Below are 143,581 nucleotides of genomic sequence, written 5' to 3'. Positions count from 1 at the left end.
TTCAGCACTTCCTCCCAGAAATAAAGTTCCTCCGTCTGGGCTTATTAAGCAAACGAGTCAGTTTTGTCTTTTTCAGCAATGAAAGCTGCTGTGGTTTTGTTTTCTCCCTGTTGCCAAGAGTCAAGAGGAAGTCTGTGGTTAGACTTCTTCGGGTGGAGACACACACAAACCCAGAGGCTATTAATGAGCTCCCCGGATCCAGCTCTCCCAGCCCAAGTGAACGGGACTAATGAAAGTGAACAAAGGGGAGACAGAGAGAGGGAGGTCATGCTGAGCTTCTATCCACTTGGCCCTCCAGACCTGCAGCACTCTCTCACCTCTTGTCTTCAAGGTGACTCTATTTCCCTTTCTGACAGTAGAATACTATGGATCCACTTTTCCTTCGAAGGATGAGGCAACCCAATTTGCTTTCACTCAAATCCAGAAACTAAATTTAAAAGATCCCTGTGAATTCAGTGCCCATCTTGGTATTGGAGCTTGTGGTAGGCACCACCAGCTGTCACCTGCAATCCATCCCCACCCCTTCCTTTCCATCAAAACCCTGGATTTGTTTAGTGGTGTGCCCAGCCAAAAATGTTCATTCTTCCAGCCTCCCTTGTACCTAGAGGGTGACCATTTGATTACAGTTCTGGCCAATATTACAGTTATTGGATTTCTAAGAAAACTTTTGCATTCGTAATGTAGGTACCAACTCTTCCTCCTTCTCCCTTCTTTTTCCCACCTGCAACTGGAACGTAAAGCCTGGAGGGGCAGTATCCATCTTGTGCATATAAGGTAGCATGTGTGAGGATGGAATTTGAACAGAGGGGAAAAGGGCTAGGCCCCCATTAACATTGTTAAATCATCCTCTCCTGCCCTGTACTACCCACCCTGCACTTCTTATGTCATAGGAAAATCAGAGCATCATCTGTTAAAACCACTGTAGCTGGCTGCTCTGTTACTTGCAGCTAAATGCATTCTCACTCTGTCGCCAAGGCAGGAGTGCAGTGGTGCAATCTCAGCTCACTGCAACCTCCACCTCCTAAGTTCAAGCAATTCTCCTGTCTCAGCCTCCCGAGTAGCTGGGACTACAGGTGCCCACCACCACACCCACGTAATTTTTGTATTTTTAGTAGAGACAGCATTTCACCATATTGTTCAGGCTGGTCTTGAAATCCTGACCTCAGGTGGTCCACCCACCTTGACCTCCCAAGGTGCTGGTATTTACGGGTGTGAGCCACTGTGCCTGGCCTAGCAAAATGCATTCTTAATTGAAACAAGAACCCCAGCTTTTTATAGTTCTTTACAGCTTTTTATTGGTTTTCAAAATATGTGCACCCCATCCTCGCATTGGGTCCTCACAGAAATTCTTCATGGTAGACCAGATCAACATCTTTCCTCATACTTTCAGATGAGGAAACTGAGGTTTCTTGGTAATGAAGTGGGTCAGAAAAAGATTCAGGGCCTGTATTGCAGGACTCTCTGTCTCCCAGTCCATTGCTTTTCCCAAGAAAATCCTTCTTGTCTTCAAGGCAGTTCAGAGTCAGCCTGTCCCTATAATATCTGTCCACAATCAACATTACACACAAAAGTGGAAGTTCTCAGGAACCTGGGAGCATGTGAACTAATTGCAATTTCAGCTTCCAGTGCCTGGAGTAAGTGTATTCTCTTATTTTAAAACCCACCACTTTGTGTAACAGGATCTGGGTTCAAGTCTTGGATCTCCCCATTACTCACTATGTGATCTTGGGGAAATTGCTGAAAACTGCCTACCCATCTATAAAATAGGAATAGCAGTTCTTCTCTCCTGAGGCTATGATAAGAAGAGCTCAGAGATATAGGATAATCTATGATCTATGATTAAAAGCTCAGAGAAAATAGTTTCTGAGCACTCAGGATGTCAGGGGGAGCACTTTGTGCATGACAAAGCACCAGGTGTCCTTGTGAGGGGCTGTTATCATGATGGCTTCAGCCTGTCTCAAGGCTCTGACTCCTCCCTGAGCTCAGCCCTCTTTGTGGCTGGCGTGTAAATTACGGATATGCGTCACATGCCTTCCTGACCACTCTTCACCATCCGTCAGCCTCATGAGGGCTGAGAACATTGATCTCATGAGGCTACACCTTTCAGAAAGAATCTGTGTTATAATTCTTATTTGCTCATTAAGTCAGGCTATTTTATTTCATATGTCCTTTACTTTCTTTGTGACTGAAATGTATTCATTCATGCACTTTCAAAAAAAAATACTGAGTTAGGCAGTAAGGTGGGGACTCTCCGGGTTGGAAGGGACTTAAAAATCATCCTGTTCATCCTGCCCCTCCCAGCCCAACCCCTCCCCATTTGAGACTGGCATCCCATCTTCAGGACCCCTGCCCCCTATCCACAGTGGCCATCCAGCCTCCACTTGCTCATCATAGAGACAAAGATTTGACTGTCTCCCACAGCCAGCATTTTGTCTCTGAACATTCTCTGTTAGAATGTTCTTCCTCAAACAGACGCTCCTTGGCAGACACAAGGATGTGTTCTTGGCAAACCTCTAATACTGTGCACATTTGACTGTGTAGGATGGTGACTGGCAGAGTTGGTGGGGGACGAAGGAGCCCACGTGAGGTGTTACCAAACAGGAAGTGCCATCTGGGCTGGATGATGAGAGTGAGGGAAAGTGTCAATCAGCTGCCCTGGGTGGCTCAAGAGGCAGCTTTTTCCTTCATGGTGTTAAAGAACTCAAGAGCAGCAATTACTCAGTGAACTCCAACATGCTGGGTATTCGCTAGAATAGGCCAGGCTATGCTGAAGTAACAACCTTGAAATCTCAGAGATTTAAAATAATGAAAGTTTATTTCTTGCTCATGGAGAATGCCATGGAGTGGGGGGCCCTCCTCCATTCTGCAGGCCATTGGGCATGCAGGGCCTCCAAGTCATCACCCCATGAAAGACAAGAAGGAGCCACACCAGCTCTTAACTGCATGAGCCTCATTCTACAGGCATACCTGATTTTATTGCACTTTGCCTAATGCACTTCACAGATATTGTGTGTTTTTCACAAATTGAAAATGTGTTGCAACCCTGTGTAGAGCAAGTCTGTTGGTGCCGTTTTTCCAATAGAATGTGCACACTTCCTGTATCTGTGTCACATTTTGGTAATTCTTGCAATATTTCAGACTTTTTCATTATTATTACATCTGTTATGGTGATGTGTGATCAGTGATCTTTGATACTACTATTGTAATTATTTTGGGGCACCATGAACTGCACCCATGTAAGACAGCGAACTTAATTAATAAATGTTTTGTGTGTTCTGACTGCTCCTACTGGCCAATCTCTCTCTCTCTCTCCCTCTCCTTCGGCCTCCCCATTCCTTGAAACACAAAAATATGGAAATTAGCCCAATTAATAACCATAAAATGGCCTCTAAGTATTTAAGTGGAAAAATGAGTTATACATCTCTCACTTTCAATCAAAAGCTAAAAATGATGAAGCTTGTGAGGAAGGCATGTCAAAAGCCAAGAGAAGTTGAAAGCCAGGCCTCTCACACCAGTTAGCCAAGTTGGGAATGCAAAGGAAAAGTTCTGTTTTGTGTTTTGTTTTGTTTGACACAGACTTTTGTTCTTGTTGCCCAGGCTGGAGTGCAATGGCACGATCTCAGCTCACTGCAACCTCCGCCTCCTGGGTTCAAGCGATTCTCCTGCCTCAGCCTCCCAAGTAGCTGGGATTACAGGTGCCTGTCACCATGCCCAGCTAATTTTTGTATTTTTAGTAGAGATGGTGTTTCACCATGTTGGCCAGGCTGGTCTCAAACTCCAGACCTCGTGATCCACCCCCCTCGGCCTCCCAAAGTGCTGGGATTACAGGCGTGAGCCATCAAGTCCTGCCAGGAAAAGTTCTTGAAGGAAATGAAAAGTGCTACTCCAGTGAACACATGAGTCATAAGAAAGTGAAACAGCCTTATTGCTGATATGGAGAAAGTTTGGGTGGTCTGGATGAAAGATCAAACCAGCCACTACATTCTCTTAAGCCAAAGTCTAATTCAGAGCAATGCTCTAACTCTTTCAATTCTATGAAGGTTGAGGGAGCTGAGGAAGCTGCAGAATAAATGTTGGAAGCTAGCAGAGGTTGGTTCATGGGGTTTAAGGAGAGAAGCCATCTCCAGAACATCAAAGTGCAAGGTGAAGCACCAAGTGCTATAATGTAGAACTACAGCAAGTTATCCAGAAGATCTAGCTAAAATCATTAATGAAGGTGGCTACACTAAAAAACAGATTTTCAGCATAGATGTAACAGCCTTCTATTGGAAGACGGTGCCATCTAGGGTTTTCCTAGCCAGAGTGAAGTCAATGCCTGGCTTCAAAGCTTCAAATAACAAGGGGACTCTCTTGTTAGGGGCTAATGCAACTGGTGACTTTACATTAGCCAATACTCTTTTATCATTCCAAAACTCCAAATAATTATGCTAAATCTACCCTGCCTATGCTCTATCACTGGAACAACAATGCCTGGATCATAGCACATCTGTTTACAGCATGGTTTACTGAATATTTAAAGCCCACTATTTAGACCTACTGCAGAAGAAAAAAGATTTCTGCTTTCAAAATATCACTGCTCATTGACAATGCACCTGGTCACGCAAGAGCTCTGATAGAGATGGACAAGGAGATTAATGTTGTTTTTATGCCTGCTAACACATCATTCTATAGTCCATTGATTAAGGAGACATTTTCACTTTTAGGTCTTATTATTTAAGAAATACATTTCATAGGATCATAGCTGCCATAGATAGTGATTCCTCTAATGGATCTGGGCAAAGTTGATTGAAAATATTCTGGAAACAATTCACCATTCGAAATGCCATTAAGAATATTCATGACTCATGGGAGGAAGTCAAAATATCAATGTGGACAGGAGTTTGGAAGAAGTTGGTTGTAATCTTAAAGGATGAATTATAGAGGTGCAAGATTTCAGTGGAGGAAGTAACTGCAGATGTGCTGGAAATAGCAAGACAACTAAAATTCGAAGTGAAGCCCGAAGATGGGAATGAACTACTGCAATCTCATGATAAAACTTGAACAGATGAGGAGTTACTTCTTATGAATGAGCAAAGAAAGTGGTCTCTTGAGATGGCATCTACTCCTAGTAAAGATGCTGTGAGCACTGTTGAAATGAAAACAAAGGACTTAGAACATTGCATAAGTCGATAAGGCAATGGCAGGATTTGAGAGGATGGACTACAATTTTTAAAGAAGTTCTACTGTGGATAAAATGCTATCAAACAGCATCGCATGCTACAGAGAAAACTTTCTTGACAGAAAGAGTCCATCAATGTGATAAAATTCATTGTTATCTTCTTTTAAGAAATTACTGGCCAGATTCAGTGGCTCACGCCTGTAATCCCAGCAGTTTGAGAGGCTGAGGCGGGCAGATCACGAGCTCAGGAGATCAAGACCATCCTGGCTAACACGGTGAAACCCCGTCTCTACTAAAAAAAATACAAAAAAATTAGCCGGGCATGGTGGCGGGTGCCTGTAGTCCCAGCTACTTGGGAGGCTGAGGCAGGAGAATGGCGTGAACCCAGGAGGTGGAGCTTGCAGTGAGCCGAGATTGTGCCACTGCACTCCAACCTGGGTGACAGAGTGAGACTCCGTCTCAAAAAAAAAAAAAAAAAAAAGAAAAGAAATCACCACCTCAGTCTTTGGCAACCACCATCCTGATTAGTCAGCAGCCATCAGCCTCAAGGCAAGACCCTCCATCAACAAAAAGATTACAACTCACTGAAGCCTCAGATGATCATTTGTATTTTTTAGCAATATAGTATTTTTAATTAAGGTATGTACTTTTTTTAGGAATAATGTTATTGCTCACTTAATAGTGTATAGTACAGTGTAAACATAACTTATGTGCACTGGGAAACCAAAAAAAAATGTGTGACTTGTTTTATTGAGATACTCACTTTGTTGGGGGTGGTCTGGAATGGAACCTGCATATCCCCAAGGTGTGCCTGCGTTGGTCAGAACAAGCCACACAGCCCTCACCTAGGAGGCTGGGAAGTGTAGGAGAGCACGTGGAATAAGTGGGAGTGCCATCTCTCCCAGTCTGCCATTTCTGAGTAGATCTCAAGGTATGCTATTACAGAAACAGTCAACTCTGCAAAGAAAAGGAGACCAGCAAGGTAATGAAAATGAACCATCCATGGCAATGGGGATCTCAGGGGTAAGGAGGGGCCTCTCCTTGCTGCCATTCACTACAACAAGTAGCTCTTGCATGGCAGTCTGTGTTGGAGTTTGTCACGCACGAGTGGCCAGGCTCTTCCACCCACAGTGCCCACATGCTAATGTGATGAGGACAAGGTTGGTATGTAGAGTGTTCCCAGCCTCCCCACCATCTTTTCCAACACCATGTTTGCTACCACCCACCACCAAAATTGTCTTCCTTGCCTGCTCCATTTCTCCTCCCCCAGCTCTCAAAAAAGAGTTCCATCTTGGCCATCCAGGTTCCCAGGATGGGGAGGATGGGGAGAGATGGGCAGTGTTGCAGAGACAGGAGGGAAGGGGTAGTATTCTGGTTTGCTAGGTCAGTTCCTGACTTCTCCTTTGTAAAAAGGAATTTGGGTCAGAAGTAAACTAGAAAGAAAACTAAAGAAGAGTGGAGTCAAGGAGGAGAAAAAGGAAAAGAAAATGAAAACACAGATGTTAAGCCCATCTAAATAATGGAGATATGGAAGAACCAAAGGGAGATGGCACAAGAGATTGACTGGATATAGGAGAGTTTGGAGTGTTTCGTAGAGTGGATGTTTTTTGAAGCATAAGGAAATGAGACAGAGAACTAAAAGCAGGTCTCATTCTTTTCATTCCTTTGAGAGATGTGCATAAAGATTGAAAATCTCTTACTTTCTTTTGGTTATTGGATTGTGCTTCTTTGACTATAACTTAATGTAGAGACTGGGTCACAAGGACTCCCTGCATTCACTCAAGTTACATTAATAAAAATTCAAAACTGAATGAGTAGCATATTCTTAGGGCTTGAAAGGCAAAAGCATAAAAATCAAGAAGTGGCCATAACTTCTCAGAAAGGTATTAATAAGCTTTGGTAATTTTGGGAATGACAAAGAATGAGGAGAGGAATGTGCAGCAGCAACCGCAAGAAGCCCCTCTTCCCTGCCCTCCGAGAGCTCGGCGGGTTTTCGATGCTTGTCTTCCACTGAGGTCACCAGGTCTGAGCTCCATTTCCTGGGCACACGCTGACTAAGGAGTAGCTCCTCCCTCGCTCTGTTCATTGTACCTCCACTTGTGGAGGCCACGGTGACATTAGCTCTGTTGGCTACCACATCCCACCGTTGACTCATATGAAACTTCCTGTCAACTAAAAACCCAACACCTTTTCACTTGTGCTGTTGACCCAGGTATCCCACATCCTGTGTGTGTCTGGTGAGCATCTGAGCCCCAGTGTGAGCAAAGGTCTCTATCACCTTGCATCTTGGTGTGCAGTTATTTTGGCCCAGTGTTAATTTCAGTCCTCTTCAGACCTGCCTCTCACCTTCCTGGTATTGTCCATCCCTCTGACCTTCCCACTTGCCCCTCGGTGATAAGACAGTTTAGTGCCACATGTGACACAGAGCCCCAGCCTTCAGATCCCAGTCTGGATGCCAAATCTTATTGCATTAATTGCTGTGAGACCTTGGGCAAGTTGCTTGCCCTTGGTTACATATTTATTTCCTGGTCTGTGAAAGGGTAATACAACCTCTCTTACAGTCAGGCTGTGAGGGATAAGATAAATAAGCTTTGTAAAATATTGGCAATAGTTGCTGACACAGGAGTTTCTCAATAAATGTTCACCCTTCCCTCACCTATTTCATTCCAGTCATTGATAAAAGGGCTGAATAAGATATGGCCAAAGACAGAGTCCCTTGACATGCCACTAGAGACCCTCATCTAGGCTGATGTAGTTAGATTTATCCATTCCATTTGGGTATGGCCCTTTAACCGGTTCCTAATCTATTGAATTGCACTAGCATCCAGTCCTAACTCTTCACCTTGAGATGCGCATGAGACACCTTGCCAAATATCTTGCTCAAGTCCAAACAGATCACATATTTCTCACTTGCCTGTCTAGAAATCCAAAAGGGCAAGTGGGAGAGCCCAGGTGTGGGAATCACAGCGTTTCAGCCACAGTAGTGGGGAGGAGTGGGGTGGGCACAAGTCATACTTTATATTTGATTGCCAGAATGTTGGGCTCCCAGAGAGAAGCCCTGTTTCCCAGCAATGTGCCAGGTAGGCAGACAAGGCAAGAAGTATGACCAAGTATATTCTGTTGCCCAGGAGCTGGCCCAGAGGAGGTGGAAATGTGTGCTGAACTAGGACTTAGGGACCAGAGTTCTAGTCTTACAGTTACTGGGTGACATCAGGCAATCTTGTAACTTCCTGACCTGTTTCAGCTCAGCCACACTGAGCAGATCCTCACTATGAACTATGCCCCTTTAGCCCTTAACTGTTTGCCCAGTTCCTCCCTAGGCTCAGGAAATGGAAGTATTTGACCTGCTGGGTAGTACACATATCCCAGAGTGAGGGTGATGAATACATGGCAGGGTTCCAGGGAGTATAGGGAGCTATACCAAAGGCACAGCAGCTCTTCCTAGAACAGTGGTTAGTTAGAGAATTGCGATGTGCATACACACTTATGCATACCCACACACAAACATACATGCACACGTGGATATGCTGTGGGAAAGAAATAGATTTCCTTAAATTCTGCACGCATTTTTAAAATAAAGCCTGAGATTTCTGAGATATTTTCTATCTGCCACTGGCATATGACCCCTCAACCCTATGGGTACAACATCACCTTCCCGACATTTGAAAGTCACCCTGCTGGGCAGAAGGGGCCCTAGAGGCTATCTTGGATACATGAAGACCAAATGGCTGTTCTTGGCTTCCTTGGTGCTCAAGAAAAAGTCCAGCCACTTCCTGTTTCAAGAGCTGCCCCTTTCTCTAGGGCACACTGCCCCTCCGAGTACCTGTTCCCCAGCCCCAGGAGCTCCCCTGATGCTATGAAGGAGGAGCAGCAATAAAGAGACTGCCCGCCCCATCCCCACCACAATCTGTAGTCACAATTGTGTCTACTGTGGGCTTAATCTTGGGCCCCACTTTTGAGCTGGGAATGTAGGAAAAAATCACTAACTTAGACAGGCCAGAGTTCAAATCATGGCCCTCTCTTATCATGCAAAGGCCTCAGGCAAGTCACCTACTTCTCTGAGACCAGATATGCAAATTGCAAATTGGGATCCTAGGACCTAAATCGTTGGTGGTTGGGAAGTTATGGGGAAAAGTCCTCACATATCCTCAAGTGCCTATCCACCCCACCTTTCTCTTAGTCTTGATTCCTCCAAAATATTAGGTTACCTTTCTTTCTAATTTTTACCTGACAAGGCACAGCATAATGAAAACTGAAACTGGTTGGCCATCAGCAGACATGACTTTGAGACTACCATACTCAACGCTGACTATCAAGTCATGTATATAAACCATGCCTCAGTTTCCTCACCTTTAAGAGAGGAGGGTTGAAATAGATATTGATTATATCAGCCTCCATAGATTGCATTTCTGTAGTGTTCCAGTCATTTCATAGATGCCATTTAATTTATATTAATTCAGTATCCTACAAGAAGGTATCATCAGGCTTTACTCTATGAAAAGGAGTGGGGTGCAGCACTCAAGAACATGCGCTTTGAGCTAAGACTGCTTGACTTCAGCCCCCTGCTCTTTACTCAGCTGTTTTTTGATCTAAGACAAGTAATCTAACCGCTTTGTGCCTCAGTTTCCCTTCTGCAAAACCTAAGGTGTTTATGAAGATTAAATCAGATAATCCAAGCAAGGGGTTTCACTCAACACCTGGCACAAGAGAAGCCCTGCATAAGTAATTACCCCAGAGGAGCCAAGATATCAGAGACCTGTCCAAGGCTACAGAGCACAGGGCTATCCAGCTCCAAGTCCATGCCCTGGTCCTCTGAAGAACGTTGTCTCTTTTACAGGACTGTGGAGGGCCCTCCAAGAGCATCTCTGTATTGACTCTGGAGTTGTTGGGCTGGTGGTTTAGTGCCCAGGAGGAAACCTCTGGAAGTCAGGGGAGAGACATGAGATCCTGGGGAACTCAATCTTCCCCCATGCATGGCAGATATCCAGACCCCAGCATACATGCCCACAGAGAAGACACACACACACACACACACACACACACACACACACACTCATATACATATGTACACTTAGTACAGGAGCCATTTCTCCAGATCAGCCTGTTCCAAGACTCCAAATCCCAGGGCTGCTGCAAACAAAGCTTTTAATCCACTGCCCCATCAACACACCTGTCCAGGGCAGGTCAATAACAGCCCCTCCTGGGTGCTGTGATGGACACATACGAGGATTCCTTTCACTGCTATGTTTACTGAGCACCTACTATGTGCTAGGTCATAGGCAAGGCAGTGTGACTTCAGAGACAAATAAGCCAGTGTCACTGCAGTCATGGACAAGACTGGCTCACTACGAAACAGAGAATACAGACCAGAAGATGAGTTCAATAAACTCCTGCCAGTACCAGGGATATGAGCTGAGTCTTAAAGTCATTAAGTATCCTCACTATGGGAACAGGGTGAGGAATAGAGCCCCCAGGCAGAAGCAGCAACTTAAGCACCTGAGTGGAGTTGAGAGACTCCCTGGCATAACTAGAGCTGGGTTGCGGGGGAAGAGAGTGATGAGAGATGAGCCTGGGGAGCTACACTGAGGGTTTTGGCCTAGTTCTGTGTCAATGGGAAGACATTGAAGGATATTAATAGGCATAGAGAGAGCACAGGGGAGAGAGTTTAGAATTAGAAGCCTAGGAAGACTTCCTGGAGAAGGTGACTTTTGAGCAGTCCCTGAAGTGATGGCCAGGAGTTTGGGAGATAGAGAGGAAGGGACTTGCAAGAAGAGGGAACAGTGAGGGAAAGTATGACAGGTACAGGGCCATCTGCAGAATAGCCAAGGCCACCAAAGGATAATGGAGGAGATGTCACAGGAAGGGCCATGGAGGGTCAAAGAGGGGAGAGAACACTCTGGGCTGGTGTGGTCAGAGAAAACTCTATAAAGAAAATGAATGAATCAATGAATCAGCCAGCCAATGAGGAGCCTTGATTGGAGCCATCGAGTGTGACAGGTGTGAGTAAGCATTGGTTCCGTACAAAGGCAGCCTGCCCCTGGCCCTTGCTTCTGCCCTTTCACCACATGTCTCATCGAAACTGACATGTCTGAGATCCCCTTCTTTGGAACCCCACTGGGAATCTCAAAACTAATATTTTGAGCTAATTGTGGTTGCAGATGGAGCAAATCCTAGATTCCATACAACCTAAGCCTTTGATTTTACATCTGAGGAAACTAAAGTCCGGAGATGGAAAGTGACTTATCCAAGGTCACGTAGCAAGAAAGTCAGCATGACTAGTGCCAGGAATCCCAACCCCTCCCTCAGGGCTCCCTCCATCTCACTGCCCTGCCTCTTAGTCGTCAGCCACCAGGGGCTTGTGGTGGACAAAGGCACTTCTCTTTACCACAGAGACTTCTGGAGGTGGACTCAAAGGAACAAATCTGTTATGGTGAGACTTCAAGCAAGGGAGATACATGGGTGTTGTAGTCCCGCAGATAGACCAGGTGGATAACTGAACACATTCCCCAGAGCTGGGGCTGGCCTGAGCCCTAGGCGCAGAGTGGGGAGGTGTGAGGAGCTAGGAGGTTCACCTACATTGATTCAATTTCATAGAAACCTCATGGCAAAGGTGATATGAATCCCATTTTGCAGAAATTGAGGTTTCAGGAGGTTAAGAGGTTTTCCAAGGCATGAAGGTAACAGTATTAGGATTTGCTCTTGGGCCATTCCCTCTTGGCCCGAGAACACCATCACAGTCAGCCTCTCCCATCAGTTACTCTCCTGTCAAGGGCCTGGGCAACCCCACAGTGGAAGATTTGCTCTGCATCAGGTCAATAACAGCCCATTAGGAAGGCTCTGTTTAATAAACCATTAATGTTGAATTATTGAAGGGATAAGAAAGTGCTAGGAAGATTCAGATAGACAGAGGTAGGGAGGGAGTCTAGCAGGGAAGGGCCAATGAAAGAATATTAATTTAATATCCATGAGCAAGACATCCTCTTGGGTGTGACTGTAGGCATTTATAGCAACCACATTATAAACCGTGTCCCACCATTTTACAGAGAAGGAAACTGAGTCTTACAGAGGTGCCCTAACAGCCACAGGGTGTGGACACAGGGGGCACTGGCAAGTTCAATTATTGGGAATACCTTTGTTTATCATATGAGCTTCACTCATGAAAATTTTTACCAAACTTTATAAAGTGAGGCTGATCCTTTGAGCTAGAAAGAAAAAAGAAGCTGAACCATCTTTTTCCTCCCTGTATCCATTTCAGACACTGCCCCTCCCTGCTGGTCTAGCCAGTCAGTGTTTTCTGCTCTTGGTTAGCAATTTCCTTCCAGCTCCTGGGGCATTTTCCATGACACTCAGCTGGGAATAGAAAAACAAGACAAAAATCAAGCTATGGTGTTAGGATCACTTGACCAGGCATTGGAATCCATGATTCTGAAGTCTTTAGGAAACATCATATTTGATGTACCAAAAAAAACTCACTGCCCACATGACCTATTGAGGAGCTCCACAGGAGAGCAACAGCAGGCACAACAGTCTCTGCCAAAGGCCCTGATATGGTTTGGCTGTGTCCCCATTCAAATTCTGTCTTGAATTGCATCTCCCAGAATTCCCAAGTGTTGTGGGAGGGACCCGGCAGAGGTACTTGAATCATGGAGGCTGGTCTTTCTCATGCTATTCTCATGATAGTGACTAAGTCTCATGAGATCTGATGGGTTTATCAGGGGTTTCTGCTTTTGCTTCTTCCTCATTCTCTCTTGCTGCTGCCATGTAAGAAGTGCCTTTCACCCTCCACCATGATTATGAGACCTCCCCAGCCATGTGGAACTGTAAATCCAATTAAACCTCTTTTTCTTCCCAGCCTCAGGTATGTCTTTATCAGCAGCATAAAACCGGACTAATACAGTAAATTGGTACCAGGAGTGGGGTGTTGCTGAAAAGATACCTGAAAATGTGAAAGCAACTTTGGAACTGGGTATCGGGCAGAGGTTGGAACACTTTGGAGGCCTCAGAAGAAGATAGTAAAATGTGTGAGAAAGTTTGGAACTTTCTAGAGACTTGTTGAATGACTGACCAAAAACCTGATAGTGATATGGACAATAAGGTCCAGGCTGAGGTGGCCTCAGATGGAGATGAGGAACCTTTTGGGAGCTGCCTCAGATGGAGATGAGGAGCTTGTTGGGAACTGGAGCAAAGGTTACTCTTGTTATGTTTTAGCAAAGAGACTGGAAGCATTTTGCCCCTGCCCTAGAGATTTGTGGAACTTTGAACTTGAGAGAGATGGTTTAGGGTATCTGGTGGTACAAATTTCTAAGTAGCAAAGCATTCAAAATGTGACTTGGGTGCTGTTAAAAGCATTCCATTTTAAAAGAGAAACAGAGCATAAAGTTCAGAAAATTTGCAGCCTGATGATGCAGTAGAAAAGAAAAACCCATTTTCTGGGGAGAAATTCAAGCCAGCTGCAGAAATTTGCATAAGTAGCAAGGATCCTAATGATGATCTCCAAGACCATGGGGAAAATGTCTCCAGGCCATATCAGAGACCTTCACGGCAACCCCTGCCATCACAGGCCCAGAAGCCCAGGAGGAAAAAGTGGTTTTGTGAACTGGGCCCAGGGTCACCATGCTGTGTGCAGCCTAAGGCCTTGGTGCCCTGTGTCCCAGCTACTCCAGCCATGACTGAAAGGGTCAAACATACAGCTCAGGCTGTGGCTTTGGAGGGTGGAAGATCCAAGCCTTGGCAGCTCCCACATGGTGTTGAGCTTGCAGGTGCACAGAAGTCAAGAATTGAGGTTTGGGAACCTCCACCTAGATTTCAGAAGATGTATGGAAACTCCTGGATGCCCAGGCAAAAGTTTGCTGCAGGGATGGGGCCGTCATGGAGAACCTCTGCTAGGGCAGTACAGAAGGGAAATGTGGGGTCAGAGCCCCGACACGGAGTCCCTACTGGGGCACTGCCTATTGGAGCTGTAAGAAGAGGGCCACTGTCCTCCAGATCCCAGAATCCACCAACAGCTTGCACCGTACACCTGGAAAAACCACAGACACTCAATGCCAGCCCATGAAAGCAGCTGGGAGGGAGGCTGTACCCTGCAAAGCCACAAAGGCAGAGCTGCTGAAAACCATAAGAACCTACCTCTTGCGTCAGTGTGACCTGGATGTAAGACCTGGAGTCAAAAGAGATCATTTTGGAGCTTTAAAATTTGACTGCCCTGCTGTATTTTGGACTTGCATGGGTCCTGTAACCCCTTTGTTTTGGCCAATTTCTCCCATTTGGAACAGCTGTATTTACCCATTATCTGTACCCTCATTGTATCTAGGAAGTAACTAGCTTGCTTTTGATTTTACAGGCTCACAGGTGGAAGGGACTTGCCTTATCTCAGATGAGACTTGGGACTTGTGGACCTTTTGGTTAATGCTGAAATGAGTTAAGAGTTTGGGGGACTGTTGGGAGGGCAGGATTGGTTTTGAAATGTGAGGACATGAGGTTTGGAGGGCCAGGGGGAATGATATGGTTTGGCTGTGTCCCATTCAAATCTCAACTTGAATTGTATCTCCCAGAATTCCCATGTGTTGTGGGAGTCACCCAGGGGGAGGTAATTGAATCATGGGGGCTGGTCTTTCCCATGCTATTCTTGTGACAGTGAAAAGTCTCATGAGATGATATAATTGGTTTATCAGGGGTTTCCTTTTGCTTCTTCCTCATTCTCTCTTGCTGCCACCATGTAAAAGTGCCTTTCACCCTCTGCTACGATTATGAGACCTCACCAGCCATGTGGAACTGTAAGTCCAATTAAACCTCTTTTCTTCCCAGCCTCAGGTATGCCTTCATCAGCAGCATAAAAACGGACTACTCCAGCCAACTGCCCTAGGGACAGTCAGTCAGGTGGCCATCCCAGCCTCCTCCAAAGCCAGTAGCTCATTAAGCCAGGAGGGAAAAACCTACATAGTGAAGGCTTTGCTGGCAGCTTAGATGGAGAACTGGGGGCAAATCAGGGCAACATGAAAAGCCACTCCTCCACTCTCCAGGGAAAATCCCAGCCTCCCACCCCACTGTAGCATGGAGAGTTTGCACACGGTATATACTTAATACATATAAGTTGAATGCCTGAGTGAATACATAAATGACCCTTTGATAATCTGATTCCTCATCTGTCATAATCAGCTCAGGCTGCTACAACAAAATACCATAGACTGGATGGTGGCTAAAACAACATACACATATTTTTTCACAGTTCTGGAGGCCAGAAGTCTGAGATTATGATGGGTGTCAGCACAGCTGGGTTCTGGTGAGGGCTCTCTTCCTGGCTTGCGAACAGTTACCTTCTTGTGATGTTCTCACACGGCAGAAATATCTCTTTCTTCTCTGTTTTTTGTTTGTTTATTGTTTTTGTTTTGTTTTGTTTTTGAGACAGAGTTTCACTCTTGTTGCCCAGACTGGAGTGCAATGGCATGATCTCGGCTCACCGCAACCTCCACCTCCCAGGTTCAAGCAATTCTCCCACTTCAGCCTCCCTAGTAGCTGGGATTACAGGCATGTGCCACCACGCCCAGCTAATTTTTTGTATTTTTAGTAGAGACAGGGTTTCACCATGTTGGCCAGGCTGGTCTTGAACTCCTGACCTCAGGCGATCCACCCACCCTGGCCTCCCAAAGTGCTGGGATTACAGGCATGAGCCACCATGCCCGGCCTTCTTCTCTGTTATAAGGGCACAGTACTGTTGGATTAGGGCCCCACCCTTATGACTTCATTTAATTTAATTAATTCCTAAAGGTCTTATCTCCAGATACAGTCACATTGGGAGTTTAGGCTTCAACATATGAATTCATTTCATAGGACCAACCAAGGAAGGAATTTAATCATGATGTCATAAAAGGCTGCCAACATTCAATATGCCTCTCTAGTAAACCTAGCAAAGGCCTTTGCCATCCTTGCTCCATCTGGGAGCCCCTTAGAGTAATTTTGCTACATTTTCTTAAGGCTGCCATGACCAAGCCAGGTCTCTGTAGAGCCTGCCTAGTGGATACTGTATTCAAGTCTGAGAGGGGGAGTTCAAAGTCCTCAGCAGCTTCCTGCAGAAGACAGCACTGTGAAAGATTGGAGATGCACGGCTCTTCCTGGGCGCAGGAAGAGTGCTGTCCTGAAAGCTGGGCCTTCCTGTGTCCTTCCATTCCCCTGTAAGACCTTAGGCAATTCGCTCCCCTTCTAGAGGCCATGTTTAAAATGAGGGTGGCGAATTGATGATTTCTGAGAGCCTCCCACTACTCTTGCTTTACCTATGTCTAGAGAAAAGTAGATTCAGAGAGACAAAAGTAAACTGCTTAAGATTTAGGCCAAGAAAGAATTCTGACTTCTTTGCTAACTGTCGAGAACCCTTGGGCAAATGGTTTAATCTCTGAATTTCTCCGTCTGGAGATGGCGGTTATAATAATTACCTCCTTCAGGGATTTCCAGCATCACTGTGATAGACTGATTGTTTTAGGGCCCTGATTCTTCACCCTTCTCTGTGCCCATGAACTTTGCCTGTGACTTTGTAAGTCCTCCTGCTGTGAAGAGAGAGAGTCTTTCTCCCTGCTGTGGGTGGAATGTTTGCCTTCTCCCAAAACGTATATGCTGAAACCTAAACACCAACATGATGGTATTAGAAGATGGGGCCTTTGGGAGATGATTAGGTCATGAGTAATCCCATGAATGGGATTACTACCCTTTTGAAAAAAGGCCCCAGAGAACTGCCTTGCCCATTTCGCCACATGAAGACACAGTGAGAAGGCAACATCTACGAACAAAGAAGCGGGTCCTCACTAGACACCAAATCTGTCTGCACACCTTGATCTTGGACTTCCCAATCTCCAAATCTCTGAGAAATAAATTTTTGTTGTTTATAAGCTACCTAGTCTATGGAATTTTGTTAGAGCAGCCTGCGTGAACTCTGTGATTCAGAGTTCGGCCATGTCACTTGCTTTGGCCAGTGAGATGTTAACAAATGTGACACAAGCAGAAATTTGAGAAAGTGCTTACAGACTGGGTTTGCTTACTTTTGCACTCTGCCATGGCCATGAGAACATGCCTCAGCTAGCCTGCTGGAGGGTGAGAAACACACAGAATGGAGCCAATATGCCCTAGTTGTCCCAGACGAGGCCAGCAAAGATCACCCAGCAGCCAACACATCCCCAACACATAAAGAGCTCTGCCAAGGCCAAGAGGACCTCCCACCTGACTCATCAGACCAACAAGCTAAAAAGACTGATTTTTTTAAGTCACCGAGTTTGGGATGGTTTGTTGCACAGTATTATTTTGGCAATTAATAACTGACACAATCATAAAATGACACACAACAGGTACTCAATAAGTGTTTATTTCCTGCATCATCTCCCCACCCCAGACCTTCAAGTGCAAACTTAGTTCTTACAACGATAGTTGGGAGACATAAATTGTGGTCCTGGTGCATTTTAAGCTTCAATCTCATTGTTACTCCTGCTTCAGATTGATTACAGACGCTGACTGCTCAATTTTGATTAAATACTAAATCATAAGCTGCTTACAAAATGCCTGCAAAAAGCTGACATTTATGAAGTCCAATAAACTACTTGTAAGAACAGGAGTGCTAGATTGGGAGAAAAAAATAAAATCTTCATCCAAACAAACATCGGTTGACAGCAGACAGATGGTCAGAATCCCTTACTTGTAAACTGGAAAAATTAAGATTTGGCAAGAGTTGTCTGAAAAGAACTAGCAAACATCAAAGTTTCCCCTTTCAATGCTGGTGTTTTTCTGGGCCTGACTTCAATATTTTCACAGGCTACTGCACGGAAAAGGTGTTGCAGGCCTCCGCGTTGCTGGCAAGGAAAGGCTAAGAAATACCAGCAACGATTTATAGGAAGCAAGGTTGCCAACATTCCAAAGAGTGAGCGTTTAAAAGCCAGCAACTGCACATTCCCATAAATCCCCATAACTCAGCATCAGGCCTTCCCCTTAATCTGCTGAGGTGTGAGGGAAGGGAAGGTGGAATTTTCTAACTCGATTTTCCACTTGGATCAGCTTTCACAGGGGTGACTGTTGAGTTAATCTTTCAGGGGCCGCAGAAGTCTTAATAGTAATGGAATCCACCCTTAAAAGCAGAGGGCCGGGCTCTCCTTATGTTTGTTAAATGAAGTAATAAGAGTGCTAAGAGGGGCTTTGGCTCTGGCAACAAGCCCCATAGCTTCAGGAGAGGCAAAGGCTTTGACTGTCCTGGTTCTCATTTTTCCCTGACTTCTCGGTGACCTTAGAAGTGTTCAGAGAGTGAGTTTGTGCAGATGAGGTGAGCTTGTGTAGTTATCTGGCTATGTACAGAGTATGCCAAGGATTGGCAAGCTGGCATGGCTCCAAACATGGCCCTCGTGCACCCCTTGGGAGCATTGCTTCTGCTGCTTTGATTGCTCGGGACTCACACAAGCCCATGACTTTACAAATGACAGAACTTGGGGGCCTGCAGTGTTCCACACTGGACAGATCATGGTCTTTAGGCTTGGGAACCAGACCTAGCCATCTTTGTCTCCTCTTGGCTGCACGGGCGAGGTCCTGAGCCTCGGTTCTCCATCCTCCAAATGGAAATCATGTCTGCCTCACCTGGTTATTGAAGAGGGTGGTGACATAGACAGAACCTAGAGGAGACAAACTCATAAGCAGGTCATTGCAATATATAGTGGGTGTAATGATAAAGATATGCCTGAGACATTATGGGAACACAAAGGACATCTGGCCCAGTCTGGGGCTGGGTTGGGGTTTACAGGGAAGCCTTTCCAGAAGAAGTGACACCTGGACTGAGTCTTAAAAGTTGAATAGGAGTTAACTGACAAAAAGGATAGAGATGAGCCTTCCAGGAAGAGAAGACCAAGTGAGCAAATTGTTGTCAATCGGTTTCTGTTTGGATACCCCCAGTGATGGCCTGTTGACAAGCCCATTGCAGCTAAGACAGCTCAGACTATTAGAAAATTCATTTATAAAGAGGAAAGTCTCACTGTGGTCCTAGTCCCCACACAGGGAATATATTGAAGCCAGCTCTTGTGTCTTTACTTCTCCTTGCAAGAGGGTCCCGGCCTAGCAGGCATTGCTCATGCATCAGAGTGAAGTCCTACACCACACAGGCTTCTTACCTGAATCCTAACCCAACATTCCAAGAGAACAGGGGTCAAAGCCCTGAAAATGCCCAATGGGCTCATTTGGTAAATGAGTAACCTTGGAATTGGAGCTGGATTTCAGAGTGAAGGATCTAGCTCATGCTGCAGGATTCGCTCAGGATAGAGGGTCTGGCCCAGCTCTGCCTCCAAGGGTCCATCAGAACTGTAGTCTCAAGTCCTGATTGACAAACAGAGATATGGAGAAAGCCATAGCTCAATCTACCCTCAGGGAGTAGTGAGTAGGGCAGGTGTGTCCAGAGTCAATACACAACATGATTTAGAAGCAGACCTGGCACACAGTCAGGGCTCTGCAGGTGTTTGCTGGTGTTATTATTACCTCTCAGAGGTGGAGTAGGTAAACCTGTGTGACCTAAAGGGCCCAGCCCTAGACTGTCTCCCCCACCTGCCTGGCACAAGCCTGAAATTCACTAGGACTTGTCCCTTTGTACAACACAAATAATAGATATTCCTGACAGAGCTAACTCTGTGCCTCAGATCCCTCCTCTAGACAATGGAAGCAATAGTACTGTAGACAATGGAAGCAATAGTCCTCTAGACAATGGAAGCAATAGTACAATGGAAGCAACAGTACTTCACTTACAGTACTTAACTCCGATGACAATTAAATGAGCTAATCAATATAAAAGCACTCAGAACAACATCTGGCATGTAGCACCACATACATGTTTGTTAAGATGATGATGATGGTGATGACTATTCATTATTCCAGGTACTCAGTAAATGTGTGTAGCAAAAAAGAAAAATAACAGAAGTGTGTGATAGCTCAGAGGGAGACCTATGGTTATTTACTATGTACATGAAAAACCCAGTAAAATATCACTCTATTAAAAGACCAAGTGTGTTCTCACCTCCCACAATTCATGACTTAGTTCCAACTTGCTGGTCACTGGAATCAGCTGCCTCTTCTTTGCCTCCCCTGGGAGTTGCCAAAAGCAGTGAAAGGAAAGAGCTCTGTGCTTGCTGCCAGGAGACTTCTGTTTGAGTCCCTGTCCCATCCCAGTTCTCCAAGCTCTGCCCCTCCCAGGGCCTCAGCGGCCTCCTGTGTAAAGTGACAACTGGTGGCTATGGCCACAATAATATTTAAACACTTACATACTGCAATTCCCCTTCCGAATCCCTCAGTAACGTCTCCTAATTAATCACCTAGTATACTGCATTCTAAATTAATTAAATTAAAAGTAATTAAATCCAGGAAATTGAAATTAGTCTAATTAGATTAGAGGCACATCCAGTGATGGTGGTGAGGGGTGCCACATAAATTGGCCAATTTTGGTGCAGAAAAGATAGACTTAGATTATATACAGGCTGTTCAGAGGGAGAGGCAAGCCTTACAAAGAATAAGTCCAGGTGGGCAGAATAATGATATGGATGATAATAACAATGGTAAACACAAATAACAGGTTCTACCTTCATCAGGGCTTTCCTGGGCGGAGCCATACTATTGAATCCCCACAAAACCCCTCCAAAGTAGGTGCTGTTGTTATCCCTGCTTGAAAGATGGGAAAACAGAGGCTGTAGGGTATGGAGGATCATGATAGAAACCCACATGGTCTGACTCCTGAGGCCCCTCCAGCCCTCTCCAGCCAGCCTCCTGGATCTTTATGTAGAACTGATCGCCTGCATGGAAAGTGGTGGGTGGTGACCCCCACACCTATCATCCAGTATGGTCTGGTGATGTCAAGAGCGGCTGACTTTTATCTTCCTATGATGCATACACGATGGATGATGTTCACAGACATGCCACACTCAAGCATGGTTCTGGCCAGACATGGTGATCAAGAACTGTGAGGTGTCTGAGATGACTTTACCCTGCTTGGAGGCTAGCAGAAGACACAAGACTCCTGGGTCAGAGATCAAAGATTTCATGACTCACAGAAGTAGCAGGATCCAGAAGCAGTGCTTTTTTGCATTGGCTCCCTAAGCTCCAAATCTTACAGAGCAGCATAGGAAGGGCCACAAGGCTCCTGCACACACCTGCACTACAGGAGAGAAACCCCAAGTGGAGGGAAGGTGAATCTTTCCTAAGGAACACTAAGCCTGCCTGCTCTTGGTTTCAGAGAGAGATACTATCTCTCATACTTGTAGTACAACATCCTTGGAAAGATCATCTGGAACAAAGGCAGTCAGTAGCTCTGCTCACAAACCATGCAGAAACTTGAAAGACCCACGGAGAATTGTCTCAAACCAACTCTAGCCCTGGTTTTTATAGCCTTAGCTTCTGGCAAATCCTCCCATGAATGCATCACTCTATCAGCCACTCTGATTAATTTGACCAATAGAAGGGGGGACAAAATCGATTTAGTTAGTCTCCTATAGCATTTAATTAAGGTTACTACCAACAGGATCCATGCAGCGAGACAAGACTAACCTGCAGCACTGGCTTCAGCCATGACCTCCCCAGGGTCCTGCATCCAGCCAGGTGAACGGATGCCATCAACAACCTGGGTCTACGTTAGAAAGCCAGGTGGATACATTTGTCTACTGACCTTTCCACCCAGCTCAAGGCAGTGATCCAGGTAGAGCAGGATGTATTTGGAATTGCAGAGACTCCATCTTGGCCTACAAGGAAAAAGTGTAGGGTAATTCTATTGTCGTCAATCACAACCCTGGTCAGTGAGGGGAGGCTGACATGAATGCTTTCCAGGTCCCAGGCCACGGTGGGGTCGGCTGAAGTCAGGGTCAAATTTCATGCCTCCTTTTCTAATTGCAGGGGTCCCATTATAGGGAAAACAGTTCATAGGGTACCCATAAATAATGACTCAGTTATCTGTCTGGGAAGGTCACTGTGTTTACAGTAGGGAGACAATGTAACATCTGGCTTCCACACAATTCACAATTACAGTCCCTGGGATGCATATGGTGCCCCTAGAAAGGAAGTATTGTCCACAGTTGTTGGGGATCCCCAAATGGGACATCAGCTAGGGGCACAGGTTGATTGGCTCCAATATGGCCTCTCCATGGGTGGTAAGACTTAGGGTTTTCAGTGCCAATAATGGAGTCCCTGTTTTCAAAGATTCTGCCTGAGGGCTGTCTGTCCAACTTGTCCTGTCTGTCTACACTCCTAGTCGGGTGACATTCTCTTGCCCCATGGAATGATTGAGCAAATAGTATGAGAATGTGGTTGGGAAAGTTATCCAGAGGTGCTGGCAGGTGCTTTGCATGGGAAGTGCAGGAGCTGGGGTTAAGGGGAGTGGGGACCAAGCCATGGTTGGAGCCAGTGGGAGGGGCCAGCAGAGACAGCAAGCAGTTACATGAAGGCACTTGAACAGTTTGACAGAGCAGCACCAGTGCCTCGCTCTTGGGAGGAAGACTCCAGAAGCGGTTCTGAAAGACAAATTTCATCAGTGTCCCTCCCTTCCCTGTACCTCTAAGTACAAGTACAGGCTAAGGTATTCCCTCTGTGGGTGCCATGGTCAATGTCCTTCCTCAACTGCCCTTCCAATAAATGTAACATCACCCTTTTCCCAATAATCTCCTACTCATATGTACATCTTTAATCCAGAAGTTTCCATTGCAAGAGTGACAAAAGCATTTTCATAAAACATGGAGAGATCCATTATATCCCCAACTTTTGTTGTTGTGGCCCACAATAGGGTGCTGAATGAGCTGTGTACTAAGACAAGTGGTCACTATCCTAATGACCTAAGGTCAGGTCAATCCAACAAAAGAATCCAGGTGGCCAAACCAGAATTACATTTACCTCTTCCAGGCCTTCTTTGGGCTAGCCTGGGGTTGCTTTTAAGGGAAAGGAAGATGTGTCAAGCCTAGGAATGGTCAGGACAGAATCTTGAGTTTTCAAAATAGGTCCAATTACCCGCCCCTTCCACTTCATCACTTTTACCTTGATTATTACTCAGGAAGCAGCCGAGGAGAGAGAATCCCCTTCTGGACAGCAGCATTCAATGACCACTTACTAAGGTGTGTGGACCAGGAGGAGGTGAGCAGAGCACAATCAAAAACAAGGAAGGAAGGGAGAGAAGGAGACAAAAAGGAGAGACCTTGCTCTGGCATAACCACACGCAACAAATTAATCCCCCATATTCCCATCTAAAACATCAGCATTCAGACTACTGCCCAGTTGTCCCCAAGGGTCCATTCTGATAATTTCAACCACACAAAGGAAATGTTTGCCCAAAAGGTGAAAATCTCCACCTCTATCAAGAGAGGAACCACCTGCTGTTTTGAAATGACAATTTTTCCATCTTCTACCCATCACGGGGTCAAGCACTCCCGGTTCCTCCTCTCAGGCAGCTGGCATCCTGCCAGCATGCCACACATTCAAAAGAGCTCTACCAGGGCCCAAAACAGCACAGGCAAGCTTCCCAGATGGCTGCTTAAATTTGATACAAAGGTACATTTTAGACTGTCTAGGGAGAAGTACGCATTTCATATCTTTCAAGGAAGCCTCCATGATATTAATTTTTACAACTGAGTTGATAAAAATGAGGCAGCAGGAAAAAATGAGGCTACGCTCACTAGCAAATACCTGCCCTGCTGATGTTGCAAATTAAGAACAGCATTATGGGATATCTTGGGGTGTGTTTCAAGGTTTGCCACTCCTTTAGCCCGACTTGGGCAAAGGGACCATATCTTACCTGCCCGAATGCATGGCATAGTATAGGAATGCTGGTGGTTAGAACAAGGGCCTTAGTTTGTAAAGAAAGCCTGCCAAGGTGGTCGTGTTTGGAAATGCCAAAGTGACATTATGGGGAGCAGAATGGAGCAGGAGTGAGAAATATCAACACCTAGAGTGTGTCCCTTGTCTCTACCGCCCCTCCCACCAACAATTAGCCTGACCTTGGCCTGAGATATTATACCAACTACAACTTTCACTGTTTCTTTGCTTAATTTGCTTCACTGCTGGGGGGAAAACAAGACCTGAAGAGGAATAAAAGCAGCTGGTTTCTTTCGACCATCAAAGGCAGAATTGGATACTGCTGCACGGTGATTTTCAAGGCAATTCAAAATTCAAATTAGCCAAAGCTGACTCCCTCCCTCCTCGCTCTCCTGCGCTCTCTATCTTTGTCTCTCTCTCTCTCTCTCTCTGCCTTTTGCACGACTTTGTTCACAAAGCAGAACTATTCCTAGCCTCCTGTGCTCCACTTTGAAGCCAGCCCATGTTTTTCCACTTCACCCCTTCATCCTTCTGGGCAGCGGTTTTCTGCCTCATCCAAAGGAATCAATGAGGAGGCTCAAATGCCAATCTTTTACTTTTTCCAAGAAGGGCTTCCAAGGTGCTAATGTGCTTCCCAGCCAAGATACAGCCTCTGGTGTGTGTTTGCTGGTGATAATAATACATCAGCTAGGTAGGGTGGACTCCAGAGGCCTGACTGGGCACAGCAAGGCATTCCTGAGTGCTCTCCAGCCGGGGAAGGAAATGATGGGGAAAGGAGAAGTGACAGAGAAGCAGAATAGTGCTGGAGGAATGAATTTCATGGCCCATTATTTCAGTAGTGTGTGTTCAGAGCCCACGGTGCACCTGGAGCCAGTTCCAAGTCCATCTCCTGCAGGAAGCCTTTTCTCATCCCCTCTGCTCCTCAGACATCACCTGCTCCCCTTCCTGGGCAGTCCCAGACCTCTCTGCCTGGCCAGCCCCTTGGGTCCAGGTACACACAGCCTGCTGTGTGTTAATTGCTCTGTGTGTATGGAAACCCAAACACAGTGCCTGATGCAGCATGGCACTCCATGGTGTAGTCCCTGCGCCCTTTGCCTCTGCCCTGTCTCCCTTCCTAGAAGTCAGCTCCATGACAAAAGGGGCCTCTTCATACTCCAGTGGCCCCAAAGCTCAGCCCAAGTCCTTCAATGTCTTGGTCACAGACAGAATCCAATAACTACTTGGAAATTGCATGACGGTTTCCTTCAAACATTGTAAGAGCTTGTTTTTCTCTTTTAATGACAAAAGAAAGCCCACATGTTAAAAATCTTTCTAACCTCATCTCTGTTGCTACTTGCCCCAGGCCTCTAGACCAAGTCACCAAATTTCCCTTTATTGTTCTACCAAAGGGTTAGGCAGTTTCCAGTACAATTAAAAATTCAATGGTAAAGGGCTTCTCTTCTCCACTTGGTAACTGACTAACTTGGAGGAGCTAGGCCAGATTATAAGCTCCTGAGTTCCTCCAACTCAATGCCCGGTTAGGATGTACTGTAGCCAGGCCAACGAGGTCTCTAGACATCCCTGAGATCATAAAAATAGAAAGTAAGGCCCCACTGCCAGGTTGAGTTGTGCAAAGGGAGCTTTGAGCAGTCTGCAAAGAGCCTCTAGGCTGCAAGAGGAAGGCCTGGCCCCTGAAGCCAGGTGGACTGATGTCTCCAGTACTAATTTAATTAGAGTGGTCCAGGGAGGCCTAACACAGGAGGTGATGTGGGAGCTGAGGTTTGAATAGCAAGAAGAACCAGCCAAGGCAGGTTCTAGGGAAGGCCATTCCAGGCAGAGGGAACAACTACCACACAGGCTCTGGAGCAAGAGTAAGCTTGACATGTACAAGGAATCAAGACAGGGCCCATGCGGCTAGAACACGGTGGACCAAAGAAAAATGGAAGTTGGAGAAGAAGACAGGGCCAATTGTGTGGGGCCTTTCACTCCGTGGTAAGAAGTTTGAACTTTAAATGCAACAAAAACAATTGAAGAGTTTTGCTTTTTAATTAAAAAGAGCGATATTTCAAGGTTCTTCTGGCAGCAGTATGGAGAGTGGCCGTCGGGGCAACCTGGATGGGAAGAAAGAGGTGTGTTAGGAAGCTGTTACAGTTGGTCACGGAGGACTTAATGGCTTGGGCCGGAGGGATGGAAATGGAGAGGAGTGGACAGATTCAGAATGTATTTTTGGAGCTGGAACCAATAATTCCTACTGACAGATTGTGAGAGGAGAAAAGGGGAGAATCAAGGAAGACTCTGGTGATTTTGTTTTGAGAAGTGGGGTTGGAGGTTAATACCACTCACTCAGATGGGGGAGACTTGGAGAGGACCAGGTTTATGGGCAAAACATCTAGCTTTTGTGTAGGTGATGGCCTGGTGGTAGCTATTGACACCCTCATCACTATTGTAGTGGATGCAGCGGCATGCTGCCCAGATCCCCTCTTCAGAGCCAAGACCCCAATCCTCCAGCCGATGGGAAGGTCACAGTTATTACTCATCAGAAACCTGCTCTCCTTCCGAGGCCATGCCTCCTCCCAAGAGGGGCCATGGCCGATAAAGGGCCGATGTGTAGACACACAGCCCAGGCTTCTTACCTAAATTGGAGACTACCCTAAAGGGCCATCCTTGTTCCAGAGGTCCCCGGATCAGCCAGGGCCTCTGGTGCAGCTGCACGTCTCTCAGCTTCTTCCTCTGCCCTGTCTGCCTCCTCACCTCCTCGCAGATGATTTCCCACTAACACCTACCAGCTTCTCACACCACCTCTGTCTCAGTCTGGATCCAGAGAACCTAGTGTAAGACAACTATTCTCATCACCATAATCGTTATTACCAGGTCATTTCCAGACTCCCAACCAATTTGAAAACTCTGTTATGAAGCATTCTGAAATAGCCTTTCAAACTTCTTGAACGCCTACTGTCTAAAAAGGCCTAACTCCCCATCTTTGTTCACCACAGCCCCCTCAGAAACAGTTTCTCATCCTAGATTTACTGAGAAAATTATGTGTATGTTGTCAATGCTCTGTCTATAGATGCACATTTGTACAAGTTAGACCCTGGGTCCTGATGTTGAGAAGGGGCCCATACCCAGTGAGTTGATACAGCAGGGATAACAGAGGCCTCCTGATTGATATACCACCCCAAACCCCTGCTCCCAAAGAAGAAAAGAATGTGCTTTCATGGTGTCTGTGTGTGTGTGTGTGTGTGTGTGTGTGTGTCTGTGTGTCTGTGTGTGTGTGTGATGCCCACATGTAACCAAATGGACTATAATGCTTATAGCTGGACAGATGCAGGGCCATTACATACGACTGCACTAGGTTGTACCCTATACAAATACACCTGGTGAAAAGGATAGTTGGGGGGTAAAATCCAGCCCATATTCTCCTGCCGACCTTATGCCCAGGTATGGTGCAGCATCTTTCTCTACCCACCACACCATGCACCCTGACCCAGGGCTAATTCTGCCCAGAGGGTATACTTTTTTCTAATTTGTACAAAAGCTCCAAAAGAACAGGAACAAGGAGCGCTGGTTATTAAACTCTTGTCCCTCGGCCCCAAATCCACCCTTCTGTTCTCTACTTTGTGCTCCTGGAGATGAAATCCTGCAAGCCACATTTCCCCTTCACTAGCTTCTCCTTACTAGGCCCCCTCCCATTGACTCTTGGAGGGACAAAGAGAGGCAGAAGGAGAGACCCCATCTATCCCATTTGCTGCTTACTCCTGGCCACATCACTCCACCAGCAGTGAATTCCAGTTCACTGGCTTTTTGCCACACCCTCAGAACCCACCTTGGCATGTCCAGCAACATCAGCACCAATCAGCCAGCACCAGCTTCTCTGAGTTTTAGGTCCTAGCACTGCAGTTTCTTCTCCAAGCTTCCAGGTTCTAATAACCCTGATCTCTTTCTTTGTTCCTCTGTCCTAAAGGTATAGCTGCCTTTTGGCAGTTACTATCTCTGTAAGTCCTCAATGGCCACTTTCTGTCTTTCTGCGCCTCCAATTCTTGTTTACTCAGTTCCCTACGTTAAAATCTCTCTGTTCAAACAACTTGTGTGAGCTCTGTTTTCCTGACTGACAGTCGTTGGGGGCATAAATGAGAGCCTTTCACAGTCAGAGCCCCCCAGTTACTGTTAGTCACTCATTTATTCATTCAACAAACATTTGTACTATAATCCCTATGTATAGAAGAAGGTGGCTTTGGTTGTATATATACACACACCTGTGTAAATACTGTTTATATATTTTGGTATACGTATAGAACACAAATGGGAGAATACACGAAAAATAGATGACAGTGATTCACTCTGGGAACTGGAGGTATTAGATGAGGAAAAGTATGTTTCATATAGCCTTTTGAGTTTTTAACACTCCACATATTACTGTTATATTTTGAAAAACTGATGAAAATTCATGTATTCAATGCCATCTGAGTGCCAGCAAAGGGGAAGTCCTGCAGATGCAGAGGTTTTGCCCCCAGAAATCTTCCTGCCTAGCCCGGGCTGACACTGCAAACCAGCAGAGCACCATATCTCGGTTTCCACTTCTCCTTGCCTTCAGATTTAGAGGAACATTCTTGGAAGATTAGAAGTTGATGGTAGAATCTCCAGCCAGTGTGACTAAGCTAAAGTAAATGAGTGGAACAAAAATATTAAGATGGGGGTATCCTTTGCAACGTCGTGTACAGGGGTTCAAAATGTAGAAACAAAGAAAGAGTGAGAAGGGAACTTAGAGCTAGTGGAGCACATTTTGGTTGCACCCCTGTATGCAATCCCACCCATCTGTAGTGAGCATGCAATCTGAGTAAAACTGACCTCAACCCCAGTTGTTGGAGTAGGACTAATAGTTCCAAGCCAAGTGGGGCAATCCTAAGCCTCCTGCCATGGGATTTGTTCAGGTAACTCCAGCTTAAGCCAATTAGCTTGAAATTTGGACTTCTGTGTGATGATTATTAGAAATAACACTCTTTCCAAGAGTGATGGTTAAAATATTTGCTAACCTCTCCAGATCAGGCTCTGAACCCCTGGAACCAGCGTAGGCTCAACTGGAATAGACCTGGCTCAGAGCAACCAGTTTGGGAACTGAGCTTAATGCCTGAAGTAGCTCCATCTCTCCCGCTCTGGCTGTAAAGCGTGTGATTGCAGATGCTGCTGGCTGCCTTTTTGTGATCATGAGATAAGCCACCCTGAAAATCAAAAGGATACCAAGAGGAGGACTGGATAAAGAGAACTGTACAGCCAGCACCCTGGGCAGACTGTGCCAAGGCCCACACTCTTTATTGTTCAGTCCTGTTTGTATTAGGTTTCAATACTTTGTGATGATGGTTTCTACATCCTCTCAATTATCTTCTTACTTCATATTTGGTTAAGGCTAAACTGAGGTCCAGAGCCAAAAAAAAAAGGCCTTGTCTGAACTCTTACAGAACCAGGACCTTAATCTTTTGTCTGTCAAACCAGTGGTCTCCTAATAAATCATAAAACCTCTTCCACCACGTTGTGGGAAGCAGCAGGGACTCCATCAGTGTTTGTTGAGTGAATTAATTACTAAATGAGAATGAGATCAGAGGGAAGTTCTGGCAAGGGCACAAGGTAAGCAAGGGTTTGGAGTGAAGGAGGGACAGTGCGGAGACGGGCAATGAAAAGAAACCCTCAAGAGTTTATTCTATTTTAGTCACATGAACACATTGGCAGTACAAAAGGCTTCCTTAAACTCCAGGGAGTTTCTGTGGATAAATATCTGATTGCCACTTGTCCAGAAACAATCAATACCCAAAGCACAGAAAGCATTTGGAAGTTTATTATAAAAATAACTAGAAGGGGTCTAGAAAGATCTCAGAGTGCCAAATCCCATCAAGAACTTGTGATCGGGGTGGGGACGGTGGGTAGGTAACAGAGTCTCAGCATTGTGAAATAATTCTCCTCTGAACAGGAGGAAGAAAAAGGCTGTCACTGTGCAATTAGAAAATGTCATCACTTTTCATGACACTTCAGTTTTTCTTATATGTAAAATGGAAAAAATAATAATACAGTCTCACTGCTATGGTTTGAATGTCCCCTCCAAAATTCATGTTGAAATGTAATTGCTGATATTAAGTGGTGGGTCTTTTAAGAGGTGGTTAGGTCATTCGGGACCTGCCCTCACGAATAGGTTAATGCCATTATGGCAGAAGTGGGTTAATTGTCATGGGAGTGGGCAGTCCCCATCCTCTCTCTGGTTCACATGCTCACTTGCCCTTCTGCCTCTCACCATGGAATGACGCAGCACAATGGCCCTCACCAGATGTCAGCACCATTCTCTTGGACTTCCAAACCTCTAGAATCATGAGCCAAATACATTTCTATTCATTGTAAATTACTCGGTTTCAGATATTCTGTTATAGAAGCAGAAAATAGACTAAGACGCCCACTGTACTTTATCTTTGGACCAGATGTTTCAACATTCAGAAATGCTGGGTTTTAGAAAAGTTACATGGTACATAACACTATATTATGGAGCACTCAGTGGGTTCTGGGGAACACCCTGTAATCAAATGCATTAATATTTTTGTAGGGAAACTTATAGATATTTACAGTAAATGGCATAATTAAGACCATAAATAGTCTCACATCAGTTCAGTCCAGGACTTGCCACCAAGTGAGTTATAAAAATCTTTCGGTTGTCAGAGCTTTTGGAGTTATTTTTAGAGACAGGGTCTTGCTCTGTCACACAGGCTGGAGTGCAGTGGCGTGATTATGGCTCACTGCAGCCTCAAACTCTTGGACTCAAGCAATGCTCCTGCCTCAGCCTCCCAGGACGGGGGTCTCACTTTGTTGCTCAAAGTGCTGAGATCATGAGCCACTGCACGCTACCACTTTTTGGATTTTTGAAACTGGGTTTAAGGGATGATGAGTATATCATGCATTGGGCTTTTGGGAGAATTGGATGAGGTAAAGCCAATGGCTGGCTTGGAGGAGTCACTCCATGTGTTACTAGTGTTATTTTCCTTCTGCTTCTATATATGAATGTCCCACATGGGCTCCAATCTCTACCTCGAGGAAGGCCATTCTCTCGTGGCCCCCTCTGGGACTGCCCTGAACCCCTGAGGCCTGTTTGCACCCTAAGGTCAAGGTGTCACAACCACCTGATGCACTCCACCACTAAAGGTCTCTCCACTCACCTCAGGGCCAATGTAAGGACCTGCTGGGTTCCAGAATTCTATGAGAACTGCCCCCACTGGTGGTGTTCAGCCCATTCCTCCTTTTTTTGCCTGCAGTCTTAAAGGACCACAGGGTTTGTCCACCTGACTCCACAGGCTTCTCCACAGGAAGCCAAGTCAGGCACAGGGGGCTGGCAGTAGTCAGGCTGCAAGGTTAAGGGCAAGATCACCAGGGACTGACTTTTTATCACACCATGCAGAAACCAGACACAGGACTGGGGCAAGGGTGAAACAAGCAAGACACCTCAGGCACAAAATTGAAGGAGGCCCTGTGCACCCCCTCACCTCATCTTCATCCTGGTCCTGCTCACAAATTGAATATAAGGTCAAAAACAAGAGAGTTTACCCAGGAAAATGCAGGCCAGAGAAGAGAGGATTGGCTGTATGAGTTATCCATTGCTGCATGACAAATTACCTCCAAAAATAATGGTTCAAAACAACAATAATCACTTATTATCTCATGCAGGCACTAGATCAGAATCTCTCACAAGGTAGCAGTCAAGATGTTGGCCAGGGCTGCAGTCCCTGAAGCCCTGACAGGAGGTGAAAGGTCCATTTCCAAGGTGGCTCACTCTCATGGCTGGCAAGTTGGTGGTGGATATTGGCAGGAGGCCCTAGTTCCTCTCATGTGGGCCTCTCCACAGGCTGCCTGAGTGTCCTCCTGACATGGTAGCTGACTTCCCTCAGAGGGAGCAATCCAAGAGACCAATGCAAAAGTTGCGATGCTTTTTATCACCTGGTCTAAGAAGTCACACACCCTGTCATTTCCACAGAATTCTATTGGTCACAAAGCACTAATCATGTGGGAAGGAACTAACTACACAGACAATGGATACCATGATATCAGGCTCATTGGGGACCATCTCAGATACTTGCAGTCATGGTCTGCCTTCTTGCCCTCTGTAATTCACATCTCTCTTAAATTAAAATTAGCTGATTCCCAAGCCTTTCAACATGCCCAAAAAGTCCTTCAATGACAACATCAGCATGAGGTCCAGTATCTTATTATTTAAATCATGTCCTGGCATAAATGAAGGTCCCATGATGCGGTTTCTCAAGTACAGCTCCTAGAGTATAGTTCCTCTCCATCCTAAAACTATAAACTAAAGAGATACATTATCTGCACCCCTACACACCCAACTTCCAATGGTGGACAGGCATTACTCTAGATTCCCTTTGCTCATTCAAAAATGGGGAAAGCAAGAGGCATATGGAAGTCACTGGCCCATAGCAATTTTGAAATCCAGCAGAGCAGATGTTAATCATTTCTTGATTGGGATTCACTCCTACCACTGCCCAGAAGTGATACTCTGTGTTTCTTCAACACTGCCTGGAACTCTTGTTTGTTGGATAACCCAGTTCATTAGGACCACTTGCTATTTTCCAGGTTATCACAAGTGACAGCATTTCTAAACTTTTTACCGTTACATAACAAAGAAGCTCTTCTCTCAAGTGTTTTACTCTTACTTTTATTTTTTTAGAGATAGAGTCTCACTTGTCACCCAAGCTGAAATGCAGTGGCGTGATCATAGCTCACTGTAACCTTGAACTCCTGGGCTCAAGTGCCTCAGCCTCCTGAGTAGCTAGGGCTACAGGTGCTCACCACCATGCTCCACTAATTTTTTAAAAATTTGTTGTAGAGATGGGGTCTCACTATGTTGTCCAGGCTTGTCTTAAACTCTAGGCCCCATGTGATCCTCCCAGCTTAGCTTCCCAAAGTGTTGAGATTACAGGCATGAGTACCTGACCCTCCTCATTTTCTTTTAAGCTCTTATTGCATCCTTATCACAGCCATCAGGCTTCTCTTGAAGTGAAGTCTCTTGAAGTCCCTTTAACTTATCATGCACCCTCGCCTCCCAGTTTCTGCCCAAATCCAGTGCCAAAGCCACTCCCACATTTCTTACAGCAGCACCACATTTCCAGGCACCTAAATCTGCACTATTTCTACTGCTGTATAGTAAACACCCCAAAACGTAGTGACTTAAAACAATAGTAATCATTTATTCTCTCTTACGTTTCTGTGGGTCAGGAATCCAGGAGTGGCTTGGCTGGGTAGTTCTAGTTCAGGATGTCTCATGAGATTGCAGACATTTATCAACTCAAGCGGCAGTCATCTGCAGGCTTGACCGGGGTGGAGGCTCCTTTTCCAAGGTGGCTCATTCATATGGCTGGTGAGTTGGAGCTGACTAAAGGCTTATGTTCCTCTCTATGGTAGACTTTCAATAGAGCTGCCTGATGATCCTCACAACAAGCCTCTAATGAGACAGGTAATCATCACCTTATCATACAAATACATGTAAAACTACAATTGAGATGAGTACAATGAGAAGGATGTACTTTTGCTCATAGGAGTACAAATAAAGAGTTGACCTAATCAGGAAAGTCATGGAAGACTTCCCTGGGGAGGTGATGCCTGGGCTGAGCTCTGGGGGATGAGCTCTTCTAACCAGACATAAAGAGAAGGAAGCCGAGCACAGTGGCTTACGCCTGCAATCCCAGCACTTTGGGAAGCCGAAGCAGGTGGATTACTTGAGCTCAGGAGTTGGAGACCAGCCTGGACAACATGAGGAAACCCCATCTCTACCAAAAATACAAAAAAGATTAGCCAGGTGTGGTGGTGCACACCTGTAATCCCAGCTACTTGGGAGGCTGAGGTGGAAGAATTGCTTGAGCCCAGGAGGTGGTGGACGCAGTGAGCCGAGATTGTGCCATTGCACTCCAGCCTGGGTGACAGAGTGGATCTCATCTCAAAAATTAAATAATAATAATTTAAAAAGAGAAGAGTGTTACAGGAACAGGGAACAGCATGTGTTAAGGCTCTGAGGCAGGAAAGAGGATAACTCTTTCTAGAACTTAATGAAGGCCAGTGAGGCTGAGGACAGTGAGGTGGAGAAGGGGAAGATTAGGCTGGAGGTAGAGAGAGAAGAGCCAGACAGGAGATGAGGACATAACATCCAACCCTTACATTTGTGTAACAGTGGAAACATCTCAGCATATCTTTTTACATACTCTTATTTTGACTTTCACATTCTAAGTAAGAATGCTAAGTAAGTTCCAGTGCGCACACTGGAACTCAGAGTGGTTAAGCAAATAAGTTCAGGTTACATTGCAAGACTGAGACCAAGGTAAGACTTATTTTCTCACTAAAATAACCACATTGTGCCACCTCCCTAAAGAGAAATGGCCCCCTTCCTAACTTTCCTTCTCCCTTACTAGTGCGTATGTGGTAATGCTTGTCCAGGAGTTGCCAGTGTGTCTTTACTAATCATGGTTGCACCTGGCACTCACAAAACCTCCTGGAGGTACACATATTTCCCTGTCATAAAGAGCTTCCCTCTCCCCCTCTTCACATCTCTCCTTACCCCACACCACCCCAGCACCCCTGCCCATACCTAGCAGCCAGGGGCTACACTTCCATCAGGTAATAACAGCTCAGGCAAGCTCATAGTCCATGGCTATGTAGGCTATTGCAGGCTGGCTTCCTCCATCCCAACTCCAGATGTGTTTCTAGTAGTGCCCAGAGCTTCCTGGAAACCCAGATTGGGATATCTTCAGATCCCATGCAAGCAGAGCGGTGTGCTCATCTGAATAGGTTCTAAGGCTGAAATCTCCTTCTGTGCATGGCCTGCCTCAGCAGCTGCTCCCTCGAGCTCCCCCAGTGAACCTTCCAGGCAGATAAGAAGTGACTGTGAACAGGATGGAAGGGAACGCCACAGCTTTGCTATCTGCCTCTTGCTAGGTATGTGGGCATTTTGAAACATAGAAGAACGCATTTTTACTTCCCTCCTTTATAAAAGCACTGACACTACTCATCGCATTGTCTTCTCTGCCTTCTCTCAGCCAATGGCGTCCGGGGTACTGAGAGATGAGACAGCACCCAGCTCTAGACCTTGCTACTGAATCATTCATTCTTCTAATTTTTTTCCTCTTTTAATTTTTTTTCTTTTTTCTTTTCGTAAAGACAGGGTCTCATTCTGTTGCCCAGGCTGACCTTAAACTCCTGGGCTCAAGCGGTCCTCCCACTTTGGCCTCCCACAGTGCTAGAATTGCAGGCATGAGCCACTGTGCCCAGCAGTTCTAACTGCTGACAATCTGATAAGTGCAAAAAGTAACTTTCTGCTCTGCTGCTTTCATTTGCACTTCTCTACTTTCTATTAAAATTGGGCAACACCTGTATGTTGATTAGCTGTTTGCCAATTGTTCTTCCTTCAAGGACTCCAGCCCCTTAGAAATGGAGCCTCTCCAGGTGTGTTTGATGAGTTGGGGTGGAGCCGAACTCTCCCCTCCCTTGTTTTGCATACTGCACTTCTGTTCATACAGCCTGATGATTGGACACTGGGCACAAAGAGCTCACAGAACAATGCCCCAAGCTGCCATTCCCCTGGGGGTGTCTGATGTTACCTGGAAATGTCGTGTTGGCATAGCTAGTGGGGACCCGTTTTAAGCTTGGGACCAAAGATCCTCCCTCCTGTTAGTAGGATAGGGATGACACAGCAGAGGGAATGCAGAGAGCCTTTGGGAGCTGCAGCCTCACATAGGCACAGTGTAAGGTGCAGGGCAGACTTGAGAGCCCTCCAGAGGAGCTACTTACAGAATGGGCTTTGAGCCAGAGCATGAGCAGAGGACAAGAGTTCTCTGCACTCAACGTTGAAGCCAGCTAGGTCCACCTAGGTCAAATTTTTGAGGAGGCCAGGACTGGGGTGAGGCAAGTGAAGTACTTAGTATATAAAATTTATAGAGGCACTGACTCTCAGGGCTCAGCCTGTATTCCCACAGCCCTGAGGGTGAGTGCCTCCTTACATTTCATGCCTAGGCACGTTTGCCTCACCCTAGTCCCAGCCCAGCCTGGGAGACAGGAACGTGGTGGGGCCCAGAGGAGTCGGGACAGTCCCCTCGTGTATGAGAATCCAGGCTTAGCTCTCAGAGAGGAGGAAGTGCTGACTGGGAAAGGAACCCACTCTACCTCCTTTATGGCTGTTTGTGTGTTGTGAACTTTCTGTTGTTCTAAATCCAGGGTATTAGTTCAATGGTTCTTAACAACTCCTCTGGTTGTCTTTATAAAGTCCTGTGTCAGTTAGTGGGAGATAGAAACCAGTGTAGCTCTTTTCTTTTCTTTTCTTTCTTTCCTTTTTTTTTTTTTTTTCAAAGTCTTGCTCTGTTGCCCAGGCTGGAGTGCAGTGGCGGGATCTTGACTCACTGCAAACTGACTCCCAGGTTCAAGCAATTCTCCTGCCTCAGCCCCCTGAGTAGCTGGGATTACAGGCATGCACCACAATGCCCGGTTAATTTTTGTATTTTTATTAGAGATGGGGTTTCATCATATTGGCCAGGCTGGTCTCAAACTCCTGACCTCAGGTGATCTGCCCACCTTGGCCTCCCAAAGTGCTGGAATTACAGGCTTGAGCCACTGTACCCAGCCTAGCATAGCTATTTTCAACAGGAAAGCATTTAATACAAGGATTTTTTTAAAATGGAATACTATGCAGCCATAAAAAAGAACAAGTTCATGTCCTTTGCAGGGACATGGACGAAGCTGGGAACCATCATTCTCAGCAAACTAACACAGGAACAGAAAACCAAACACCACATGTTCTCACTCATAAGTGGTAGTCGAACAATGAGAACAGAACACATGGACACAGGGAGGGGAACATCATACAGGGCCTGTCAGGGGGTCGGGGGCAAGGGGAGGGAGAGCATTAGGACAAATACCTAACGTATGCAGGGCTTAAAACCTAGATGATGGGTTGATAGGTGCAGCAAACCACCATGGCACATGTATACCTATGTAAAAAACCTGCACGTTCTGCACACGTATCGCAGAACTTTAAGTAAAATAAAATAAAATAAAATAAAATAAAATAATAAATAAATAAACAAAAAAGCACTGGAAGGACTGGAGCAGCAGACTCTTGCCTGGGCTTCCAGGAATGTCTCTCCAAACACCACAGAACCAACCCACTGAGAGAGTTGCTCCCTGTGACACAGCCAGGACGGGGAGAATTGGGAGATCACCACTATCTATTCAAGAACACAGCCCCTTAGCTGTGGTCCAGGGATCAGAAGCCAGGGACTAGGGTCATAAAACCATCACAGCTGCTTTTCTCACCTTCAACAAGGCTGGAGCTTGGATGCAGAAACACTGGGGCAGAGGTCCCCTCATCTCCCACCTCTGCTCTCTCACAGAAAACTGCGCCAAACAAAAGGAAGGGAGCCTCTGCCTCACTTCCGCTTCACATCTCAGCTTGATGGCATCTGATTGGCAGAACAAAGTGTACTGTCAGAGCAATAGCTGCAAGGGAGTTTGAGAAATATCATTTTTATCTTCCCTACCATTACAGTCCAGGAAGACGCCATAGAAAGTGGTGAGAATGCTGGGGACCAGGGGACAATACCCAACTCAAGTCTCAAGTTTAAAGGCTCCTGCAGGTGAGGGAAGAGAAACTAGGGGACCTCATGCTATTTACAGGCACACCTCATATTACTGAACTCACTTGATTGTGCTCAGCAGATGTTGCAATTGTACAATTTGGAGGTTGTGGCAATCCTGCATACAGCAAGTCTATCAGAGCTATTTTTCCAACAGATTGTGCTCACTCTGTGTCTCTGTTGTCACATTTTGGTAATTCTCACAATAATTCAAACTTAGTCATTATTACTACATCTGTTATAGTGATCTGTGATCAATGATCTTTGATGTCACTATTGTAATTATTTTGGAGTGCCATGAACCACGCCCACAGTGAACTCGATAAATGTCGCGTGTGTTCTGACTGCTCCTACTGGCCAATCCCTGTCTCTGTCCCTGTCCTTGGGCCTTCCTATTCCTTGAAACACATACATATGGAAATTATGCCAATTAATAACCCTACAATGGCCTCTAAGTATTCAAGTGGAAAAAAGAGTCACAGTCTCTCACTTTCAATCAAAAGCTGGAAAAGATGAAGCATGTGAGGAAGGCACGTCAAAAGCCAAGAGAGGCTGAAAGCTAGACCTCTCACAGCAAACAGCCAAGTTGTGAACGCAAAGGAAAAATTCTTGAAGGAAATGAAAAGTGCTACTCCAGTGAACACACGAATCATAAGAAAGTGAAACAGCCTTATTGCTGACATAAAGTCTGAGTGGTCTGGATGAAAGATCAAATCAGCCACAACATTCCCTTAAGCCAAAGCCTAATCCAGAGCCTAATCCTCTTTCAATTCTATGAAGGCTGAGAGAGCTGAGGAAGCTGTAGAAGAAAAGTTGGAAGCTAGCAGAGGTTGGTTTATGAGGTTTAAGGAGAGAAGCCATCTCCAGAACATAAAAGTGCAAGGTGAAGCAGCAAGTGCTGACAGAGAAGCTGCAGCAAGTTATCCAGAAGATCTAGCTAAGATGGCTGATGAAAGTAGCTACACTAAACAACAGATTTTCAATGAAGATGAAACGGCCTACTCTTGGAAGAAGTTGCCATCCAAGACTTTCATAGATAAAGAAAAGTCGGCTGGGCATGGTGGCTCACTCCTGTAATCCCAGCACTTTGGGAGGCTGAGGCGGGTGGATCACAAGGTCAGGAGCTCAAGACCAGCCTGACCAAAATGGTGAAACCCCATCTCTACTAAAAATACAAAAATTAGCCGGGCGTGGTGGCATGCGCCTGTAGTCCCAGCTACTCGGGAGGCAGAGGCAGGAGAATTGCTTGAACCCGGGAGGCAAGAGGTTGCAGTGAGATGAGATCATGCCACTGCACTCCAGCCTGGGCAACAGAGTGAGGCTCCATCTCAAAATAATTAAAAAAAAAAAAAAGAAAAGAAAAGAAAAGAAAAGTCAGTGCCTGACTTCCATGGCAAAGGACAGGTTGACTCTCTTATCAGGGGCTAATGGAGCTGGTGACTTTAAGTTGAAGCCAATGCTCCTCCTTTACCATCACCAAAATCCTAGGGCCATTAAGAACGATGCTAAATCTACTCTCCCTGTGCTCTATCAGTGGAACAACAAAGCCTGGATGACAGCACATTGGTTTACAACATGGGTTACTGAATATTTTAAGCCCAATTTTGAGACCTACTGCTCAGGAAAAAAAGATTCCTTTCAAAATATGACTGTTCATTGCCAATGGACCTGGTCACCCAAAAACTCTGATGGAGATGTATAAAGAGATGTACAATTGATGTTGTTTTCATGCCTGCTAACACAACATCCAATCTCAGCCCTTAGCTCAAAGAGTAATTTCAACTTTCAAGTCTTATTATTTAAGAAATAATTTTTTAAAAGTTTTAGCAGTCATAGATAGTGATTCCTTGGAAGGATCTAGGAAAAATAAATTGAAATCTTCCTGGAAAGGATTTCCCCTTCTAGATGCCATAAGAACACTTGTGATTCATAGAACGTGGTCAAAATAGCAACATTAACAGGAGTTTGGAAGAAGTGGATTCCAACTCTCATGGATGACTTTGAGGGCTTCAGACTTCAGTGCAGGAAGTAACTGCAGAAGTGGCAGAGACATAAAATGACAAGTGGAGCCTAAAGATGACATTGAATCATTGCAATTTTATGATAAAGCTTCAGCAGATGAGGAGTTGCTTCTGACAGATATGCAAAGAAAGTGGTTTCTTGAGGTGGAATCTACTGGTGCTATGAACATCGTTCAAATGACAACAAAGTATTTAGAATATCAAACTTAGTTGATAAAGCGGGAGCAGGGATTAAGAGGATTGACTCCAATTTTGAAAGAAGTTCTGCTGTGGATAAAATGTTGTCAAAAGCTACAGAGAAATCTTTTTTGAAAGGAAGAGTCAATTGATGCAACAAACTTCATTGTTTTTGTCCTTTAAGAAATTGCCACTGTCATCCCAATCTTCAGTAACCACCACCCAGATCAGTCAGCAGCCATCAACACTGAAGGAAGACCCTCCACCAGCAAAATGTTTATGACGACTTGAAGATTCTGATGATCGTTAGCATTTTTTATCAATAAAGTATTTTTAATTAAGGTATGTACATTGTTTTTTAGACAATGCTATTGCTTACTTAATAGACAACAGTATCATGCAGACACAACTTTTATATGCACTGGGACACCAAAAAAATTGTGTGACTTGTTTTATTGTGATATTTGCTTTATTGTGGTAGCCTGGAACCAAACCTGCAATATCTCTGTGGTGTGCCTGTGTCAGAGTAGGGACCTGGTGCTCAGGCATGGCAAACCTGCCCACGGAGCCCCACTGCCCCCACCTCACAGACCTCTGCCTTTGCCAGGCTGCTCACCATCCACAGGCCACACGACTGATCAAGGCCCAGATGACCTTTCATTTGCAAGCACTTGAGCACGCGCAGGAGAATTCAGCAGTACAGGGCAGGCTGTGGCAAAACCATGCCTCCCTTCACCCCAGTCCAGATCCCAGACTCTGGAATCTCTAGAGACTGAAACTGCAAATAAATATGTGACAAGTCTGAGAAATTTGCCTCCTTCAAAGCATTAGTGTCATTGCTGCAAGTGTGTGGATTCTCCACTTGGTGGATTTGTGTCTGCCTCCAATTCCTCGCTTTGTTTTACCTAAGGGCTTTTCTAGTATCTTTGGCAATGAGATCTGGAAATGAGTTGGCATCTGGTCTAATCGTTTGGTGGAGTAAGTCTGGTTCCCCACCTGTCAGCTGGAGCTCCCTAGCTTCCTTAACATCTAGATCCGTGTGGCTGGAAACACTAAACCCTGCCTTATGGTTCAAGGTCTCCCCTGAGACTTCACTTGGTTAGGCCAGAGCTTAGGGCCCCAGCATGGCCTCAGCCTCCTGGGCCCTCCCTCATGCACCACATGGAGGTATGGAGCAGGGCACAGGGGAAGAGAGGGCCCTGGAGGCTGAGTCTCTTCCCTGGGCAGCTCAAACCTGCCACATAGAGCATCAGACAGGACAGGAAAGACATCCTAATATAGCTCTGAGCACACTGCATGACAAATGTTCTAGGGCCACACTCTCATTCTTTTTTTCTCTCCCACTTAGAAAAGTGGCAAAGTAGCACCACAGTCTGCTTCCTAAAGGCCTTCCCACTTCACCCCGTCCCCAAAACCCACCACACATTTCTCACGGGCTCTGCCACCCATAAAGCATCCTAGCATCTCATCATCTTTCTGGCTACTCTGTCTTCCTCCTTCTTTTTCTCTGTTTTTTGTTTCCTTTCTATTTTTTTTTCTAATCTCCCCTCTCAGGAGCAAAAGTGAGAAGGTTTCCATCTTCAGCAACAAGCTAGCTTATTCTCTGGGAGTCCAGCTGGGGCATTTGCCCTCCAAGTTTCTCTCTCCAGTCCAGTGACTTATCCAGAAAGTGTCTCAAAGTCAGTTCCCATTCCATGTGGAATGTTAGTTCCAGCTGTTAGGACAGTAAATGTTTCACCTCATTACTAATGTGTGTATACACACACACACACACATATATTACATATAGCTGTAGCTATAAAATCACATATCTCAATATCTTCATATATAGACAAATTGTGCATAAGCAATCCTTATGAGCAATGTTTTAAATGATGCGCTAATTGTCATATCTTCATAAAACTAACATGACTGGCCCTCCCTTCTCCGGTTCCCCTTCTCACTCCCTTCCTCCCACACCGTTACCTTTCCGCCGTTGCAACTCCCATCCCAGGTGTGCTATAAAGCACACTAGGTGTAAATAGTTGTCATCCTGAGAGCTGAGCAAGGCAGCTATGCTTGACCATGTGTGTTCCCAGGGGAACCCCAGTGCCATCGAGGCTGTCTTGTAAGGACCGTGAGGGCTGGCCCCTCGCTGATCTGTGACTTGTGGTTTCTTCTAGATGAGTCAGCCAAGGTGGGGACGTGAAATGAATCAAGCAGATGTGTGTCAATGATGCTCTGAAGAATGATGCCAGCACTCATGGCTTCACACAAAACAGCCCCAGAACTCCTGGCTTTAGATGTACATCCAGGCCAGGCTCTCCCAACCTCAGCACAGTTCAGATAATATGGACTGCCCTGTACACTGAAGGATGCTTAGCAGCATCCCAGGCCTCTACCCACTGGATGCCAGGAGTACCCCCAAGCCCTCAGCTGGGACAACCAAAAATGTCTCCTGATATTGCCAAATGTCTCCCTGGAAAGTAAAAATCACCCCTCAGCTGAGAATCAGTGCTCTATAACTGTATAGATAAATATTGTCTATACAGCAATGTATACATACATATAAACAATTAAATATTTATATGTCCTTATTTTAAGTTGGCATCTGATATAAACTTTTCATTCAATCAGCATATGCACAAAACAGAAATGTGACATATTTTCTTCCTTTTCTTTTAAAAATTAATGTCTTCTGTGATAATAGTGACATTTGTGATAACTAAATAAATAGAACCATCATATATCTTTCTGTGAAGCTGGCATTGAAGCAGCAGTGAGAAGGGAGTTTTGGAGTGTCAGTTGCCTTCCCCTGGACCCACCATGGCTCCTGCCTCCTGGAGCTTTGAGAATGCAGATGGACTGTATAAACCAAAAATAAAATTCTAAGTTCCCCCAGCCATCTGAATGGACCCCTCCTGTTGGCCAAGGGCATTCCAAAGTTAACCTGAAAAATGAATTCAGGACATGATGGGAACAGAGAGCTGGACATGCCTCATTATACCCTCCTCCCTTTTGGAATTACTGATAGAAGACTCTTTAAATCTGATAAGAAACATTTACAGTCTATTCTTGACTGGGTGCAGTGGCTCATGCCTGTAATCCCAGCATTTTGGGAGCTGAGGCAGGTGAATCACTTGAGGTCAGGAGTTCCAGACCAGCCTAGTCAACATGGTGAAACCCCATCTCTACTAAAAATACAAAAATTAGCTGGGCATGGTGGCAGACACCTGTAATCCCAGCTACTCAGGAGACTGAAGCACAAGAATCGCTTGAACCCAGGAGGTGGAGGTTGCAGTGAGCCGAGATTGCACCACTGCACTCCAGCCTGGGCAACAGAGCAAGACAGGAAAGGAAAGGAAAGGGAAAGGAAAGGAAAGGAAAGGAAAGGAAAGGAAAGGAAAGGAAAGGAAAAAGGAAAGGAAAGGAAAGGAAAGGAAAGGAAAGGAAAGGAAAGGAAAGGAAAGGAAAGGAAAGGAAAGGAAAGGAAAGGAAAGGAAAGGAAAGGAAAGGAAAGGAAAAGAAAAGAAAGAAAGAAAGAAAGAAAGAAAGAAAGAAAGAAAGAAAGAAAGAAAGAAAAACATTTACAATCTATTCTCTCTGAAGCCTCCTACCTGGAGGCTTAATCTGCATGATAAAACTCTGGTCTCCACAACCCCTTATCGTAAACCCAGATATTCTTTTCTATTGATTCCAAGTCTTTAGATAATAATTCTTTCAACCAATTACCAATCAGAAAATCTTTGAATTAGGTTGTCCCACCTTTCCCGACTGAACCAATGTATTTTACACATATTAATTGATGATTTATGTCCTCCTAAAATGTATAAAATCAAGTTGTAGCCTGACCATCTTGGGCACATGTTCTCAGAATCTCCTGAGAGCTGTGTCACAGGCCATTGATCACTCATATTTGGCTCAGAATAAACCCCTCCAAATACATTACAGAGTCTGACTCTTTTCGTTGACAACAATTAGGGGTCCTAGTCACTTGGCATTTGTCTTCTCTAGCCAAGACACCTCAGAGATCCCTGTGCAAACCAATTCAAAGGGGAAAGGAAAGATGAGCTGATCTTCAGTTACACAGGATTGCCAGCTACGTCAGCCCCAATATAGTACATTCTCAAGATAGGATAGATTATGGTGCAATAAAACATAATCCAAAAAACTGCAGTGGTGTAAGGCATTCCAGGTCTGTTTCTCTCTCATCTTCACGGCAATTACAGGTCATGCTCTATGTTGCTGTTATCTCATTCTGGGCTAAGCAACCACACTGGGGAACATGGGGAAGTACATACTCACTCGGAAAGTGCCTGCCTCAAAGTGGATGTCACTTCTCTCACATTTCATTGACCAAATCAAGTCACATGCCGATGCCTGAATTCAACAGGTGCCTCCTGCAGAAGGAGGACAGGGAATTAATGGACAATCATAGAGCTCAGCACACATGCTTAACTTCTCTACTCAGAGGTTCCTTCAGTGCCTCCCAGCACACTAGGGCCCCACCCTATCCTGTCCGATGCCAACCCTCTTCTCTTCTTCAGCTGGACATTTTCCAAAGTCTCTCTCCTCTCCCACCCCCAGCTAGTAATAATTTTCAGAATCTTCATCATTAGCTACCATATCTCCACCCCCTTCCATTCATCAAAGATAATCAAGACATCATTTTTAAACCCAAAGTCTAAGCTTCCCTTCCAATTCTGGACTCACAGGACTTATTTCTCAGGACTGTTTAAAAAGAGAGCTTACAGCAGGGTTTCTAGGCAATGGCACTCTTGACATTCTAGACTGGATAATTGTTTGTTGTAGGGGGTTGTCCTGGTCATTGTAGGATGTTTACCAGCATCCCTGGCTTCTACCCACTAGATATCTGTAGCACTCCCCAAGTTATGACAACCAAAAACATCTTCCGATTGCCAAATACCCACTGGGAGGAAGGGGACAAAATTGTTCCCAGTTGAAAACCACTAGTCTACAGAAGTTCCAGCCCATTGCTGCTCCTGGCTAATTATTTATTTATATTACATGAATCTACTGAGTACTTGCTAAGTGTCTACCCCTTCATCAACAAACACATGCTGGGCACCTACTTCAGACACTGGCTGAAGGCAAGAGGTGCCAAGATCACATAGGTGTGGTCCCTGCCCTCCAAGCACTCACAAACAGTGCAAGCCAGCAGACATGTTAAAATATAAGTTCGGCACAATACAATACGTTCATGGCTCTGTGAGCAAATTGCCATGCGAGCTCAAGACAGAAGCCTTTGGCAGGGAAAACTACACAAAGAAGTTAAGAACACTGGAAAGTAATGATGCTTCATGTTTATACCATACGTTGTGATTTGCAAAGCACTTTCACATATGTTATCTGCCTTGATCCTGAAACAACCTTGAGAGGTGGTTGTTGCTCTCCCCATTTTGCAGATAAGAAAAGCGAGGTTCAAAAGGATTCAGCCACTCCCTAGGTCGCACAACAATTGAGTGGCAGAAGTGGGACTATTTCTGCCACTAGTTGGGTGCCCCAACTCCAAAATTGTTTTCTCCTATTCCCCTGCAGAACTTAGGAAGGCTGCGGGGAGCTGAAGGGCCATTGATGCCACAGCAGGAAGATCATACTTCCCACACCCATGTACCCAAGGCGAAGGTGCCTGGCCTCAAGCAAGATTAGGACTGTTAGATCAGGAACACGGAATGTGAGGAGAAGAGAAACAGTCAACTCTTTTCATTTCAAAATAGAACTTTGGTACTCATAGCAGAGACAAGTTCTTGAAAGATAAGGCTTTTGATTTGCAAAAACTGTTTTTTTTTTTTTTCCAGTTCTAAAAGCCTAGTTTTAGCATCATCAGAAGCAAAGCTCTGAAGGAATTGGGGCATAAAGTCTAGATTAGAAAAAGGAGAGCTGGAGAACCAGACTGCCATGCTGCCGAGATTAGACATGGATAACTAAGAGGGGTGGGGTGGGCGGAGGCAGAGGTGAGAGCAGCAGAAGGAGCTACTGATATGTGAGGCAGGGACAAGGAGTCACATGCTTCACTCCTCCTGTGGTCCAATCTCAGTGGGAGAGGAAGTAAGTATCAGACCCAGAAATCTCTGGCCAGTTTGGGAAACAAGAAGGGAGGGGCCTTGGGATGATAGCAAACCTTAGAGAGAGATCCCTGTCCAGTGGAGGAGCCCAGACATATGGACACAGAGAGTGCCACTCCCTCACTCAGCCTGGTGCAGAGAGAATAGATGGGCTTCTCCATGCCCACAAGGAGTGGGGCAGAGGGGTCACCTGAAAGGCAGAGCCTCGCAGGGGACTCACAACAACAGGAGAGGATGTCCTGTGAGATCAGATGAGGACACTGTCATGTCCCAGCTGATGCCAGCAAGGAGGGGAACAACTGTCTGAACAACACACTGGATGGCAGATATCAGCAGATGTTGACAAGTGAGTCTCACTGGAATGAGATGGAGAACAACACAGTCCAGCAAATATCCAGAGACTCACTCTGATTGGAACAGGGCATGTCACAGGTCCAAGCCCACTGAACCAATCACTGTGGTCAGAGAAGTGAGTGTTTCAATTGGAGGGAGTCTCTTCTTGCTCCATGTATCTTCTTTCTCAGTTTCTCCCCCCCAAAGTCAACCACTGTTTATGGTTTCTTGTGTATCTTTTCAGAATGAGAAGTTCTCCATTTACACAAACTCATCTATGTGTATGTGGTCCCTCACTTTCTTTACTCAGTGTCAGCCTACCATACACACCCCATTACACTTAGATTTTTGACCTAACACATCCTAGAGACTTTATATCTGCTCTTCTGAAAGCTGCCAATGACCTCCCTGTCATCAAATACTCTCTACTACTCCACAGCTGAGTAGGGGAGCCAGGTGGTGCCAGGAGAATCCACTTCTCCTGACTCATGGTCCTGTGTTCTGTCCCATGCCCATGCCTGCCCAGCACCCCCGGCCACCATCCTGTATGAGCCAATCATGTCCATCTAAGGCACAATCTGGAAGCCAACACGAAACCACGTCCCCCCAACCCCCATCACAGCACCTGAGCCCAGTAACCTGAATATAAGCCTTCCTGGAAAAAGGGACCTAGCCTACACCCTCACCACTCAAAGTGGGGTCCAAGGACCAGCATCAGCAGCAGCATTGCCTGGGCACTTTTAGAAATGCAACATCTTAGGCCCTTTGCAGAATCTTGGTCTTTATTTAAACAAGATCCCCAGGGGGATTCTTGGGCATATTTAAGTTTGAGAAATGCTGGTCTACCTACCTTCTTCTGAGCACTTGGACTTTTCCAGTCCAAGAGGTTTCCAGTTCACAGGCTGTTCTTGCACTTTGCTGCTGATATAAATACTCTCATCGCTGCTGTATTGGGTTTACATTTAAGGATTCCCAAAATAAACCTGGCCCTTGTGTACACAAAGATGCTAGTGGCTCTCCAGGTTGCAAGGAGGTGAGTTAGGGAAACCCTGATCCTTTTTTGCCATCAATGGCCAGAAAAGGTTTGCAGGGGCCTCTTAGATATTCCTGCTTCTGTGCTTCCCTTACCTCCTGGCACGTGATGCCTGCTTGCCTTTCCCCCTGAAATACTGTGTTTATAAACAAAGCCACATGTGAACCCATAAAGGGAAGTCTAAGTGGGATCCCTGCGCTACAGGGCCCAGCATCTCCTACGGAGGCAGCTGATTCTCACGAAGCGACGAAGGAGCCATCCAGAATGGTCAACCGTCTCTCCTGGGGCATTCTGGATGAAAAGCCACCCTCCTGGAGTACAGGAGAAAAGCCTCCCAGCTTTTACTGTGGTTCTTGGTTCCTATCCTCCAGCGCAATTTAATTTTTTAAATAGATGTCAGTCCCTATTTTTCTGATAAATGGCTGAGTTTTTAACACGTGGACATGTTATAGAAAAGCGCAGGTATGGGTCATGCGAAAGCTTGGTGAAAAAAAGAAAGAAAATAGGAAAGCTTTTATATTCTCACTATTTAGCACAAAATTATAATGGTAGGAATACTTTCTAATTCCACAGCAAGGCAATGCCTACCCACACCATATGAGTCCATGAGAATGTGTGTTGACATTACTTAGAGGGGGTGTGGGAATGGGAGATGGGGTTGGGGTGTGTGGGAGGAGGTAGGCAGATTTGACCATTTGTGTTATTACTAAAAAGTTCAAATTAAAAACGAAGCAAAACAATGTACTATAGCGCTTCCTTATTTCTTTATTTTTTTGTTTTGATGGGATTTAACATAAAATAATGCTGACCTAGCTGAAATCTTCAGAATGTGAAGTCGACATCAGATCTCCATGCACCATATTTTTGACTTGCAAATGCCTTCCAAGAATAGCTGGAGTGTCCTTATTAAGCCCAGCTTGTGATGCATCCTTACTTAGCACCGTCTGCTCCGGCACTGTATAATTCATGGACTTGCCTTATGAAGTTAGGGAGGGATGGAAACCGTGACCAGCCCATGAACCCAAGCTGACACTTCAATTATTTTAAAAGGAACACAGAGAAAGCTGAAATCTGACCGGCCTCTCAGCCCCATCCTCGGGGACGCCCAGCCAGCCTTTCTTTAGCCAGGCTCCAGGTCCATCTGCATCAATGCTGGGGGCATCGTATTCGGCCAAGGGAAACTGTCATCTTAGTTCCAGCCTTATACTCAGCGGTGACCCAGCATCTCTGGTGAGGATGGTGCAGCTCAAGAAACAAGCCTGAGGGTCCATGGTATTTAGAGTTGAGTTTCATTAATTTTAGCAAACAAGGATGAGCCTGATCATGGTAATAATAATCACTATAGTTACCATATATGAGCTCTTCCAGGCTGCCAAGTCTGGTACCAAGCACCGTTTAAGTATTACCTCATTTAAAGCATAGAGCAAAGTAGGAATTATTGTCCCATTTTACAGAGGAAGAGACTGTGTCCCAGAAGCTGCCCTAAAGCCACAGATAATGACAGGAAAGTCCTGGATTCAAACACAGGTCTGCTGGGCCCCAAAGCACATGTTCCTAATGAGTGCTCTGCAAAGGGAGTGCCCTAAGGCCCAGGGCTGGGCACGATTGTCATATGGGAAGAAAATAACAGAAATGTTATATATGCTTTAAAATCTCATTTCAAAATTTCTATTTTTGCACATTTTCATACATATTATTATATCTCAATGTACATAGTGAATAAACAAAGATATATTTTATATTGACTGACCTTATGCAGGGTACCCTTTCTCATCAAGACCACCCCGCTCATGGGGACCTCCATTCCCCAGGGCAGGTGACCCTGTTATATGACCTTCATGGCCCGTAACTCCATTGGTAACTATCCTTATTAGATTGTTTCTTGACTTTTTTTTGTCCCGCCACTGCAATGGAAACTCCCCAGGAGTTTGGATGCTTCATCTCTGCTGAGACCCAGTGCCTTGCACTGAAGGTGCTCAGGCACATATATTGATGACTGTGTGGTCTGATTTTTTTTTTCTTAATTGTAAAGTTTTGAGGCCACTGCTCTTCACTCTTCCCTTGTAGTGACCCCTGACCAGGTTTTCCACAGATGGGGGGCTCTAGGCAACCTGGCCCTCTCTCCTCAGGATCCTTTTTGAGATCCTCATCTGAGACCTCTTTAGCCCCATGTGGACATTGGCAAGCTTGACTTCCCCCACCAGCCTGGCACACGAAGAAACAGACGCATCTACAATCTGAAGACTACTTCTAATTTGTGGTGGGAGCTCTGATCAGCCATGCACCTCCCTGGGTCTCAGCATCCTTTTTTGCAAGCAGGAGGGGCTTTACCACAGGGGCCTTGGCCCCATCAGGACCTGTGAGGCTGAGGCTCCATGTCCAGGTGAAAACGTGCCCTCCTTATGTTTCGTTTCATAAGCCTGCAGCTTTAGGAAGGGGCCACACTCCTGCTGCTGCCCCTCCAGCCAGGTGTGTCACCTTCATGGTGATCCCACCCCTCTCCAGGTCTCAGTACTTTCACCTGTTCTGAGTGAAGGAGGGGTTGTGGATTATCCCGGGATCTAATGAGCTAGGTGTTGCGCTTACCCTTGGAAAATTCACAAGAACTCTCTAGATGAACCTCACATTCCTCGGCTTCTGTCATCATAGATCCAGTTTAGCAGATGGCAGGGGCTTCCGATCATTCAGAAGGTATTTCCTGAGCACCTTCAGTGCCAGGCACTGGGTCTCAGCAGAGATGAAGCATCCAAACTCCTGGGGAGTTTCCACTGCAGTGGGGGGACAAAAAAAAAAAGCAAGAAACAATCTAATAAGGATAGTTACCAATGGAGTTACGGGCCATGAAGGTCATATAAGAGGGTCACCTGCCCTGGGGAATGGAGGCCCCCATGAGCGGGGTGGTCTTGATGAGAAAGGGTACCCTGCATAAGGTCAGAAGAAGAGCTGTCTGAGACGAGGAAACAGTCGAAGCAAAGGCCTGGGGAAAGAACGTGTTTGGTTTATTCAAGGGACAGAAGAAAGTGCAGAGTGGTTGGGGCTGAGGGAGCAAGGGCGGGATGTAGGCAGGGCTGCATATACAGCTAGGTGATAACTCAGTGCAGAGAAAACACCACCCATGGGTACCAGCACTCCTGCCCCAGACAGGTCCAAACTCCCCTTCGAGATATCTGCTTGATTTGAGCATCTAAGGGAGCCCTTGCCACTTAATACTAAAGACTTGGAGAACTAAACTGGAAGCTCAGATCGTGCAGATGGCCCACCCCATCCCACCCCTGGCTCCCTGACTTGGGAGGCTCTCTTCTCCCCACCTCCACGTCTCTCTTCCATCAAAAGAGGGCCTGGCAGCTGCTGCTTTGGTGGTGATTGAGATGTGCCTAGCAGCATGTCTGCAGCAACCATCTCCTGGGCTGTGCTCTGCCCCTGTAGTCAGCCACCCAACCCCACTGGGCTTTGAAGCCAGGAGCTCATCTTGAAGGGTTTCTCCCTAGCTCGAGGCAGGCTAGCCAGGGGAAACCAGTGTCTCAGCTGAGGTCCTCTCCTCCCCCTGGGCGTCTGGAAGCACCGACAAACCCTCAGCTCTCAGGGTTAACAAAGTCTGGAGGCAGGGCAGGGACACACAGACTGCAGTGTTCACAGCCACCACCCAAAGTGAGTGATGCAGAAACACAGTCCCCTGTGTGCCTATCAGCCAGATCCAGCCCCTACACACACAGGGCCCAGGGAGAGGCAGGCTTCCTCCAGGAAAGGAAGGCTGGGTCATAGTTGCTGGGGGTGAGAGGGCACCCCAGAGATGCCCCACAAAATGAGCAGGCTGACAAGAGTAATCCCAGTTCATATTAGGTACCCACTATGTGCCAGGCTTCACACTGGGCTCTTGACACTCAAAGCTCCTTACCTTACTGCACCTTCACTCAGCAAGCCTGAGACTCCATGGTTAGTACCACCCCATTTTATAGATGAAGAAACTGAGGTTCTGAGAAATAAACTAACAGCCTTCACTGTGCTAGGAAGTGGCTAAGGGGAGTTGGAGCCGGCCTGCTGCCTCTGCCCCATCCCTGCCTCCTCAAGGCCTAGAGTCTGTGCTGACCCTTTGCCGAGGTCAAGCCCAGGTCAGCTGCGTGGGGTGCAAGCAGGGACATGATCTCTATGATTGATGAGCTTACAGCCAAATTGCAGACACAAGAAAGCACTCAGGAAACGATTCTAGAGGAGGAGAATGTGGGGCTGAATAAGGGAGAAAAGCGCATTGAACTTGGGAGTCAGACAGACATGGGTTGGGACCTGAGCCCTCTGAACCTCAGTTTCCTCACCTGTAAAATGAGCATCATCCTGAGTCCTGCTCAAGGTGGTCCCTAGGCGCCCATGAGTGCTGGCAAATACTCAGCGTGCCATGAGCATTGTACGAATGTTTCCTTGCTTCTTTCTTAGCATTATTTTTCTATTCCTTAAAATAAGCATAGTAAGACTTTGGAGAAGGAAGGACTCCATGTGGCCTGGAATCGTCAGGACAGGTTTCCTAGAGGAGCTGGGACCTGGGCCTCCACTGGACTTGCTGCGTCTGATCTCAAGCAGAGCTGAAGGTGTCATTATTTGCCAAGTACGCCATTGTTCTGAGATTCAGTTTCCTCATTTGTAAATGGAGATAAGCATAACTAATTTACCAACAGATCACACACACAGAGCTGTCCAGCAGGATGGAAGGAAGCGAGGAACCCAGAGATTTGGGTCCAGTCAGAGTTCTGCCACTATGGTGTTACCCTAGGCAGGTCACGTTTTGTCTCTATGATTTTGTCTCCTCATCTGTGAAATGGGAATTTTTTATTTTGAAGTCACTAGGTGAGTCACTTCACCTCCCTAGAAGTTGCTTCCTCATTGGTAAAATGCCTGGTTGTAGCTCTCCACGTTTTTTTCTCTTGGGTTTAAAGCCCCTGTGGCTTGGATTCTAAGCTAGGGCCCACCCTGTCCCCATACCCTCTCCACCCACCATGCCAGCCAAGACAATACACCCTTGGGGAACCATGTTCAGGTCCAGAGAGAGAACAGAAATGCTTCTGGGCCATATCCTCTTTCCAGATGGCCTTTAAGAGAAACAAGAGGCACAGGTAACAAGGAGGAAGAAACTGACCTTGAAAACACTATGAAACATAAGCCAAACTCTCCCAGATAGCTGCTGGCAGGGTCCCCCCACCCCGGCCCCCATCAGCTACAGAGGCACTTCAGAGCACTTCCTGTCTCATTTGGGGCAGGGCTGGCCAGGATGCTCGTGCAGCCCAACCCCAGCCTGGGTAGGGTGCTCTGACCACAGGCCGGTCACATGTAAGGGCAAGCAGAGGACTATTTTTGATCAGTGGTTAGGAGCCAGTGGCAGGTGACAAAACATGGTGAGCGTGAGCAGCCACAAGTGGGCCCTGGGCTCCTGGGCATGGAACTCTCCCCACTCTTGGCTTCCCACTTCCTGGGGTGCATTTCTCTCTTACAGCCCCACCCCACACCACCACCCTCACTCAGTGGCAAACTAAACACTGTCCCTCCTAGCCAGACAGGGGTCTACACCTGGGACACCGTCAGTGGGGTGTTAGGGTTAGGTTGTTTGCCAAGTTCAGGATTGGGACACTCAGCTTTGAGCACCTCCTGCTATATGGAGGGCTCCTCAGAAGGGGAGGTCTGGAGACTTACGGCCTAATTTCCCTAGTCTCTAGAACAGAGCTCCACTTCCTAGGGAGCTTTCTCCAGTGCCCTCCCCACCATTTCCTCCAATATCACCTTCTTCTCAGGAGGAGGGGAAAAGGCCACAGGAGGAAGTAGAGGAGGGTGGGCAGGAGCCAGCTGGGGGATCAAGAGGGATCAGATGAGCACAGAGCCAGCTGATGGGGCTGCACACACCAGCCTCACCCTCTTTCTGCCTCTTCCCTCCTCCTCCTTTCTTCCCCTCATAGACGATAACTGAGCAGCTGCCATGTGCCAGCCCTGTCTGAGTTCCTGCGTATGCACATCTGCCTCACACTCAGACTCTGCACTCTGGCCTGCTCTCCTGCTGAGGCAGAGGGACCCTGTGGCGAGGGAGAGCAGAAAGAGCTCCTCAGCCTATGAAACTGGCCACTACCACAATTTTAGAAATGTGGTCACTGAGGGCCTGAAAAAAAGCCTTGCCCAAAGGCAATCCTCTTGGGACCAAGGCTCCTGCCTGCTGAGGCTGACGAGGTCCTGGCCAGGCAGCACAAATTCCATGCAGGGATGTCCCTGGGGCCCCTGCTGTGCACCCAGCACTGTGTTGGACTGTGGGGACACGGGGTGAGTCAGGCCTGATCTGGGGATGGGGACACAAACACACACAGAGCCAACTCACTCCTTGGTGCCTGAGGAGAAGCCCTGGCGCTGGAGGCACTTAAGAAATGCCCAGTGACCTTTCACACCACAGAGGGCACAAGCCCCCTGAGGTCCAGGGTACCATTGGCTTGCTCTGCCCTGTACCTGCATGTCAACATGGAGCCAGGAGCTGACCTCTGTTTTTGAATCATTAGCTCCTGAGTTGAGGGAATGTGGAGGAAGTGTCTGGGGGTGGGAGTCCAGACACTCATTCAGCGGCTGAGTGGCCCCTGTTCCACTTGGCAGCCCTAACTGCCCCCTCCCCAGCTTCCCCCTTTCCCAGCACCCTCCCACCAGCACCGTCCTGGGCTCCTGTTACTCAGGGTTCAAAAGACCGGAACACGAGCGATGGAATGTCAGGACAGGAGGGCAGAAGAGGGATTCAGGATAGACTAGGTCCTGCAGGGCCCCCACCCCCACCATGTGGCAGCCCAAGGGTATTGACAAGCCTTATGGTGAGCATCCCAGTGCTGAGGTCCAGAGAGGTACAGTGCCTTGCCCAAAGTCACACAGCAAGAAGGGACAGCAGTAGGCCCAGAGCCCCAGTCTCTGCTCTCATCTCAGACTCCACCCACTCTTGCACGCAGGTGGCTTCCCCAGCTGGTTCCACACGCTGGGTGGATGTCCAGGCCTAGCGTTCCTACAGCTCAGAGAGTGCCTGGTCGGCGGGGGGGGGGGGGGGGCGGGAATGGGAGGGTGCAGAGGGGGAACAGGAGAAAACAGAAAGTGCCAGTGATTCACATTTCAAAATGTCGTGTTATTCCAGGCGCTTTCTCGCTTTGCCACCACCTTCATCCACCCCCCACTTGCCATCTTGAGAACCGGCTGCAGGGTGGCTGGGGCGGGGGGAGGAGGAGGCTGAGACCATCATCTAAGGAAGCTGTGTTTCCACCCTGCCCACTGAGAAGCCCGAGGGTGAATGAGCAGTCGGATGAGCACCGAGCTGGGAACCAAGGGGCCTGGGTGCCAGCCCTGGCTTTGGAATTGGTTGTTGTGAGACCCTGAGCAAGTCCCTAGGCCTCTCTCTACTTCCTTTACATACTTCCCCAGCACGTAAAATGGGGAAGTGGGAAGAGTTTGTGGCTCCCACGACTAGTTGCATATCAAAGCAAAACAAAACAGATTCTTGGACTGCATCCCCAGAGATTCTGATTCTATATGTTAGAGATGAGGCCTGGGAGTCTAATTTTAAAGCATACCCCTAAACCCCACCCAACCTGGTGATTCAGTGCAACCAGTCTACCGAGGCGCGGTTAGAGAGTTCCTGGCTATATGCTTCCACGCGGTTTCCAATCATCTCCAGGACTTATTGACCTCCTCCAAAATGCCCTCCTGGATTTACCCAGCCCTCCCTGCCACGTCTAACCCTCCTCACTTCTGGCCTTGCATCCCTGCCCATACTCTCCTACAGCTCCTTAAAAGCATTTAGTCATTTGTGCCTGTGTGTGCACGTGTGTGTGTGTGTGTGTGTGTGTGTGTTCTACGTGAGCTACATGAGCAAGACGAACCTCCCACACAGCACAGAGGAAGTTGCTCAGCACTGGAGCCAGCTAGCCCCACATTTGGAACTGGACTCTGCTGTGCAAAGTTGGGTGACCCTAGGGAAGAGCCCCAGCCTCCCTGGGCCTCCGTTTCCACATCCCTTAGAGGGCCTAGCCAGACCCTGCCTCACAGGGCCACACACGAGACTCCACTAAGGTGGTGTACAAAGACTTGCGGTGGGGCCTGGGGAGGGGTGTCAGTGGCCAGGAAAGCAAGCCGGGTGAATGGTGGACCCTCCCAGAGGGATGTGTGCTACCCTGGGAGGTCTGGACTCCTTCCTCCCAGTGTGTGCCTTTAGGCAGATGGCTGCCAGCGTAGGTCCTCAATAAAGAATGGGTCCACCCCAGTATCATTCGAGGTCCCCACAGGAAACAGAATTCCCCCCAGGTGGCTCAAATGAAGAGACACAGATGGAGGGGCTTGTGACTGAGTTAGGCAGGGTTAAGGAAATCCAAAAGGGATGGGGAGACTCCTGGACTAGAACAGCTGACAGCTGTCCGCAGCCCGCATCTACAGGGCAGGGCAGGATGTCATGGCCAGAGACCAGCAGGAGTGGGGGCCGTGGAGGAGGGGCCGCCCCACAGGAGCGCAGTCACAGAGGGAGGCAGCTCTTCCGAGACACACGTCCCAGAGGGAGAAGCAGAGGAGAAATAGCCCAGCCCCTCTCTCCTCCCACTGTTGCTTCTCATTCTGGTATCTCCCGCTGGCCAAGCCCAGGCAGTGGTCAGAGGCATGGGCAGCCCTTAGAGGTCCCCTCCTGGGGCACAGAGCAGAGCAGAGAAGCAGAGACAGTTTGCTGGCAGGTTGCTGGGAATAGCAGGGCAAACAAACAAGCAGCTCCTCGGGCAGCCTCTGCTGTCTGGGCATGGGAGGTGGGGCCTGGCTTATCAACCAGAAGACAGGTTTGAGCCTCACCACTGCCACAGACACAAAGGGCGACATCAGGAAGTCGCTTCTCTCCAGGTCTCTGTTTCCTCATCCTTAAACCATAAGGGTTAAACTCTGTCCCGAGCCACCTCTTCCAGGCCTGACCTGCACTTCTCCTCACCTGCCTTTTCAAGAGAGGAGAGAGCCCTGCTGGACAGGAAAATGGGCTTGGAGAGGAGGGAAGCGTAGCAAATGGAAAATTAATTCTGGGCGGTAAAGAGCAGAGGCTGTTGTTTGTGATGTATAACTTACTCTTTGTGTCAAACTGTGTACTGTGTATATCAGTGGGATGGCAAGAAAACCGAGATCTATTACTTAGAGTTTAATCTGTTCTCCGTGTTGGAGAAGAGAGAGGGAGGGGGAAAGAAGACTACAACTTTAATCACAGGCCCGACTCAATGTGTCAAGCTGCTCTCGGGTGTGTTAGTAAAATGATGTCGGATCACAGGCTTCCCAGACAGCGCTGCACGCTGCGGCTTTATCTGCCGAGCTGTAAATTAGCACACCTACTTTACGCTCTTCAGGTAAAACCAGTAATTTAGCTGAAAAATACACACACGCACACATGCACACAGAGCATGTTGGGGAGGGCTCAGGAGAGGGGGCTGCCCCCCTTGAGCAAGAAATAGCTAAAAATGAGCAAACCGGGATGAAAATGACACCACGGCTGCGCCTCCTGTCATTAGCGCCTGGGCTCCTGGTGCCAGCCCCACAGCCAGCCCACCTTCCTTTCTACCTGCCTCAGTGCCTCCCCTACCCCTACCACCCCTTTTTGCCATGAACCGTAAATTACATGCTGACACCTTTAATTTGTGCAAAGTATGCCTGGCTGCGCCTGGCACCAGCAGCCGGCTGCTATAATAAGGTCAATCTATATTCATTGTCGCAGCACTTGATGTGCCAGATAACACAGGGAGGCAGCGCGGTGGTGGCTTCTCCGGGCTGGGGGGTGAGGTGGGGGTGCTCACTGCCTCTCATCGCGGCCTGGCACCAGTTGGCTCATCACTTATGCATGGCATGAGCAATGTTATGATTTAGCTAATCACCATCAGTTATTCATCCGATGGCTGCCTAGAGACGACAGTAGCACACGCCTGCCTGCCCAAGCCAGAGAGGGAGGCCCCTGTCCACTCGATGCCACAGAAAGACCACCCAGGGGGTCTGACTGTCCTTTCTGGGGAGTGGCCCCAGAAAGGGAATAGCCCAGGATTATAGACTCCTGGGCTTGAGGAGGAGAAGCTGCTGAGGGTGCCCTGTGGGCAGGCAGGGTCACTGATGTGATGTTTCTGGATCCTAGGGCCCAGCCAGGAATGGGCATCTCACTGATATGTCACACGGCAGGAGCCCAGGCTTTGAAGTCACAGAGTTCTGGGTTCTAATCCCCACTCTTCCACTTCCAAGTCGTGAGAGCTTAGTCAAGTCACTTAACCTTTCTGGGCTGCAGTTTGTCAACAGCATAACAGGGAAACAACTCCATTCCTGGCAGGAAGAGTGTACAGATGCAAAATATGGAATGCGTCTGACATAGTAGGCACTCAGTCAATGGCAGCTGCCAGTATCACAGCCCTAGGGCATCTATCACATGCTTGATTGAGTGAATGTCTGCTTTCAGTGGGGAATACAGATTCAAAAGGCTCATAAGGAATGGGGCTGGGACCAACAGGTGAGCCCATTTGACACAATACCCCCTGGCATGAGGTTATGTTGAGACAGGTCTCAGCTTCTGACGTGTTTGAGTAAGAGGAGACCAAGAAGCATCGAATCCATGGCTGAGGAAGGCCAGAGGCAGGCACGAACCAAGTTCTCAGCCTTCAGCAGGCTGGAGGCAAAAAATGAAGCTTAGTGGCCCCAGCTTATAGAGCTGAAGGGACTTGGAGATTGTTCAGCACAGCCCTTCATGCTAGAGATTGGGCAACAGAGGCAGAGAGGGTATTGGCTGGTCCAAGGTGGTCCAGCCAGTAAGGGGCAGGGCTGGAGTCCTGGCCTGGGCTTCTGACTTCATAGCTCTTCCTGCTGCTCTACAAGACAGGCCCAAAGAGGGGCAGAGGGCCATCAGACTTTGAGGGGATGCCCTTGGGATTATCTGAGTCTTCTCTCTTCCTGGATGCCCAGTCAGGAGTGCACAACATATGCTCCTAGCTCTGTCCACAGCCCTGTAGGCAGTGGGAGGGATGGGTCAAACCCTCAGCCTTCAGTGGGTCCTCAGCTTCCTTAGCTGCACAATGGACGCAAGAGCATCTGCTCCTAGGAGCTAATGAGAAGATTAAGTGAGACCGCCTGGGCAGACCAGGTGAACAGTCTTTTCCCTTCCAGCCAACGAGCTTAGAGTCTAAAGAAGGTAGTCAGGCTGACAGCAGCCTAAGAGGTTACCTAAATCTAGCTGTGCAAAAGCAGCCAAGTTGAACAGTTAATTCTGCAGCCTGAAAACAGACTCAGCAAACACCTCACTGTCCCAGCAACATGCCGACTCTTCCACTACCACACCTTTGTCCACTCTATTCCCCGCCCCAGGAAAGCCCTGCCTATCCTCACAGATCCCCATATCCAGCTCATCCGCCCAGGTCCTGCTCAGATCCGCTTCCTCCAGGAAGCCTCTTCTCTCTCCTGGGCATCAGTGATGCCCTCCCCTACCTGCAGCCCCCACCCCTTCCTGACTGAACGTGGGGCTCCCTCTCTAACCACAAGTGATTAGGCCCCACATTCGAAGCACTGGGTGAGTGATCCATTATTTTAGAGCTAAGCAGCCTTAGGCCTCTCTAGGTCTGTACTGCTGAGCCGCAAAATGGACAGGCAAAGGTGGCATGGTGTATTCTTGGTGGCCCCAGGCATCACATTCCTGAGCAAACTTTCCAGCAATGTTTGGGCTCTGCAGGGAACATAAAGGCTAGGCCAGTGGGCATCTCTATGGAAACTGGCCTGAATTTCCCCCATCTCTCTGGCATTTGTTTAAAGAAATGCAAATGTTCTCACCAACCTGGGCTTGTGCCCTGAGGTGTCTTCTCGTTGCAAGAAGGTAATGTCCCTGTCCCACCTCTGCCCAGCCCCTCTCTGCTCCTGCCCCCAAGGCCAGCCCAGGGCTGGTGGTTTTGTGCATCTTCCCATGTAACACAATTACCCACACACCTGTGCTGCGGGCACCTGCCAAGCCACAGCATGGTGTCCAGTGCTCAGTTGCCCTCGAAATGTGTTTCGTCTCTTATCTGCAAAACTTGGACAGCGTGGAGGGCGGGGCCTCCCACCACAAGTGAGGCCATCAGCCTCCTACTACCAACTGGTGGGTTTGCCTGGCTGGGCACTCCATGCCCATCAGCCCAGGCACAGCTAGAAAGCTCCTGCAAGTCCAGGGCTGAGCCCATACCCCTCATTCCGTAGCATCCTATCACCCACTCAAAAGTGACCATGACACCATTCTGCTTCTGAGGAACTTGAAACCACACAGATGTGGAATCTAAGCCTCCCACAGAAACTGAGACCTCCAGCCTCCAGGAACAGCACCCTCTCTCGGTGCTGGGGACTCAGACCCTGTCATTACAAGCAAGCCCATACCCTCAGCCTCTGTTTTGAACTCTCCCTAACTGACACCTGGCTGCCCCCAACACACCAGTTCCCCCTGTTTCCTCTCCCACGCCCCCACAGACCCTGGGATTGCCTTTTCCAAAACATTTGCCCTCCCTTTCCCTTTCTAAGTGCCATCCTCTCTGAATCCATGTCCATACACTCTACCTGTCACCACTGCCCCACCGGGTTGCACCTCACATTCATCACAGACTTAACTGACACATCTGCCCTGTCTTCCTCCCCACCCTCATCCTATCATCAGTTTTGGTGACTTCAACATCCACTTTGCAGATCCACCCAACACTGGTGCCTCTCTCTTCCTCTACCAGGTCGGTCCAACCATTTGTCACCCTCCTCCCCACCTACTCCCACGGGCATCACATCTTGTACCATCATGAACACGGCACCATCCACACAATCTCCACTTCAAACATCCCACCGGGAGACCACCTGTCATCCTTCCAGATGACAAGTGATCCCTCCGCCTCGCCAAGCCCTCCCACCCCTCACCCTCCTCTGTCACCACCATCAGCCCTCTGCCATCACATCCATCTTTCATCTTCTTTTCTCCCCTTACTTCTTCATACTTAAAGACCATGCTCAACCTGGGTTAAATCCAACTACCCACCTACTCAATGCCTGCACCCACACAGCAAAATAAAGGTAGAGAAAAAACAGACTGGCTTCCTCTAAATTCATAGCCTGAAATCTCAATTGGGCCCTGGTGTTGTTCCACAGCACTGCTACCGTTGTCTTGCACGTTCCCATTCTCCAGAGCAACTGTCTCAGCCTTTCTCCTCTCCCCACACCCCTCACTACCCCCAGCCTCACTTGCCTCATGCTTTGCTCAGGAAATAGCATAAATCAGAAAAGTCATCTTCCCATCGTGAAACCTGGCAGCCTCCCTCCTGCTCCTGTGGATGAAGGCCACTGCTCTGCCCAAGGCCATTCCCTCCATGTGGGTTTTGGATCCCACTTCTGTTATCTGAACCGTAGATACCTCCTCCTTCTGCACATCGCTTCCTCTTTCTCCATTAGGTCATCCACAACAGGCTGCTCTAGGATCTCCTGTGATAAACAAACAGCTCCATTGGGCTCCACTTCTCTCTCCAGCTTCCATCTCAATGTTCTGCTCCCCTTCACTGCAAAAAGTGTTTAAAAAATCGTCTGCACCTCCTGCCTCCACTTTCTTAGTGGGCATTCTGTCCCCATGGCTTAGCTGACTCAGCATTCATCATGTCACCACCGACCCCTAAGTGTCCAGTTCACTTTCTTTTCCTTTCACTTGAACTTTCAGCAGTGATTGATTCAGGACCTCTTCCCACTTCCTATAATGCTTTATACTTGGCCTCCACTGCTCCCTCTCCTGGGTTTCTTCCTACTCCCTGTCTGCTCCTTCTCAGTCTATTCAGCCAACTCTGCCACATGTCCCAGTCTCTATGTGCAGGATAATCTCAGGGGGAACCCCCCGGCCTCTTTCTTTTCTTCTTTCCCAATGGTCCCAAGATAACTTCATCCCATCCAATTGCATCAAATACCAGGTCTCCGTCATTGACTCCACGCCTCCATCTCCAGTCCTGGCTGCTCCTTGGAACTCCCAGGGTGTGTATTCAACTGCAGGAGAATGACTAGGAGCCATCTCAAAATTAATGCATATGGCTAAAACCAAACTCTTAGCTTTTGCTGCAAACTTGCTCCTCCTCCCTGCTCCCTAGACTTCCCACCTCTGTCAATGACATCACCACCCACTCAGGTGCTTAAGCAAAATATCCCAGAGTTAGCTCGAATTCCCCTCTTCATCCCGCACACCCAAGCTATCAGCAAGTCCCTGACCATCCCACCCCCAACACACATCCCAGTCTGTCCACATTCCTCCTTCTCCCCATGGCCACCCCAATCTGGGCCAGCACTGCCTCACTGCTGAACTAAAGTCTGTCTCCTGGGCATCAGTGATGCCCTCCCCTACCTGCAGCCCCCACCCCTTCCTGACCGAACGTGGGGCTCCCTCTCTAACCACAAGTGATTAGGCCCCACATTAGAAGCACTGGGTGAGTGAGCCATTATTTTAGAGCTAAGCAGCCTTAGGCCTTTCCGGGTCTGTATTGCTCATCTGCAGAATGGACAGGCAAAGGTGGCGTGGTGTGCTCTTGGTGGCCCCAGGCATCACATTCCTGGGCAAAGTTTCCAGCAATGTTTGGGCTCTGAAGGGACCATAAGGGCCAGGCCAATGGGCATCTCTGTGGAAACTGGTGCCTCTAGGCTGAAGGAGGGTGGACCCCCCAGGCCAGGCCCTTGCCTTCACTCTTGCCCTCCCAATGCACTCACCGTGAGTCAGCCAGGGTCAGCTTTGTACAGTGGAAATCAGGCCATGCCACTTCCCTGCTTAAAACCCTCCAGTGGCTTTCACCACCTTTTGAATGGAATGGAAACTTCTCATCCCACACAGGGCCCCCAGCGCCTACTCCTTTCCTGCTCCACCATCCACATTGTGGCTTCTTCCCTCCTGCTCACAGGGCAGCATTCCAGACAGGCAGGCTGGGAAGGGAAAAGGGCAAAATGGGGCCTGCCGGGGAGTTTATCCTTTTTCATCACAATAGTAATAACTTTTCTGGGATCCCCATCTAGGAGACATCTGCTTATAGCTCACTGGTGAGACCACATCACATGGACACCCATAGCTTTAGGAGAATTTGGGAAACAGAGTTTGTTTGTTCGTTCATTTTAGAGATGGGGTCTCTCTCTGTTGCCCAGGTTGGAGTGCAGTGGCACAATCATAGCTCACTGCAGTCTTGAACTCCTGGACTCAATCGATCCTCCTGCCTCAGCCTTCTCAGTAGCTGGGACTAGACGCATTCACCAACACACCTGGCTAATTGTTTTAAATTTTTCATAGAGACAGGGTCTCGCTATGTTGCCCAGGCTGGTCTCAAACCCCTGGTCTCAAGCAGTTCTCTTGCTTGGCCTCCCAAAGCTCTGGAATATGTGTTTTTTTTTTTCTTTAAGAGCTGCCTGTTGCTGCCCTAAATAAAAGTGGAGTCACCTAGTAAGGCAGAAATGGAGAATACAGTGACTGGTCCACCAGTGCCACCCAGACAGACTGAAAGTTCCATGAGGTGGGGCTGTGCCTTCTCTTCTGGGACAGGGTCAGATTTTGGAATCCTGTGTTCAGTAAATAGCTACTGAGGAGCTTTTCCTTGCCAAACCCCTTGCATGGCCCAGCATTAAAGAGATGAACCAGACATCTTTCTTTCCCTGTAGAGGCTCACTAAGGCTGGGAGAGAGGCTGCCCAGCAAACTGTGGCATGTCAGGCTCCGCATAGGTGGACACAGAAGGAGCCCTAAAGGCACAGAAATGCATCCTGCATCCTCCCAGATCCATGCATCCTTCTTGAGAGAGAGGAGGCAGCTCCACAGAGAGGGGCCTTGACGTGTAAGCAGGAAACAGAGAAGGCAGAAGGAGCAATATGGTGATGAGGGCGGCATGGCCCAAGGCTGGAGATACGCACACGCACGCCCTGTTCGGCAACTCATGAGCAGTGGGGCAGAGTTGCAGTCTAAGAGGAGGAGAGGCGAGGAGGGGAGGGCAGCTCAGGTAGGAAAGAAGAAAACCTAACTGTGAAGGGCCTCAGAAGTCACACCAAGAAGTTGACATTTTACTGTAGCAGTCATCAAAGAGTTGTCAGCTGAAGGGCAATAAGATCAGATTTGTGAGCTTTTTTGTTTTGCTTTGTTTTGTTTTGTTTTTGAGGCAGGGTCTCGCTGTGTCACCCAAGCTGGAATGCAGTGTCACAATCACAGCTCACTGCAACCTCAGCCTCCCGGGCTCAAGCAATCCTCCCACCTCAGCCTCCCAAGCAGCTAGGACTACAGGCACATGCCACCATGCCCAGCTAAATTTTTTCTATTTTTTGTAAAGATGGGGTCTCACTATGTTGCCCAGGCTGGCAGATTTGGGTTTTAGAAAGGACATTCTGGCAGCAGTGGGTGAAGTGGGTCAAGAGATGGAGGCAGGGAGATCACGTAGGAGGACATTAAAGCAATCCTGGTGAGAAATCAAGAAGGCCTGAATTAATGGAGAGGGAGAAGAGATGGATCCTGAAGGCAGAGTGAGAGAGTACAGAACCACCAGGAAAGATCAGGCACTGGCCTTTCCCTCTCCTTGGAGCTCTGCCCCCACCCCCGAGTCCTACCCCTTCTATGCTCCTGTGTCACCAGGTTCTTTTTCGTTATGCAACGGACCAGACTGAGTGGTGCTACATTTTTTGGGTGACTATCTCCCTCCCCTCCGGCTGTGAGGCCAGAGCATGTCTGATTTCTCATCACTGCACCCAGTTCCAGTTCCAGTACCCTCCCATCATTGCTGATGGGTAGTAGAAACACAGTGCACGTTCACAGGAAGGATGGACCATGCAATGGTGATGATGCGGCAGGAGAAGGGGTAAATGCCATTCTCAGAGCTCAGATTGTATCCTACAAGGGCCAGGAAGACACAGGGAGTTTTAAGTATAGAGGGGACATGGTCAGCCCTGTGTTTGAGATTAATCCATCTGGCAGCTGTGGAAGATGTATTTGAATAGGGCAAGACTAGAGAGAGGGGGACCAGTCCACAGCTAGTTCTAACACTGCAGGCTAGGGAGGATGGGACCTGAATTTGGAATGAGGAAAAGGAATAGAAAAGAGGGATCAGCCTGAAAAGTAGCAAGGAGGTGGGACTGGTGAGGTCTGAAGATAAACTGGAAGACGGTCAATTGGTTGGTGGCTTAGGCAACTGGGTCTGTGATGTCATTTGCTGAGATTGGGCAGTGGGTCAGGGGGAGGTGCCAAAATGAGCTCCACTTGGGACATGTTGAGGCTAAGATAACTGTGGAGCATTCTAGAGAGAAATGCAATAGGCTGGATATGTGAGACTGAAGGTCAGGATGGAGCCTAACACCAGAGGTAGAGATTTGGAAGTCATCGGCTCCAAGAGGCAGTGACTACAGTGACATGGAAGACCGGGAGTCACCAGGAAAGGCAGTGTCAAGAGAGAAAAATAGCAACTCAAGGAGACAGCTATTAAAAGTGCCTACCTTTGAGGGTCTGCAAAGGGAAAGGACCCTTCGAAGGGACAGAGGAGAAAAGGAAACAGGGGGAAACCAGGACAGAGTGGTGGTGTCCCAGGTGCCGGTGAAGAAGTTCAGGAAGGATGAATAGTCAACAGGGTCAAAATCAGTAGCAAGTAAGAGACCTAAAGTTCTCTGCTGGATTTGGCAACATGAAGGTCACTGGTGACCTTTGCCAAAACAGTTTCCATGGTGCTGGGGGTGGAGTCATGTTGCTTCAGGCTGAAGAATATGTCAGGAGTAAGAAAGTAGAGGCAGCTTAGTTAGTTAATGGCTTTGTTACAACTGATATTCCATCTTCTTCCAAAAAAGAGCAATTGCCCAACTGTAAAATATACATTACAATGATCACAGAACCTAGAACAGTGCCAGGCATACAGTGCTACCCGATACAGGTTAGGTATATTTGCTTCTTTTTTTTTTTTTTTTTGACAGTTTTCTCTCTCCCCCAGGCTGGAGAGCAGTGTGTGATCTTGGCTCACTGCAATCTCCGTCTCCCCGGTTCAAGTGATTCTTCTGCCTCAGCCTCCCAAGTAGCAGGGATTACAGGCGCCCACCACCGCACCCAACTAATTTTTGTAGTTTTAGTAGAGACGGGGTTTCACCATCTTGGCCAGGCTGGTCTCGAACTCCTGATCTCATGATACACCTGCCTCAGCCTCCCAAAGTGCTGGGATAACAAGTGTGAGCCACCGCACCTGGCCAGGTATATTTGCTTCTTATATTAATAGGCATACATCCAATAAAGCTGTTAAAACAGAAAATTAAAAACCATGTACAGATACAGACCCAAAAGAATTCGAAGTCGGGATTTGAACACCCATATTCCCAGCAGAATTATTCACAATAGCCAAGAGGTGAAAGTAACCCAGATGTCTATTGATGGATCAATGGATAAAGAAAATGTGGTATATACATACAATGAAATATTATTTAGCCTTTCAAAGGAAAGGAGGGGCCAGGCGCGGTGGCTCATGCCTGTAATCCCAGCACTTTGGGAGGCCAAGGTGGGTGGATCACTTGAAGTCAGGAATTTGAGACCAGCCTGGCCAACTCCTGACCATGGTGAAACCCCATCTCTACTAAAAATACAAAAAATAAATTAGCCAAGAGTGGTGGCGCGTGCCTGTATTCCCAGCTACTCAGGTGGCTGAGGCAGGAGAATCGCTCAAGCCCGGGGGTGGGCAGGAGGCTGCAGTGAGCTGAGATCACATCACTGCACTCCAACCTTGGCGACAGAGTGAGACTGTCATAAATAAATAAATACATACATACATACATACATACATACATACCTACATACATACATAAAAGGAAGGGAATTCTGGCACATGCTACAACATGGTGAACCTTAAGGATGTTATGCTAAGTGTAATTAGCCAGTCACAAAAGGACAAACACCGTAGGGTCCCATGTACAGAGGTGCCTAGAGAAGCCAAATTCACAGAGACAGAAAGTAGAATGGTGATTGTCAGGGGTTGAGGGGAGAAGGTAATGGGAAATCATTGTTTAATGGGTATAGGGTTTCAGTTTGGGAAGATTTTAAAAAACGTTCTGAAGATGGATGGTGGTGACGCTGCACAGCAATATAAATGCATTTAATATTGCTGAACTATATACTTAAAATAGTTTTTAAAAAGTTTTATGCTATGCATATTTTACCACAATAAAAAATAGACATATACAAAGAAAAAGAAAAATATATATTACAACGTGGGCTAATACAATTGCTAGGATGGAGCACTTCATTTTGTCTGAGCTTTCTGGTAACCAGGCTATGAAGAGAAATGTTTGAGTCTGGATCTTTAATAAAAGAAAAAATATTGCAGATGGATGGTGGTGATGGCTGCACAGCAATATGAATGCATTTAATGTTGCTGAACTGTACACTTAAAAATAGTTTAAAAAAAAAATAAGTTTTAGGCCAGGCACATGGCTCACGCCTGTAATCCTAGCACTTTGGGAGGCAGAGGCAGGTGAATCACCTGAAGTCAGGAGTTTGAGACCAACCTGGCCAACATGGTGAAACCCCATCTCTACTAAAAATACAAAAATTAGCCGAGAGTGGCAGGCACCTGTAATCCCAGCTACTTGGGAGGTTGAGGCAGGAGAATCCCTTGAACCCGGGAGGCGGAGGTCGCAGTGAGCCGAGATCGTGCCATTGCACTCCAGCTTGGCAACAGAGCGAGACTCCGTCTCAAAAAAAATAAAATAAAATAAATAAGTTTTATGCTATGCATATTTTACCACAATAAAAAATTGACATGTACAAAGAAAAAGAAAAATATATATTACAATGTGGGCTAATACAATTGCTAGAATGGAGCACTTCATTTTGTCTGAGCTTTCTGGTAATCAAGCTATGAAGGGAAATGTTTGAGTCTGGATGTTTACTAAAAGGAAAAATATTGCTGTTTCCAGAGATCTCAGTGTCCAGCCTACCCCCAACCCTGGCCAGGACTCAATTATAGCAGGCATTTGCCTTAGTGATCCTTATACAAGAGGCATTGGATAGCATGCAGGACAATGCAAAAATCAACAGTAGTCTCACAGAATGCAAAGGCACATTCATGACAACCATTTGTGGTGGTGGTTCTGGAAGAAATGTGAGAGAAAATCAGTGAAACCTAACTTGAGAGCCTTTCTGGCGGGAAGGAAGTTAATGAGGGCTCGAGATGAAGATTTCCAGGAAGGAATTTGGAATTCCCAAAACACATATTCACTTAGTGGTGCCTGTAGGGTTTCCCAAGAGAGGTGTCCTACAGATTGGGTTAAAGATGAGGATCCAGATGTCATCAGTACAGAGATGGTCACTGTAGCCAGAGGTGAGAATGCACTGTCCAGGGAGAGTGCAGAGCCCCAGGGGGGCTGCTTCATAGACACCCCCATTTCCCAGGGCCCACTCAAGGACTGCAGAGCAGGCAGTAGCTGGGTATTTTTAGTGGCCATGCAGGAGTGAGAACTCACATCCTCTGACTCGCTGTCAAGTGTACTGGCCATTGTCCTGGGCACTTCTCTGTTCAGGAGAAAGAACACGATGCTGGTCATCAGGAGGCCTGGTGGGAATCTCATGGACACCACCTCTAGCTTTGTGGCTTTGGATAAGTTATACAGTCTCTTGCAAACTCAGGTTCTTCATCTATGGATGGTAATAACAATTTAACAGTTCCTTCCCTGCTCTCCTTACAAGCTTATTGGGAGCAGAAGGGTGGCTTGAGAGGACTTTAGTCTGTGCTCACCTCCTGTCTCCCTTACAATTTCAAACATATATCAGTCCAAGTGCAAACACTGGGCTCACTGTATAAGAGCTGCTCCAGAAAGTCCCCAGCCTCCTTTCCTATTCACTGACCTCAGATCCACTAGTGGATATTCTCAACCTGCCCCTTGTTGGGAGATCAACTATCATGAGCCCTGTGATAGCAGAATGCCACCTTCAAACTGCTGACACACATGGGCGATTGTCATTCTGTGTCTCAGAGTCTGTTCCAGCTCTCAGGGCAGCAGGGATGCCTTTTGCCAAGCCAGGAAGCTTGGGAGAATGTTGTCTACAGTTCAAACATGCTGCATTTGATGAACCTATGGGCATTTCAGTTGAAGAGACCTGGGTGGTGGTTTCACATAGAGGCCTGAAATCCCCAGTAGGTCTAGGAAAGAGAAATTTGATAAGCATCAATATAGAGGTGGAAGTGGAAGTCATCAGTGGGACCCTTTCCAAAGAAGTTTGGAACTAAAAGTGCAAATGACTTTAATAATGAGATAGCTATTGGGCATCAAGAAGGAGCTGGGGGAAAATTCAGACTTAGAGTTTTCTATGAAAGCTAGAATTGGCACCACACCCAGTCACCCAAGCCTGGCCTGGGTTGCACCCTCACCACGCGTGGCTCAGGGTGCTTGGCATAGGAGAGTCTGCAGAGAGCAGCCTTGCATTAGGTTGGAGTGACTTGCTGGCCAGACTCTTTCAGACACATTGTCTCTTAAAACCTCAGCCTGGATGGCTATGCTCAGCAATCATGTGTTTAAAAAGCAATAAGACTAAATGCTTTCCCGTTTCCCCTTTGAGAGACCATGTATGATAAATGATAGGCAATTTCATGGTTGGAGTTTCAATTTCCGAAAATATTAGTGCTATTCCCCAAGCTCCACTTCAGAGATAAATTCTTTTTGGCAGCCTCCTCCGTTGTCTCCTAATTCCCTGATTCTGAATATATTTGGAGGTTTGGTGCAAATTTCATCAGCTCAGTCCCAGCATCTACCTGTCTGGTCTGCTTTGGAAAGGGTGTCACCCACCTTCTACTCTTTCAGGTTCTTTTTATATTTGTTACAAGTCCATGGTTATTTATTAGGTACCTCCTATGTGCTCCCACCTCCATGCTAAGTATTATGGTGGATGTAGGGAGCTATAATCAATCATTCAATCAACAAACATTTGTCATGCATCCAGACCCTTCAAGCTCAAAACCACAATTCTACAGAGCCTCTCTAATACTTCCTGCTTGCTTCACACTGTCTCCATTTCACAATGGGGAGAACTGATTTCAGAGCTAACCTAGTAACATCAGGGTGGACTAGAGTGATCAGTGGCAAGGTAGGAGAGGGTGAACATTGCGTGGACACCTACAATAGGTCAGGTGCTGGACTGAGTGCTTGCCAACCCTCTGCACAGGAGTCTAAGCTATTTATCTTCACAAAACTCAAGGTAGGTGTTATTATGACCATTTTACGGATGTGGGAACTGAGGCTTAGAAAGGCTAAGCAGCCTCCCCAGGGATTCCCATTCCACTGGACAACACTGCCTCTTCTGATGTCCTGATGGCAGCAGGCTGGATGGTGTCCCAACAGTCATTTCCAAACCATGCAAGTGTCCTTCTTTGAAAACATCAAAGCACCAGTCAACCACAGAAAGAGAAAAACCTACCTTTGCACCTTGATCTCCCATTACTTTGTACTCTCTGCCTGCCCCAGCCCCAGGCTCCTGCTTAAGTTTCCCATGCTAAAGTCCTCAGAGCATCACCCACACTCCAGGGCCCATTCCCTGCTTCCTCTCATGCCATTGCCTTCTCTTCCTAACCAAGCACGCCCCATCATAGGTCAGTGAAGACCCCGATGTCAATCTCTCCTCTCTCCCCATTCACTCACCCTTTAGAGGGGTCATCTCAGGCCCAGGATGATGTTTCTTTCTCTCATAATCGCATGGCTCCCTTGAAGAAGACTGAGCACAAAGCAGGTATTCCAAAAAGCTTGAGGAAAGTACCGGGGTGAAATGTGCTGGAGTGAGACTAAATGAGATGAAGTCAATGAGAATCGAGCAAACAGTGTGGACTGGGGCAGGATGTGATGGAATAGAAGCAAGAAGAATAGTATGGTACAGATAGAAAGAAGTAGGACGAAAAAAGCAAACTAGAATGGAACAGAATAGGAGAGGATGGAACAGACGAAGCGAGTAGAACCAGACTGGAACAGGCTGGAATAGAATAGAACAAGATGGGACAGAATAAAACAGGACAGAGTAGACTAGACCAGGTCAGAACAGAATGGAACAGGACAGAATAGACTAGAACAGGATGCAGCAGAATAGAATAGGATTCAGCAGACCAGCACAGGGCAGAATAGTTGCAAACAGGTCTGAACAGAATAGAGTGCAATAGGATAACAGGGCTGGAGCCAAATGGTACATAACTGGATGAAATGAAATTCACTTCATTCATTCAACAAATGTTTGTCAGGTGCTACTCTGCACTAGGTAAGGAAAACAGAATAGTCCCTGCCCTCGTAGAACACACTGTCTTGTAAAAGGAACCAAAAAGACATAAGTAATTATTAACACATGTATAGTTAAAAACTATGAGTGTCTGTGGAAGAATAAACAGATTGCCATGATCACAAATAATAGGATGAAAGAAATAATATGATAACAAGGAAGTCAGGAAACTCCAACCTAAAGGATAGGGAGGAGCCAAAGACACTTGAAGGCACTTTGGGAGGCCGAGGCGGGAGGATCACAAGGTCAGGAGATCGAGACCATCCTGGCTAACATGGTGAAACCCCGTCTCTACTAAAAATACAAAAAATTAGCCGGGTGTGGTGGTGGGCACCTGTAGTCCCAGGTCCTCGGGAGACTGAGGCAGGAGAATGGTGTGAACCCAGGAGGCGGAGCTTGCAGTGAGCCGAGATCGCGTCACTGCACTCCAGCCTGGGCGACACAGCGAGACTCCGTCTCAAAAAATAAATAAATAAATAAATAAAATAAAATAAAAATAAATAAATAAAAATAAACAAAAACACTTGAAGAACCAGGGAAGAGCATTCTGGGCAGAAGGATCAGCATGTACAGAAGCCCTAAGGCAGGAAAGTGTTTGGCCCATTCAGGGAACAGAAAGAAGTTCAACATGAAGCAAGGCACAGAGTGACAACAGAGGAGGGGGAGAGGTGGGCAGCAGCTAGACGGCATAGGGCCTAGGGAGTTCATTCTAAGTGCGATGAGAAGCCACTAAAGGGAGCAACAGGGGCTGCTGTGTGTTTCATACTTCCTCCTTAGCTGGTGCAGAAGAATGAGTTAGGGCAGGAGACCATTTAGGCATCCACTGCAGACATCCGGGCAGTGATAAAGGTGGCTTGGAGTAGAGAGGCAGTGGTACCAGAGGAAGGAAATGCAGCCAGGTAGAAAAGTGTTCTGAAGGTGAACACGGCTGGCAGGATTTGTTAACGTTTTGGACGTAGGACTGGCAGAATGGGAGGTCTGGAGGATCTGCTGGAGGTTGGTGCTTTCGTTTCCAGGGATGGGACTAAGGAAAAATGGTTTGGGGAGGAAAATCAAGTTTCCTTCTGGAGATGCTCAGGTTCAGTTGCTTGGGTGGTATCCAAATGGAGACATAAAGTAGATTTGGAGATACAAGCCTGGAGCTGGAGATGTGAAATGGGGAGTTGTCAGCAGGTAAATACTCGGCAATGCCTTGGGACTGGATGGGCTTAATCATGCGGCAGTGCAGTGCAGTGCAGTGCAGAACTTTCTTGGACTCTTTGGGGTGCTTGTTGAACATGCAAATTTCTGGGCCCCCAGGCTCCCCAAAAGAGATGTCTAGAGATGGGGCTAAGGAGTCTATATGTTTGACAATCACCCCAGAGTGTCTGGATGCTATCTCACATGCGTAGAACACTGGTCTAAGAAAAGATTAGAGGAGGGCAGGGGCCCTATCACAGAAATCTGCACATTTGCAGATCAGTGAGGAAAAAACAGCAAAGGAGAAAGAGAGGAAATAGGCAGAGAAGTAAGATGGAAATCAGGAGAGGGTGGTACCTCAGAGGCCAACACAGTAGGGGCAAATCAGGACCAGGTGATCAACAGTCTGTCTGCTAAGCATGATGAGCGCAGGAGCCATGAGATGCAGCCATGTGCACGCTTCCAGGGGAATGCTGGGGAGGAGTAAGGCAGGACTGAGTGCGGCAGAGGAGGATACTCTAGCGACAAAGTCGGGGAGGAGTTGGGGATTTCAGAATGGACAGAAGCAAGGACGTCATCCCAAATCAGTGGAAAACTTGGGAACAGACCCTCAAACGTATTTCACATATGATTTTATTCTGTCTGCTACCAGCTCCCAGAGTTCTTGGGCGGGCCAAGGCGAGCAAGAATGCTGGCAATCCGCATTCCTCTGCACACACCAGGAGGGCTTCCTTTTCCTGCCTTCCTACCTCCCAGCTCAGCATCCTCAGGTGACCCTCTCCTCCAGAGAGATCTCACTGCTGCGGTCTTCCCAATGCCCCATCTTCCTCCCCAGGCAAGCCCCAGCCTGTGCCTCTCTCCTTCTCTGCCAGAGCAGCTTGGAGGCTGTGGCCAATGTGTATTACCTGTGCATTCAAGCCTTCCCTCCAAAAAGGGAATTGCTGAGGGTGCAATTTTTTGCACACAGCAGGTTGGAGAGGCAAGAGGGCCTTTCAACTGTGGCCCAGATTATCCTGCCTACCCTGTAAGCAGCTGCCTGGGGGCCACGAAGAGCCTTGATTCTCACTGTGGGTAAGGAGATGAGATGAGCACATTTTAAAATACACATTCAACTTTATACTAGACTTTCATATTCATGAAAGGGAAACCAAAAACCTATTGCTTTCATAATACAAACCTCAAAAAGCAAGCCTGACAACATCTTCTTGTTGGTGGGGCTATCAGAAACAAACAGGGATTTCGAACTAAGGACAACCCCCAAGAGGGTCTTTCAGAATCAAAGTTGATGGATGTTGATGTTTTTCAAAAGGTTAAATAAGATCGAGACATAGTAACAGAAGGAAATACCACCCTTGCTTCGCCCAGACTGGAATCTGATTCTGTTAAAAGTGTGCTTCCCCACTCCCAGTGCCCCTCGAGGGGCCACACACACCTTGAAAGACCTGAGGAGCCCCTGCCATCCATCCAGAGCCAAATTCCTGGCAAAGAGCAGCCCAGAGAGATTTCACAGACATCGCCGAACCTCTCAAGAAGAGTCTGTGGCAGCAGAGGGATTTTCCCCAGGAGAGACGGCGCCTGTTTGTTTTCGAGGCAGGAAGGAGCCGGGAACATCTGCTCCGAGAAGCCACTTGAAAGATAATCAGGCAATGATGTTGGCAAAACAGCTGTGTGGCAGGCGGAGAAGGGGGCGGCCGGGAGCTGGGAGGGTAGGAGGGTGGGAGGAGGGAAGCCCAGCTCTGAGCTATGAGCAGCGCCCAAGAACGCTGCCTGGAAAGCCCCCGGAGCCCTGGCCCATGCCCACTAGAGCAGGGAGGAAGCTTCTCTCCAGGTGAGAGCAGCTCCCACGGGGATCTCGTCCTCATGGAGAAATGCTGGATCTAGTCTATTTCCTGCAGGGTGCAACTCAAGTCCCAGGATGGGACTGACAATGTTGAATTTTATCTGAGCTCTGTGATTCTGGAAAATAATGATGGTTAAAGAAATCCTTCCACCCCTTTGTGTTCCAGGAAAAGGCTTACTGCAATGAAGCATCCTTTCTATATGACTTGGATAGGACTCTTAGATGCCCCCTTGCTTACCCATGATAAGACCAGACTCAGACCCTTTAAATTCCCCTTCTTTGTCTCATAAATCATTAAGTATTTTGCTCCCACTAATTAATTGGAACAAAAGGCATGTTAACAAAACCTGGGTTAAGTTTCTCTCCTTCACCTAGGCCCCTGAATTTTAACCTACCCTCAGCATGAGCCAGCGGGCCATCTATCCTAATGCTCTTCCAGAGACAGGCTGGCCTCAGGGTAAAACATTCTCCCATCTACTGTCCCAGGGTCACCCCCTCTCATCTCCCTTCCCCATGCCTGTTCTTTCTAGCCTGGTTTACTCCCTTTTTATACAAGAAAATCCTCTTTCTATCTTACCTGTGATGCCTGCAGATCTCATAGTCAGAACACTTTCTCTATTGCAACAGTTCCTTCCTAAACCTCTCCCTAACGAAGTCTGTTTGTCTTTTTATTGATCAGACATCAAGATTCTCTGAAGTCACCTCTTGTGGGACAGCTTCTCCCAAAGCCTGAGATTCCACCACAAGAGCCACTCTTTGGGATTAAGAGCAGAGAGGAAATCTCAGAAGACTAAGGAATCTGCCTGCTCCTCACCTACAGGACAAAAGAGCAAAGGCTGAATCAACAAGCTGACCTGGGGAGGAGCTCTGCAGAGTGTGGTCGGACAATCTCCAGGACCAGGGAAGGCTGGGGTCCCTCATTTTCCTGCTTCAGCCTCAGAGCAGGGCAGTGGGGATTCCTGGTTGCAGGGTGTCCCTGTGAGCCCACCAACAGCAAAGAAAAACCTCAGCAGGGAGCCAGGGGTCAAGATCCAAGACAGAAAAGCAGCCCACAGCACTGGAAAACTTTTCTTCAATCACGGCTTTGAGAACAGGTACTTTCAGAGTAAACCAAAACAAAAACAACAAAAACACGAAAGCCCCCTTGGCAAATATCCCGGAACCGAAATTCCACTGTCTGTTCTAGCCAGCGTGATCTCAGAGGCAGGCTGTGGGGGTGGGAGGACACTGCTCTGCACAGCAGGCCTGGGTCCCAGAGCACTGCTGGCGCCGGTAGCAACACAGTTGGGTCTGAAATGATGACAAGAAATGCACTCAGAGGATGGTGCCATGGAGACAGATTGGTCTTATTTGTCATTTCCAAGTCAGCTCACCACCATCATTCTCACACACAGCACTGATTACATTGATTAAATCTGTATGCTTCTAAGTTTGGCTCCCCCCAGAAGTAGACCCTGAGACAAGGATTTGAGGGAAAGTAGTTCGTGTGAGAGGTAATCGCGGGACGCGCCAGTCAGGGAGCGTGGACGTGAGAAAGGGAAGAGAAGGAAGCCAATTTAGGGCATGCTAAAGAGCAGATGAGGCCGGGCGCGCGGTGGCTCACGCCTGTAATCCCAGCACTTTGGGAGGCCGAGGCGGGTGGATCACTTGAAGTCAGGAGTTCAAGACCAGTCTGGCCAACATGGCAAAACCCCGTCTCTACTAAAAATACAAAAATTAGCCGGGCATAGTGGCACACGCCTGTAATCCCAGCTACTTGGGAGGCTAAGGCAGGAGAATCGCTTGAACCCGGGAGGCAGAGGTTGCAGTGAACCCAGATCACACCACTGCACTCCAGCCTGAGTGACAGAGTGAGACTCTGTCTCTAAATAAATAAATAAAAGAGCAGATGACTCCTGTGGGCAAAAGAGGTCCACTTGGGAAGTAGCTGGGCACTTCCTGCTGGCCCAAATTTACCCCTATGCCCAAGTCCTCATTCACTGTCTTTTCGTGGCTGTGTCCCCCATTATAGGAAAAGAAAAGGTCATTTAATGCTCTGCGTTTGCAACCTGCATTCTCCGTGGAACCCCAGGACTTCTGGGAAGTACTTCAAAGGGCTACTGGGAATAGAAGACTAGTGGTCAGGGCTGTAGTCCACACTACCACTTCAACTGGAACAACATTTTTCTACCTAAAATTTTGGGCTTCCACTTACAAGATTTGTTGAACGGCTCAGCAGATTAAAAGTAAAGGCCAGATCTACTTCTGCTTCCAGCAAGATGGAGTAGATGTACTTTTCCCTATTCCTGCTGCTATGTACAACTAAAAGTCCTCGATATTATATACAAAATAAACCTAAGGTAGATAGAAAGCAGATAGGCTAGGGACCTTAAGACTCAAGGAACTGCACAATGATGAGTTCCTTGGATTTTCTTTGTGCATGGCACATCCCAGACTTAGAGCTAAAGAAGCCAACAACCTAGAAACTGCAACTGGTGCAGATAAGAAAAGTTCCAAATAAAGTCTACTCTCTCTAGCCAAAGGACAAGTAAAGGGGCAGCCTAGTGAGACAGAAAACATTCAAGTGATAACTGCTTCACTCTAGAAAAACATCATGGCCCCACCATCTCCCATGCCAGCAAAGGTAAAGTGGGGAGCCTAAATTCTATCCTACTTGGCAGGAAGGAGGCATTCCATCCCACTGAGGTGGTATTAGGGGAGGCCTAGTGGAGAGTCAGGACTTTTACCATTGCTCAGCAGTAACAAGGTCACCCACACCTCATTATCAGTGGAGGCTGCTGGAGCTGCCATCCCTACCCAGCAGTAATGAGAGATCCCTTCTCACATATCAATGAGGACTGTGTGGAGAACCTGGACTCCTACCTCCACCTTGCAGGGACAAAGCAGTAGTCTCCCCACTGTTCAATCCCCACCCAGCTAAAGCAATGTCAAAAAAAAAAAAAAAAAAAAAAGCCGGCTAAACCAGATAGTTTAAGACAAGACTCAGAGTCTCATAATATAATGAAAAATATCCAGATATAAATTTTAAAATCACTCATCATACCAAGAAGGAAGATCTCAAACTGAATGAAAAAAGACAATAGATTTCAACACTGAAATGACAGATTGAAAGTTATCTCACAAAGAATTTAAAGCAGTCATCATAAAAAATGCTTCAATAGCAATTATGAACATGCTTGAAACAAATGACAAAATAGAAAGCCTCAGTCAATAAATAAAAGATATAAACATGAAACAAATAGAAATGTTAGAATTTAAAAATACACTAACCAAAATTAAAAACTCAGTGATTGGGCTCAACAGCAGAATGGAGGGAAGAGAGGAAGGAATCTGTGAACTGGAAGACAGAATAATTGAAATTACCCAATCTGAAAATCAAAGAGAAAATACACACATACACACACACACACACACACACACACACATTTTCAGAGACCTGTGAGACTATAGCAAAATATATTTGATTTCCTGTCATCAGAGTCCCAGAAGGAGAAATGAGAGCAGGACTGACAAAGTACTACAAGAAATAATGGCTGAAAATTTCCTAAATTTTAGCAAACCTCAAACAGGATAAAGCCAATGAAATCTACAACAAGACTTCTGGAAACTAAAGACAAGGAAAAAATCTTGAAAGTAGCCAGAGAAAAATGACACCTTACCTAAAGAAGAAAAACTAAATGACAGTGGATCTCTCATCAGAAACCATAAAAGCCAGAAGAAACAGCACAATATTTTTCAAGTGCTCAGGGAAAAGAAGTGTCAATCCAGAATCCTACACTCAGCAAAACTGTCCTTCGAAAATGCAGGATATTCACAGAAATCAAGATATTCACAGATAAAGGAAAACTGAGAGAATTTGTTTACAACACACCTACCCTAAAAGAATAACTAAAGAAATTTCTCTGAACAGAAAGAAAACTATTGAAGAAGAAACCCTGGAATATCATGATGAAATAAAGAACATATTAAGCACAAATATGAGTAAAAACAATAGACTTTCCTTTTGTTATTTAGTTTTATAATTTATGTTTGATGGTTGAAGCAACAGGTACAACACTGTCTAATGTGGTTTTGAATGGATAAGAGATATAAAGGATATGACGTTTTCCACACTTCATCTGGATGGTAAGCTGATCATACCAGTAGAATGTAAAAAGTTATGAATATATAATATAATACCTAGAACAACCACTAAAATCCTATACAAATAGATATACTTAAGAACACTGTAGAAAAATCAAAATAAAATCCTCAAAAATGTTCAAGTAACTCATAGGAAGGCAAAATAACAAACAGAAGCAGAAAACAAACAAGAAACAAAAAATAAAATATCAGCTTAAACTCTGACATATCAATAGTCAAATTAAATGTAAATAGTTTAAATACACCAAGTAGAAGATAGAGACTGGCGGAATAGATTACAAGTATGACCCAACTAAATACTGCTACAACACACTCACTTCAAATATAATGACTGATATAGTTCAGATCTGGGTCCCCACCCAAATTCCATGTTCTATTTTAATCCCCGTTATTGGAGGTGGGGCCTGGTGGGAAGTGGTTGGATCATGGGGCTGGATTCTTCGTGAATGGTTTAGCACCATCCCTTTGGTGCTGTTCTCATGACAGAGCTCTCACAAGATCTGGTTGTTTACAAGTGTGTAGCACCTCCCTTACCCCACCTTGGTCCTGTTCCTGCCATGTAAGACGCCTGCTCCCACTTTGCCTTCCGCTATGAGTAAAAGCTCCCTGAGGCCTCCCCAGAAGCAGATGCTGCCACGCTTCCTGTGAGCCTGTGGAACCATGAGTCAATTAAACCTCTTTTCTTTATAAATTACCCAGTCTCAGGTATTTCTTTATAGCAGTGGGAGAACAAACTAATACAATGACAAAAGCAAGTTGACAGTTTTTTTAACAAATGATATATATATATATTCAAAAGAAAGCAAGAGTGGCTATGTCAATAATCAGATAAAGTAGACTTTGGAGTAAATAAAATCACCAGAGACAGAAAGAGACATTATGTAACGATAAAAGTGTTGGCTGGGCGCAATGGCTCACACCTGTAATCCCAACACTTTGGGAGGCCGAGACAGCGGATCACCTGAGGTCAGGAGTTCGAGACCAGCCTGGCCAACATGGCAAAACCCCATCTCTACTAAAAATACAAAAATTAGCTAGGCGTGGTGGCGTATGCCTGTAATCCTAGATATTTGGGAGGCTGAGGCAGGAGAATCGCTTGAACCCAAACGGCAGAGGTTGCAGTGAGCCAAGATTGCACGACTGCACTCCTGCCTGGGCTACAAAGCAAGACTCCACCTCAAAAAAAAAAAAAAAAAAAAAAAGTGGAGATGGCTACCTGGCTAACATTCAAAACATCTAAAAAACTAGGCTTGCACACAGAACTGTTGTGTCAAAGCATTAACTGCGGCTGGGCATGGTGGCTCACGCCTGTAATCCCAGCACTTCGGGAGGTCAAGGTGGGCGGATCACGAGGTCAGGAGTTCAAGACCAGCCTGACCAACATGGTGAAACCCTGTCTCTACTAAAAATACAAAAATTAGCCGGGCGTGGTGGCGGGTGCCTGTAATCCCAGCTACTCAGGAGGCTGAGGCAGGAAAATCGCTTGAACCCGGGAGGCAGAGGTTGCAGTGAGCCGAGATCACGCCACTGCACTCCAGCATGGGCGACAAAGTGAGATTTCTTCTCAAAAAAAAAAAAAGAGAGAGTCAACTTACCAAGAAGACCTAACAATACTAAATGTGAATTCACCAAATAAAAAGATGCAAACTATGTGAAACAGAACAAAACTAAAAGAAGAAATTATCAATAAAATTTGAGACTTAACTATCCTTCTGTCAACAATTTATAGAATGACCAGACAGAAAACCAGTAAGGATATAGAAGTCATCACCGTTAACAATGGATTCTCATCACATTTATAGAACACCTCACCCAATAAAAGCAGAATACACATTGTTTTCAAGGGCCCACAGAACATAAACCAAGATAGACTGTATCCTAGGCCATAAAATAACTCTCAAATTTATAACAATAGAAATCACACAGAGTATTTTCACCAACCAAAATGGAATCAAACTAGAAATCACTAACAGAAAGATAACAGAAAAATTTCCAAACACTTGGAAACTAAAAAACATGCTTTCAAATAATCCACAGATCAAAGAAGTCTCAAAGGAAGCTTTAAAAATACATAGAGCTGAATTAAAATGAAAATAGAACATATAAAAATTTGTGGGACACAGCTAAAATGCTGAGGAGAAAATTTATAACACTACGTACATACATTAGAAAAAAAGGAAAAGTCTGAAGTCAATAATCTAAGCTCCCGCCTAAGAGTTTCAAAAAAGATGAGTAAAATAAAATCAAAGCAAGTAGAAGAAAGATAATAATAAAAATAAGAGCAAAACTGATGACATTGAAAACAGGAAAACAATCGTGAAATTAACAAAACAAACATTTGGTTCTTTGAAAAAATCAACACAATTGACTAATTTCTAGAAAAAAGCTCACAAATAAAAAAAAGAGAGAAGACACAAATTATCAATATCAGAAATAAAGCAGGTGATATAATTACAGATCCTGCAGACATCCAGAAACCTAATAAGAGAATACTACAACAAATCTACACACATAAATTTGACAACTTAGATGAAATGGACCAAATCCTTAAAAACTGCCACAATTCACCTAACGCAAAATAGATCATTAAAATTGTCCTATAACTGTAACTACAACCTATAATTATTCAAGGAAAGTAAATGACTTTTCTTTAATTCACAAAAACAACTCTCCAGTCCCAAGCATACAAATCCCAAATGGTTTCACAGGTGAATCCTACCAGATATTTAAAGAAGAATTGACACCAATTCTACATAATCTATTCCAGAAAATAGAAGAGAAAGGAACACTCCCAATTTTTTACGAAGCTAGTATTACCCTGATACTAAAACCAGACAAAGATACAACGCGTTATCTCTCATGAATATAGATGCAAAAATCCTTAACAAAATATTGGCAAATAGAATTCAGCAATATATAAAAAGAATAATATACCATGACCAAATGGGGTTTATTCCAGAGATGCCCACTGGTTCAATATTTGAAACTTAATTAATGTAATCAACCATATTAACAGGTGAAATAAGAAAAATCACATGATCATATCAATTGATGCAAAAAAAAGCATTTGATCAAATTCAGCAACAATTCACAATAAAAGTTCTCAGAAAGAGAATAGGAATAGAGGACTAGCTTTCTCAACTTGATAAAAAGCATCTACCAAATACCTTCAGGTAACATTATACTTAACAGCGAACAACTGAATGCTTTCCCTCTAAGACTAAAAACAGGCAACGATGTCCATCCTCACCACTCTTATTCAACACAGTGCTAGAATTGTTAGCCAATGTAATAAGGCAAGAAAGGTAACTAAAAAGCATACAAATCAGAAAAGAAAAACCGTCTCTATGTGCACATATAGCATGATTGTCTACAAAGAAAATTTCAAGGATGCTACAAAAATACAAAATACAAGCAAACAACCTCCTAGAACTAACCAGTGATGTTCTATCACAAGGTAAAAGACAAATACATAAAAGTCAGTTGTATTTCTATACACTAGCAATGAACACATGGACGCCAACATAAAAAATACAATATCATTTATAATTGTCCAAAAAAAGAAATACTTTGGACATAAATCCAATAACATATATAAATAGGAGTTGTATGCTGAAACTATACAATAGTGAATGAAAGAAATCAAAGATCTAAATAAATGGAGAGACATACTGGGATTTTGGATAGGAAAACTCAACATAGTAAAAATGTCATTTTTTCCAAAATGATATACAAGTTTAGCACAATTGTTATCAAAATCCCAGCAAGATTTTTTGTATATATGAACAAGAGTATCCTAAAATTTATATGGAAAGGCAAAGAACTAAAATAGCTAAAAACAATTTCAAAAAGGAAGTATAAAGTGGGAGAAATCAGTCTACCAGATTTCAAGACTCATATAGCCACTCTAGTAAGGACTGTGTAGTAATGGCAGAGTAATCGACACATAAATCAATAGAACAGAAGAGAGAAACCAGGAATAGACCCACACAAATTAGCCCGATCAATTTTTGTACAAAAACAATTCAATGGAGTATAGATAGCTTTTTCAACAAATGGTGCCAGAGAAGTTGCACAGCATTCAGAGCCAAAAAAAAAAATTGACCTAAGTCTCATGCTTGATAATTACATAAAAATTAATTCAAAATGGAAAATGCAAAACTCTAAAGCTTTTAGAAAAAAATAAAAGAAAATGTTTGGGATCTAAGACTAGGCAAACAGTTCTTAGACTCAACACCCAAAGTATAACCCATAAGAAGAAAATTGATAAATTAAACTTTATCAAAACTAAATTAAAAATCTTCCCTGTTAGAAGAATGAAAAGACAAGTTACAGAATGGGAGAAAATATTTGCTAACCACATATTCAACAAAGGATTAGTATCTAAAACATATAAAGAACTCTCACAAGTCAGCAATAAAAGACAAATAATGCAATTTTAAAATGAACAAACTGAATGAAGAAGCACTTCGCCAAAGAGCATATATAGATCACAAATAAGCACATGAAAAGATGTTCAACACCATTAGCCATCACGGAAATGAAAATTAAAATCATAATGAAATGTCACTACACACCTATCAGAATGGCTAAAATAAGGAGTAGTGACAACGACAAATGCTGGTGAGGATGCAGAGGGACTGGATAACTCATACATTGCTGGTGGGAGTGTAAAATGGTAGAGCCACCATGGAAAACAATTTGGCTGTTTCTTTAAAAACGAAATATGCATCTACCACATGCTCCAGCAATTGCACTCCTGGGTATTTGTCCCAAAGAAATGAAGACATGTTCACACAAAAGCTTGTGCACAAATGTTTACAGCAGCTCTATTTGTATTCACCAAAACTAGAAACAGCCCAGAGGTCTATCAGTGGTGAATGGTTAAACAAACAATCGTACAACCATACCATGAAATACTACGTAGCAATAAAAAGGAATGAAGTATTGATGCATGCAAAAACCTGAATGAATCCCCAGAGAATTATGCTGAATGAAAGAAGGCAATCACAGAGGTTCTATACTGCATGATTCCATTTATATAGCATTCTTGAAATGGCAAAATACTTCAAGTGGAGAGTAGATTCATGGTTTCTAGGGGTCAGGGATGGGGGTGGAGGGTGAGGGGAACATAGAGATGTTTATAATAGGGCAAGATAAGTGATCCTTACGGTGATGAACATATTTTGTATCTTGTGTGTATTTTTTTTTTTTTTGAGACCGAGACTCACTCTCTCACCCAGGCTGGAGTGCAGTGGGGTGATCTCGGTTCACTGCAACCTCCACCTCCTGGGTTCAAGCAATTCTCCTGCCTCAGCCTCCCTAGGAGCTGGGACCACAGGTGTGCACCACCATGCTTGGCTAATTTTTGTATTTTTTAGTGGAAATGGGGGTTTCGCCACGATGGCCAGGATGGTCTCAAACTCCTGACCTCAAGTGATCTGCCCACCTTGGCCTCCCAAAGTGCTGGGATTACAGGCATGACCTACCACCATGCCTGGCCTGTATCTTGACTGTATTAATAGCAATATCGTAGTTGTTATACTGTAGTTCTGCAAGGATGATGCCATTGGAGAAAAAATAGGTGAAGGGTACATGGGATCTCTCTGTATTGTTTCCTACAATTGCATGTGAATCTGTAATTATCTGGAACTAAGAGGCTTAAGGGTTTTTTTGTTTGTTTGTTTGTCTGTTTTTCCTTTTTAAGTGCAGGTCATAGATCTCATCAATCCTTTCAATTCACACATGAAGAAACTCAGGCCTGGAGCGATAAAGAGGAGTTTGCTCAGGAGCCTAGCCAGGGCCACTGTACCTCATCATAAGGCCTCATCTTGGTCCCTCTTTCCTTTCAGGACTCACACTACTGCTAGTTTACATTTGTTCATTCGGAAGGGCTTTATTCTAGCCCTACTGTGAGGGTTACAGAGAAATAGAATACACGACCCCTGCCCTCAGAGAGCTTAGAGTCTCGTTGGGGAGATGCAACACGCTGTGGCCAAGTCAGTGAGAGACATAATCAGCATGACAAGAGGAGAGAGGGCTCCACAGAGGAGAAACTTAATTGAAGCCTTGAAAAGGAGTAGAATGTAGACAGGAAGCAATGGGGGGACAGAGCACCCTAGTAAAGGCTAAGCACTAGAGAGAGGCAGGCAGGGGAAGCTGGCTGCAGTAAATGGGGTGTCAGTATAGGGGGAGCAATAAGAGATAGGACAGGAATGGAACGTACAGGCCAGGCTGTCAGGGGCCCTGAATGGCAAGGCAAGGAGTTCAGCCTTGACCTTGCAAGGGCCTGAGAGCCCTTTTAGCAGCAGCAGCAGCAGCAGCCAACCCAGAGCAAGTGCCAGGCTCCACATAGAAATGGTGCCCTGGTTCACACCTCCATTCACAGTCTCATTCTTGAGCCAATTGCCCAGTCCCCACTATTCTTCTGAAACTGTCTCTTTTGAACCTTCTCGACTACTCAGTTTGCTACCTATTTTCTTGTCAGATCTTCACCTTGATTCCCAGTTGTAGTACTCATGGGCCAGGGGCAAAAGTGATTCACATGTAATAGGAAATAAAATCACTAGTGTATAATCCATCCTCAGCTTCTAAGAGGAAATGGTTCTTGCTTGCTGAGTCAGCTTCCAGACTCTGCTTTCAGAGGGTCTAGATAATGGGTGAGGCAAACAGAAGTTGGTAAGAAGCCCAAACAGGCTCAGTTGCTCTACGAATCTGATAGATCTAAATGTGGAGAGAATAACAAGACAAGATGCCCCTGTGAACCAGGGCCCTAGAGACTGGCAACACCTTTCATTGCAATGGGGAAGCCAGAAGGGAGACCAGGGGTAGAGTGAATGACCACAGTTAGGGGTCTCTGAGCTTGTGGTGCTGTTGGGCAGTCTGAGCAAAGATGTTCAGATCTCAGGTGGACTTGGCGGGTGAGGGGGTGAAGAGGCAGTTTTGAGACTCTTCCCACCCAGGTGACCTCTGCAACAATGAAGGCAGAATGAGAAAGGTTGTGGCTGACCACAAAAACTTCTTTGCTGTCTTTGGAGGGAGAAAGAATTTTCATATCCCATTCCCTTCAGGCAACCCCACCTACTCCCACAGCCCTTCTAGCCCCCAGGAAAGCCAGGCCTCCACCAAGGCTAAATAAAAGGATCCGAATCTCCAACAACACCTGCGCTTCACTCCAGAGCTGAGTGCTTCCCTACTCTCTCCTGCTGCTCTCTGTTTACACTGCACCTTAGCCTTGATTCTTCTGGTTCCTTTCCTCCTTCTCCCTTGAATCTTCTCTTCCTCCTGTTTTTCACTCTTTCTTCTCTGCCATCTTTATCTCCACCCCCCCACCTCTTTTCTCTTATTTTCTCTTCCCATTCATCTCCTCTCCAATCTTTCTTGCTCTCTTCCCTTTCTTTTCCCATCTCTTCCTTTTCTCTTTTCCTGCTTTTCTTTCTGTCTCTCTATTCTCATCTTTTCTTCATCTTTCGGTCTCTGTTCCTGCCTCCTTCTCTTATGCTGTCTCCTGAGGCACACACAAACTCACATGAATCTTTAAGAGAACAAGAAGTCAGGGAGACTCACAGAAAGGGCTCCAGCCGACTAGCATCAGCAGGCCTCCTTGATCCCCATCAGTGGGTGATGTATTACGGAAATACATTAAGGGGCTGTCCCACTGACAGCAAGCTACGGTAATATGTCAAGGTACCAGCCCTGAGATGATGAACATCCCCATAGATCAGGACACCATCACTCTGATTACATTCCAGCACTGCATGTCACAATGCTGCGGGGGCGTGATGGACGGTGGGGATCCGTCACCACGCTGATGGCCCATTCCCAGCACAGCACTCATATTGAGGCTATGATTTAGGGGCAGAGCCCATACTCCTCCCAAGATGCACACACAGCAAAAGTGGAGTCTTTCCTTTCTACAAAAGGGAGAAGTTTAAGGAGAGCAACACTTGTAGAGTATAACTTCAAGGTCAATGGCTTGGAAATCAGAAAGACCTAGGATCAAATCCCAACTCCTCTACTAAAAAGCTGTGTGACCTTGGCGTAAATTTTCCTCCCTTCCTGAGGCCATTGTTTTATATGCAAATGAGGATAATGATACTACCCTCCTTGGATTAAGTGAGCTCCAAATAATATAATCCATGTAAAACATGTAGCACAGGATGAGGCTCAGGCTCCCAGGACCATGACTTTTGATTTGTTCAGCATGCACACAGTGAGAGACGCAAACCCCAGCCTCCACCAGGCTGTCCAAGGAAGACAAAGATGATGCAGGAGGTCTCTCTCCTCCTGCATCACCTTTACCTTCACCTCTCTCCTTCCCTCCTTAATGGGTCCAAGGCCAGTCAAGGAGGTCCTGAGGACACTATCTCAAGTCAGCCACACAGCCTGTCTTGCAGGCAATCTATCCATCAGTCCATCTTTCCATTCATTCTTCATTCAGTCAATGAGTGCTGAGCATTCACCAAAAGCCATACCCGGCTCTGGGTACTGGCGACACATAAGTGGACAAAACAGAAGAAGACCCCTGCTGCCATGTGTGAGCATAATTACTCCATCCTTCCACTGGTCAATCCATCTGTCCATGGGCAGTAGCCCAGCCTGAGAGCCCTGCGAGGCCATCCCTGACCCAGACAAACTATGAGATGGCTGTGACTTTTAATTGTGAGGTTAAAAGAGAATCACATCCTGTTAGCTCTTGAAGGGAGCATAGCCATTTTCTCATCTGATCCCAAGGAGCTGGAGCCCATGGGCAGATGGTGAGTTGCCTAAAGTCATGCAAGAAGCATGAGATAATGTCAAGGCTGGAACTCAACATGGTCCCAGAACTTTAAAGCTTAACTTTAGATCCTAATGAACACCCCGTACAACACTTTCTCTTACAGGTCAAGGAGTCACACAGTTCCTGCCCTTAGGAAAAGCCAACTTCCTTGAATAGGGAAGACACAGATGCATGAAAGATTAGACCTACATCCTGTTCATATAAGCGGTCTCATTTCATTCTCACACAGCCCTGAGAGTCGAGCATTATGATCCCATTTCACAGGTGAGGAGACTGAGGGCATGAAGGTAAATAACAGATCATATTAACTCTGGCTCTCCCGACTACCTACAGAAGAGTAGAAAATTCAGATTCAGCACACATACATATGAACACACAAACACACACACACGCACACACAGAGCTTTGATTATTTTTTTTAAAAGTTTAACAATCCATTGCAAGCACATTCCCATGTTATTAAGTATTTTTTGAATATATGCCTTAAAAATGTTTTCTACAATATAAATATACTCTATTTTATCAATCCTCATTTGTTACATATATAACAATTATTTCCAATATTTAAGTCTGATAAATAATGCTCTCATGAACATCCTGATCTCATTGCCAGTGTTTTCTTAGTATGGGTTCCTAGAAGTAGGACCATGGAGTCCAAAAATATGAAAACTGTTTAAATTTTTCCAGACAGGTTGTGCCAATTTATGTTCCAATATCATCACCTAGTTGCTAACACATATCATCATCATCATCATCTCCAATCTTAATAACTGGACAAGTGAAAATGGGATTTTATTATTGTTCTATTTCTCATTTCTTTGGCTAATGGTAAAATTAAACATTTTCTCATACGTTAGCCATCTGTATGTCTTATTTTGTGAATGTTCTCTGCCAGTTTTTTTTGCTGGGATGTTAGTCCTTTTTTTCTTTAGACTTTGTTAGAACTCTTTGTATTCTTAAGGCTATTAGCCTTTCGCCATACCTGTTGCAAGCATTTTTCCCAATTTGTCATTTACCTTTTTATTTTTGTAGTTTCTTTTTTAAAAATATACATTTAGAGCTTTGTGTAGGCAATTCTACTGACAATTTCCTTCGTGATTTCTCCAATTGTTCTTAAGTTAAATATGTATTACCCACTTTAAGATCATTTAAATATTCACTTAAACTTTCATATTTTGCTATGAGGTTTTTAAATACTTAATGCTATAACTTGCTTGGAATTTGCCTGAGAAAAAGATTAAGATCTAAAAAGATTGGCTTCCAAGTAGTCAATTTTCTCAACAGCATTTGTTAATCCAACCCTTTCTCATGGATTTGCAATGCTTCTTTTTATTTCATTTTGCTTGTAAGTTTGGTTTCAGAGGTCAGTTATGTGCCACTGATGCTGACTTGTTCTTGAGCCAGTACCTTGCTGGACAGTTGCTGTAGCTTTAAAATATATTCTAATCTATGTTAAAGGAAATCCTGTCTTCGTGTTCTTTCAAAAATGTCTTAGCTGTTTTTAACTTGTCATTCTTCCAGATTCATTGTAAAGTTGTTCTGATGAATTATGAAAAGTTTCCATTGAGGTTTTGCTAGACTTATGTATTAATTCAGGAGAAACTAACATCTTTCGTTGTTCCTTTTCCCCAACCAAGAACCCGTCATATTTCTCCACTTATTCAGGTCTTCTCTTACACAAAACTCATAAAATTTTGTCACTTTCTTTATGAAAGCTTTACACATTTCTCACTGAGAATTGTTCAGAGGTAGATTATGTTTTTGTTTGCTTTTCTTTTCACACTAGTTATTGTGGGTCCATAAGAAAGTTATTGATTTTTGTGTATTTATCTTGTGTATCAGAGAGGAGAATATATTCACTAGCAATGTTCCCAGTGATAATTCACAAGAAAATTGGTCAAAGAGAGTCTGGGCGCAGTGGCTCATACCTGTAATTCCAGCACTTTGGGAAGCTGAGGCTGGTGGATCACCTGAGGTCAGGAGTTCGAGACCAGCCTGGCCAACATGTTGAAACCCCATATCTACAAAAAAACAAAAATTAGCCAGGCATGGTGGAGGGCACCTCTAATCCCAGCTACTTGGGAGGCTAAGGCAGGAGAATCGCTTGAACCCAGGGGGTGGAGGTTGCAGTGAGCCAAAATCGTTTCATTGCACTCCAGCCTGGGCAACAAGAGTGAAAGTCTGTCTTCAAAACAAAACAAAACAAAAAACAAAAAATTGGTCAAAGAGAGACAGAAAGAGAAAGAAAAGCTATGGTCCCCAAGGGTTCAGTCCTTTCCTCAGTGTGGGTGGGGAGACAATCAGAAGGTCACAAGGATGTCTGATCAGATTCAGGGCAGTGGGGTCCACCAGCGAAGGAGAAAATGTAGGTGGGAGGGGAGATGCCGGCAATGGAAGAACTACCTGAACAGAGAAGTGACTGCATACTAGCCTCTGCCCTGAGTGTGTAGTTTTGGAGAGAGAAACGAACATCTAGAGAGAATTTCTGGAAAATTTTCTATGTCGCGGGATATGTAAAACCTCTGGGCATGACAAGCCTTTTTAAGAAAGCCTGCCCTAAAAGTCCACGTGACCATTCCAGGTTTCTGGAGTCCAACTTAGATTTCCTTTTAGTATAACTCTGTGCTGAGACTAAACCATATGGGACCCTGAGATTTTTAGGGTTACCATTTATTCGGTCACGATACCAAGCTCTATTATACATTCTAAGGGTTTTTCTAGTGATTCATCTTGTTTTCTGCATATGTGATTATATAACCTAAAACCAATAATAGTTTTGTCTTATTTTCAGTAGTTAAGGTCCTTTTTTCCCCTGACTTCATGAAATTTTGCATTGGCTAGAATTTTCAGGAAAATGTTTAAAAAGAGATTGTTGGTAGAAGATATCTTTGTCTTATTCCTATTTTAAAATAGGTTTTTCTTTATCAGGTTAGACAAATACCTTCTATCTCAAGTTTTTTGAGAGAGGTGTGTGCGTGTGACGTTGTTTTCTTAAGAATGGTCATGTCAGTGGGAAGACAGAGAGAGGCATTTCTATGACAACTGCTGCCATCACCACCTATGACACTGCTTGTTAGGGAGAGAGTCTGTGAGAGGTTCTTATCCACATGGAGATGGTGCACATGGCAACGCACAGCCACAGGAGGCTGAGGAGAGAGGGGACCCCAGGCAGCCACTCCTTTTCCTCTCTGCAGATGCGGAAACAGCCATCTGGAAAGGCAGTTTATTGTGTAATTAACCCTGTAAAGTTGGTCCTCTGGGGCATTCAGGTTCTGAGGAATCCAGGTATTTATCCCAAGTATTTTTGGCAAAAAAAAAAAAAAAAATTAGCCAAAGCTCTAGAGAGAATTGAGACACTGCCATTGGCCTTTCTTATTCTTTATATTCCTGTTTTCTCTTCTTCTAGTACCCTTTTTTCTCTTCCCTCTCTTCCTTTTGCTCTTTCCTCTCTCTTTTTCTTCCCCTCTTCTCTCCCCTCCAGACTCCCTTTAACACCATCTCTTCTCTAACCATTTCCTTTTCTTTCTTCTTTTTTAACTTTTATCTTTCTTAACCATTCCTTACCATTCTCTACCACCTTTTTCCTCCTTTGTCTCCTCTCTCTCTTTCTCTTCTACCTTTTCCTTCCTTCTCTTTTTGCACTCAAAGTTCATTGTTTTCTCCCTCTCACTTCCCTGTAAGAAAAATCAATTAAAAAGGAGGGAGAGAAAAACATTATTTGCTTATGCTTGTATGGCCAAAAGCTGAAAGAGGCAAAGGGTGTCTTATCACCCACACAACGAGCAAAGCCCATATTTCTTGTTAAAGCTAGAGGGAAATTTGCTGAGAGCGGCTGCCCCCTCACACATCAGATGCAACTGACACAAAGCCAAATAGTCACAGGCAAAAGGGCCAGAGGCAGGTGCTTCCACAGCCTCCTGCACATAAACCTCGCCCTCCCCAGACAACAACCCTCCTCTTTGCTCTGCTCCCATGCTCGCCTCCCCCCACCACACACACACATGCACGAGTACACACACACATGCATGCACACATGCACACACATACATGTACATGCATGCATATGCATGCATACACACACATGCACGCACACATACACTCATGCACACACACATGCATGCACACACATGCACACACAGACCTGGCCTGGCTGCCTATCCAGAGCTGCTGAACATGCATGGGACTTCACTTCTGCCCCTCCTGCCATCCTGGGCCTCTGCTCCTCTCCTCTTTCTGTTCACAAATCCCCCACGACCTCCCAAGCCGAGTTCAACTCCCACCTCTTCCATGAACCCTTCCCTGGCCACCTCAACTATCAGTACCCTCCTTTCTCTAAGCTCCTAAAGAGCCATGGGATTCCAGCACTGCAGGCACCTAAAACTCACCTAGCCCAGCATTTTCCCAACCAGAACATATCTGGGACTTTGGAAAGCCATATAATAAGCAATATCTATTAGCATTCAATGGTAAGAACAAATAAAACTGGATCCTCTGTGACTGAGAAACCACACAGGACACCCCTTTCCATTGTTCCTCAATGAGAGTGTGACAAGCTTCTCAAAGTCAGGAATCTTGACTCAGCATTCTTTGTGTTCCCTGATGCCCACCATCAGCTGAGCACATAGTAGGCATTCAAAAAGGACTTGAATGAATGAATAAATGAGTGAACAAATGGCTACCTGTGTGGGGTGAGCAACTAAACAAATGAGGTGAGTGTATAAACAAGTGATTCAGAGAGTGAGTGAATAAATGAATGACCGCAGGAACAAATCCTTAAACTGTCATTTTAATAACTGAAGCTGGGTAAGAAATGCCAAGGAAATGTCTTTAGTAATGCTTCCCTTCTTAATGATGGAGAAGTAAAAAATGAAGCCAAGGACGGAGGCTGAGTTGGGAGGTGCCGTAGTGGAGAGCAAAGAGCGCTGGCCTTAGAGCCCAAAGACCTGTTTCCACCCCACATGTGAATCTCACATGGCATCACAGTGTTCCCTGCTGTGCCTCCCTCTCAGATTTGTGTGAGGCCAAATGAGATCGTGGTTAGGAAGCGTTGGGCGTACTCTGAAGTGCTGCACATACACATTGTATTTAATCTTTGAACGAGGTCAAAGGAAGTCAATAGCAGGCCAGGCTTGCATCTGCACATGTGTAGGGACCAGGGCCATCTTGGCCGGCAGAGCAGCCCTCTCTTAACACTGGGGCCACCACACAAGCCTTGGCTGCTTCAAATCTCAGACGCTCAGGACAAAGAGACACTTAAGAGCCCCAGAGCACCTAAGCTGACGAGGGAGTGGACCCTCAGAAGGGCTGCAGGTGGGACAGGCTGTTCACCCTCAGGGTACCACCCACAGTGGAAATGCCCGGTGCCCACCTGCGCCCAGCCCTCTACTCTCTCCCACACCCTCTTTGGACGCGTGGAACTTTCAGCACCTGCATTTTGCTGAAGCACACACTTACAAGCTCTTCTGAAAGAGCAATGGGCAGAGGAAATGGAAAATCTGGGGCCTGATTCACACTTACCAATACTCAGAAAGTCCCCAAAACAGCCTCCACAATGGGGACCCGCCCGCCCGCCTGCCCGCCCAGCTGTCCCCAGTGCCTCGTGATGGATGTTCCCACTTGCTCATAAGTGGCGCCACGTGGAAGGCGCAGCTGTGTGGAGCCTTGCAGAGACAGCCCGCTTTGCCTCAGCCATGAGGCTCCTAGGTCACTAGAGCTGTGGACCCCAAATGTCAGCTAGACCAGAGGTTTTTAAGTACTTTGTAAGCAATAGAAATCTTAATTTGATTAGAAGTCCTTATGAACCCGTCATTAGAATAGATGTAAGGAGAGCTGTCTCTGATTGTAGTAGGGACTGAATCCCTACTCCCCCAGCCCCACACACAGGCTTGGATCATGTGCACCACCCCTTGAAGGCTCCTGAAACAGTTCTGCAAATTGCTAGGACAATGTCAAAAACAGGCCTCTTTTTAACAGTGGGTAAACTGAGCCCCAAAGAGAAGACAATTCATGGCCAAGATCAAGCTGCATGTTGATGGTAAAAGTAGAGCTGGAATCCTGGCTGCCTGTCACCCCAAGACCTGTGCAGAGGCAGAAGGACTATGCTTATGAGAATTAACTTCTGAGTCAGGGTGAAGTGATGAAGAAATGCCAACAGGTGTCATTGGATAGCCCGAGTGGACAATATGGTCTTGCCCCAAAGCCTTGCTACATTTGTAAGGGGCTTTGGTAGCCTGAGTTACTCCTGGAATCAATTAATCAAGAGGAGCCCTAGCATGAGAGCCAGGGACCTATGTTCTAGCTTCCACTCTGCCTCGCACCTGCCAGAGACTGGGCCTGTGACTGTTTCACTGGAGTTTGACTTACGATCTCTGGGATCCCTTCCAGCTTCAACACTCCACATCCAGGTAATGAGGTGAAGTGTTCTCACCTACGGATAGTACAAGGATTCCTCTAGGGAGGAAATGGTCTCTATCTGGAGAGAGATCTTCATGAGGAGATGGAGAGGCGTGGAGGCATGTGATGGTGCTGCAGCCAAGGCCGTGGGGCAAAGGCCAGCCTCCTCTGTAGGGAACAAGGAAAGAAACGGGAGAGAGAATCAGAGAAGGCAGGGACTGGGGAGCAGCAAGATGGTGCAAAGCTGTAGCTGCCTGGAGCAAAAGGCCAGAGAGAAGCACCCAGCAGTGGAGTGGCCAGAAGGGCATTTTAAGAATGGGAGCATCTCATGTTCAACTTGAAGTTGTTTGCATTGCAGTGATGTAAATCCTTCCTTCATCCCCACCCCCGCCCCACCCCGTATCTTCAAATAAATCTGCCTCACCCACGAATGCTTTGCGCCAGCAGATTGTTATGTGGAAAATGAGAAGCGGCTGAGCTTCCCATCTGGGTCCGTGAGGTGTGGGATGAAGATAGTAAGTGTGAAAGCAAGACTCTGAGGCAGCCAGAGCCAATTGAATGTGTAGCTTCTGGAGAGGCTCAGAAATCTTAGGGTCCTTGGATCTCCATGGAGGAGGAATTTGGGGATCTGAGCCAATCTTACCTGGATCTCAAGGAACAGGGAAGACCCCCTGTGACTTATAAGCTGAAATATTTATGTTGTCCAACCATGAGCTGTGGTATGTGAAAACTCAGAGAAACAGGAGGCAGTGGTCGTGAAATTTTAGTGCATCTAAGCAGGACCTTGGAAGCTTGTTAAAGGTGAAGGTTCCTGGTCCCATGCCATAGATTCTGATGCAATGGGACTTGGACAAACACTGGGATGAGGTGGTGACATGGACCCAGCCTTTGAAGAGCCTGAAATGCCGCTGGCTGCTTTAGTAACAGGATTCACCTGCAGGCCTCTGGCCACTGCCCATTCCTATTGGTCAAGAGCCCACAGGCCCAGCATGGAGCAACCAATTCTTGCTGTGAGCCGCCATCTTTGCCTTAGGATCTGAGTTCCTGACAGCCATGGTCATTGGCTCAGCAGTCCTTTTCTGCCAATGCTAGCCCTTAGGGAACACTGCACCTTCTGGGCAGAAAATGTCTCTGACTTGAGCTCTAAAGCCTGTGGTATGTGCCTGAGAGCACGTTCCCTGCCCCCCATCCAAGCACATCTCCAGGACCTGACTTCTTTCCTCCCTGGACCCATGATTTTACTTGTCTCCACCCCAGGTGGCCCCCCTGGACATGACCTGGGCCAGCGTGCCATATATCCCCTCATGTAGGACTTCCCTTGGACATAGTTTAGATGGGAGAAAATAAGGCAAATAGTGTTAGAAGACAGAGAGAAAGATTTCCTCAAGATAGCCAATCATAGCCTGGGATGCTGGGCCAGATGATGACCAAAGAGTCAAGAGGCACCCAATAAGCAGGTCAGCCCAATGAGCAGAAGAGAGCGCCATGGGCTGGGGGGTTTCTGAGAAGGGCCCAAAAACCTGGAGGGGTTGGGGGGAGAAATCAGAGTTTCATTCATTCATTTATTTATTCTTGGTACAGACATGTGCTGAACACTTCTACATAGGGATACATGCATAAATCAGCCCAACCCTTTTTCTTAAGAAGTGCACCCTCTAGGAGGGGGTAGAATTGGTCCTTGAAAAGTGACAAGATTCTGAGCAGTAGAAAGGAGGTGGAAAGGCGTTTTAGGTAGAGGGAACAACCCGAGCTGAAGTGCAGAGGCAAAATGTAGGCTCAAGAGCTGAGGAGTTGACCAACCTGAGTAAAATAGAAATATATGGAAATACATGGTAATTTGACAGACCTTTCCTGCGCTCTGTGCTGGACCTGGGCTAGGTGCTGGGGATATGAAGGTGAATAAGGAAATCTCTGCCCTCAATCACTGAAGGCTTTATTGTCATTCCAGGAGGTGTGCAAGAGCCAAAGGGCAGGCAACTCCTCTCACAAAGCATTGCAGGCAGTAAGTGTGGGTATAGAGCTGACCCAGCCAGCCTAATTTCCAAGCAGAGGGACGGGAGGCAAAGTCTGAACTATTAAGACAGCTGGCGGAGTTGGCTCCAGCTGCCCGACATGAGATGAAATTTAGTTTGGGGAGATAACCTTTGGGTGCCGTAATTAAGTCCCTGGGCTCTGCCTGGGAGGCCACAGCCTTAATGAAAACAGCCTGAGAAAAACAAATAGCACGGTTGGTGCTCTTGAAGACATTCTAGTTTAAATGTTCAGACATACAGCACCTACAAACATACAGGGTGGGGTACAATCCCAAAACATGCCACTTTCCCTTGCAAAATGACCCTGGTCAGAGCAGGCTGTGGGGAAACCTCACCACTGATTTGTGCAATGAAGGCATCTTGGGTCAGGGCTGGGGAACGGTGGAGGGTTTTATTACTTTTTGTTTTTGTTGCTTTCTTTTTTCTTTCATGCTTTTTTGTTGTTATTGTTCTCGATGACGTCTGAAAAGTCAAGGCAGCTCTTGGTGGTGATGTTTGGAGCTGTGAAGGTGCCTGGGGTCACCGAAGAACAACTCGTGGTTGGGTGAGGAGCCCTGGAGGAAACTGCCCCAGCCTGGGAGTCAGAGGAGGTCTGTCCCAGCTCTGCTGAAAGCTCTGTGACCTTGGGTGAATGAATTTCTTCCTCTCTCTGGGCCTGCTTTTCAGTCAGCCTCTGGCCCCTCCACACTGGGCCAGAGCCCATAACTCTAAGAATAAGAAATTATTACATTAACAACATAGAGGTCAAGGGAGAGGGGCAAGAGTTGAGGCCTTAGATGAAGCAGGAGCTTTCAGAAGTAGATTCTGGCCTTTGGCCAACGTAACTGCAGGTTGTTGGAAAATGGGGTGCTGATAAAAGAAAATTTTAGGCCAGGAATGGTGACTTGCTCCTGTAATCTCGGCACTGTAGGAGGTCGAGGCAGGAGGATTGCTTGAAGTCAGGAGTTTGAGACCAGTCTGGGCAACATAGTGAGAGCCAGGCTCTATCAAAAAAAGAAAGAAGAAAGGAAGAAGGAAGGGAGGGATGGAGGGAGAGAGAGGAAGGAAGGGAGGGATGGAGGGAGAGAGAGGAAGGAAGGATGGAAGGAAGGAAGGAAGGAGAAAGAAAAGAAAGAAAGGAAAGAAAAAGAAAGAAAGAAAGAAAGAAAGAGAAAGAAAGAAAGAACGAAAGAAAGAAAGAAAGAAAGAAAGAAAAACAAGCAAGCAGGTTTTTCTTTGGAAACAAACCATATGATGATGATGTGGGGTGTGTATTTCATTCTGCTTTGGGTAGGACTTGGTTTCTAGTTTCCATCAGCATGACCTGAAGCTGGAATAACACCCTCTGTGTGTGCTGGCCACTCGGCTTAGCACCTCCTAAGGACCCAGGAGACAGTATTGGAAACCAGAGCAGGACAAATGGCCAAGTTTTCTTCAATTCAGGAAGAGAGGAGAGAGAGGGAAATCCCAGAACTTTCTCTCCTCCCATGTGCTGGTAGATGGTTAAAAACAAACTTGTTTTCATGTTCCCACAGTCATTTCAGAGCTGGAGGAACAGAGTCTCCTACCAGGCTCACTCTCTGGTATTTACTGAGCTCCTCAACCTGCCTTTGCAGCCCCCTTCCCCAAGCCCCCTCTGTGAATCAGATTTTTCTCAAGACAAAATGTTTCCAAAGTCTGGACAAGGGACAAGAATACTTGCTTTTTAGGTCTCCTGTTTTATTCCTCCCCATTGTTTTGTTTCATGTCCTTGATGGAGCACGAAGCCTTGATCTCCTGGTCCAAGGGGATCTGGGTGGTGGCCAAGCCTGGTGGTGACCCACTGTCCACCTGTGTCCAGAGTTAGGCCATGCCTTCAGGAGTGGCTTATCACAAGGTCTCTTCCCATGGTGAACGTAGGGCTCTGGTCCAGGGCTCCAGAATCAGGTGGGTGGGAACCCAACTGGCCACAAGGGCAGCATCTGATTCTGCGGAAGAAGGGAGCTCCTCTGTGAGAGCTGCTTCTCTTCCCTTGGGAGAACAGAGTTGGTCTGGACCCAAGGAGCATGTCCCAGATGGAGGAAGGAAAGCACTTCAAGTAGGTGTCTTTGAACTCAAAAATATATTAAAAGATGATCATGTAGGTGAAACTAGCAGGCACTTAAAACATGTTTGAAAGAAAGAGTGGGAATGATCAAGAATGAGAGGAGAGGGAGGGAAGATGGCAGAAAGGTGGGAAGGCAGGCAGGCAGGAAGGGAGGGAGGGAGAGAAGGAGGGAGGAAGAAAGGCAGGAAGGGAGGAAGTCAGGAAGGAGGGAGGGAAGGAAGGAAGGAAGTTACTTCACTTCTTGAAGGCTCAGTTTTTCATCATCTGTGAGATAGGAATAACATCCCTTACATCGGGCTGGTTGTGAGAATTAGAAGACATAACTCCTGTGAAAACCCCAATACAAAGCTGGTGTTCCAAAAAACATCACAGAGGTGAAGTAACTGCCCAGTGAGGCACAGCTTCCACGTGACTGAGCTAAGGCTGGAACCCAGGGGAATCTGACTCTAAAATTAGTAATTTCCACACCACACCCCAACCTTCTTGGACATGAGTTCACTGAGTCTAACACTTAGTCACATGGTGTCTTCAGACAACATGGTGACTCCCACCCAGGGGTGCTCAGAATCCCCCCTTCACCAAGCCCCAAATAACAACCCAAGGAGAGACTAGCTCATGCTGGAATTCACCAGAGGAAACAACAGAAATGTCTCCCCATGGAAATGGACAACAACCTGCTGAGAAATTGACGTAGGGAGTGGCTGGGAAAGGGTGGTGAGCCCCAGTTTCTTTTCAGATTGATGCCACCTAATAACCTCAAGCTGCAGAACTACCATGAGTCACTGCCTTCGGTGCCTCTCAGCCCTATCACCTCTCCCACATCCCAATATTACACAGGTTCTCACATGTTTTTTCTTTAAACCATCTCAGTCCCAGCCCAAGAGTCCCCTAGGCCTCCCTCATATCTTCAGCCAGGACCTGGTTAGCAGACCCAATGGGCACTAGGGCCACCCATGTCAGGCAGGAGGTAGGGAGCCCAGAGCCCAGTGCTGGGGGAGGCTAGGAGGTGACTTTAGCATCTCCCCATCCCTCTGCAGTTCTAGTTAATCTATGTGCTATATACCAATCAAGGTAGAAATTAACATAATCAGCATAATTCCCTGGACACACAGTTTTAGTTTCTTTAAATATGTGTGGTTCAGACAATAAGAGATCCTTCCCTTTCACCAGAGAGATCAGAATGACCTGGAAGCTTTCTGGGGTGGGGACAAGAGTATGTTTGCTGAGAGCATCTGTGCTCCAGGCACTGGGCCAAGTTTTATAGAGCCATTCAGTCTTCAAGACCATCCCCAGGAGAAGTAGGACGTTGTCTCTCTCAGGTAAAGAAGCTGAAATTCCAAGAGTATAAATAACTTAACCAAAGGCACACTAGATTCCAACTTAAGGCAGCTTACAGTCAAAGCCAGGCAGTGTTCCATTATTTCTTTCTGTTTCTAGTGTCCCCCAAACAGGAACCAGCCTTTTCCTTCTACACCTAAGAGCATGGTGGTTCTAAAATCTCCAGGATCTAAAGTCTTCTGCAAGCAATGCACCAAATTAAAGATGGAAATTGAACACTCTTGGATTAGTTGTCAAGACCCTCATTGGTGAGTATGCCCTTAAATATTAAAGTCAATAATCAGCACTGAAGAAAGTTTAAATATTTTGTGGAGCCAAGATGGCCGAATAGGAACAGCTCCAGTCTACACCTCCCAGCGTGAGCGACGCAGAAGACAAATGATTTCTGCATTTCCAACTGAGGTACCGGGTTCATCTCACTGGGGATTGTCGGACAGTGGGTGCAGGACAGTGGTGCAGCGCACCAAGCGTGAGCTGAAGCAGGGTGAGGCATCGCCTCACCTGAGAAGTGCAAGGGGTCAGGGAATTCCCTTTCCTAGCCAAAGAAAGGGGTGACAGACGGCACCTGGAAAATTGAGTCACTCCCACCCTAATACTGCGCTTTTCCGACGATCTTAGCAAACGGCACACCAGGAGACTGTATCCCACGCCTGGCTCAGAGGGTCCTATGCCCACAGAGCCTCGCTCATTGCTAGCACAGCAGTCTGAGATCAAACTGCAAGGCAGCAGTGAGGCTGGGGGAGGGGCGTCCGCCATTGCTGAGGCTTGAGTAGGTAAACAAAGTGGTGGGAAGCTCAAACTGGGTGGAGCCCACCGCAGCTCAAGGAGGCCTGCCTGCCTCTGTAGACTCCACCTCTGGGGGCAGGGCATAGCTGAATAAAAGGCAGCAGAAACCTCGGCAGACTTAAATGTCCCTGTCTGACAGCTTTGAAGAGAGTAGTGGTTCTCCCAGCACAGAGTTTGAGATCTGAGAACAGACAGACTGCCTCCTCAAGTGGGTCCCTGACCCCCGAGTAGCCTAACTGGGAGGCACCCCCCAGTAGGGGCAGACTGACACCTCACACGGCCAGGTACTCCTCTGAGACAAAACTTCCAGAGGAACAATCAGGCAGCAACACCTGCTGTTCACCAATATCTGCTGTTCTGCAGCCTCCGCTGCTGATACCCAGGCAAACAGGGTCTGGAGTGGACCTTCAGCAAACTCCAACAGACCTGCAGCTAAGGGTCCTGACTGTTAGAAGGAAAACTAACAAACAGAAAGGACATCCACACCAAAACCCCATCTGTATGTCACCATCATCAAAGACCAAAAGTAGATAAAACAACAAAGATGGGGAAAAAACAGAGCAGAAAAACTGAAAATTCTAAAAATCAGAGTGCCTCTCCTCCTCCAAAGGAACGCAGTGCCTCACCAGCAATGGAACAAAGCTGGATGGAGAATGACTTTGACGAGCTGAGAGAAGAAGGCTTCAGACGATCAAACTACTCCGAGCTAAAGGAGGAAGTTCGAACCCATGGCAAAGAAGTTAAAAACCTTGAAGAAAGATTAGACGAATGGCTAACTAGAATTACCAATGCAGAGAAGTCCTTAAAGGACCTGATGGAGCTGAAAAACATGGCATGAGAACTACGTGACGAATGCACAAGCCTCAGTAGCTGATTCGATCAACTGGAAGAAAGGGTATCAGTGATGGAAGATCAAATGAATGAAATGAAGCAAGAAGAGAAGTTTAGAGAAAAAAGAATAAAAAGAAATGAACAAAGCCTCCAAGAAATATGGGACTATGTGAAAAGACCAAATCTATGTCTGATTGGTGTACCTGAAAGTGATGGGGAGAATGGAACCAAGTTGGAAAACACTCTGCAGGATATTATCCAGGAGAACTTCCCCAATCTAGCAGGGCAGGCCAACATTCAGATTCAGGAAATACAGAGAATGCCACATAACTACTCCTCGAGAAGAGCAACTCCAAGACACATAATTGTCAGATTCACCAAAGTTGAAATGAAGGAAAAAATGTTAAGGGCAGCCAGAGAGAAAGGTCGGGTTACCCACAAAGGGAAGCCCATCAGACTAACAGCTGATCTCTCGGCAGAAACTCTACAAGCCAGAAAACAGTGGGGGCCAATATTCAACATTCTTAAAGAAAAGAATTTTCAACCCAGAATTTCATATCCAGCCAAACTAAGCTTCATAAGTGAAGGAGAAATAAAATACTTTACAGACAAGCAAATGCTGAGAGAGTTTGTCACCACCAGGCCTGCCCTAAAAGAGCTCCTGAAGGAAGCACTAAACATGGAAAGGAACCGGTACCAGCCACTGCAAAAACATGCCAAATTGTAAAGACCATCAAGGCTAGGAAGAAACTGCATCAACTAACGAGCAAAATAACCAGCTAACATCATAATGACAGGACCAAATTCACACATAACAATATTAACCTTAAATGTAAATGGGCTAAATGCGCCAATTAAAAGACACAGACTGGAAAGCTGGATAAAGAGTCAAGACCCATCAATGTGCTGTATTCAGGAAACCCATCTCACTTGCAGAGACACACATAGGTTCAAAATAAAGGGATAGAGGAAGATCTACCAAGCAAATGGAAAACAAAAAAAGGCAGGGGTTGCAATCCTAGTCTCTGATAAAACAGACTTTATACCACAAAGATCAAAAGAGACAAAGAAGGCCATTACATAATGGTAAAGGGATCAATTCAACAAGAAGAGCTAACTATCTTAAATATATATGCACCCAATACAGGAGCACCCAGATTCATAAAGCAAGTCCTTAGAGACCTACAAAGAGACTTAGACTCCCACACAATAATAATGGGAGACTTTAACACCCCACTGTCAACATTAGGCAGATCAACGAGACAGAAAGTTAACAAGGATATCCAGGAACTGAACTCAGCTCTGCACCAAGTGGACCTAATAGACATCTACAGAACTCTCCACCCCAAATCAACAGAATATACATTCTTTTCAGCACCACATCACACCTATTCCAAAACTTACCACATAGTTGGAAGTAAAGCACTCCTCAGCAAATGTAAAAGAACAGAAATTATAACAAACTGTCTCTCAGACCACAGTGCAATCAAACTAGAACTCAGGATTTAAGAAATTCACCCAAAACCACTCAACTACATGGAAACTGAACCTGCTCCTGAATGACTACTGGGTACATAACAAAATGAAGGCAAAAATAAAGATGTTCTTTGAAACCAACGAGAACAAAGACACAACATACCAGAATCTCTGGGACACATTCAAAGCAGTGTGTAGAGGGAAATTTATAGCACTAAATGCCCACAAGAGAAAGCAGGAAAGATCTAAAACTGACACCCTAACATCACAATTAAAAGAACTAGAGAAGCAAGAGCAAACACATTCAAAAGCTAGCAGGAGGCAAGAAATTACTAAGATCAGAGCAGAACTGAAGGAGATAGAGACACAAAAAACCCTTCAAAAAATCAATGAATCCAGGAGCTGGTTTTTTGAAAAGATCAACAAAATTGATAGACCGCTAGCAAGACTAATAAAGAAGAAAAGAGAGAAGAATCAAATAGACGCAATAAAAAATGATAAAGGGGATATCACCACCGATCCCACAGAAATACAAACTATATCAGAGAATACTATAAATACCTCTATGCAAATAAACTAGAATATCTAGAAGAAATGGATAAATTCCTCAACACATACACCCTCCCAAGACTAAACCAGGAAGAAGTTGAATCTCTGAATAGACCAATAACAGGCTCTGAAATTGAGGCAATAATTAATAGCTTACCAACCAAAAAAAGTCCAGGACCAGATGGATTCACAGCCGAATTCTACCAGAGGTACAAGGAGGAGCTGGTACCATTCCTTCTGAAACTATTCCAATCAATACAAAAAGAGGGAATCCTCCGTAACTCATCCTTATGAGGCCAGCATCATCCTGATACCAAAGCCTGGTAGAGACACACACAAAAAAAGAGAATTTTAGACCAATATCCCTGATGAACATCGATGCAAAAATCCTCAATAAAATACTGGCAAACCGAATCCAGCAGCACATCAAAAAGCTTATCCACCATGATCAAGTGGGCTTCGTCCCTGGGATGCAAGGCTGGTTCAACATACGCAAATCAATAAACGTAATCCAGTATATAAACAGAACCAATGACAAAAACCACATGATTATCTCAATAGATGCAGAAAAGACCTTTGACAAAATTCAACAACCCTTCATGCTAAAAACTCTCAATAAATCAGGTATTGATGGGACGTATCTCAAAATAATAAGAGCTATCTATGACAAACCCACAGCAAATATCATACTAAATGGGCAAAAAGTGGAAGCATTCCCTTTGAAAACTGGCACAAGACAGGGATGCCCTCTCTCACCACTCCTATTCAACATAGTGTTGGAAGTTCTGGCCAGGGCAATCAGACAAGAGAAGGAAATAAAGGGTATTCAATTAGGAAAAGAGGAAGTCAAATTGTCCCTGTTTGCGGATGACATGATTGTTATCTAGAAAACCCCATTGTCTCAGCCCAAAATCTCCTTAAGCTGATAAGCAACTTCAGCAAAGTCTCAGGATACAAAATCAATGTGCAAAAGTCACAAGCTTTCTTATACACCAATAACAAACAGAGAGCAAAATCATGAGTGAACTCCCATTCACAATTGCTTCAAAGACAATAAAATACCTAGGAATCCAACTTACAAGGGATTTGAAGGACCTCTTCAAGGAGAACTACAAACCACTGCTCAATGAAATAAAAGAGGATACAAACAAATGGAAGAACATTCCATGCTCATGGGTAGGAAGAATCAATATCGTGAAAATGGCCATACTGCCCAAGGTAATTTATAGATTCAATGCCATCCCCATCAAGCTACCAATGACTTTCTTCACAGAACTGGAAAAAACTACTTTAAAGTTCAAATGGAACCAAAAAAGAGCCCACATAGCCAAGTCAATCATAAGCCAAAAGAACAAAGCTGGAGGCATCACGATACCTGACTTCAAACTATATTACAAGGCTACAGTAACCAAAACAGCATGCTACTGGTACCAAAACAGAGATATAGACCAATGGAACAACAGAACAGAGCCCTCAGAAATAATGCCACATATCTACAACTATCTGATCTTTGACATACCTGACAAAAAGAAGAAATGGGGAAAGGATTCCCTATTTAATAAATGGTGCTGGGAAACTATATGCAGAAAGCTGAAAGTGGATCCCTTCCTTACACCTTATACAAAAATTAATTCAAGATGGATTAAAGACTTAAATGTTAGACCTAAAACCATAAAAACCCTAGAAGAAAACCTAGGCAATACCATTCAGGACATAGGCATGGGCAAGGACTTCATGTCTAAAACACAAAAAGCAACGGCAACAAAAGCTAAAATTGACAAATGGGATCTAATTAAACTAAAGAGCTTCTGCAGAGCAAAAGAAACTACCATCAGAGTGAACAGGCAACCTTCAGAATGGGAGAAAATTTTTGCAATCTACTCATCTGACAAAGGGCTAATATCCAGAATCTACAATGAACTCAAACAAATTTACAAGAAAAAAACAAACAACCCCATCAACAAGTGGGCAAAGGATATGAACAGACACTTCTCAAAAGGAGACATTTATGCAGCCAAAATACACATGAAAAAAATGCTCTTCATCACTGGCCATCAGAGAAATGCAAATCAAAACCACAATGAAATACCATCTCACACCAGTTAGAATGGCGATCATTAAAAAGTCAGGAAACAACAGGTGCTGGAGAGGATGTGGAGAAATTGGAACACTTTTACACTGTTGGTGGGACTGTAAACTAGTTCAACCATTGTGGAAGTCAGTGTGGCAATTCCTCAGGGATCTGAACTAGAAATACCATTTGACCCAGCCATCCCATTACTGGGTATATACCCAAAGGATTATAAATCATGCTGCTATAAAGACACATGCACACATATGTTTATTGCGGCACTATTCACAATAACAAAGACTTGGAACCAACCCAAATGTCCAACAATGATAGACTGGATTAAGAAAATGTGGCACATATACACCATGGAATACTATGCAGCCATAAAAAAGGATGAGTTCGTGTCCTTTGTAGGGACATGGATGAAGCTGGAAACCATCATTCCAAGCAAACTATCGCAAGGACAAAAAAACAAACACTGCATGTTCTCACTCATAGGTGGGAATTGAATAATGAGAACACATGGACACAGGAAGGGGAACATCACACACCGGGGCCTGCTGTGGGGTAGGGGGAGGGGTTAGGGACAGCATTAGGAGATATACCTAATGTTAAATGATGAGTTAAGGGGTGCAGCACACCAACATGGCACATGTATACATATGTAACGAACCTGCACGTTGTGCACATGTATCCTAAAACTTAAAGTATAATTTTTAAAAAAAGAAAGAAAGTTTAAATATTTTGTTAAAATTTATCAAAACTGATGTGCCAATTAGCAACTGAGCATCAGTCCAGTCCTGTGCCACGCACATTGCAAGGTTCAAATGAAGCCTAAGATGTTCTTAATGGCCTAAGTGGGAAGACAAGATGTTACAGGAAACAGCAGAGAACAATGTTTGACAGTTTTAAATCAAATACAAAGAAACTTGGCTCCACCACTATGTGGCATTGAGCAACAGTTTTAATCTTATTGCAGCTTCATTGCCTTATCTGAAAAATGGGAACAGTGATACTATCTCCCTACAGAATTACTATGAGAATTGCATAAGGCAATCACTGTTCAGCTCAGTGCCAGCTGAACAAGCTCTCAGTAAGTGCTGGTTCGTATCCTTGTTGTGGTCGTCAGGAGTTTGGGAAATAATATTTATTAGAGAGCTCCTCCTTTGTATCTATGGCCATTCAAGACACCTTCAAATCCTCAATTCAATTAGTCCTTTGTCATTTGCCTCATTTTCTAGAAGACAAAGCTGAGGTTTGGGGACTCGTCACACAATTATTCACTAGCAAAGTGAAAGCTAGGACTATTTGATATCAAGACAGATAAGACCAGCTCAAATCAAACAAACAGGTATGTTTTTAGCATTGTTAGGACCCTAAGATCTCTAGAATGTTCTGGAGCAGGCTGTACAGTAGGAGGTTCTGCAATGATGGAAATGCCTGCATCCACATTGGCCAACACAGTAGAGCACTTGAAATGTGGCTAGTGTGCCTGAGAAACTGAATTTTTAATTTTAGGTAATTTTAGTTAATTTAAATTTAAATAGCCACACATAGCTAGTGGCTGACATATTGGACAGTATAGGGCTAGACTACGGTTGGCACCCTGTTTAACCTTGCATCCGAGTCCCTCCCCATCAGTTCCAATGTCTCATTAGTGGTAACTCACTTGCCCGGGTCCCCTGGCCCTGTACTCCCAACTGGCATCCCATGTCAGTCTCTGTCTCCCTCCCCTTTTGCTTTGGTGACACTTTCTGCCCGCCTCACCCAGCTCCTCCTAGGTCTGGCCCTCGGCTTCCCTCTGTTTGACCCTGTGCTCTGGCTTCCTATTGCATCTGCTGAAAACTCCCCAAACCAGGGCCAGGGCTCCTGGCTTCTTCCCCCTTATCTCAATACCCACCCTCCTACCAAGAATAATCTACCAGGCACAGGTCCTGATGCCCCGGAGGTGTGTGTTTGGGTTGGGGGTGGGGTGGAGTGGCAACAAAGGAACAATATGTTCCAAACTGACTCAAGCAAGACATTCCAGGGTATTTACTTCTTTCCATATGAGAAATACAAAGAGAACAAGTGAAGGCCCTGCTTCAAGGAGCTTCCATAGTCAGTGGGGAGCATGAGGCAAACTAAAAATGCAAGAAAGCAATGACCTTGCAGCACAACATGAAGACACATCACAGCTACTCAGGCCAAGTGCGCATTCAAACCAGAAGTGCTCTGGGCTTCAGAGGAGAGAGGCCTCTCTGGGCTGGATTCATCAGGCTGCTCCTGGGAGAAGGCAGAGGGGTCCCCTCCCAATTCAGGCTCTGTCTCTCTCCACCCTGCTCTGGCTGGGAGGCTGACCCTTATAAGGGCCGCGCGAGGGTCTTCTTGTCCTCCCTCTCTAAGTTGGGTTTGGCCAAAGTTGATGGGCAACAGGGGATGCACAGCAAGAGGAAAGAGTAGGGTTTGCACTCCTCTGGCTTCCTCTCTGCCGAGCTGAGGGTTACCAATAACCAGTTTCCTCCAGCGAAGGCCATGACTCCCACCAGGCAGTCCTCACTTATGGCTGTGGGCCTTCTGTGGTTTCCCTCCCTCGCCTCACCTCTTCCAGCCTAGGGACAGTAGCAGCTCCCCACTGTAGTCGTCCCAGGGTTCTACAACATCTCATGTTGCTCTTGCTGTGCCCTGGCCATTCCCTTATAAAGCATCCCTCCTTAACTCTCTTCAAACCCCTTTCTGATGCATCAGCTGTTTCTTGCCAGGACCCTGATTGATACAGGGTCTATGCCGGGTCTTAAAGGATGAGCAGGATTGATACAGGCAGAGGAGCAGAGAAAACCTGAAAAGCAGGCACAAGGCTGCAGGAGCAGTGGCAGAAGACAGAAGCCTTGCTCAGGAGGGCCAGCACAGTGGGGCTGGGGAGGGGCTTTGTTAGGTGGGGATCTGGGCTGAAGCTGGGGCCAGGCTGTGGAGGCCTTGATCACCCAGTTGATCACTATGAAAGGGGGAAACTAAGGAACCCATGTCAAGCTGGGATGGTGCACTGTTTCAGGGCCATGGGTTACTAGGAGCCCTTGAGAGTTTAAAGCTTCTATGGTACTAGCTGTGGTTATCATGCGGGCGACTGATTTTTAAATCTACGTGACACCATTGCAGTATAAATAAAAACTGCACTTGAATAGAATTCCACTCTGGCTTCCATGACAATCAAATGAGAATATCATTAATATTCAAGAACATCTCTTCTGTAGCCAATGGCCTATGGAGTACTATTAATAAATACATACTCTGTCTGTTAGACAGGAACTTTCAAATCCCACCTCTTAGCACCCTATTGGCTAAGCAAATACAAGGACATACTACATATACTTAAGTGTAGACACACTGTACTTGTCAGTTTTCCCCCTGCATAATTCAGATCTTCTCAATCTTGGGAAGAAGCAGTTTCTAATACATATTTTACACCAGATGCCATTTGAACAGAGTACGGCATGCCTGAAATGTGATATGCAATGAGATTGGGACTATTCCTTGGCAATACTTGATGACTCCTAGGAAAGCATATTGACCTCTACTGCCTTTATAGCCAAGAGAATGTGGGCACTTGGCTGGCATTTGCAAAGTCAGAGCTGTCAGAGCGGCTGTTGCTCCCTTAGCTGAAGCAATGCAGAATTCTTTAATAGAATTATGCATTTATACATATAGAACTATGCTAATATCTTAAAAGATAGGTGAAAAAATCTGACTATATTTTCCAAATTAAAAAAAAGAGAGACTGCTTTGGCTAAAATTTTGCCAAGATACCATAATAATGAAAAGATTTTTGCATCATCTACATCATCTGCCTCCACCTGTTGATTTGCTGAGTATCAGGACAGCAGTACTTTGAGCTTCAGCAGATTTTTTTTTTAAAGAAGGATTTTATATATTCCTTACCTTTTTTTCATGGATAATTGATAATGTTGATTACCTAAATAGGCCTAAGATTTCAGGGTTAAATACAACTGCTGATTTGATTGCATTTTTTTCCACCATCCTAATTAATTCATGTGGATGAAAAGTCCGCTGTGAAGAACGCACAGGAGGTGAAAACGAAAGATTCCAGGGATCCATTGGAAGCACTACCAATTAACTTACTGTTCTGTGAAAATCATTAACACGTGAAACTGACAAAATTAAAGCATCCATACATTTGCCAAGGGAGTATACAATGACACAGCATGTCTCCAAGTTTTTCCGTAGAATGTTATCTGTTAATTTTATTTTTGACAATTCCTGCCCCTGTATCTTCAGCAAAACGTTTTTTCTCCAAATTAAAACCAATTAAAAACTATTTAAGGAACACTCTGTGACAACAATGTTTAACAGAATTAACACCACTCGCTGCAGAAACAAGGCAGCAGAAGTTGCGAAACTTATCGGTGATTTTGCTAATGCCAAATCACAACGGGGACATTTTAAGTTTTCTTCTAATTTTCAAATTTGTCTGTGTTGCCTGCATAGTTTTTGGTGCTGACATGTTTTACAGTATAAGTTTTGAAGTTTGTTTAAATAGTTTTTTGTGTGTTATATCATGAAAGAATGATATTTGGTAATGAATATGGTTTTCTATTTTATTGTGTACGGGAAGGCACTACATAAAGGTTGAACCCATTATTGTGGAGTACACCACTGTATCAAGAAGAATCTAAGATAGTTACACTGTATTTGTGCAGTGAGTAGCAACACTAAGGAATTACAGTTCTTCTGAAGGGCAAAGGGGAGAAACAAAATGTTCCATCTTTGCTATGCACTGTGCCATGCATTTTACTACATTCATTGTTTATTTTCATCTTTCCAACAACTCTGAAAGGCAAGAATGTGCCTATTTTTTTTTTTTTTTTTTTTTGAAATGGAGTCTCCCTCTGTTGCCAAGGCTGGAGTGCAATGGCGCGATCTTAGCTCACTGCAACCTCCGCCTCCTGGGTTCAAGCAATTCTCCTGCCTCAGCCTCCCGAGTAGCTGGGATTACAGCTGCGCACCACCATGCCTGGCTAATTTTTGTATTTTTAGTAGTAGAGACGGGGTTTCACCATGTTGGTCAGGCTGGTCTAAAACTCCTGACCTTATGATCCGCCTGCCTCAGCCTCCCAAAGTGCTGAGATTACAGGCGTGAGCCACCGCGCTCAGCCAAGAATGTGCCTTTTTACAGGTGAAGGGATTTTAATTTGGGAGATTAAGTAACTTGCTTAAGGTCAAATGACATGGAAAGATTCTGATCCAGGTCTATCTGGCTCTAAAACCCTCATAAGAACAAAAAAGGCTCCCATGAACCCAAGACTGTAAGATGTTGTCTGCCTGCCTTAATGACTGGCTGGAATGGTGGAGCTGGGGGTCACAAGGCAATCTTAGGCTTCTGACGTGATCTGAAGGCATATTTAGCATCAGTACAATCCCTTGGCACTGCTCCAAGAGCTGCCCCATTTGAGCTGAGGGCACTCACAACATTACCTCTATAATTAGGCCTGCCAGATAGGTGCTCAAAGGGCCACCTGGGGAAGGGCAAAGACTTAAATGTGAGTCTCAGCTCTGCCATTTATAGCTCTTGGGCTAGGCACTTAAACCTGCTGCACCTGAAAAGCACATTTAGGAAAAAAAAACTGGGTGATGGGGGCGGGAAATAATCTATCAAACATTAAAAGGCTGTCTGGAGGAATCACTTAAATGACCTGCGGAAAAAAATCTTTGGAAAGTAGCATATATACAGGTTCTTCTGCAGGCTATGAGCCTGCAGTGAAGGGGCACTGGCCCAGGTTCAGGATGCTGCCTTAGGTCTTTGTTGCTCAAAGTGTGGCCCACAGACCAGCAGCATCGGTATCACCTGGGAACTCATCAGAAATTGAGGCTATTGGGCCTTAGCCCAGACTTCTGATTCAGAATCTGCATTTTGACAAGATTCAAGTGTACACATTCAGTTGGAAAAGCACTGCCATAGGCCTCTCAGTCTGGCTTTCCAGGTCTCAAACTCCAGGGCATTTAAATAAGAAGGTTAGCTTCATTCACTTCTCAATTATTCTTATTTCAAAAATAGAATTGAAAAGGCTCTTGAAGACATCCAATCCAGGAATGGTGAATACCCGCAAGGGTGCAGCCATCCTTCCCAGAGACTAGAGCAGACATTGCTAATCAATCAGGAAACTCTTCCATGGTGCTCAAAAGCAGCTGCACCATCCCCTCCACAATGCAGTCCAGAAAGCCTGATGGCTCTTCCATAATTACCATGGGTATGAAACCTATTTACCACCCCTGACCCCCGCTATGTGGCCTAATCCCTTCTTTATTCATAGGTCGACCTTATCTCCAGTTTAAGCCCATTTTCCCAACATGCTATCCAATTTAACATTCACCCCTTCAAAAGTGTTCAACAAATTATATGGTTACACTGCTTAAACAGAAACTGAGTGTTTCCAAAATTAAATGACGTCCCCAAAGATGGAGAATCCTATTCCTCTGGCTCAACTCTCATCTTCATGTCACCTCTCTGTTCCACCACCCACTTCAACATTTTAGACCAAGGGAGGGAAGACTTTAAACCTCACAAAGAAGTTTAGAACATTACCCTGGTGCTCCTGAAATCCAAGGTAGAAAGACAACGGAAGTTTTTTAAAATGCTCTGAGACCTCGAACCACACTCCCATGTCCCCTGGCCACCCAGCCTTGTCACCTGCTTGGAGCTGGAGCTGGCATCTTCATGACCAGGAAACGGTGGCATGCTGAACCTGCCTCCCCCAGGCTCTTCATTCAGTGTCCCAGCCGCCTGCCTCAAATGCTACAGGCAAAGCACTCTGAAATAGGGTGATATTCTCAATTTAATTTTTGTTCACATGTAATAGGAGATCGATACCCTCACTAAGCTGCTGTGCCCATCAGCCAGTAGGAAGCAGCCTATGTTTTTGGAAGGCAAATCGTTAAGAACTAGAATACAGTATAGGCATGTACACCGGCTGCATCCAATTTCAAGTGAAAATTAATGGCAAATTCTTGTAACCACATTAAGAGCCATTGTCGTTCATTTGAAATCAGTTAAACATGAAAACAATATGAAAACCTTCTTGAGTTCATGGAACATAAATATTTGTCTGTATTTTTTGCCAGTGCCCCAGAGAGACCAGGAGATGCTGGCAGATCAGTGTTCTAAAAACATGCTCATGAAGGGGGAAAAATAAGGAACCTGACTCTTGTTGGGTTGAACTACTTGTCAACTTTTCCATTTCCTCAGTCAAAAGATAATTAAACAGTAAGCAGATGTCAGAATCTAATTGATGCAAGGAAAGATTGCTCAATGTCTTATGGTGCTTTGTCATTGTTATGTACTGTCTGCAAATAGCCCCTTGGCTGGTACAAGTAGCAGAAAGTCAACCAGTTAGCTTCTCTTCCCATGGAGGCAGAGGCTCTCCCAACAAACATACCTGTGTTCAGTCACTCTGGGTGTCAAGAAGCACATAAGAAAGTTTCTGGGACAATGTCTTAGGCATATTAGAACAGAGAGAAGCTGTGGCTTTTCAGAAGAGTGGGGAGAGGGGAAAAGGAGAAAGAGAGAGATAGAGAGGATGGGGGAGATGGAGGTGAAGAAGGGAAAGGTTGAGAGATGAGAGAGAAAAAGAATAGGAAAAGACTCAGAAAAAGGAACGGTTGGCAGAGGGAGAGAGTCCCAATATGGTAAAATCAAAACGGCATGGTCTTCAGAGTCAAGCCTACTGCTTGGTCATCCCTTTCCAGCTGTGGGAACTTAGACCATGTATTTGACTTCCCTGAGTGCATTCTTTCCACTGACCATTGGATATCATATTCCCTGCCCGGGCCTTCCCACGGCTTGATCTGAGATGTAAGGAGTCATAAGTATCAGAGTCTGAACATTGCAAAAAACTGCACAACTGCTTCAATTTTTAAAAAAAAGAGTAGAAGGAAATCGGGTGAAAGAGAATTAAAACAAAGTTGGGTGCCAGGACAGTGGCTCACATCTGTAATCCCAACACTTTGGGAGACTGAGGTGGGCAGATCACCTGAGGTCAGGAGTTGGAGACCAGCCTGGCCAACATGGTGAAACCCTGTCTCTACTAAAATTAGCCGGGAGTGGTCATGGGCGCCTGTAATCCCAGCTACTCAGGAGGCTGAGGCAGGAGAACCACTTGAACCCGGGAGGTAGAGGTTGCAGTGAGCCGAGATTGCGCCACTGCACTCCAGCCCAAGCAACAGAGTGAGACTCCATCTCAAAAAGTAATAATAATAATAAATACAGTGGGGTGTGGGAGAGCTGTCTCTCTGTTATGCTCCCTTATGGGGAACCCACAGCAGTGCTGCTTGGAGTTCAGTGTGACTCAGAGATGAGTGAAAGAGCTCTTTCAGATTCTACTGTAGATTCCTCCCCTTAAAACACACACACACACTCTCTCTCTCTCTCTCTCTCTCTCTCTCTGCTCTCCGTGGGAGAGCATTCAAATGGTGTCCAGGAACCGAGGTGGACAACAGACTTGAAAAACAACTGCCAGCTGGGCACAGTGGCTCACGCCTGTAATCTCAGCACTTTGGGAGGCTGAGGCGGGTGGATCACCTGAGGTCAGAAGTTTGAGACCAGCCCTAGCAACACAGTGAGACCTCGTCTCTACAAAAAAAAAAAAAAAAAAATTTAAAGATATTAGCAAGGTATGGTGGTACGTGCCTGTAGTCCCAGCCGCTTGAGAGGTTAAAATGGGAGGATTGCTTGAGCCTGGGAGGTCAAGGCTGCAGTGAGCTGTGATTGCACCACTGCATTCCAGCCTAGGAAATAGAGTGAGATGCTGTCTCAAAAAAAAAAAAAAAGAAAAAAAAGAAAACAAACAAACAAACAACTGCCGTGCTATGTCCATAATGTCAATCCACATACCACTGGGTAAAATCATCGTCCATGGCTTCCCCCTTCAGGATGCACCTCTTCCGTGGAGGGCTGTCAGCCACCACTTGCAAACAGACTCCCGTCAGGCCATCTCACCAGTTACCAAACAGCCAGCATGGCCAGTAAGACTAAAACTCAGATTCTTATTGTGTAACTTATTAGATGCTCTGTTCCAAAGAAACAATTGACTAATGAACTGGGGGGTTCACACTTCGTCCCGTCTCATCTCTGACACTACCTTACTGTGTGGTCTCAGATCAGCGCGAACACCCTCTGGGCTTCCACTTTCCTATATGGGAAATGATGTGGAACAGCTTGAATCTAAGAATCTTTCTACTTGTGACATTCAAAGTCTTCACAATTTACCCATCTGATATCTAAGGTAAAAGCTAGAATCCCCTTCCTCTTTACATCCCTCCAGATTCCTTTCCACACTCCTTCACTCCTCTACCCACACAGGAAGGCTGACCTGCAGAGACTTTTTTTTTTTTTTTTGAGTTGGAGTCTCGCTGTCACCCAGGCTGGAGTACAATGGTGTGATCTTGGCTCACTGCAACCTCTGCCTCTCAGGTTCAAGCAATTCTCCTATCTCAGCTTCCCGAGTAGCTGGGACTACAGGCACCTGCCACCACGCCTGGCTAATTTTTGTATTTTTACGAGCGACGGGGTTTCACCATATTGGCCAGGCTAGTCTCAAACTCCTGACCTTGTGATCCGCCTGCCTTGGCCTCCCAAAGTGCTGGGATTACAGGCATGAGCCACCACACCCGGCCCCTGCAGAGACTTTCTAAGGGGCTCCCTTGCGCTCTGGCTTCCAATTGGTCTCAATTAAGGGGTGCTCATTCTCCTGACTCACCGGAGAGCTCTCCCCAAGCTGACTACATCTCTGTGGAAGGTCACAGCCCTGTGGTCTTCTCTGCAGGCCTTCCTCCTTCCAGGTTTTGTTAACAGTTTCCTCCCCTCGCTTCTTCAGGCCTAGAAGTGGTAATAGCTCTCCTGCTACTGGGAGTACCTGTTGGTGGTAATAGCCCTGGGTACTGTCCCTTGTGGTTCTCCCACTCCCTGCCCACACCTAGGTAAGTAGTCACAAGAGGGCCTCTGTGTGGTAACATGGAATCAGGGGGCAAATGAAAGGAGGGATCAAGGAAGACATCCAAGGAGAGGAGGCCTTTGCAAGGTTGGCCTCAAACCTGTTTGGAAGAACAGGAAGAAGTTTATACAGGCAACAAAGGGGGATAGCATTTTAACCAAGAGAATGGTGTGGATGCAGCCAGGAGGCCAGGCATTCTGGGAAAGGAGAGTAGACCTGACTGTCTGGAGGGAAGACCTTGGGTAGAGAAGGAATGAGGGGCATGGTTGGAAAAGCAAATGAAGGCCAGATGGTAGCAACCTCGAACGTGAGACGAAAGCCTGGGACTTCATTCTACAGGCAATGGAAGACTCTGGATGGTTCTTGAGCAACGGAATGGCCCAATCACACTGAGCTATTTTAGGAATGTTAAGCTGGTGGTGGAGAGCAGATTGTAGTGTTACCAACTGGGTAGCCCTACGCAAAGGGAACAAAGGAGGATGCCAAAAGTGACTCACTCATCCGCCATTGCTCCTGAGCAGTGGGGCAGAGGCGGTACAGACGTTCCCCCCCAAGCAACTCTCATGCTTATGCCAGCCTCAAAAGAGCAGAGCGGGAAGTGCATGGCATCCTGAAGATGTAAGGGAAAACACATTCTTGGAAGAGATCTCCTCTCAAAGCCATCCACCCACAGCCCCCAGAATAAGGGGTAGGCAATCTGTTTCTCCTGGCATCTGATTCAAAATGCTCCCGAGGCCAAGAGGACCTAAAAGAATTCCTCTGCTCGTGTGTGTGAGAACAGCCCAACAGGGGACCATCTGTCTCAGAACAAGCCCCCCAATGTGGAGGCAGAAACAGTAGCCCCCAAAGGGGTGCTATTTCAGTTTTCAGGAAAGCATTCTGCAAATGTTCCCAGCCATTAACTGGGGATCTCTCTATAGCACTCTGTTAGTTCTCTGCTAAATAGAAACCAAGTGGGGGCCACTGTCCCTGACATCTCAGTGTGGACATGTTTAGGGTGGGAAGATTCTGAGGGCTCTGATCATCTGAGATAGTACAGACCCAGCAAGCAACAGAAAGCTGAAAGGGATGCAGATTCAGGAGGCAGAGACTTCACAAACTACCTGCGAAAAATTCTGCTCAGGATTGACCCTATATCTCCTCCTTGAAGTGAGTGCTGTTAGTTCTAGATGGGCCCAGGAAGGGACCCTTCTTCCCCAGGGGGTGCTCCATGGCCCACTCTAAGGTCCACTTCCCTGACCGTGCCCTAGTGATATGGAGTTTCTATAGTATTTCAAGGGAGGCACGATGGTTGTTTGGACTAGGGAGGAAGCAGTTAGAGAGCCCGTTTGAAGAAAGCTCTGCAAGACTCAAATATTTAGGGATCTAGTAGATGAGACAGAGCTAGCAAAGGAGGATGGGGATCGGTGAGCTGGAAGGGAAACCAGAAAGCGACTGTCACAAAGCCAAGAGAAGGAAGTGGTCAGAGGCATTGAATGCTCTTGGAGGGTGAGTATAATGACAACAATTATAGAGGTCATTGATGATTTTGAAAACAGCAGTTTTGGTGGAGTGGAGGAAATAGAAGACCTACTTCAGCACCTCTCCTAACCTCTGGGGTAGATATAGTTATCCTCATTTCACAGATAAAGAAGCTGAAGCTGAGAGAGATGATCTGACATGCCCTGCTGCCTGTAATCACAGGACCATTGATAGTGAAGCTGATGGTGATGTTGATGATGGTGACGATAATGGTGACGGTGACAGTGACGGTGGTGATAGTGATTGCGATTTTAATGGTGATGGTGATGTTGGTAATGTTGATGGTGAGGTTGAGGATGATAGTGACATTGGCAGCTGTTCAGATAAATTTTCTGTTCAGTCAGAAATTGATCATGATTATAAAGTAAAAATTACCTGGTCTGTAAAATCAGACAGATCCAAAGCTATATCCAAGCCAGTCAGCAACACATAAGCTTTACAACCTTTGAGCCTCAGTTTCTCTAGCTGTGAAATGGAGATGCTATTGCCTGCTTCAGAGGACAGTTGGGAGAATGACATGCATGGGGAAGCACCGGGTTCCTAGTAGGCCCTCAATAAATGTTTGTGTAGTGCATTTGTTTCCAGGGCAAAGTTAGAGAGCGCAGTGAGCATCAATGGATGAGTCTTATCTTCCCTAACTGTTCTAGCCCTCCCCACCCTAACTCTACTCCCCAACCTGAGTGAACTCCAACCCTAAGAGAAGACATGGGCATCTTGGTGACTGCCTGCTCCCCAGGATCCCTACTTCATGCCCACACATTGCTCTGGCAATGGTGCCCTGCTGGGATCCCCACCACCCTCTTGTCTGTCTTCCCGGTTGATGCATGCCCAAGATACTCTAAAAGGAAGAGGGATGGGATAAGCACTAATACTTACCAAGTACTACTATGTGTCCAGCTTTCTGCTGGTATTCAACTGGGAGAGAGGTGGTGTAGGCTTTTAAGAGCTTGGGCTTTGGAATCAGACATGTCTGGAATTAAGTACTTTCCCTCCTTAAGTTGTTATTCAAATATCACCTTCTTCAAGAGGCCTACCCTGACCATCCTATTTATACTGCACCCTCACCCACCCACCCTGCACCCACAACACCTTCCCAGTCACACTAAATCTGTTCCACTTTTTTTTTTAGAGACGGAGTCTCACTCTGTCACCCAGGCTGGCGTGCAATGGCATGATCTCAGCTCACTGCAACCTCCGGCTCCAGGGTTCAAGAGATTCTTGTGCCTCAGCCTCCAGAGTAGCTAGGATTACAGGCACCTGCCATCACGCCCGGCTAATTTTTATATTTTTAGTAGAGACAGGGTTTCACCATGTTGGCCAGGCTGGTCTTGAACTCTTGACCTCAGGTGATCCACCTGCTTAGGCCTCCCAAAGTGCTGGAATTACAGGCGTGAACCACCGCACCTGGCCCTCTTCCACTTTTTTTTTTTAATCCCTTTCTAACTTGCTACATGTTTTTCTTATGTCTTATGTTTGCCTGGCTTTTTTCCACTGGATTGTAAACTCCAAAGGGTAGAAATTATTACTTGTTTTGTTCACTGGTGCATCACAACAGTTAAAATAGGGATGACACCTGGGAAGTGCTCACTAAACATTCACAGAATGGATGAAGCAACAGCTCTATCCTTAGCAACACACACATAAAAAGTAGTTCACCTATAATTGAATTTGAACCAGATCTGTCTGGCTTCAAAAATCAGGGCCATTTTTACACCAATAAATTTCAAGTTTCTCCCTGGTCATAGCCCCCTACTTATTCCCACCCCTAATCTCTAGAATATTTTCATCTTGAAGTCTCACTCTTAGATCAATCCATTCAAGTATTACAGGGCTCGGTTGCTATTTGAGGAAGACTGAATGTTTCCTGGATTCAAGAGAAGCTCACTTCCAGTTCAGGCACCATGCACGATAAGAGGAACCCGTGCTCTGTGATAAACCAAAGAGAATAGCTCCATCCACCCCAGCTTGCCTTATGGGAAGCAATTTCCATTTTAAATGCTCCCCAGTCAAGTCAACTCCAGGTCCAAGGGGCAGGACGCCCAAGGTCTAGTCTGTGTTTGCTCCAAGAGGTCCACCTACTGGGAAGATGCAGGTAAGTCAAACAAACCTGTTTGTCTTCCCAGTACAGCAAACAGGAAACAGGGCTTATTCTTCTGCAAGGCCTCCCTGCTGGACCCGTGAGGCATGATTAAAATAATGGGAAGGCAAATATTTTCCTGGAGAAAATGATAAAACTGGAGGCAGGGAAAGCAAACAGTGGCTTTCAAAAGGGCAGCTGGCATGGAGCTGCCCCAGGAGGAGTTAGGGAAGATTCCAGAAGGGGGGAAGCATGTGGTCATGAGCTCCTGGCTTGGAGGAATGTGAGGGCTTTGCTCAAAGCCCCAAGCACTTCAGGCTCAGGGGGAAGCTATGTTATTCACTCTTCTTACCATTAGAATTATAGTTGTTTTTGAGGTGGAGAGAATTCAGGCAACAAGGTATAGGACAGGACAGAGCTCAAGCTAAAAGCCAGGGGTGCTTGGGCTTGAATTCTATTACTCATTCATTGATTGATTCATTCACTCATTCATTCATGCAGTCAGCCAGCCCCTTCAGACATATATATTGAGCACCTATTGTGCAAGGCTTTGGCTGGTGCTATGTGGTCTTGAGCAAGTCCTTTATCCATTCTGAGCCTCAATGCTCTCATCTGCAAAATGGGGCTGCCACAGGATTGTTGGGAAGATAAAAAGTGATGTTCAAAAAAGCACTTAGCACAGCGTCTGGCCCATAACTGACTTTCAGATACAGTCACCTTGGGAACCTCCTCCAGCTGACCAGTCCCTCCCTCCTCTTTCTCCACACTCCAGCCAGGTGTCCTCATTGTCCCACTACCTATGGCCCATCATTCAGTCTGGCCTCTTGGCCTTTTCGTGCTGTTCCCTCCACTTCAGATGCCCTTCCCACTAAGCAATTTCCACTCAGGGATCCCACAAGGACTCTAAATCAAGCAAGTTCCTGATCAGCCTCTTTACCCTCTTGTCCCTCCAAACCTAGTCCTTCTGTGCATCCCCCACTCCTGCCTTTCCAGAGACCTGGGAGGCCTCCAAGGAGACTCCTTCCCACTCAGCCAGTGCGGCACCCATCAGCAAGGGTCATGCAGCCTCAGCTCAGTCATTCTGCAGTGCCCGGCATGGCTGACTCACTCAGGGCTCTAGTTGAGCACAAACTTTTCTTTCCCTTCTTGACGTCCTATCCCCCACTGAGACCTTAAAGCTCTATTTAAGCACTTGTTCCACCAGGAAGCCCCCCTGACTCCCTCAGTCTGGATTATCCGTGTTCCTTGTGTGGTTTTCCCCAGAGCACCTGAGCTTCACTTAGCCAACACATCACTCCATGCTATTCTGAAGAGCTCCTCCAGGCCTAGGAACATGGTTCATTTATCTCTGCATCCTCGTGGTCTGGTCAAGTCTTCTTGGCACCTGGAGGACTCAAGAAAAGCTTGAACTGCATGGCTCAAATCTAGGTCCTAGAGGTGGGGGCTCTGATGACATAAGACTCACTCTGTCGTCTGGGGTGAGGATGGAGGAAAAGGGGTGTTCAAAGACAGCTTCCAGGAAAAGGAAATGCACAGACTTGGAAGGGGAGACAAAGTTAGCAGAGAGAGAGGGTGGAGGGGGTCCCGGGCTGAGGGAAAGGCACGTACAAAGGCCTGTCAGAGGCTTTGGGGGCCCTGAGAAGGCCTGGGTGACTGGCTAAGAGACCTTCAGAGGTCTCTTAGCACCTTTTCCTACAGATGGAAAGGCTCTGAGGGTCCTGGGCTGGGGCGAGGCATGAGCACACTGTATTTTGGGAAGATCTATAGAGTGCTGTGTGGATCAACAATCAAGAGAGGTCACACAATCAGTTAGATGGCCAATGCCAGGCTCAACAGGAGAGCTGCTGGTGGCCTGGAGAGAAGCAGATAGAAGGATGCCAGGACAGATGGGGTGGGATCAACGCCACGTGGTGATAGATCATGTGTGAGAGACAAGGGAGAGAGGGGTCAGGATGGCCCTGCGAACTAAGGAATTCTTTCCTCAAAGGCCCACGGGCCTCCAGCTGACCCCTGCATGATGACTCCTCCCTCCTCCAGACCAAGACAGGGGTTCCGCCACCAACAGCTGACCAGCCAGGCTCTGCTCTCCTATTCCAAGAACAGAGGTCTCTCTCTGAGGACTCAAAACTGTCAGAAAGTTGCTCCCTTGACTGTATTGAAAGTGAATCTCCTCTACTTCCACCTTTCCGTCCTAGCTCTGCCCTGAGAAGAGGGAAAAATTAAAGGTGGAGAGGCAGCTGGGGAGAGAGATAGCACTTACTGAGTACTTACTATGTGCCAGGCATGGTAACAGGCACTTTATCAGCAAGTTGCCATTCTCCTGTGCAATAATCTATGAGGTGACATATTTATTATGCCCAATGGCTAAGGGTGGAGCAGACAGCATGGGTTCAAATGCCAGCTCTGCACTTTTTACTTTTGTGACCTTGAGCAAACAAATTAACTATTCTGAATTTCAGATTTTTTCATCTAAAAAATGGAAATATTTATTATCCCTAATTCACTGGGTTGAGATTATGGGCAAAAAGCATGGAGCACATTTTACAGTATGAATTCAATACATTAACCTGTTTTCATTGTCTCTATTTTACAAATGAGGGAACAGCACACAGTCACATGCGAGAGCTGATTCAGACCCAGGTCTCTCGGCTCCAGGGCCAGTGCTCTTTCCTTCACTCCACCATCTTGCCTGCCACCAATACTGTAAGAAGCCACTCCACGGAAGCATTCCAGATGGGGGTGCTCTGTGTAGTACAGTCAGGGAGAGTGGTGCTGACAAGAGCTGAAGCTGAGGCTGAGGAGGGCAGGATTGAGGGATTGAGAGTCTTTTTCCTCACTCAGGCAATAGCAATGCTTGTGGAATACCTGCTGTTTGCAGACCTTTGTGCCAGACCCTGTAGGCAATGCAGAGGAGGGAAAGCATGCCCTCTGCCCTCAAGGAACTGAAAATCTACTTGGAAATATGAGGCACACAAATATGAATTCATTGATGGCCAATCAATGGCTGTATAGAGAAATCAATACCTGTTGCATTTCTTTTTGTTGTAATGTTAGCCCAAACCATGAAAACCACAGTCCTAACAAATGCCAAGGCCTGCATTTGGGATCAAAATGATTAACTGCTCCAGGAGCATCCTGGCTTGGCAACAGGCCATGTGAAAAAGACCCAGGGGTTTTAGGTAACCCCAAAGCTTCATATGAGCCCATGTAAGGACTGTGGCTGTTTCAAAAGCTAATGCGATCCTGGGGTCAGAGATGGAGGTGTAATGTTCAGGTCAGCAGAGGTAACTGGCACAGGGCTCTTTTGGAAAGCTACCAGCCCTGGGTGCTATATTTCACTGGGAAGGCAAACCAAGAATGTCACCCAAGAGGTGAGAGTTCAGGAGCCATGCCCCTTGAAGTGTCATCTAAAGAAACTGTGAACACAGGCCTGGGCAGGGAAAGGGCTTGGTTGAGTGTGGGTGTCATCCTCAAATACCTGTCATGTGTAGGTAGCCTGGCAAGGCAAGAGACCAGCGTCCAAGCTCCACAACTTACTGCGTGGGGTGACCTTAGCAGGTGACTTAACTCCTTTGAGCCCCAGTGTCCTCATTGGAAAGATGAGAAAAATCACTCTCTATGGTGTTGTGAGGATTAAATGAGATAGCAGAGTTGTATACAAAGCAGTGCTCAGGAAAGCTTCATCTCCTTCCTTCTCTAAGACATTGAAGGCACGTTTTGAAATGGAAGAACATCATCAGCTGCAAAGGAGGAGAAGGGGGATAGATACATGCCCTCACTAGCACGGCTGAAGAGGGCAGAGTCCCAGTGAAATGGCCCACCAGGGTCCAGAGATCCTAGAAGGAGGTTCTACAGAGGGGCCTCAGGGAACCAGGGTCATGAGATAAACACCGGGGTATGCAGGCTGCCAAGGAGGAGAGGTGCACCCAGCACAGGCTGGGGTTCACTGAAGACAGCCTTTCCCTGCCTCACAGCTCCTTCCGGAGACCTTTGCCCCCCTCCCACCCCTCTGCCTGCTGCCCTCAGCTCATCCCCATGACTCCATGGGAACAGACATCTCCAGGGTCCTGGTTTTGGTCCTCCCAGAAGCAGACCCTGAGACAAGGTCCTGGGTGCGTGTAGTATAACTGAGAAGTGATTCCAGAGAATGAGAACTGGAGGGACAGGAACAGAGTGAGACAGGGAAGGGAGAGAAGCTAACCAAGTGTGATTAATAAGCAGGACACCACTGTGGGCAATGAAGGCTCAATACCTCTGAGCTCCCTCTGAGAAACTGAGTGGACTGAGCTCTTGGAGCTGGGAGGCTGGGCCAGTGGTCCACCAGCTTGCATGCCCCACTGGTGAGGGTTGTCCTGGGGCATTCACACTTCTGAATTTTCAGGTCGTGCCTGCCTGCAGCCAAGCTGTGCTGGGGAAAGCCCTCAGGCAGAGAGGCAGACAGGCAGAGAGATACAGGCACCATCACCGTGTCCCGGGTACAGCCCAGACTGGAGAAGAACTCCAATGAACAAGAATGCCGTGGAGTCTCCACAAATCTGCCACAGTCACCACTGACTCCACATTTTAATTTATGGCCTCTTACAGCTTCTTGCTGCACTGATGCTCATCCTCAAAACACCTGCAAGAGGCCACCAGGGCTGGTTTTCCTCTTGCTGCTCCATCTGGTCCTTCTCAGGCCAGTGTGCTGGCTCCTTCCTTCCCTTGCCCTTCAGTGCTGAGGTTCCTGGGGTCTGCTCCTGAGCCCTCTTCCTTCCTCACTCTCCTTCAGTGTCTCACAGGTCTAACTGCCTGAGAATCTCCCAGGAAGCGTGTTAAAATACAGATTCCAAAGCCTCCCCGTAGACCAACAGAACCAGAATCCCTGGGAACGCAGCCCACAAAGGTGCCTTGCTTTTAACGTGCTCCCAAGGTAGAGTCACCAGGCAAAGCGCAGGATGCCCAGTTAAATCTGAATTTCAGATAAACAATGAGAAGCAGGGCAAGCGAGGTGTGTGCCATATGTGAGACATACTAAAAAAGTATTTGTTGTTTATCTGAAATTCAACTTGTACAGGGTCTCCTGTACTTTCATTTGCTAAACCTGCCAACTGTAAGCCAAGGCTATTCTGATGTACCATAAAGTTCAAAAACTTCTTTTCTGTACGCTCCCTGAGTTACTGCTGCCCACACCCCAGTTTCGATTACCAGCTGCACATGGCTGACTCAGATTTCTTTCTCACCCAGACCTCTCCCCTGAATTCCACGTATCTGATGACCTACTGGACATCTCAAATTCAACATGTTCAAAACTGAGCACGTTATTCCACACCTCCCCCTATACCTGCTTTCCAACTCTGTTCTTCCTCCTTCTTTCTTTCAGTGGGTAGCGCCACCATTCACTTGCTGCCCAAACCAGTATCCACAGGGGTTTTCTCTCCCATTATCACCTCCATTCTCCCTAGACAGTTACCAAATTGTGTTGGCTACAGTTCCCAAAGTCCTTTGCATCCAGGTGCTAGGCTAAATAATGGCCTTCCAAATATATCCACGTCCTAACCCCTAGGACCTGTGAATGTTAACTCACATGGCAAAGAGAAATTTGCCAATGTGATTAAGAACCTTGAGATGAGATTTTCCAGCTGGGCCCTGAATATCCACAACAGTCCTTATAAGAGGGATGCAGGAAGGTCAGAGTCAGATAGACGGTGATGTGATGATGGTAGCTGAGACTGGAATAATGCGGATTGAGGATGACAGAAAGGGGCCATGAGCCAAGACATGCAGGTGGCTTCTAGAAGCTGGAAAAGGCAATCTGGGAATAACGTCTACCCTAGAGCCTCCCAAAGGAACCAGCCAGACTGACACATTGGCTTTAGCCCAGTAGATTGATTTTGAACTTCTGGCCTCCAGAATTGTAAGAAAATTAAGTTGTGTTGCTTTAAGTTTAAAATTTGTTGCAGCAGCAAAAAGGAAACTGATACAATCCATCCACTTTCTCCCTTCTCATTAGCCCTACCTGGCTTCTATCCCCATCCACTACAACCTCCTCATAAGGGGGTCCTGATTCCAGCCTTGCCTCCTCTGGTGCATCCCCCATAGGTCCACCAAAGTGGTCTTTCTCCTGCTTCACACCTTTGATGGCTCCTGATCATGGAGGAAAAGTCCAGACCTATCCTCAGCTCAGATTTCAGGACTTGCTCCCTGCCCACCCCTCTCTCTTCATCTCCCTCCACTTTACACCTTCAGACTGCTGGATTTCTGAACTCACCTCATGGATTAACTGTCCATGTTCTCGCCTATGTTAACATAGCGAGAACTGGACAGGCCCATGTGGCGACTGCAGCATGAGGTGGCATTTGGGGGGAATCTCAGAGGCAATTGAGAAGACTTTCCTGGTGGTCCTGCTTGAGCTGCTGGAGAGACAGATAGGGTGTGTTTGTGCTATGTGGGGGCCTCCCCTGCAGACACGGTCTGGAGAGCACCCAGGACACTGGGATCACACACTCTATATTTTTTCTTGGTGGGCCACCTGCATCCCAGCCACCTGCTGGCTTATTTATAAAGCAGATTCCTGGGCTCCACCCCAGACCAACTGCATCAGAAGCTTCGAGTAGTGAACATAAGCAACCTGCACTTTAAACAAACCCCAAAGGGGGCTTCATAACTAGACCCACATTTCTGAAGCACTGCCTTCTCCTGACTTACTGGCACCTCGGAGGAAAGTATCATCAGGCCCATTATCCAGATGAGAAAACCAAAGTTCAGAGAGGTTAGGTCACTGGCCTGATGCCTTACAGCTACTAAGTTGCTGAGTCGGCATTTAAAGCCAGGTCTTTTGAGTCCACTGCAGGTGTTCTTTCTATCACTCTCCTTCTCTCAAAGAGAGAAGAGATCACTGGGGGGCTTCAGAAGCAAGGTCCCAAGGGACCACCTGGCAGCGCCTCAACCTGGGCTGGCCTGGGAAGCTGAGCAGGATCTAGAGGGGAAGGCAAAGGAATCAAGGGCTTCCATTTCCCAAGTGTCTATGGCATTGAGCATGGCACTGTCACCACACACACATGCAGTCTCATTTTATCCTTGCTTCAGCCCTAGAGGCTGAATGTTACTGTTCCCATGTTGCGGGTGGGACAAGTGACACTCAGAAGGGTGACATCCACTCTTGTGAATGTGTCCAGTAAGTGAAAGAACAGGGGTGGGAACTCAGTTACCCCTGGCTTGAAAGTCACGCTGTTTTCTACTATAGCTTCAACTTTTCTTTTTTTAAGAGCAGAAGCCACTCTTCAAATGAAGTCTGACACAAGATCCCAGGATGCCAGAGAGGTGAGACCGAAGCCAGCTGATGGACCTCTCCATCCCCATTGCTAACACCGAGGCTTCTTTCTCCACAACCACAGCCCACATCACCCATCTTCCAAGCAGAAAGGAAAATACACCTGCAGGGAGCTGGGAAGCGGGCCACCAGGATAAGGCAACAGCAGGGGGGCTCCAGCTGGGGTGGGCCAGACCCCGAGGCCCTCCCCGACACTCCAAATGCAGAATCAGCTTTGGAGGGAGGGATCCCTGTTTCCCCAGGTGGCCCCACAATCAGGATGACTGCTTCAGGAATGCTTCCATCTTTGGGGCTTGAGTCTAATCATGCCAACCTGCCCCCTGCCAAGTCTCTAAAGAAATCAGGCAATGGTTCTGACAAGTTTTGAAAGGCTTCCATTGCTCTGTGAAACATTCTTGTGCAAGTACCTTTAGGAAGGAGTCGCATGCGGTAGGTTTCTCAAATGTCTTCTCCTCCTCTGTCAAAGGAAGGAGGGAAGGAGAGAGGCCAAATAGAGTGGTGCATAAGGTGTGTGCTAACTTTGAAAAAAAGGAAAAAAAAATCACAGCTGTCCACCTTCCTGCAGCTGCTTCACGCCTAGGCTGCCCGGTTCTCTTCTGCCTGCCTGCTCTTTCCTTCTCAACGTCTGGAGATCCAGGAGTTTTCCTTCCTCCCAAGATGCCACTTTCTGAAGCCAAGGCCAATGGTATGGCAATCATGACCCCCACATCATCACAGCTGCCTAAGTACGGGCTCCCCTTCTGCTCCAAGTACGGGCTTCCCTTCACTCCCACCACAACCAAAAGGATCAACATTCAAAAAGGAGCAGTGTCTAATGCTCATTTATGGTCAGTGTCATTCTTTTCATTCCTAATCCACCCCAACCTGGGAGCCGTGGCAGCCCGGCCTGGAGGAGAAGTCTCCAGGCATCAAGATGTGTTCGGAGCCCCTCAGCACAGCCTCTCTGGGCGTCTTTCTGCTCCAGCTATGGCCCAGCAATGAGGACTGGTGACTATGGCACAGACAGCCCCTGAGGCAGCCCTGGCCTTCACCAGGCTATAAGCGCTCTCTCTATCGCCCTCCCAGTAGCGGACCAAAGGTGAACCTGGATGTGACCCTGCAGAGCCTGAAGGAGAACTGAGCTGGTGCAGCCTGTCCCCAGGGAGGCCCTCTGGCCAGCGTGCCTGGCTCCCCTCCCTGCCCCATGCCCTCCCACAGGCCCAGCCTTGGCCACTTGCAGCATTCAAGAATGCACGAGCCAATCCCTTGTGGCAAAGGGGAGGAAGTAGAGCCAGGGACAGATTGTTATAAATAGGCATGTCTGACTGAGAAGGTCACCGGCCAGGGCAAAACATGCCAGAAATTCTACAAGAGAGAGACAGACATAAATTATCTGAGCATCTCACCACCTCTCTCTTTCTCGGGGTGGAGAACAGGAGTGAGTTCCAAGACAGGGCAAGGGTAAGCAGGTGGCCACGGACATCCAGCCAGCAGCTGAAAAGGCTCTTCTATCGAAGAGGCACTTGTACATTGCATCTAGTTCTTAAAAAGGCTGGCTTTTCTTGGCACTCACAAGAGACTGGGGAGAGCCCCAGCTGGAAAGCAGGAGGGTCAAAGAGGCATAGTGAGCCCCTCCCAGCCCTTCTCTCTTTTCTAGCCCGTCTGCTCCTCAGCCTTGTCCTGCACCTAGCCTAGTGTGTCTCAGCAGGGGGAGGTTTTGCCCTCTGTCCTTTCCCAGGGGACATGTGGCAATGTCAAGAGACATTTTGGTTTCTCTGGACAATCAGGAGCGGGTGCTACTGGCATCTAGAGGGCAGAGGCCAGGGCTGCTGCTAAACATCCTACAACGCAGAGGATATTCCCCCACAACAAAGAACCATCCGGCCCCAATTGTTAACAATGCCAAGGTGAGAAACCCTGGCCTATCCCCTCTCAGGAACCCACTCCACCTCCAGACACCCTCCTCCTTCCCATTCATTTCCAAGGGCCCTGTCGAGGCAGCCGGAGCACACAAGTACTCATAGCTACGCAAATAGCAACTCCTTATTTGCTGTGTTTGCTCAGCCAATATTGACTTTGCAGCCTAACACTGGTGCTATTGAGCCGGGGTTATTCTCAATATTGTTTGAGCAGCATTAGAACAGCCTGTGATAACCGGCAGCAGAACAGGAAGCTGCGCCTCCCTCCTCAGTCTCCCCTGCCCCCCGCCGCACCCCCTCCGTGGGACGCTCCTGTAAAGACAGAGGAACCTGTGTGCTCATGGAGTCAAGCGGACCTAATGCCCGCTCCTCCGCTGAGCAAACACACCGAGGTTAGAGAGGGAGCGTGCTCTCTGGCTAAGTCAACACTCCAGGGAAGTTGGAGCAATTGAAAAAGGTTACTTGGGGAGGCTGTCCTTTGGGGTGGGGCCAGTGAAAAATGATGGTGAGGCAGTTCCAGGCTATCAGCCAAACCCTGCGGTTGGGCTCTGCAGGGAAAGGCTTGCAGGGACTGGAGCTCAGGGGCTCCAGGTGCCCAAGCAGACAGATGGTGACTCCATCCATCAGTCAAATACCCAGTAGGTGGGGGTCTAGTAGGGGCCAGTCGCTTACTGATTGGGACCAGAAGCTTAGAGTAGGAGGACCCTGTGGATAAGCTAATGCAGCCACCACGTGTTCATGAGGAAGACCGAGAAAACTAGCCTCTGCCTTGGAGCTTGTCTCACCAGCGCTGGCTGTGAGTTCACAACTGAGCACAACCCGCTCTGCAGGAAAGCACTCTCCCCGCCCACTGGGCTGAGGTCCCTTTAACAGATGCCAACATTGACTCTGCCACCATGAGAGTGGGCCCTAAAGCGTAGCCCAGGAGAGGGACTGCAGTGACCTCCATTCACATCCGGTGTGAGGATGGGTGGCAGGGTCTGAGTGTCTTCTCGGAGGGACAGAAGGAACGGGGAGAGAAACGAGTGGCCAGGCCTACACAAGCCCCTTGGGCAAGCAATAGAAGAGGAAGTCGCATCTCTTGCATCCCAGAGCTCACAGTCCAGAGGGAGAACCTGGAGGCACAGAAATGAAACCGTGCAACCAGCGTGGAATCAAGGCTCCCGTGTGAGTCTAAGGGGAGTCATGAGCACAGTCGTGTGCAACCTGCCCAACCACACCCCGCAGTTCTGCAGTGAGACCAGACAAGCCATGGAATATTCTGAGACGAGAAATCCACATGGAGTAATTGGGGTGGCTTTTCCTTGCCCACAAGTACAGCAAATGTAGGCTTAGCAGTACATTTGGATCTGGGCCCATGCCGTGTCTCCAGGTCAATATGAAACAAGTTGCCAGGATCATCAAGGGGGCATTCTAAAAATTAGCTCTAGCCAGCCCTAGTGGCCTGGGAGTACCAAAATGGTCATTTGCTAAAATTGGCCATTAACATTTTCTACTAACTGCTCTCTCCAAAGACTTGGAAAACGAGGGGGAAACTCCTTGGAAATCAAGTGTTATGTAGACCCTTATGGCAGCCTGGACTCCAACCTTCAGAAGCTATTCATTTTTAAAAATACATGGTGGGCATTTTCTACATGTGGTTGAGTATTTTATCCAACAGCCAAGTCATTCCAGTTTTCCCCACAGCAGACATGTTAGCCAATGTGCTGCCTGCTCAGTCAGTGCCTCCTTTTCTGACCACCCACAGGAACTGTCCCTGCCACCATGTTTATCCACATTCACGTACCTCTCCCTGGCTGCAGCTGTTGGAACAGCAATGGACTCCTGACTGAGGGGAGGCACCCCATTGGCTAGCCATTGACCAATCAGATTCTGTCTCCTGGGTCTCTGGACTTAGATTCTTGGTATTGGGCCCATAACCTGAGAGATCATGTCCAAGTTTAAGTGAACAAGTTAAAACCTAGAAAAGGCAGAACAGCCGGGTGTGGTGGCTCATGCCTGCAGTCCCAGCACTTTGGGAGGCCCAAACGGGTGGATCACCTGAGGTCGGGAGTTCGAGACCAGCCTTACCAGCATGGAGAAACTCCGTCTCTACCAAAAATACAAAATTAGCCGGGCATGGTAGTGCATGCCTGTAATCCCAGCTACTCCGGAGGCTGAGGCAGGAGAATCGCTTGGAACCCACGAGACAGAGGTTGCGCTGAGCCAAGATTGTGCCATTGCACTCCAGCCTGGGCAACAAGAGCAAAACTCTGTCAAAAAAAAAAAAAAAAAAAAAAAAAAAGAAAGAAAGAGAGAGAGAAGGAAGGAAAGAAAGAAGGAGAAAAAGAAAAGGCAAAACAGAGAAAGCCAGTCTGCAGAGAAAAGAATGAAACAAAGCTACTGAGATAAGCTGAGATGAAAAAAAAAAAAAAAAAAACACCCAGAGAAACACAGGCAAGAAGCTAGGAAAGTCTCTGAGCCTCTCACGGGTCTGGTTGTCATCCCTGCCCTTGAAGTCGGTGAGATTCCTCATAGCCTTCCAACGAAATCATTGTTATTACTGAGAGTTAAATTTATAATACTTCTATTTCTTGCAACCAAACAATTATTGACCAAGACCCCTATTAAGACATCACCTATGTGCTGCACTGTACTTGTTCAATACTGAGGATCTCACCTCTTCTTCTTCTTCTTGCCCACCTTTAGGTCTAACTGGACCTCCTTTCTCTCCTGGTATTCCTCTGTCTTCATTTCTTTAGTGCTTCCTTTCAGGGTCTCAGGTAATAATAACCAGCAGTGTGCCCCAGTGATTAGCAGATGAGTGAGCTGTGTAACCTAGACACCATGTTCCACTTAATGGTTTGTTTGCTCAGCCTACTTCAAAGGAGGCTGTTAGCCTATAAGTCAATAATTAGTCATTCAACAAATACCCATCAAGCTATGGCCCAACCCCAGCAAAGATATGTTGAAAAAAAAAAAAAACTTTTGAAGAGCAAATATAAGCCTTTATATATGGTTGACTTAGCCGTTTCTATTTTCCTTTCACAACAGAGAGGCAATGTTGATGTGCTACCAGTCCTAATGCAGCTAGAAGTTATCTGTTACACCAATGACCCCATCAAAAAGAGAACTGTTAACACAGGCCCAGTTTTTACTTTGCTTGTAGTGGTGGGGTATTAGCTAATTGTTGCCCATTAAGAGAAACAAATAATCCCCAGTGAGTCCCAAAAAGAAGTGGAAGTGGAGCTGAATCACCTGTAAGATCAGGGCTTCTCTTAGCTGCTCACAGCTGCCTGACCCAGTCACAGAAGAAGATGTAGAGGGGATTCATTCCATCTTACTTTTATTGGGTTTTCTTTTACTATGTGAAATGAATCTCAAGAAAACATCTCTCATCCCCCCAAACTCTATCATTGTTCTACTCCTCAATTTTAGTATTACTACTGTAATGATAAGATTATAGCTACTACATAATAAGATTAAACATTTAAAACCATCTAACAAATCACCCATAAGCTTACCCCCATCATTCAATCAACAGTCTTCTCTCTTGTCTCTTTTTTTTTTTCTTTTGGCACATTACCTCCCAAAGGTAGAATTTTCACAGACATGACCCTAGCATGCATGTCAGGTTGCAATTTGCTGTTTGATCCTGCCTGCCATTTTTTCATGTGTAAGCAATATTTTCTAGGCTCATGTTTCCCACTTATGACCTTCAACCCCTTCTAAAGCTCTACCCAATTATGACTCAAGGAATTCCCATTTTTCCCTCCTCTATTCTCCAGCTCTCCTTTGGAGTGCCACTTGCAGAGCTGCCTGGGAGGTGCCTCACTGCTGTCCTACAGGGCCCACTGACAAACCAGGCAGTCGCGTTTCCCCAGGCATGGCCACCCCTGCAGCCACCCCTGTGGCACGCTGCCACTTCTGTGTGAGTGTTCCGCCCATGCCCATCACCCATCACACACTCCGCTGGGTACCACACACTGCCTCCCCAGGTACTGATGTTTCCTCAGAGTGCTCTTGGCCTTTGCAGGGACCACAGCTCTCATTTACCTCCTTGAACACCCAGCACCTAACACAGAACATAATACATAGCAGATGCTAAAAAATATTGGATGAAAAAATGAGTGAATAAATAAACTAATGCTTTGTGGATGGACAAAGGAGCCATAAGGTCCCCTGGCCTCCTCTTTCTGCACATGCTTCTCCTTCTCCCACAGCGCTCTGCCACCCTTGCCAACGTATATGCTTTGAGGACTCATTCCCTAAACATCCACCTCAGGGCCTACAAGCTGCACACACAAGAAGGGCCAGGCTGCAGGGACTGGGAGTTGGTTCAGTTTATGTTGTCTTGAATCAGAGAAAGGAGCATCCCAGGACTTTTCCCACCGTCAGCTGTTCCCTCCCACTCTTTCCTGTCTGAGCTCTGGCTCTCCTCCCCATCTCGCCATGAATTCTTCCCATCACATCGGGGCATCTCCCTTCTCTTGCTCACTTAAAATAAGTAGTGAGCACCTGCTGTGTCTCAGATGCAGACACATCAGAGGAATCACTGTCCTCAAGGAGCTCACAGTCTGGCAGGTCACTGAGATGAAAATAAGTGCAGTAATATGATCTTACGGAGGAGAAGGCCGAGAAGCCTCGCCACAGAGCATAAATGGTATCTCCAGCTGTGCACGAGTAGTTTACGTGCCATGTGGGCTGAGGTCCCTCAGTGGCCTGCAGTGGGGTCTGATGTTCTAGTTTCAAGGTGTCCCTTTGGGTTAAGCATTGCCCTCTTCTTGCTACTGCTTTCAAAGGTGAATCCCCAACTTCACATCCCTCAGACTCTAGGATATGAAGCTTTCCACCCTCTCTAGAAGGGTTAGGGTTGCACTAGAGCATAAGCTTGCTGGCAGCTGGGGAAGGAGTATTATTGTGAGGAAAACACAGGAAGACAGCTTGGAGGCTCCAATGACCCACTTCCCCATGGTGAAGGTCAGCTTTTAAGAGGGTGAACCAGAGGCAATGGCTGACAAACCCAGGTCGTCTTACGACTTTGTGCCCTGAAAGATCTCAGAAGCCTCATTCCTGAACCATCAGCAGAACTTCGAACCTGTAAGGGAAGCTAGAGCTCTCTATGTTTGGACCTGCTCAGTTTTACAGCTAGGGAAACTGAGCCCAAAGAAAAAGAAAAAATGAGTGGGTCTCTCCCTTAAGATTCCCTTAATTGTGCATTGATTCCTGTTTTGCAAAATGACACTGGAACATGTATACCTCCCTTGATCAAATAATTCCACTTTGAGAATCTATCTAAGAAAATAATCCTAAGTACAGAAAAAGCTTTGGGCACAAAGAGAGGTTCATGATAGCATCGTTCAAACAAAAAGTACAAAATGAAGAGGGAACAGGCCAAGTAATTCTCCTCGATGGGAAACAAGTTGCAGTCTCTCCACTAAAAATTATCACTCAGTCCAACTTTTTAATAAGTGGGAAAATTCTAGTATGATATTAGAGTGGGGGTTGATGCAAGTTTTTATGTGGGCCTATGTGAAAAAAGCAACTGCATAGAACTGAGAGTGAAAAGAAAAAAGTTGGTTTTCCTGTGTGTTCTACTTGTTCTTTGTGTATTTTTAAGCAGCTATTATAGGTAGTGAGGTTATAAAAGAATATCCTGAAAGAGACTTTCATATTGGAAAAAATTAAAATTCTGTTTTTTAAATTTTATTTTTATTTTATTTTATTTTTTGTGTATGATAGGGTCTCTCTCTCTGTTGCCCAGATTGGAGGGCAGTGGCACAATCACAGCTCACGATAGCTTCCAACTCCTGGGTTCAAACAATCCTGCCACCTCAGCCTCCCAAGTAGCTGGGACTATAGGCACATGCCACCATGCCCAGCTGATTTTTTTTTAATAAGAGACAAGGTCTCACTATGTTGCCTAGGCTGGTCTCAAACTCCCGGCCTCAAGTGATCCTCCCACCTCGGCTTCCCAAAGTGTTGGGATTATAGGCATGAGCCACCACACTCCATCAAAAATTTGATTTTTAAATGATGATATCGAGGAGCCAACTTACCAGGAAAGGAAAGGTAGTTGCTAGCAGCTGGGGCAGCCTGTCACAATTAGTATGAAGGCCACTATCAGAGCCACTTTTTCCTCAAATGATCCCTTAGGACTTCTGCTAGACCACCAAGTATTCACTGGGATATAATCACCCCAAAAGATTTACTAAGCATTTACTGGCACTAACAGTGGCAGGCACTGTTTTGGTTGCTGGGGATACAGAAGTAAACAAGGCAGATGGGGTCCCTGCTCTCACGGAGCACACAGTTTAGTGAGGGAGGCATTAAATGATTCTGACCATAATTATCATGAACTATGACAGAACTACAAGGAGTCCCCTATCAACTGGGATTGGGTTTGGTTGCCAGTAACAGAAATCCACTATAGTGATGAAAACAAATGAAGGCTTTATCTCTTCCATAAAACAAGTCTAGAAATGGGCAGCCCAGGGTGGGAACGATGGCTCCCACAAAGTCCTCAGGGTTTCCTATCTTTCTGCAATCATATCCTTAGCACACAAGCCCAAAATAGGTGCTGTAGCTCCAGCCATCACATTTGTGTTCTGGGTAAAATGAAGGAAAGGTCTAAAGAACAAAATGCAAAGAGAAAAAAAGGAGTTGACTCCTTCTCAATTTCCTGGAAGGCTTACTCAGCAACGTCCTAGCTGCCAGGAAGGCTGTGAAATGTGGTCTTTTAACTGTACATGTTTCTTCCTCGTTAAATCAGGAGTTATTACAAAAGAAGAAGGTAATCATGGATGTCAGGAAGGAACCAGAAATCTCTGCCCCAGATGATGTAAGAATGAAGCATAGGGGGATTGATTCAACCAAGTCAAGGTTGGGAGTCATGGCTGTAAGAGCTCAGCTGAGGCCCAGAGGCTACATGAGATCCAGACAAGCAGAGGGGTTGGGAAGAATTCTAGGCAGAGGACAACTCTGATGTGAGCTCAACAGGGCAGCAGAAAGAGCTGTGGAGTGGGTCAGGAGACCTGGCTATAAGTCCGGGCTCTGCAGGAACATCATGTTCCTTTCAGAGCTTCTCCAGCTGTAAAGTGAGCACTCTGCACTCAGATCCTGTGAAATATTTATTAGGACCTCTGCTAGGCTATTATGGGGCAGGGAGAGGGCACGGCACTTTATGCCACAGCCCCATTCTCTTAGGGCTTACAGACAAGATGGAGAGAGGAAACTCATACTGTTTGGAAGCTGTAAAGAGAGAACTGGATCAGGCACAGAAACCAAGCCCCCATGGAGGGTTCAGAGTTCATATCTGGACATCATCAGGGTCAGACATGGCCTTGAATCCACCTGGGATATTCCACTGCTGGGCCAGCATTCTCCCTGCAGGCACAGAGGAAATGGTTGCACACATCCCTGAAGGCCTCTCCTTGGATTTGATTCTTGATGAAGCCGCATTGTTGGACTGCAATGGTGGTGGGGGAATGGGGGGAACCACCACTTACCAAGCACATTCTGCATGTTCATTTTCACAACTGCTCCATCAGATAGGCAGTCATTATTCCCATTTCACAAATGAGGAAGCCGAGGCTCAGGGAGATAAAGTGACTTGTCCACATGATGATTCTGAGTGACTGTGAAATATTTATTAGGACCTCTGCTAGGCTATGCTGGGGCAGGGAGAGGGCACGGCACTTTATGCCACAGCCTCATTCTCTTAGGGCTTACAGACAAGATGGAGAGAGGAAACTCATACTGTTTGGAAGCTGCATGGATGAGAGGACGCTGAGGGGAGTCCTCAGAAAGCCCCAAAGCCTGTGACTACGGAACTTCAGCCAAGGGTCCCCTTGGGGCTCAGTTTCCTCACTGTAAAATGAAGTCACCTTAGCTGTGCTAATGACAGTTGTCACAGCTCCCATGCATCCAGCACCTACCACGCGCAGGTGCCTTCCCCTCCACATTGTTTCATCTCCATGACAACCCGGTACAGTTGGTCCCAAGTTTACAGACAAGGATTGGACCCCAAGTCCCTCTGTGGCTCTGACCACCGCCAGGGCCTGCCTCTTGAAGATCCAGAGAAGACCATTCCCTGTGCCAGGGTGGACATCGCCCCTGCTTCCCCTTGTCCTGGCCGGGCATCCACAGCAGGGCGGGCATGCAGACGTGCCCCTGGCTAGTGGACCAGCAGCAGGAAGACACCAAAGGAAGCCTGTCACATTATTACTATTCAGGTCAAAACACCTCCCTGTGTTTAGACAAATTACAATCCGTAATTAGTTGCCATCACAGTGGAACAAGCCCACTGTGGTTTCAAAATCACAGTGACTGCTTTATTTAGCTACAGCGGTTGCAGCCAGGGACCACCGGGTTCTGCATCAAAGAAAATATCTGGGCTTTGGCTTTCCAGACTTCTCTTAGCCAGTCCCCTCCCAGCTCCACATGCACACCCCTGGCCTCCACCCTATGCCACAGTCTTAAGCCAGGGTCCCCACACCCATCCTTAAACTCTGAGTTCTAGAGTTTGTCCTTCCCTCTCTGTGCTTCCAAACCTATCCATCCTTTAAAGCCTAGCCTGGGGTCTCCTCCTCCAGGAAGGCCTCCCTGACTATCCCAGACCCACCAGCCTCTCTCACTTCTCCACCCGCATTGCTTTTCCATACATTGGCTCACTAGCTCTCATATGGGGGCTGGAAAGAGAGAAGGAAGGGAAGGTAGACTGTGGAATAGGAGAGAGAAAGATGTGCCACAACCCCAGCCTTGGCGCTGCGTTCCTGTGCTCTAGGGAAGAGGGAACCAGGGGGAAGGGGAGGGAGGGCTGATAGAGCCAGGTCAGAGGATGCTGCCTGCTCTGGTGTGGGAGGGTCTTGGCAGAGCTGGAGCTCTACATTCCAGAGGATTGTGGAGGAGAGGCTGGAGGTGTGGCATTGGGCAAAACCAGGTTCTTTCATGCGAATCTGAGCTAAGAGTGATTGGCTATCAAAGACCCCTGTTTGGCTTTGCAAAGCCAGGACTTCCAGAACATGGAGGGGCAAGGACACAGGGTTCACAAGGTGCTAGGACACATTCAGCAGCTCCCTCACCAAACATTAGAAGAAATGTTGGATTTTTCTTAAGAAAGCACAACTCCATATATTTCCGCTCAATAGACTTTTTAAACAGGAATCTAGTGATGACGTTGAGTATTCAGAGCTTAGGATCCTTGCTACTCTGAGAGATGGGTCCACAGTCAGCCTGGCCCATGGAGGCTAGGGACAGGCAGCCCAGAGCGGAGCGTCCCAAAAGAAGCTGATGTTCCCAAGAGATGGTTCCTTCTCTCCCCATTGCCTAGAAAGTGGCCTCTCCCACACTGCCATCTCTCAGGCTTTCAGGCCCAGGACTCCCAGTCCAGGCTCCAAGACAGACACCCCTAGAATGATGGCGTGATTTCAGGAATCAGGCATTCTGTTTTAGTCTGCTGGGGCTACCATAACAAAATACTGCAGAATACTGGGCAGCTGAAACAACAGAAATTTGTTTTTTCCCAATTCTGAAAGCTGGAAGTCCAAAATCAAGGTTCCAGTGGATTCCGTTTCTGGGGAGGTGCCTTTTCCTGGCCTGTATACGGCTGCCTCCTCACTATGTTCTCACACGGCCTCTCCTTGCCACAAGCACACACGGATAGAGGGAGAGATTGCTACTTACAAAGGCACCAGTTCCATCAGTTCAGGGCCCGACCCTTATGGCTTTATTCAATGTTAATTATTCCCTTAAAGGCCCCATCTCCAATTACAGTCACACTGGGGTTTAGGGCTTCAACATATGAATTTTGAGGGGACATAAACATTCAACCCATAACATTCCAACCTCTATCTTATCATAAACCCCTTCACAACCTTCCTGGTAGAGTAGCAGTCCAGGGACAAGATTATTATCCCATGCAACAGATGAGAAAACTGAGACCCCCGAGGAATGGGCCACTTTGCACCCACTTTGCAGATGAAGACATTGAGTCTCAGTGAAATTAGTTAACTTGCCCAGAGGTCAACCGCACAGTTTTCTGTTCAAGAGACCATGGTGGTCTGATGAAAAAGTTAATAAGAAAACTAATTAACGTTTACTAGGTACAAGTATATGAAATGGGTGCAGATGTAAGTGAAGACTACTAAGAGGGAAAATCTAGAAATTAAAAAAGTACCACACATTCCAAAGCATATGAAAACATTTGGGATCAGTCTGCTTTTCTGAATTGCCTGTTCATAGATAGGTATAGGCATAAGGTTAGGTAGATAGACATGGAGATAGAAATAAATAAGAAATGTAGGGAAATCAAGGGTTAAAATAACTCAAGATCTTAAACTACTGGTTTGGAGTGACTACACATTTTATCCACTTATGTGCTGGCTATAAGATGCTTCTAAACTAAGCTTCAGAATCTAAAATCTAATAAACAAATAAATAGATCTCTTCACCTTGAAATGCTATTTCAATGTCTATTACAACTTAAATTAAAATGATAAATAATAACAATAAGTAGATATAAGTCGTAGATCACAAACTCACATTTGCAAGAAATGTCCCTTTCTTTTATTCCACTAATTACCCCAGTGCATGGTATTGAACCTCCTTAGGGCTAAGTTCTGGGCCCCTACTCCATAAAAAATCTACTATCATCGCTGATGTCTGTTCATAAGAAAACATAGGGCCAGGTTGGAAAAAAACAACTTTTGAGAAGATAGAAACTGCATCTGAAAGAAAGACTTACTTAAAAAGCAGAGAAGAGGCAGATTCAGGGGCAGAGGCTGAGAGATGGGGCAAGTCTATCCTTTCTATATAAAATATTGAGTGCTGGAGTTGGGCTCAGCATCTAAACTTTGACGCTCATGCAAAATTCTGTAACCAGAACTTCTGTGCAAAGCCACAGGGAAACTGAAATTTAGAAAACAAATCCTTAGTCCTATGGCAAATTAGTCATTCAGTGAATTGATCGTTTGGCAAGTTGGCTTTTAGCAAATTGATTTTGGGTGTTTAGGCCTGCTTCCGGAAGGCTATCCACTAGCCAGTGAAGTGTGAGGAGCCTGATGGGTGGGAACACTTCCCAGAGCAGGCCTCTCTCCGTTGCCAGTCAGGAGGGGGGCCTCCAGGCTCAGCAGAGCCCCAGGAGGGTTCATAGGAAGCACCCTTTTGCCCACAGTCAGTTGTCAGGAAGTCCTACAGAGTGTGACTTCCACAGCTGTGCAGAAGCAGAACTAACACATGGTCTATTCCAGGGGCTACGTTAGGATCTTTACATTTAAGAATTTGTACAAAAAACTGAAGCTCAGAAGCAAGAGACAGCTCCCCTCTGATCCATACAAGTAGAGGGTAGCAATCCCTAATCTGCCTGACTGCAGAGGTCATGGAACGTCCCCCCATCACGTTGCCTCGAGCACACACCAATAGCTGCTGTTTCTATTAGGCTCTATGGCTGGCTATGCCCAGGAGGTGTCCCTTTGGAGTTTAACAAACATCCTGAATATGAGATTACAAAGCCAACTATACAAGTGAGAAAACGGAGGCTCAGAGAGTTGATGTGCAGATTCTGCAGGTAGCCCTCATCAACAGATTCCTGTGTATCTTCCCAGAATAAAAAAATGGAGCCTCTCCTGAGATAAATGTGCATAAGCTTTTAAAAGAAATTCATAAATGGATTTGGATTCATACTAACACATTCTTCTCTGCACCTTGCTTTTTTCATTTATTAAACCATCACTTAAATTTTTTTAACAACTGTAATACATTCTATAGTATGAAAGTACCATAATATATTTAGTACATATCAGTAATATCATGCTTAATTGTTAATATAAACATTATGTATTGATCCTATTGTATAACCACTTTTACTGAGGAATATTTCAGTTGTTTCTAGATTTTTGCTATTGCGTTAGGTTTACTATAACATTTCCAAAGAATATATCCCAAAGATTTTGTGAATCTCCAAATTTACTAATACCAGCATGGTGTGGTTTGAAAGTCCCTCCCAAAACTCTCATTGAAATTTAAATGCCATCATGACAGTGTTAAAAGGTGGGATAATTAAGAGGTGATTAATTCAGGAGGCCTTCACCCTTATGAGTGGATTAATGTTATTATCATGAGAAAGGGTTCATTATTACAAGCATGGGTTGTTATAAAAGTGAGTTCAGCTCTCTTTTGCTCTCCTGGGCTTTTGTGCCCTTCTGCCTTCTACCATGAGATGACACAGCAAGAAGGCCCTTGCAAGATGCCAACCCTTCAACCTTGGCCTTCCCAGTCTCCTGAACTGTAATGAATAAATTTATTTTCTTTATAAATTACCCAGTCTGTGGTATTCTGTCATAGCAGCAGAAAATGGACTAAGACATAGTATAAAACACAACTTATCTCATATGGTAAAATAAATATATATATATATATTTTTTATTTCAGATATATATATACCTGAAAATTATGACCAATCACAGTGGCTCACACCTGTAATCCCAGCACCTTGGGAGGCCAAGGCAGGTGGATTACCTGAGTTCAGGAGTTCAAGACCAGCCTGGCCAACATGGTGAAACCCCATCTCTACTAAAAATACAAAAATTAGTCAGGGTTGTGTTGTGCACCTGTAATCTCAGCTACTCAGGAAGCTGAGGCAGGAGAATTTGCTTGAACCTGGGAGATGGAGGCTGCTGTGAGCTGAGACTGCCCCACTACACTCCAGCCTGGATGACAGAGTGAGACTCCATCTCAAAAAAAAAAAAAGAAAAAAGAAAAGCTTAAGTTACCTCAAGTTTCTATTTTCTGGCTTAAAATCTTCACTTTCTTATTCTCCATGGCCTCTTCCTCCACACTGCTACCCACAACCCCAGTAGTTGGCTTTCTTGGTTATCATTCATGAGTTTGAACACTTGAGGGCAAATTGGGATGAGATACTGGTCAATGGACAAGACCCTTCCCAGGCCAAATCTCATTCCCTTTTATGAGCCTCAAACACCAACAATTCACATTCCACTTCAGCCAATTTACAAATGGTGGCATGCAATAGACCTTGAAGTCATTTATGGGTAGTTAAACCTCAAAGCTTAATCTGAAAAATCCAACCATCGCCTGCACCCCAAAATCTTCTGCCAGGCTGCCCAAATCTGAACATCTGCAGATGCCTGCTGACAGATGGCGTGTACCTGTTCAGGGACTTGCACTAGAACCATGCCCACCTTAGCCCTCCATGTTGGCTGTGGCCCAGAAGGCTAGTGGGATCATTGACAAAGACACTCATGTTTGAGGAGGCACCATCCCATTTTTTATCCACTTATTTTTTTTCAGACAGACCACACACTCTCCAAGGCTTCCTCCTATACTGATGCTTTGTGGTCCTGAAACTCAGAGTCGTTTGGGCTACAACCTTTATGAGGTGTAATAGAATAGAATTAAGACAAGAACTTGGCGAATTCTTACTGGGGCAAACCACTCAGCAGGCAGTTCGATGGAAGGAAGGATAAGCTAGGAATGCACTTTGATGGCTATCCCTCTGAGTGTACCTGTCACACCCCAGAAGCATGCTTTAGAAGAAGGAGAGAGTAGGACAGAGCCCAGCAAGGTGAGCACCATCTGAGTAACTGCATGGACCCCAGAAACACCCCCACTGTGAGCCAATGACCCAGGCAACTACTCCTCACACCTGAGGCCAAACTTCCCCATCCCCTTCTTGGAAACATATGATAGCTCTGAGGACACAGGAAAGAAGAAAATACCTTTCTTCTTCCCTTCAAGGAGCCCACAGTTCAGAGACAGGCAAAGACAAAGTAGAGATCCAGACAATGCTGGGACAGAGGGGCTAGCGTTGGGGTAGGCAAAGGGGATGGAGTGAGTGGTTGATTGGTCTGGAAGTCCCCTGAAACTGCAAGTGTGATGATAGAGCGGATCAAAGCTGCTAGCTCCTGTCCTCTTCACCCAGCCTGGCACAGAAAGAATAAGTCCAGTAGGGCCTCCATGTGTGAGGGCCTGCGGCATCAGGGATTTGTAGATTTCTGAAAACTTTGCCTTTCTATGTGCTTACTGTTTTGTTGCCTGGTGTGTTTACCTTCTCTGATTAGTGATAAAGCCCCCATTATGCAAATGGCCAGAGTGCTTGTCTTTGGGAACGGTGAGGGGAGTGGTGGCATGCTGAGAGGCTTCTTTCCATTCCCCAGCCAGGCTCAGGGACAGAACCCCACCATGAGCACCATGATGGGTGAAAGGGTTAATGAGGAAGTTGCAACAGGCTGAATCCCCAGAACCTTTAGGGAGGGAAGAAGAGCAGTCGGGGATGCCCACCTGGACATGGGGTTTAAGCAGACTCCTGGGCTTCTCCCCAACTCTCCTCCAGACCAGAGCTGTCTTATTTTATTAACAATTCAGAAACAGTGGCTACAACAGACACTCTTCACATCACCAGAAGCCTGGTACCTAATAACTGAGGGGCGTATGAGTGGCACAGAGGTCACTGTACCCGCTAGATCTGATACACCTGAGTCAGATAACTGCCCGATGAGGTCAGTGATCATGAATTGACGTCAATGGAAGAAGGAGAGGAGGACATTCTCTCATGACTCTCACTTTATCTTCACCAAGCATAAAGGGTAGGTATTAAGAGTCCCCTATTACAGATAGGGAAGTTGAGTCTTGGTAAGGTTAAGCACCTTGTCCAAGTTCACCCACCCGAGTTGAATCCAAATCTTTTATCCTCAGAAGGCAGCTGCATCCACTGAGCTGTCTCTGATGATGGTCTGCTAAAGCTGCCCCATGATTCTGTTGCACTCACATCTCAGTACAGTGACCTTTGCCCATGTCAATGGCCAGTGTGCCGTTGCTGCCAGACAACAGATGAGGCAGCCTCTGGAATCAACACTACAAAGCAGAAAACAACCCTTGACCCTACTCATTGTAAACTCTTCCCTACCAGAACAAAGAGGGTAGAAAATTCCTCCCATCACAGAATCCCACGCACAGAGTCTACTGATTGCAGGGCAAAATGAGGGCTAGTGATGACCCCCAGCCTAGGGCACAGATGCCCACTGACCCATCAGCTCTACCCTTCTCTTTCTTCTGCAGACAGTGGGGGCAGGGATAAAATAGTCAAAAGCAGGCTTTTGTTACAAAGTCTGTCCACTTGCTCTGCCCTGAACACTTAGCAATTTGCAATTATAGCATCTAATGGATGCTTCATCATTTTTTGCTAAATTAGTACATGCGTGAATGAGAGTGAATGAATGAAGAAAACTGGCACATGTAAAGCACTTCCTACTTTTCACATCACCTCTGCATCTATTATCTCATCTTATCCTTCAGATACTCCTGTGAATGTAGTGTTGGAATTCTTGCTTTGCAGATGGAAAAACTGAAGCCCAGAGAGATGACTGTTTCACATACGATAATGGCAGAGCTTGGACCAGGATCCTAGCCCAGCACTCCTACTCTGGTCCTTCTTCCCTGGGATGGCTGCTGACTTGAGAAAGGATCTCCAGCCGCCCAGTCTTGCAAAAACAGCAGCTTAGCGCCAAAAGGCACGGCTTCCCTAAATGCCCAGCTCACCACCTGGAGGTGACCGGTGAGGCTGGGGCTACTGGAAAGGCCCCAGAGAAAAGGCTCTCTTGCCCCCAGGGAGCACTCATGTCTTTCTAAACAGACCTCAACATTTTTCCCGGGTTAGATCAGAATTTCCAGATCTGGATAAGAACTGGAAACTTCCTATCCATTACCTTTCTGATTCTGACTCACTTCAGGGGCTGGGGGGTGGGAGAGGTGAGATGCTCAAGTCCCACCTATTTTAAAAACAAAAAAGTCTCTTCAACCCCCAAAGTGGGTCATTCTAGAAATGTTTACTGCACATGTGTTATCCCGAGCACTGAACACCCAGCACGGAGCTCAAAGCTGTGCCGTCAGGAGTGGCTGCGGCAGCCTGCCTCTCCTGCGTCAGTTTCACAGCCTACACCCTCTTCTGCCATTCTGCCATTGAACTCAAGCCAAGGGCACCAACGGGCTTCCTGCCAGTGGTCAGACCAAGTCCTGTCTGACTCAGTCTGTGCAGCACTCAAGCATGTTACCTGCTCCTTCTCCACAGTGCTCCTCTCAGCCTCCGTCATACCCTGCCCTCCTAGCCCCTCCTATGCCAGTACCGAGGTCTTGCATAGGCCTTCTTCCTGTCTTTACACACTGCCGTTTAATCACGTCATCTACATCACAGAGGTCCAAATGCTGCCTAATGCCGATGGTGCCCAAGTCAATTCTCCAGAAGAGATCTCTTTGCCAAACTTGACACCAAATGCTTGTTGGATGTCCTTTCCTGAGCGGCCTCGGGCATCCAAACCTCAGCATCACCAAAATTGGATTCACATATGCACCCTACACCATATCTGCTCCTCCTCTGCTCACAGGATTGGTGAGCAGCGAGTGGCCCCGAGCCATGAGCCACCTGAGTAGGAGACCTGGAGTCGGCCTTGCCTCCCCCTCCTCCTCTCCTCCGCCTCCTCCTCGCCTCCCTCTCCTCCTCGCCTCCCCCTCCTCCTCACCTTGCCCTCATGGCCATCCAGTTTTGTGGCTTCCACCTGCCCAAGGTCCCTCAGAGCGCTGCCTCTACTTCTGTCGCCCACCTCCTCTTCTCTTCCTGAACTAGTGCAACAGCCTCCTTTCTGGTCTTCACACCACCTACAGGATAAAGACTCCAAGTACCTCCATGACCAAAGTCCCGCCTTCTCCCCAGCCTTGTCTCCAGTCTCCTGCACTTATTCCAGTGGCCCCAAACAGTCCTGATCCCAGAAAGGACTCTGTCCTCTCACCTGCCAGCCTGCATGTAGGTGTTTCCCTCAGACTGATGTGCCCTTTCCAGAAAGTTCTCTCCCAGCCCTCCACCC

At 46.4% G+C, this 143,581-nt stretch overlaps 1 long non-coding RNA gene across 2 annotated transcripts, besides 10 other annotated features; it reads right to left on the bottom strand.

Moving 5' to 3' along the window:
• Positions 1,872 to 1,921: a silencer, noted in NCBI's record as "silent region_6601". NCBI's record gives its function as "represses an Ori minimal core promoter by ATAC-STARR-seq in GM12878 lymphoblastoid cells {active_cell/tissue: GM12878}" and the evidence as "EXISTENCE:reporter gene assay evidence [ECO:0000049][PMID:35858748]".
• Positions 25,951 to 129,501, bottom strand: PCAT29 (prostate cancer associated transcript 29). Of its 2 annotated transcripts, NR_126437.1 has the most exons (6): positions 129,388 to 129,501; positions 110,626 to 110,746; positions 92,829 to 92,962; positions 44,061 to 44,155; positions 37,259 to 37,404; positions 25,951 to 26,034 (listed from the first exon to the last, which is right to left on the bottom strand). It is a non-coding gene; the product is annotated as a prostate cancer associated transcript 29 (long non-coding RNA). The 2 variants fall into 2 exon arrangements; NR_126438.1 differs by lacking the exons at positions 37,259 to 37,404; positions 92,829 to 92,962; positions 110,626 to 110,746 and adding an exon at positions 49,794 to 49,961.
• Positions 41,618 to 41,787: an enhancer, noted in NCBI's record as "experimental_40793 CRE fragment used in MPRA reporter constructs". NCBI's record gives its function as "activates a minimal promoter by MPRAs in K562 erythroleukemia cells, with activity observed for the introgressed 15:69972338 variant allele {active_cell/tissue: K562}" and the evidence as "EXISTENCE:reporter gene assay evidence [ECO:0000049][PMID:34662402]".
• Positions 41,836 to 42,125: an enhancer, noted in NCBI's record as "active region_9662". NCBI's record gives its function as "activates an Ori minimal core promoter by ATAC-STARR-seq in GM12878 lymphoblastoid cells {active_cell/tissue: GM12878}" and the evidence as "EXISTENCE:reporter gene assay evidence [ECO:0000049][PMID:35858748]".
• Positions 52,637 to 52,716: an enhancer, noted in NCBI's record as "active region_9661". NCBI's record gives its function as "activates an Ori minimal core promoter by ATAC-STARR-seq in GM12878 lymphoblastoid cells {active_cell/tissue: GM12878}" and the evidence as "EXISTENCE:reporter gene assay evidence [ECO:0000049][PMID:35858748]".
• Positions 54,795 to 55,409: an enhancer, noted in NCBI's record as "H3K4me1 hESC enhancer chr15:69958631-69959245 (GRCh37/hg19 assembly coordinates)". NCBI's record gives its function as "activates a minimal SCP1, AML or CMV promoter by ChIP-STARR-seq in primed H9 embryonic stem cells {active_cell/tissue: H9 hESC(primed)}" and the evidence as "EXISTENCE:reporter gene assay evidence [ECO:0000049][PMID:30033119]".
• Positions 55,225 to 55,274: an enhancer, noted in NCBI's record as "active region_9660". NCBI's record gives its function as "activates an Ori minimal core promoter by ATAC-STARR-seq in GM12878 lymphoblastoid cells {active_cell/tissue: GM12878}" and the evidence as "EXISTENCE:reporter gene assay evidence [ECO:0000049][PMID:35858748]".
• Positions 55,305 to 55,354: an enhancer, noted in NCBI's record as "active region_9659". NCBI's record gives its function as "activates an Ori minimal core promoter by ATAC-STARR-seq in GM12878 lymphoblastoid cells {active_cell/tissue: GM12878}" and the evidence as "EXISTENCE:reporter gene assay evidence [ECO:0000049][PMID:35858748]".
• Positions 56,026 to 56,641: an enhancer, noted in NCBI's record as "H3K4me1 hESC enhancer chr15:69957399-69958014 (GRCh37/hg19 assembly coordinates)". NCBI's record gives its function as "activates a minimal SCP1, AML or CMV promoter by ChIP-STARR-seq in naive H9 embryonic stem cells {active_cell/tissue: H9 hESC(naive)}" and the evidence as "EXISTENCE:reporter gene assay evidence [ECO:0000049][PMID:30033119]".
• Positions 74,736 to 75,314: an enhancer, noted in NCBI's record as "NANOG-H3K27ac-H3K4me1 hESC enhancer chr15:69938726-69939304 (GRCh37/hg19 assembly coordinates)". NCBI's record gives its function as "activates a minimal SCP1, AML or CMV promoter by ChIP-STARR-seq in naive H9 embryonic stem cells {active_cell/tissue: H9 hESC(naive)}" and the evidence as "EXISTENCE:reporter gene assay evidence [ECO:0000049][PMID:30033119]".
• Positions 93,617 to 93,911: an enhancer, noted in NCBI's record as "tiled region #11672; HepG2 Activating DNase matched - State 20:ReprD, and K562 Activating non-DNase unmatched - State 24:Quies". NCBI's record gives its function as "activates a minimal TATA promoter and a strong SV40 promoter by Sharpr-MPRA in HepG2 and K562 cells {active_cell/tissue: HepG2 | K562}" and the evidence as "EXISTENCE:reporter gene assay evidence [ECO:0000049][PMID:27701403]".
• Positions 129,502 to 143,581: the final 14,080 nt, after the last annotated feature.

The sequence above is a fragment of the Homo sapiens genome, chromosome 15 (assembly GCF_000001405.40).
Source record: "Homo sapiens chromosome 15, GRCh38.p14 Primary Assembly".
Lineage (NCBI taxonomy): Eukaryota > Metazoa > Chordata > Mammalia > Primates > Hominidae > Homo > Homo sapiens.
The sequence above is the reverse complement of the archived record's forward strand: the minus strand, read 5'-3'. Positions and strand labels throughout refer to the sequence as shown.